Here is a 144,179-nt window from a genome sequence, read left to right on the forward strand (position 1 = left end):
TTTTACATATTTAAAATTATGTGTGTTAGCCAGGCATTGGTGGTGCACGCCTTTTAATCCCAGCACTGGGGAGGCAGAGGCAGGCGGATCTCTGTGAGTTCGAGGGCAGCCTGGTCTCCAGAGCGAGTGCCAGGATAGGCTCCAAAGCTGCACAGAGAAACCCTGTTTCGAAAAACCAAAAATTATAATAATAATAATAAAATTATGTGTGTTGCTGGTAACCATGAAGGCGTCCTCTGCAAGATCAGTATGTGTTCTTAGAAGCATTAAATTATTTATCTGAGATTGGGGAGTGTACAATATCAGTACTCATAGCTACAAACTTCCTTACACTTGTCTTAGCTTAACTGTTACAGAGCTAGGGTCACAGTCTGAAGCCAAGAAGCTACCTATCTGTCCTAGTTATGACAATTAAAATGGTACAGAAAGAGTTTATGCAATGTGACCATATTGGGCAGAGGGATGAAGAGATTCTCCAAGTCCATCTACCAGTCCTGACAGGAAGGCTGGGCTTAAACAGAAAGCCCATAAATATAAGTAAGCTGTCAGCCAAGGCATGGTGCTGTCCACTGCTATCTTAGTTCCCATTCTCTATAGCCAGGTCGGTTTCTTCTACAAGGTCAGCCAATAAGTTATAAAAATCTTTCTGCAAAAGATTGTTCCTTCTTTAGCTTCTCTCAGGACTTCAGTCATTTCCTCTCAAGGCAGAAAATTCCTGGGAAAATTATAATTTCTTGGGGGTGAATTTTTCTAATAGTCTGATGGCCAAAGAGTATCGTTTCAGATATATCCGTTCTCTGGTCACATGGTGGCTCACACCTTTAATTCTGGCACTTAGGAGCCAGAGGGATCTCTATGAGTTCAAGGTCAGTCTGGCCTATTTAGACAGTTCCAGGTTAGCCAGGACTACATATTGAATACCTGTCTCAAAACAAAAACATCACCTAGAATATATCCATGCCTGATCAACAGGTGGGTGACATCCCCAAAGGTTCTAGCAATTTGTACTTTCATTTTCACTGGGGTAGGGAGCTGGGTGATGCCCCAACCCCAAACCAAAAGAGTAAAGAGTAAAAGAGCAAAAACATTGTATATATGAGCTTCAGGCCAGCCTGTTACATAAGGCCCTGTTTCCAAAAAGCAAAACAAAACAAAACAAAAAAGGGGGTGGGGTGGGGTGGAGAGATAGCTCAGTAGTTAAGAGCACTTGCTGCTCTTCCAGAGGACTGAGTTCGGTTCCCAGCATGAATGCTGGGTGGCTCACAACTGAGTCTGACTCCAGTTCCAGGGGAGCTAATGTCTCTGGCCTTTGCTGGCAGTAGCACTCCTGTATACATGCTCACAATACACACATAACTAAAAGAATTAATCTGTTTTAAAAAAAATAAATACTCAGGAGGCAGAGGCAGGCTGATCTCTGTGAGTTAGAGACCAGCCTGGTCTACAAGAGCTAGTTCCAGGACAGCTCCCTCTCCACCCTCCCCTGACCAAAAAAAAAAAAATTAAAAAAATAAATAGTGACAACAAAATACCTTGGAAGAAAGGACTAGGTTCAATGGTACATCCCTGTAATCCTAGCAGTAGGGAGCTTTGAAGGAGGGTCCTGTAGAGTTCAGGGCCAGCCTAGGCTATGAGAGAGCCAGGTTAGCACAGGTTAGACAAAACTTCAACACTCCCTCCCCACACAGACATGGGGTGGGCTAGAGAGACAGCTCAGTGCTTCAGGTTCTGAAGTGCTCTTACTGGGGGAACTGTGTCACATGGCTCACAGTTGCTTGCAATTCCAGTTCCACCTGCTTCTGGACTCCAAGCGTGCCTGCACTCATATGCAGATTCACACATGGTCACGCATGCAAGCCCACATTTAAAAATAAATCTTCCTCTGGATGTAGTTGTTCACACCTTTAATCCCAGCACTCAGGAGGCAGAGGCAGAGGCAGAGGCAGAGGCAGAGGCAGGCAGATCTCGTGAGTTTCAGGCCAGCCTGGTCTACAGAGTGAGTTCCAGGCCAGCCAAGAATACACAGAGAAAGCCTTTATTGAAAAATCAAAATCAAAAGCAAACAAACAAACAGAAACCCTCCCTCAACAAGGAGGCTAGTAATAGGAGATAAGCTATTTCCCAAAAAACTGTCCCTTTGACCTCTGTACTCACCATGACATGTTGGGCATAAGGGTTTTTGCTTATGTCTGTGCATCCTGCACATGGGGTTCCCTTAGAGGCCAGAAGAGGGCATCAGAACTCCTGCAACTGGCTTTATAGATGGTTGTGAGCCGCCATGTGGTTGCTGGGAATTGGACTCAGGACCTCTGGAAGAGCAGTCAGTGTTCTTAACTGCTGAGCCATCCCTCCAGCCGCAGTACTCGTTCTTATAAAAGAGCCTGGTTCAGTTCCTGGCACGCACAGGGTGGCTTAGGACCCTCCATAACTCCAGTTCCAGGAGGATCCAGGACCCTCTTCTGACTTCCAATGACACCAGGCTTGTTTGCAGTGCACATAGACACATGAAAGCAAACACTCATACACATAAAAATGTCTATATGTGTTCTCTAATTAAAATTTTAAGGGCCTGGTGGTTGGTGGCATACAGCACCTTTAATCCTAGCACAGGTGGATCTCTGTGAGTTCCAGGACCACCAGGTCTACAAAGCGAGTTCCAGGACAGCCAAAGCTAAACAGTGAACTCCCCCCCCAAAAAAAAATTAAAACAAAAATAATGAGAAGGAAAATTAATCCAAAAGTCCCAGCACAGTGTGATAGTGTCCATCTATAATCCTAGCAACTCAGGAAAAGGTTGTAACCTCAGCCTAGAGGTTACTAGGCTACAAGGTAATCACATTAAAGGGAGATGGGGAGGCTGAGAGATTCCTCCAGGCCAAAGTAGTTGGAGAAGCTTTTTTCTGGTTCTTCTAATATTAGAATTGGCCGGTCAAAAGTGTAGTAATAGTCACAAGTGGGCAGCAATTGTAGTTCCTGTCAACTCCCACCCAACAGGTATGTGTATGTGCAGGCAGAGCCAGATAGGCATTTTCCGTAGGTGGTTAAGGGTGTGTTGTGTGAGGCTGGGCCACATTCATTCCAGAGGCCTTTTGGATGTGCACCCTCTAGCTCCACGAGCCTCAGGGGAATGTAGGCCAGGCAGGTGTTCACTCTCGCCAAACTGTGGCCACGCCCCAGGGGCGGGGGGCAAATGCATTGTATGTAAGGACAGATCACCAAAGCCTCAGACAGTAAATGGACCACTAAATTTACTGGCTCCCCAGAGTGGAACCCTGAGGCCAAATGATCCAGTGGTACCCTCACTAGTTTTGCTGACCACAGAGTTTAAGGTCTCCGACAGCCTGCACTTACCGCTGCTTACTTAACCTGGTTCCTCCTCTTTTTCCTCCTCCTCCTCCTCTTCATGTTCAATCAGGAGGAGCTTATGTGTCCCTTGAACACATCGTGTAGCTAGCTAAATAAGACCGTGAACTTCAGATTCTCCTGTCTCTTTCTCTCTAGTGCTGGGCTAAGTAGCATCTACCACCACCACACGCGGTTTATATTATTATTACACTTACGTATTTGTGGGTGTGGAGCTTGCATGTGTATGCACTTCAGCCTGTCCCTTGGCCCTGTGTGGAGAGCAGAGAACAGTTTGCAGGTTTCCCTTTCCATCACACAATGGAGTTCAGGTTGTCACTGGGTCATCTGGACAGCCCACATATCCAGCCACAGATTAGGTTTAATTTAATTAGGTTTGCGACCAACTCTTCCTCTTTTTTTTTTTCCCCCCCGAGACAGGGTTTCTCTGTGTATCTCTGGAGCCTATCCTGGCATTGCTCTAGAGACCAGGCTGGCCTTGAACTCACAGAGATCCGCCTGCCTCTGCCTCCCGAGTGCTGGGACTAAAGGCGTGGGCCACCAACGCCCGGCAATTTTTTTTTTTTTACAACTTTTAAAAATGGTTTATTTTTATTTCTATGGGCACTGGTGTTTTGTCTGCATGTATGTCTGTCTGTATGAGAGTGTCTGATCCCTGGAACTGGAATTGCAGACAGGTGTGAGCTGCCATGTGGGTTCTGGGAATTGAACCTGGGTCCTCCGGAAGAGCAGCAAGTGCTCTTAACCACTGAGCCATCTCTCCAGTCCCACATTTTTTCCTCTTTCCACAGTCTTCTCTCTTGCCAGACTCAAAGTTTATTATTTTCAGTGGAACCATATTAGATTCCCAGGCCCTGACACATATGTAACTTGAATATACATACATGCATATACCAAAAGAAGTACCAATTGAAGGAACTGAGGATGAAGCTCTGTTGTTAGAGCATCTAGTGGGCATGCAGGAGACCCTGGTTTTGATGCCTAGACTGAAGACCATGCACATCCATAATCCTAGCACTTGGAAGATACAGACAGGAAGACAGTAGTAGATAGGGTCATCCTTGGCTATATGCAGCAAGTTAGAAGGCCAGCATTCGGGGAGACAGAGGCAAGCAGATCTCTGTGAGTTCAAGGCCAGCATGGTCTACACAGTGATTCCAGGACAGCCAAGCCTACATAGAGAGAGACCTTGTCCTGAAAAAAAAGGGGGGGGTGGTAGTGTGTGGAGGGGGAGCAGAAGAGATGACTCAGCTGGTAAGGTTCTTGTCATGCAGCATATAAGAACCTAAGTTTGATAACCAGAATCTAGGTTAAAAAATGGGACATGCCAGGTGTGGTGGCGCATACATTTAAGCCCAGCCAGGGTTATATAGTGAGACCCTGCTTAAAAAACAAACAAACAAACAAACAAACAAGTGAGCATGGTGGCTTGTACACAGAATCCCAGTACTGGGAAGGCCTCTGCCTTCCCTGTGGCAGAACCACAGGGCTCCCAAGCTAATCGCTGGCTTACTGGCAAGCCCCAGGTCAGTGAGGAACCTTGTCTCAAGAAAACATTTGAGGTTAGCCTCTGCCCTCTGCACACACTGGAACACACATGTGCACCCCTATGCACAACACGCACACACACAGTAAGTACACATTTTCAAAGAATTTGGATTTTTGTTTTGTTTTGTTTTTTTGAAACAGGGTTTCTCTGTAGCTTTGGAGCCTGTCCTGGAACTCGCTCTATAGACCAGGCTGGCCTCGAACTCAGAGATCCGCCTATCTCTGCCTCTTGAGTGCTGGGACTAAAGGTGTGCACCCCTAATAGGCAAGAGACTCCTCTTATTCAAAGGAACAGGAAACAAAGAGACTGTAGTTGAACTTTCCTTTAGGCCATCAGCTCACAAGTAACAACATGGAGACTTATGAAAGCTCAGCCTACAGCTTAGGCTTGTTTCTATTTCTTATAAATTAATCCATTTCTCTTCATTTACGTGCTGCCACATGGCTTGTGGCGTTGCACACCTTTAATCCCAGCTTGGGAGGTAACTCATACAGATCTGAATTTGAGACCAGCCTAGTCTACATAGCCAGTTCCAAGCCTGCCAAGACTACAAAGTGAGATGAAACTCTGTCTAAAAAGAAAAAGTTCATGGCAGTGTTGGCTACATAGCAAGTTTGATGCTAGCCTTGGATACATAAGACTCTGTCTCCAATAAAAAGGAAGGGAGGGAGGAATTAGTTAGTTAAGGATTTGGGCACAGCCAGGCAGTGGTGGTGTTAGACCCCCGGAAAACTCAGGCCTCCGGGGTCTCAGCCCACGACCTCGGTCACCCCAATCACCAGGCAGAGTCGAAAGCTTGCTGCAAACTGCATGAGGCTTTATTGTTGTTTAACGAGCTAATCCCATGTTAGCTCGGGTCTTTCACCCACCCGCCATGGCAGATGGCTAGCAAAGACAGCTCCTAGGGGCTGCATAGAGATCTTGTAGGGCAGTGTAAGGGGAGTGTCTAGGGGTACGCACAGGCTCACGATTGGTGTGCCTCCAGGCTTGGAGGGTTTGCCCTGTGTTGATTGGCCAACTGGTTGTTATGGCCCATAGGCCCTCCCAGGGTGGTTGCTATGCTCTGTGCGTCATTGCTGTGCATTTGTCCATAAAGCACACCCAGAGTCATAAAGCATAGCGCCACCAGCTAACTTCTGATTGGTTCCTTGCCACGAGGCAGGGATCTGAATTTCCAGTGACTAGGACAAAGTCAGACAAGCACGTGTTTCTGTCATGGCTTCCGAAAGGGGCAGGCATCTGACCTTAGTGACTAAGACAAGGTCAGACAAATATGTGTTCGGCTGTTATGGCTGCCGAAATGGGGAGCTGGTCCCTTCATTGGCACGTGCCTTTAATCCCAGCACTCGGGCAAAGGTAGGCAGATCTATGAGTTCCAGGACAGCCAGTGCTACACAGATAACTAGCCCCCTTAAAACTGCCTTTTCTCAATCTGATTCTGTTTATGGTGAACCAGTGTTTGTAGATGGAAATATTGCTGTTATTGAAACATTGTGGAACCAGTGTGAATGGTAATGGTGCTACCATCACTTCCTTTATCCATAGATATCTTAAATGTGTTTGTTGTCTGTGATGGAACATCTGGAAAAAGCTAAGAAAGATTTAATAAGAAATATTGAATATAGTGTGTTGGTTTCTGCTTGTAACCCCAGCTCTCAGGAGGTTGAGGCCAAGCACTGGCACAAGTTGGAGCCAGCCTCAGTTACATGGAAATGCTCTATTTAAAAAAACCAACTAACCAAACAAGGAGTATTCAAAAGCTAAGTGTTGTTTTGCATTCAATACAGTGGCTGTACCTTAAGCAATTGCTGTCCCAACCACAACTGCAACTCTGCAGCTACCAGCTGAGAGAGATGGCAAAGCCTTCTTCCTAGTCAGAGTGGGAATGTTGATAATTTGTGCAGGAAATGACCACTTCTCAAATGTTTACCACCTGAAGACTGTTCTCTTAAAACTGAGATGGAGCTGAACCTGCCTCCTTCAGCTGCATGCAATAACCCCACTCACCTCCCTGTTCAGATGTAAATAATAAGCACACTGAGTGCCTTAGGGTTTCTATTGAGGTAAAGACACCATGGCCATGACAAGCCTTTTTTTTTTTTTTTTTTTTTTTTTTCTTCAAAACAGGGTTTCTCTATATAGCCATGGCTGTCCTGGAACTTGCTTTGTAGACTAGGCTGACCTCGAACTCACAGATATCCACCTACAAGGCAACTCTTACAAAAGAAAACATTTAATTGGGGCTGGCTTACAGTCTCATAGTGTTAGACCCCCCGGAAAACTCAAGTATCCGAGGTCCCAGGCCACGACTGCAGTCACCCCAATCACCAGGCATATTCGAGAGCTTGCTGCAAACTGCACGAGGCTTTATTGTAATTTAACGAGCTAACCCCATGTTAGCTTGGGTCTTTCACCCACCCGCCATGGCGGATGGCTAGCAAAAGACGGCTCCTAGGGCCTCCCAAGAGATCTTATAGTACAGCATAAGGGGAGTGTCTAGGGGTACGCACAGGCTCACGATTGGTGTGCCTCCAGGCTTGGAGGGCTTGCCCTGTGTTGATTGGTCAACTGGTTGTTATGGCCCATAGGGCCTCCCAGGATGGTTGCTATGCTTTGTGAGTCATTGCTGTGCATTTGTCCGTAAAGCACACCCAGAGTCATAAAGCATAGTGCCACCAGCTAACTTCTGATTGGTTCCTTGTCACGAGGCAGGCATCTGACTTTCTAGTATCTAGGACAAGGTCATAGAAGCACGTGTTTGGCCGTTATGGCTGCCAAAAGGGAAGCTGGTCCCTTCAATAGTTTTAGTCCCTTAACAGCATGGTGCTGGAGAAGGAGCTGAGAGTTCTACATCTTGAGTGGTAGGCAACAGAAAGTGAACGCGTGCCACACTGAGTGTAGCATGAGCAAAGGAGACCTCAAAGCCCACTTCAAACAGTGACACACTTCCTCTAAGAAGGTCACACCTACTCCAACAAGGTCATACCTCCTAACAGTGTCAGACCCTTTGTGGGCCATTTTCTTTCAAACAACCACACTGAGCTTCACGGTTCTGAGGCTTTTCTACCACAGAGCCCAGACCACCTGATCGTAACTTTTTTGTCTGTGTGTTTGTCCTTTCTTCATTCCCTTGTCAGTCATTGTGAGGATTCTGGGATTCAAGCTATTTAAGGACTCAGCACAGCTGTCCTAGCAGCACTGGGGAGATGGAAACAGGAGGATTCGGGCTTGGTGTCCAGCTAGTTGAGGTAATTGGTTACTTCTGTGTTCAGTGAGAGACCTGTCTCAGAAAATAAGTGAAAATTGGGAAGGCATCAACCTCTGGCCTCCATGTGTACTGGTGTCTGTGAATATATGTGTATGCACAGCATACATCCCCCCCACACACACACACTTGCAGACTCACACACTACAAGTTGATTTTCTTGTTTTGTTTTGTTTTGTTTTTTGAGACAGGGTTTCTCTGTGTAGCTTTGGAGCCTATCCTGGCACTCGCTCGGAGACCAGGCTGGCCTCAAACTCACAGAGATCTGCCTGCCTCTGCCTCCCGAGTGCTGGTATTAAAGGCATGCACCACCAATGCCGGGCCATTGATTTTTTTTTTAACTTGAGCTAGAAATATATAACTGAAAAAAATCACCTTGGAATCCAAGATTTTTTTTTTTAAATGACACTTAATCTGAAGGGACCAGCTCCCCATTTCAGCAGCCATAACAGCCGAACACATGCTTGTGTGAACTTGCCTTAGTCACTAGGAGGTCAGATACTTAGTCACTAGGAGGTTCCTGCCTTGTGGCAAGGAACCAAACAGGAGTTAGCTGGTGGCGCTATGCTTTACGGCTCTGGGTGTGCTTTACGGACAAGTGCACAGCAATGATGTGCAGAGCATAGCAACCACCCTGGGAGGGCCTTTGGGCCATAACAACCAGTTGACCAATCAACACAGGGCAAGCCCTCCAAGCCTGGAGGCACACCAATCCTGAGCCTGTGCGTACCCCTAGCTACTTCCCTTAGGATGCCCTATAAGATCTCTATGCAGCCGCTTTGAGCTGTCTTTCCTAGCCATCCACCATGGTGGATGGATGGAAGGCCCGAGCTAACATGGGGTTAGCTTGTTAAACAACTATAATAAAGCCTCATTCTGTTTGCATCAAGCTTTTGACTCCACCTGGTGAATGGGGTGACCACGGTCCTGGGCTGAGATCCTGGAGACTTGAGCTTCCGGGGTTCTTACAATCAGGTGTGATGGTACAAGCCTTTAATCCCAGCAGTTGGGAGGCCAGCCCGATCTACATAGTGAGTTCCAAGACAGCCAAAACTACATAATGAGAACCTTTCTCAAAAAACAAACAAATTGAAACTGGTTAAAAAAAAAAAAGTAGGTAAACATTGAGCCTAATTTCTTTTAAACCATGTGTGGGTTCAATATAGCAGCTGAAACATGTTTTATTAAGTCATATCAAAAACATTTATCCCCTTACTACAAGCCATCTGTATTCATTTTCTGTTTTGCTTAGCAAATTACCAGGAATACAATTACCAAAAAAAAAAAAAAAAAAAAAAATAAATAAATAAAAATCCTGAAGGGACCAGCTCCCCATTTCAGCAGCCACGACAGTAACACATGCTTGCCATAACCTTGCCTTGGTCACTTAGAGGTCAGACGCCTGCCTCGTGACAAGGAACCAATCAGAAGTTAGCTGGTGGCGCTATGCTTTACCATCCTGGGTGTACTTTATGGACAAGCGCACAGCAATGACGCACAGAGCATAGCAACCACCCTGGGAGGGCCTATGGGCCATAACAACCAGTTGGCCAATCAACACAGGGCAAGCCCTCCAAGCCTGGAGGCACACCAATCCTGAGCCTGTGCATACCCCTAGACACTCCCCTTATGCTGCCCTACAAGATCTCTATGCAGCCCCTAGGAGCTGTCTTTGCTAGCCATCCACCATGGCGGGTGGGTGAAAGACCTGAGCTAACATGGGGTTAGCTCATTAAAAAACAATAAAGCCTCATGCAGTTTGCATCAAGCTTTTGACTCAGCTTGGTGATTGGGGTGACCGTGGTCGTGGCCTGGGACCCCGGATACCTGAGTTTTCCGAGGGGTCTAACAATCCCAGCACTCAGGCGGGGAGGGGGGCAGAGGCAGGTGGATCTCTGTGAGTTCGAGGCCAGCCTGGTTTCCAGATTGAGTGTCAGGATAGGCTCCAAAGCTACACAGAGAAACCCTGTCTTGAAAAACCAAAAAAAAAAAAAAAAAAAAAAAAAAAAAAAAAAAGACATGGCCTGAAGGTGGTGGCACATGCCTTTTGATCTCACCACTCAGCCACTCAGGAGGCAGAGATGGATGATCTTTGAGTTCAAGAGTTCAAGTCCACCCTGGTCACAGCAAGTTCTAAGACAGCCAGGGTTACAGAGAGAAACCTTGTCTCACACCCTCCACCCCAAATAGACATCAAACTTCCAAGGTTTTCTCTGGGGAAGGCAAGGAAAAGTGACAGGGGAAAGATTTCCAGGGTTAAATGGGAATTGGAGAAAAGTGACTTGTGAGTTGGGGTTGAGGGAATCTAGAGGCTAGCATTGACCTTGACAAGTTAATAGGCAGCATTCATATGTTAATGGAGAGCCACAAGAACCACAAGGGAGAATGACTCCCTTTTATAAGAAGGAACTTTCTTTCATCCCCTGAGGGAATCGTGGCTTTTGTCTAAATGCTGGACTTTGGAAATGGAATTTGTTGGGGAAACAGCAATATTCACTTTGGTGAACATGCCCACCACCACCACCATCCCATAGGGTTTCTCTGTGTAGCTTTGGAGCCTGTCCTGGAATTTGCTCTGTAGACCAAGCTGGCCTCAAACTCAAAGAGAGCCACCTGCTTCTGCCTTCCGAGTGCTGAGATAAAGGCGTGTGGCACCACCACTCAGCCAGTGAAATTGTTTTAATCTCATTTATGGCCGGAAGTCTTTTAGATTACATGTTCTTGCCAGGATTCTTGCTGTAGTTGGAAACCTAAGGTTCCAGATACCCACTCTCGGCCGGCCACCATAGAGTCCCCCTGGGATTCTTTAAAATTCTGGTCTCTCAGAAGTACTGTAACATTGCTTCAAAACCATCCTAGTTGGCTAGGTGTTAGGGTACTGTGCAGGAGAGGCCTTGGAGGGTTGGAGTCAAGAGGCCCCACCTCAGGTGAGAGACAGACACACCTTTCAGACAGTGCTCACGTGTAGAGTTTTATTGGGGAAGGGAGGGAGAGACGGGAGAAAGAAAGGGGGCACAGAGTAGCCTCTTGGGAAGGGGTACATAGAGGGGTAAAGAGTAATCCAACGAGAGAGAGAGAGAGAGAGAGAGAGAGAGAGGAAGAAGGAGGAGGAGGAGGAAAAGAAGAAAAAGAAGAAGAAGAAGAAAGAAGAAGAAGAGAAGAAGGAGAGAGGAGGAAGGAGGAGGAGGAGAGGAGGAGGAGGAGGAGGAGGAGGAGGAGGAGGAGGAAGAGAAAGTAGACGGGTTTTTGCATTTGCACAGAGACCACACAGCAGGCCAGAATACTGCCTGTGTACCGGGCATGCATTCAGGGGTAAGACACTCTGCCAAGTCTTCAAGGACTGGGCCAGGTGTGCCTGCATGCTAACTCTAGGGATGTGCCTAAGTTGCAGGGTGCTTGTCTAGCATGACCTGGGTTCATCCCCAGCACTGCATACAACTTGGATTGTTGCCCATGCTTATAACCCCAGACTGGAAGGTAAAGACAAGAGGTTCAGGAGTTCAAAGTCATCCTTGATTACATAGTGAGTTTGAGGCTAACTTGGGGGAAAAAAAGGCTATGTCACTAAACAAGAAAAATCAAAAGTAAACCAGACACCTCTCCAGTCTATGGGAAAAGCCCTAAATAATTAAGTCATCCCCTGATGCCCACGGGGGATTGGTTCCAAGACCCAGAAATACCCAAATTTTCTCATGCTCAAGCCCTTTGTCTAAAAGGGAACAGCGTTTATTTATTTATTTATTTATGTGTGTGTGTGTGTGTGTGTGTGTGTGTGTGTGCATGTGTGTGTGTGTGATTGAGTGTACATGCATGTGCATAGGCCAGAGGTTGTCAGGTGTCCTCTGTCACTTTCTGCCTATTTGTTCAGTTAAGGTATCTCCCTGAAACTCACTTTTTTTTTTTTTCATGATGGCTTCCGCCATCAAGCCCTAGCCATCCCCTTACCCCCACCCTCCTCCCCAGAGTTGGAGTTGCAAGCATGCCCGGGATAGCTAGTTTATTCTGTGGGTAGTAGGGTCTGAACTCTGGTCTTCATGATTCTGCTCTCACTGCTAGGACATCCTTCCACCTCACCCCCATACTTTTGGTTTGTAGTGAGTTGAGCCACTGATTCAGGACTTACAGATACCTAACAAAGAAGCAGCCATCCATTCATAGTCACAGGTCACAACTGCACTTATGAGAAGAGTTCTTTCAGTCACTTTTCTTGTCACTGTGACAAAATATCTGATAGAAGCAACTCAGGGAGGAAGAATTTACAGAATTTGAGATTCTGGGAAGTTCAGGGCATCCCAGGTGGGGAAGGTGGAGTGGAGTGGCTCCAAGGCCCAGGCAGCACCAGCCTCTTGCTACTTTACATAGTGATCAGGTCAGGGAGCAGCAAATGAGACTGGGAGTAAGGCCAGGCTACAACCTTCAACAGTTCTGTTCCTGGGGGTGAAGGGACCAGCTCCCCATTTCGGCAGCCATAACAGCCGAACACTTGCTTTTCTGACCTTGCCTTGGTTACTAGAGGTTAGTTGCCTGCCTCCTGGCAAGGAACCAATCAGAAGTTAGCTGGTGGCGCTATGCTTTACGACTCTGGGTGTGCTTTACGGACAAATGCACAGCAATGATGCACAGAGCATAGCAACCACCCTGGGAGGGCCTATGGGCCATAACAACCAGTTGGCCAATCAACACAGGGCAAGCCCTCCAAGCCTGGAGGCACACCAATCCTGAGCCTGTGCATACCCCTAGACACTCCCCTTATGCTGCCCTACAAGATCTCTATGCAGCCCCTAGGAGCTGTCTTTGCTAGCCATCCACCATGGCGGGTGGGTGAAAGACCCGAGCTAACATGGGGTTAGCTCGTTAAACAATAAAGCCTCATGCAGTTTGCATCAAGCTTTTGACTCAGCCTGGTGATTGGGTTGACCTCAGTCCTGGGGGTCCTGGGCTAAGACCCCGGAGGCCTGAGTTTTCCAGGGGTCTAACACAGTAAGACCAAGTCTCAAAAAAACAAAACAAAACAAAACAAAAAACAAACCAGCCAAACAAACAAACAAACAAAAAACCCACCATGACCAATGCAATTTTTGTTTGTTTGAAACAGGGTTTCTCTGTGTAGCCCTGGCTGTCCCGGAACTCACTCTGTAGACGAGGTTGGCCTCAAACTCAGAGATCCTCCTGCCTCTACCTCTGGGATTAAGGCATGTGTGCTATCAATGCCTGGCTGATGATGCAATTTATGAGAGGAAGAGCTTATTTTTGGGCTTACAGTTCTACAGGGATAAAGTCCATCACCATTGCAGCAAGGATTTGTGGCAGCAATCACCAGGTGTGCCAGGCAGGAAAACTCACATCTCAAACCTCTGGCAGGAAAGAGATACTAGCACAGTCTTTTAAAACCTAAAGCCGGCCTCCAGGACGTACTTCCTCCTGTAAGGCCACGCCTCCTAAGCCTCTCCAAACAACATCCAGCCCGGGACCAAGTATACAGTCACCTGCGCCTATGTGGGACGTCTCATTTATACCTTCACCATTTAAATTGCCTGTGCAGTTTCTATGTCCTGTGCCCATCAGTTCTACTCCAAAGACCCACTTTTGCCTGCCAGGTCCCACGACTTCCCAAAATAGCTGTGTTTAACATATAAGCTACAGGGACATTTCATGTACCAGGGTACCAGGGGCAAGAGCTTTCCCAAGCATAGCTGAATTCTGATTAACTCTACTTTATGTTGTGTCCTTTTTGAGAGAGGTGCTGGGCATTGAATCCTGGGGCCTCCCCCATGTTTCAGCAAGCCTGCCATGGAGCTGTACCTCAAGTCAATTCCAGTATATGTATTTAATATATCTTAGAGATCTATTTCTTTTTTATTTATGTGTATGTATGTGCCTGTGTGAGTTTATATGCACCATTGTGTGCAAGTGCCACTGGAGGCCAGAGGGTATTGGAGTCCCTGGAACTGCACCTCCAGGCAGTTGTGAGCCACCAGACCTAGGTGCTGGCAACAGAAATCAAACTCTGGAAGAGCAGCCAGCGCTCTTAACCACAGAGCCACTTCTCTAGCCCCTTTATGTAGCTGTTTAAAAAAATAAATAAAAGGGGGGCTGGAAAGATGGCTCAGAGGTTAAGAGCATGGCTGCTTTTCCAGAGGTCCTGAGTTCAATTCCCAGCAACCACATAGTGGTTCACAACCATCTGTAATGAGATCTGGTGCCCTCTTCTGGTGTGCAGGGATACATGCAGACAGAACCTTCCATGCATATTAAATAAATCTTAATAAATAAATAAATAAATAAATAAATGGAAATAAAGAAAACTGGGCCAGCCGGGTGTTAGTGGAACACACCTTTAATACCAGAACTCCAGTGGCAGAGGCAGGCAGATCTCTGTGAGTTCGAGGCCAGCCTGGTCTCCAGAGCGAATGCCAGGATAGCCTCCAAAGCTACACAGAGAAACCCTGTCTCGGAAAAAAGAAAAGAATAGAATACTGGGCCAGAAATGATAGCCCATGCCTTTAAGACCAGCACTCAAGAAACAGAAGCAGGATCTCTGTAAATTCCAGATCTCTGTGAGTTTTAGATCAGCTAGGGGTACATAGTGAAAACCTGTCTCAAAATGGAAAAGGAGGAGGAGGAGAAGAAAAGAAAAGAAAAGAATATATATATATATATATATATATATATATATATATATTCACACACCAACAATTCCAACACTTAGAAAGCTGAGAGGGGAGAATGATGAGCTAGTGTGGGTTGCTTCTAGAAACCTCAACTCTAAGTAAACACTGCATTGAATTTCATCATTGTATATACTGAGTGAACTAAATCCGGAACTTCAAATTCTTGAGAAAAACATACTCAAGGTACTCCACATGATATACTCTGAGGTACTCAGTATTCCCCAAACTTTTCTAGCCAGGTGCCTCTAGCAGAATAGAATACAATTTATAATTAGTAGTTTGTAAGTCTAAGTGAATGTCTGACAAAATTAGACCCAGAATGACTTTGAGGAGAAATCTTTCCGAAAGTCAGGTAGTTTCCAGTTTTTTGTTTTCTGCAAACCACAGGAGAAACTAATCAATTTCTCAGCTATTAGAGCATTAAATGATGTTTGTGCTGGGTACAGGTGTACAAACCTGAAAACCCAGCTCTCAGATTTGAGCCTGGACTACACAACAAATTCCCTGTCAACTCCCTGGGCTATGAGATGGGGGTCGGGTAGGGGAGATTTTTGAAAACAGAAAATTAGGTGGTTTTTTTCAGCATAAAACGAGACAGAACTTGAATTTGGTACGGTAGCAAAACACCTTAAATATATATCTATTTATATATGTATATGTGTATACATATCTAACTGATACAGAAATCAACCAAACAATAATATTCATTTACAGATATTTAAACTATTTGGAAAAGATGCTTCTTGCTTTTCTTTTTTTTTTTTATAGTCCTTTTGGCTGGCACATGCTAGGCAAGTTCTTTGTTATGGAGCTGCATCTTCAACAGTCTCCAGCGATTTTAGAGTGAAGTGTGGGGTGGTGTGCCCACTCAGGAAGCTGAGGCAGAAGGATTTCTTGAACCCACAAGGAGAGGACCCTGTCTAAAGACTGGGGGTGGGATGGGATGTGGTTGAAGTTGGAGAGGAGAGATGGTTCAGCAATTAAGAACATTTGCTGTTCTTCCAAACACCAGGTCCCCACTAGCTGATAGTCTATCAGGTACTCACAGTGCTGATAAGGACTGCTTCAGGTGATCTGATTCCCACTTCTGGCCCCCATGGTCACTTGCACACCAACTAAACAAAAACAAATACACCATTCGTCTCAGCTTGGCTGTTACATAACAAATTACCATCAAGTGGGCACTGCATCAGAGTTCATTTCTCAGAGTCTGGAGGTTGGACATCTGAGACTATGGTACCTGGAAGTCCTAGAATTCCCAATGTAGACCCAGGCTGGCCTTGCTCTCACAGAGATCTGCCTGTCTCTGCTTCCTAAATGCTTAAAGGGCATGCTGGAATCTCCTTTTTAATGTAATTTTATTTTTTTAAAGGGAGTACAGGACATTTCAAAAATTTGCTTATTATGTATACAGTGTATAACCTGCACTGCCAGAAGAAAGCACCAGACTTCATTACAGATGGTTGTGAACCACTATGTGGTTGCTGGGAATTGAACTCAGGACTTCTGGAGGAACAGCCAGTGCTCTTAACACTGAGCAATCTCTCCAGACTCTGAAATCTGTTTTTATAGGGGTACTGATTCTGCTCCTGAAGATGCCACTTTCCTGACCTAACCACTTTCATAACCATCTCTTAAATTTTATCTTATCTTATTCTGTGGTGGAGGTTGCAAGGGCAGGGTGGATTTAAAGGGATGAGGAGATGATCAGAGTACATGATGTGAAATACACAAAGAATCAATAAAAAGTTAAGGAAAAAAAGAAATAGTTGTGTTTTGGAAGCACTTAGACCTTGAAGAAATCGCTGTAGGGTCTAGAGAGATAGCTCAGTGGTTAAGAGCACTGGCTGTTCTTCCAGAGGACCTGGGGTTCAATTTCCAGCACCCAAAGGTCAGCTCACAACTGTCTGTAGTTCCAGTTCCAGGGGATCTGACACCCTCACACAGACATGCAGGCAAAACATCAATGCATATAGAATAAAAATAAATAAATCGTTAAAAATTAAAGACATCATTCTAGAAAACAGTGATTGTTTTCTGTGATTTATAGACTTGTTTCTGAAGGAGCTTTATAGCCTTTGCATGACTTTAGTCACAAGACGGTCCTGGGAGACCTGGAACGTCTTGCATTGATGAGTACTGCAAACAGTGCACAATAAGGACTAAAATTCAGGGGTGTGACGTTTTCCTTCATGAAACATATAGATCAGGGGCTTTGGTATGAGGAGTTTGTTTTACCCCCCCCCAAAAAAAACCTTTTGTGTCACAAACAATAAAGTTGTTCTACAAGGCTTTTGGAGTTCAGTCCATCGGAAACTTCCTCCCTGCTGTCCCAGAGTCTGATCATATCCTGGAGCAACCCAAATTAAAGCTCTGTCTGACCTTAAATTTGCTACTTAGACAAGTGTCTTACTTAGGGTTTCTATAGCTGTGATCATAAACAGTTTGGGGAGGAAAGGAGTTTTCAGCTTCGAACTCAATGGCCCCATTTTTGTTAATTTGGTTTGATTCAGGGTCTTATTAAGTAGTCCTGGGTGGGCCTGAGCTATGTAAACCAGGCTGACTTCAAACCCACAGAGATCCACCTGCTTTTGTCTCCCTATTGCAGGGATTAAAGGCATATGCCACCATGCTGGGCCTAAAGATTGTTATTACTATTTGTGTTTTTTTTTTAAAGAATTTATTTATGTATACAACATTCTACTTCCATGTATGAGGGCACCAGATCTCATAATGGATGGTTGTGAGCCACCATGTGGTTGCTGGGAATTGAACTCAGGACCTCTGGAAGAGCAGTCGGTGCTCTTAACCTCTGAGCCATCTCTCCAGCCCCTATTTGTGTTTTTTGAGACAGGGTCTCACTACGTAGCTCTGGCTGGCCTGGAACTTGCTAAGGAGACTGGGCTGGCCTCAAATTCCCTTTCTGCCTCTGCCTCCTGAGCGCTAAGGTTGAAAGCCTGTGCCAAGGCAACCATCTTGGGCCTAAAGATTTTGATTTTATTTTAAGTATGTTTGTGTGTCTGTATGCATGTACACATGAGGGCAGTGTGTCCGTGGAGCTCAGAATCACCTGGAGCTGGAGTTACAAGTTTTTGTGAACTACCTGAAAGGGGTGCTGGGGACCAAATCTGGATCCTCACAAAGGGCAGTGCATGTGCCTAACCAGTGAGCTGTAACTCCAGCCCCCAGACCTAATCTTTCATTTTAAAGATTTATTTTTATTTGCATTGGTGTTTTGCCTGCATTTATTATGTCAGTGTGAGGCTGCCAGCTCCCTGGAACTGGCCTTACAGTTGTGAGTTGCCATGTGGGTACTGGGAATTGAACCCGTGTCCTCTGGAAGAGCAGCCAGTGCTTTTAACTTTAACTGCTGAACCATCTCTCCAGCCCCCAGGCCCTTGATTTTTTAATTATTATTTCTCATAGTCTTTAAGACAGGGTCTATATAGCCCTGGCTAGCCTGAACTCAATGTAGACCAGGCTGGCAAGATTCTCCTGCCTCTGGCCCCTGGGTGCTGGGATTAAAGGTATGTGCTACCACAACTAACGATTGTTTTGTTTTTTTGAGACAGGGTGGGCTCAAGTTCACTACATAGTGAAAATGCCTTGAATTCCTGATCTAATTTCTGAATTTTCAGATCGGGGGATTACATACCAGTCTCACTGTAACTGAGCCATGTGTAATTGAATTCTAATGACCCAAATGGATAGGAGGGCTCAGAATTTCAGGGTAACTGTAAAATGAAGGAGCTTAGAGTTGAGAAGTTACTAAGGATTTAAAAAATCATTTAAAGACGTTTGTACTTATATGCTGGGCGTTGGTGGTACACGCCTTTAAACCCAGCACTCGGGCGGGGCAGAGGCAGGTGGAGCTCTGTGAGTTCAAGACCAGCCTGGTCTACCGGAGATAGTTCCAGGACAGTCAGGGATACAAAGAGAAACCCTGTCTCGAAAAACAAACAAAAGCAGATTTTTTTTTTGTGTGTGTGTGTCTGGGTGTTTTGGCTGCATGCACACCTGTGCTTACCAAAAGAGGGTGTCAGATCCACAGGTGAAAGTCACAGGTGGGTGTAAGTCCACAGGTGAGAGTCACCCTGTGGATGGTGGGAGTCAAACGCAGGGCCTTTGCAAAAGCAACAAGCGCCCTTAACCACTGAGCCACTTCTCCAATTCTAGAACTGAGAGTTTTTAAAAGTTAGTATGGGTCATTTACCTTACACCTGGCTAGCTGGGTTCTCATCATAACACTGCAAAAAAAAAAAAAAAAAAAAAAAAAAAGGCCCATCGTTTTTAAATTTCATTTTTGAGACAAGGTTTTAGGTACTCGAATCAGGCCTTTTTTGAACTTCCTATGTAGCTGAAGCTGACCTCCTGCCTCCCCAGGCCCCGCCCCTCCTAAAGCTTCAAGCATGTCAGACAAGCTTGACTTTATTACAACTGAGCTACATCCTCAGTTCTGGTCTCGACATTTTAGAGATGACTGGGTTTAGAACTGGCAGGGGGTGGGGGTGGCGTACAACTTTAAATCCAGCACTCGGGAGGCAGAAGCAGGTGGATCTCCAAGTTGGAGGCCGGCCTGGTCTACACAGAGAGTGAGTTTCTCGGGACAGCCGGGGCTACACAGAGAAACCCTGTCTCGAAAGAACAAAACCCAAGACAAAAACAAACAAACAAATAGGGTTCAGAATAGGTGCCATCAACGGCTGAAGTCACAAGAGCCGGGCCCAGAGAATTTTGACTCGCACACAGAACCAAGCGCTCTCTCTCCCTCTGGTCCTCTCTAGCTAGCTGCCCTACCTGAGCTCAGGGATTACTTCTCACAAATGACAAAAGCGAGGTCCAGAGGACCGAGGCTGAACCTGTGGGGGGGGCCGAGCTGGGGACCAGAGAGCAGATGGGCTCAGGTCCTCCCGGCTCTGGGGTTTGACATTCCGTTGCGTAGGGCTAGGAGGGAGAAAGCACAATCTCTTGAGGGGGGGGAAGGGTGAGGCTACAGGGGGAAACTGAGGAAGAGCTGTCACAGAGCGCGAGGCAGGTGGGAGGCCGGCCTCGGCCAGCCCCTTCTCTGCTTCTCCGGCTTTTCAAGAGCTCCCCTTGAGGTCCGAGCCCTCTGAGGCGGGGGGAGGGCGGGAGTGGGGGGACCCGGCAAGGTGCGTGCACGCGTCAGGCCCAGGTGGGAAATCGGCGGCGCAATCGCAAACTTGAGCCGCCCGGGCGATCCCGGGCGAGCGGGAGGAGAAGGAGAGAGGCGGCCGAGGGGCCCGGCGGCGGGCCGCCTTGGGTGGGCCGGGGAGGAGGACCGCGGGCGGCGCCCGGACACGTGACCCGGCGTGTTGTGGTCCGGCCGCGCGTGGGTGGCGGGAGCGGCGCGGGGGGCGGGGCGGCGAGGGCCGGGTCACGTGACGGGGGTTTAAATCTCCCGCAGCCGAGCCGCGGGGGCGCCAGTGCCGCGCGTCGAGCGGAGCAGAGGAGGCGAGGGCGGAGGGCCAGAGAGGCAGTTGGAAGATGGCGGACGAGGCGGCGCTCGCCCTTCAGGCCGGCGGCTCCCCTTCCGCAGCGGCCGCCATGGAGGCCGCGTCGCAGCCCGCCGACGAGCCGCTCCGCAAGAGCGCGCAGAGACGGGCCTGGCCTCGGGCGCAGCCCGGGCGAGTCGAGCCCGGCGGCCGTGGCGGTGGCGGCGGCGCGGCGGCGGCGGCGGCGGGGTGTGAGGCGGCGAGCGCCGCGGCCCCGGCGGCGGCGCTGTGGCGGGAGGCGGTAGGGGCGGCGGCGGCGGGCGCGGAGCAAGAGGCCCGGCGACCGCCGCGGCCGGGACGGAAACAATGGGTCGGGCCTGCGGCGGGAGCCGAGGGCTGCCGACGACTTCGACGACGACGAGGGCGAGGAGGACGACGAGGCGGAGGCGGTGGCGGCGGCGGCAGCGATCGGCTACCGAGGTGAGTCTCTCTCTCTCTCGCGCGCGCGCGCGACCGGCGCCGCACAGCCGTGTCCCTCCGCGCGTCCCGCCTGTGACCCGGTCCAGGCTGCCCGGGGCCCCGAGGGCTCCCCGGCGGCGGCGACGACGGCGGCGGCGGCCGCGGCCGCGCAGCTCGGCCCTTGGTTCGGCCGCGCGCCGCCGAGCTCGCCCCCTGCCGCGGAGCGCGCGGCGGACTCGCCGCTTGCCTGGGCCTTTGCGCTGCGCGCAGTCGTCACCCGGCGGGCGGGCGGGCGGCAGGCTTCTCGCAGTTGTCGTTGGAATAAGTTTTCCCTCCGTCGTATGCTTTTTGCCAAAGCGCCTTTTTTTTTTTTTTTTAAACTAAAGTTGCGTTTTCCTCGCAGCACAATTTGAGCTGGACCGTGGATCGAGCTTCTGCGATTGGGTTTGCAAGCTGACACCTGTGTGGTCCCCCCCCCCCCGGACCGATGCCTTTTTTTTTTTTTTTTTTTTTTAAGTTAGGAAATTTTAACAGACCAAAGCTGTTTCCTAAAGCATAGTCTTAAAAATGTCAGGAAATGATTGTCCCCCAAAACATTGCTTTTTGTGAGATTGCGTTTAGGACCTAGGTATAGAAGAGTAGTAATTTTACAGTCCTTATTTTTTTTTCCTCTCCTAAAATCATGTGCTAGTAACATTTTTTTACTTATGTATCTGTAAATTGTTTTTTTGATTTTTAGTTTTCTGAGACAGGGTTTCTCTGTGGCTTTGGAGCCTATCCTGGAATTAGCTCTGTAGACCAGGCTGGTCTTGAACTCACAGAGATCCGCTTGCCTCTGCCTCCCTAGTGCTGGGATTAAAGGCGTGCATCACCAATGCTTGGCCATATCTGTAATTCTTAAACCGGCTTGTTTTTGCCGTATTGACACCAAAGGTGTTGTATATGTAATAATGTCATCTGAACTGTTTTTGTCCAGAATTTATTGGAGTCTTATCAGTATTTGTGAACCATTTAATGGGACATTGACTGTATATTAAACAACAAAAAAGGCGTGTTAGGGACCGAAATAGTAAATATAAATAGCCCTTGATTTCAGCAATTAAATGGGGAGACAAGTATAGTAGTGTAAAGTTATGTTTTATGTTCTTTAAGGCATAAATTTGCCAACATCCGGGAGGTTGAGGCGGGAAGATTGCTACTTTAACTACGGAAAGACTTTGGCTGGCTGGAGCAGGGAGGACTAAGGATTTTTGTGAGATTTTAAAAGTTTTTATGGTTTGTTTTCAAGACAGGGTTTCTCTCTGTAGCCCTGGCAGTCCTAGAACTCACTCTAGACTAGGCTTGCCCCTAACTCAGAGATCCTCCTGCCTCTGCCTCCTGAGTGCTGTGATTAATGGTTTCAGGTAATTTTTATTTGCTACATTTCATGAAGGCGTCTTGGAACCCATATCCTATTTGAAGGTGTGCTTCCTCTGAGCTACACAGTTGGTTTTTGTTTGTTTTTTACTTTATTTTTGATTTTTGAGATAGGGTACCACTTTAGCCCGGACTAGTCTGGATTTCACTATTTTATATAGTTCAGGTTGGTCTCAACTTCTGTGCCTCCTATGTGCTGAATCATAGAGTAAGTTGTTTGCCTTTCTGGTTTTTGGATAACCTGAGTCTGGCCATTTAGCCCAAACTGGCCTCAAAGCACCAGTGATTGCAGGTGTATCCCTAGGCCCAGATGAAAACTGTTTGAGCAGCAGCCTTTGTTTTCTTTCACAGACAACCTCCTGTTCACTGATGAAATCATCACTAATGGCTTTCATTCCTGTGAAAGTGATGAAGACGATAGAACTTCGCATGCAAGCTCTAGTGACTGGACTCCACGGCCGAGGATAGGTATGTTTCAGACCTGTGCATCCTTGAAGTAAATGCCCCTTTCTTCCCTTCTTTTTGAGACAAGGTATTTTGTAGCCTTACCTGGCTGAATTGCTCTGCAGCGTTTTGAACCAGCCTCTATCATATACCATACCCAATGTTGTCTTTTTCTTTTTTTACACCTTTTCTTTTTTCTCCTTCCTTTCTTTTCCTTTTTTTCTTGATTTCTTTGACAGTCCCATGAATCCCTAGCTGACTTTACACTCAGTAGTCTAGGATGTAAGGATGATGCTGAATTTCTGATCTTACCACTACCTTTGCCAAGTGCTGGAGTTACAGGTGTGTGTCTACACCATGTCCTTTGTCTGGGGCTGAGGATGGTCCTCATTGCTGTCCTTTTTCTTTTATACCATTGTTTTCTCTTTTGCTCTGTATGTACCATTAAATTTTAAAAACTTTGCTTATTGAGACCAGGATCACTTGTAGCCTAGACTGGCATGAATTCACAGTGTAGTCCCCATTGGCTTTGAATTCTTGATTGTTTTAAGTCTAAATGCTGGGGATTAATAGTTGTATACCACCACCACCCAAAGCTATTTTGTACCAACTTTAAATTCTCTGTCATGTTTACTATTTAGATTTAGTTTCTCCGGTATTGGTAAGATTTTTTTTTTTTTTCTTGGCCTCCTGCATGCTAATTCCTGAGTTGCTTCCTTCGGTCTTCCACCCATTTGACCCTTAAAATCCGATCAAAACACTTAGACCTGCCAGGCAGCAGTGGCATGTACCTGAGGCAGAAGCAGGCAAATCTGAGTGAGTTCAAAGCCAGCCTGGTCTACAAAGCATTTCCATGACATTCAGGGCTACACAGAGAAACCTTGTCTTGAAAAACAAAACAAAAACCTTATACCTAAGCATGCCGCCCCTCCATCAGACTTTTACATTTAAATTGTACTTTTTTTTTCTTTTTTCTTTTCCTTAATTTTTTTTTTTTTTTTTTTTTTTTTTGCTTTTGGAGATTTAGAGATGGAGTTTCTCTGTAGCTCTGGAACTCCTTGGAACTCAGACAAGGCTGGCCTTTTGACTCACAGAATCCACCTCCATCTGCCTCTGCCTCTACCCCCTGACTCTGGCTCTAAATTGTATTTTCTTTGCATAAAAATGTTATATATTGCTAACTCATTTACTTGACAAAATAAATGAGGTTTTTGACTAGAGGTGGAATTGACCTAAGTCTTTCTTCCCTTAATATAGGTCCATATACTTTTGTTCAGCAGCATCTCATGATTGGCACGGATCCTCGAACAATTCTTAAAGATTTACTACCCGAAACAATCCCTCCACCTGAGTTGGATGATATGACACTGTGGCAGATTGTTATTAATATCCTTTCAGAACCACCAAAACGGAAAAAAAGAAAAGATATTAATACGATTGAAGATGCCGTGAAGTTACTTCAAGAATGCAAAAAGATAATAGTTTTAACTGGAGCTGGGGTATGTAAGATGCATCGTAATTACAGTTAAAGAGAGCGCTAATATATATTTTATTCCTTTTCCAGTTAATTTTTCTCTACTCTAGTTATAGACTTTATATAGGTGTCTAAAACTGCCATAACTTGAAGGGCAGCAACAGTTGCTAAGATAATTCAGTGCTTTGAAAAGTATGACAACTTTAAATGTCTATTTGTAGCACAATTGGTAAGTGGAATTATGCCCCCCCCCTTTTTTTTTTTTAAAGATTTGTGTGTATGTGTTTGCCTGCGTGTGTCGTGTGCACCATGTGTACCAGGTGTCAGCAGAGGCCAGAGGTGGGCATTGGGTTCCCAGGAATTGGAGTTAGTTTTTTTTGACATGGTCCCTATAGCCTAGGTCTCAAACTCCCAGCAGTCTTCCTTTTCCATCTTTCAAGTGTTGGGTTGTGTTTAAGGATTGTGTCCCAGAGACAGTTTTATTGTAAAACTGGAACGAAATAAAGCTTGTTGATTTCCCTATTTGAACTGCTAGGGTTTATTTGAAGAAAAAGTATTGTGTCTAAAACTTCATACTTTTTCATTTATTTAGAACAACAGTATCTTGTCCGGTGGTGGTACAAGCCTTTAATCCCAGCACTCAGGCAGATCTCTTGAGTTCAAGGCCAGCATGATCTACAAGAGCTACTTCCAGAATAGCCTTCTAAGCCACAGAGAAACCCTGTCATGTGGAAAAAAATAGAACAGTATTTCACTATGTAGATCTGGCTGAACTAGAACTCCCTTTGTAGACCAGGCTGTTCTCAAACTGCTGAGATCTGAGATCTAAGATTAAATAAAGGCCAGCCTCAGCTATCTTAGCTCTGACCAGACTTGGGCCACTGTTCTGGCTTCTATTTTATTTACTTATTGTTTTTTTTTTCCAGATAGGGTTTCTCTGTGGCTTTGGAGGCTGTCCTGGAACTCACTCTTGTAGACCAGGCTTGCTGGGTTCTATTTTTAAAATTAAAAAAGGTAGCAGGTTTTCTTTTGGGCCGACAACCAGCTCCCAGATCATGACACAGGAACTTAATAGTTATGAATACTTGGCCTTAGCTTAGGCTTGTCCCACTAGCTCTTACAACTTTTACCTGTTTCTATTAGTCTGCATTTTGCCTTGGGGCTTTTTACCTTTCTTGCCTTCTGTATGCCCTACTTTCATTGCTCCCTCATGTCCAGCCTGCTGTTGGGTGCCTGGCTGGCCCTGGAGGGGGTCTTCCTCTTTTTCTCCTTGTTCTCTCTCTCTACTCCTCTAAAGCCTAGATTCTTCCTTGTTTATTCTCTGCCCACCAGCCCCATCTATCCCTCTACTGCCTAGCTATTGACTGTCTAGCTTTTTATTAGCCTGATCAGGTGCCTTAGGCAGGCAAGATAAAATAGCAACATATCTTTATATAATTAAACAAATGGAGCATAAACAAATGTAACACACCTTTACATAGTTAAAGTAATATTCCACAACCAAAAGTCACATCCTTAACTGGATATGACAGCAATTACTTGTCAGGGCCTTACCTGACAGTAGGCTGGGGTGTAGAGATAGATAGATTTCTGGAGCTCATTGGCTAGCCAGCCTAACCAAAATGGTGAGCTCCAGGTTCAGCAGGACACTGTTTTAAAATATGAGAAGCTAGGTGGCCCGTGCTTTAATGCTAGCACTGGGGAGGCAGAGGCAGGTGCATCTCTTGAGTTCTAGGTCAGCCCAGGGATACATAGTGAGACCCTGTTAAACAAAAGACAAAAACCAAAGAAGCCATAAGTAGATGTTAAATTCTTGGACAGGAGATAGTTCAGAGCTGAACTCTGCTGTTAGGCAGGCGGCCCAGGTTCAGTTCCCAGCACCCACATGGCAGTTCCCAACTGCATGATTTGATTCCTTCTGACGTCCTTAGAAAGCAAAAATAGTAAAGTGTTAATAGTTTTTGAAGAAAAGTGACTGTTGTGGTACATGTTAGGACCCACACCCCGTTAATTGAAAAATGGTTATTCTGTTGTGATTGTCCCTAGATAGTCCTGGAAATCTGAGACTACAGTCAGGAACCCATGTACCCTGCTTACAGTATAGTATAAAGTTTCAGAACTCTAGTTTGTGAGTGGAAAAGCTGGCCATGTGAGAAGAGTTTCTTTTTTGGGGGCTGGGGTGGTGGTGGTTTCCAGGCAGGGTTTCTCTGTGGTTTTGGAAGCTGTCCTGGAACTCGCTCTTGTAGACCAGGCTGGTCTCAAACGCACAGAGATCCACCTGCCTCTGCCTCCCAAGTGCTGGGACTAAAGGCATGCACTACCACCTCCTGGTGAGAACAGTTGCTTTCTGGTAGAAAGTCTTATCTACTTTTTGGTTAGAAGATGAAATTGATTTACTCTAGCCAATTGTATTTGCTTCAGTTTGTTTAGATGCTTCAAGGTTTTTAAGATTAGCCCACTTTACCACTACTAAAAACAGTATGTGGCAGATTAATTCTCAGTAGTTGACCTTTCATCTATATTTGAAATTAGAAGGGTTGTATTTCTGTACCCCAGGCTCACTTTTGTCTTGAGTTCTTACTCCCAAATTGAATGTACTAAAGGTGTACTAATTATGAAGGTAGACAATTGAATGTTATGAATTATGTCTTGTATGTTGCAGGTTTCTGTTAGCTGTGGGATACCTGATTTCAGATCAAGAGATGGTATTTATGCTCGCCTTGCTGTGGACTTCCCAGATCTCCCAGATCCTCAAGCCATGTTTGATATTGAGTATTTTAGAAAAGATCCAAGACCATTCTTCAAGTTTGCAAAGGTATCACAGTTTTTTTTTTTTTTTTTTTTTCTTTCATGAAAAAGTATTGTTCTCAAGTATAGGCAGGCATCCTAAGTTGACGTTCATTGCTCAGTGAATTGGATGATACAATGTGGTTGGCAGAGCTTCTGTTTTAGGTCTGATTGTAAATAATGTACTTTTGGTCTTTTGCCTGTGTATTTCCTCCTCACCTTTGGAGGTTTGTATGTAGATAATATAAAAACGACTTATTTTGATTTTTAATCTTTTTTTTCCTGAGTCATAAAAGATAATAAGACCTACTATAGTATGTTTTGTAGTGGACAAGTTTTAATGTGTGCATCTGTCTGAAAAATGATTTTTAATTACTGAAGATGAAGATGACATTTTTTGGTGAACAGATGACAGGACCCTTATAGACTCTGCTGGTCTTTCTAGTTCGTGAGTCGGTCACCAGCTGCTTATGGCTATTGCATACTTGAAGTGTGGTGACTAGGTGAAGGGCGTGCTTAATTGAATTTTGAAGACTTTGCTAAAGAAAAATGAAATTGCACTGATGAAATACCAACAAGCAAACATGTTTGGAAATAATTTGGTAATATGTTCAGGAGCCAGGCATCGTAGTGGGGTATTCTTGCAATCCTAGGATTCAAGAGGCAGTCAGGAGGCTTGTGACTTCTTGATCAGCCAGGGCTACATTGTGAGACTCAGCTTCAAAAACAAAACAGTAACAATATTTTGTATTAGACATTTGAAATTTTCACTTCAATGTGAACTAGAAAATTAAAAATTGCAGCTGGACCTTGGTTTAATTCCAGCACTTGGGAGGCAGAGGCAGGTGGATCTCTGAGTTTGAAGCCAGGCTGGTCTACAGAGCAAGCTCCAGAACAGACACCCTGTCTTGAAACTCCCCCATCCCCCCCACCAAAAAAAATTAAAAATTGCATACCTGGTTCCATGTAGCTGTTGTGCAGCTGTGCTAGAGAGTATAGAGTGTATATATCGTTCCAAGATTTTAGTCACTCAAATTTTTCTACAGTTCAAATTTTTATTTTTGTCCTTTTTGAGCCTCCTGATGCCCCTGCCTCCACCTACCACCATGCCTCATGTTAATAAATTGTTATGGAACTTGTAAATAAACTTAAAGCTCTTCAGAGAAGTTTTAGAGACTCCAGAAATTAACTGGGATCTTACTAGTTTTATTTCAGGAGGGGTGGAGTGGTGATGGTGATGCACATGCCCAAGTGCACCTGTGGAGGTGACAAGACAACTTAGGGGATTGGGTCCCCACAGACTGAGTTCCTGGAATCAACTCAGGTGGACAAGTTTGGCAGCAAAGCCCCTTTACCCGCTGATGAATCTCACATCTTCCAGGCCCTAGGCTGTATTGTAAAGACTCTTCATATGCTGTATTTACAGAACTGGGAAGAAATACTCCCAATTCCTGTTCTCAGCATCCTAGGTGCTGGGATTAGGGGGGTGACCGAAGTTTGCAGCTATAAAATGTACTATTAAAACCTGTGTTTAGTAGTGCTGCCCTGTTTCATCAAAGAACAGTGAGACTTGCCGAATGCAGGACACTTATGTTTTATGACTTCAGTAGGTAGACCAGGTTTAGAAAGGTCAGCATGTAACTAAGTTACTTTCATGTCTTACACAAATATAGTCTATGTTAATATCTCCAAGTTTTTCCTGTAAATTTTGTGAGTGGGGGAAACTATTGCCAGTAGTCTTTTTTTTTTTTCCCTCAATATCTTACCAGGGTTGTCAAGTACAGATACATATCTAAAATTAAGGGTTCCATAAATTTTTAAAATTATATTTACTTATTTTGTGTGTGTACATGCATGGGCAAGCATTGTTTTTTGTTTGTTTCTAGGGGATTATAAAGGCTAGAATTCGAGTAAGCCTAGCATGAAAATGCTCTCTCATAACATGTAACAAGCCAGCTCTACATGTCCCTGATCCCAGGGTTCAGGAGTGGAGGCAGGAGTTTCCAGGCCAGCTTGGGTTATAGTGGCAGACCACTTTTGAGCACAAGGCCCTGGATTCAGATTCAGGCCACAGCAATGGACACACATGTGGTTTTGTTCTTAGGTTTTAATTGGGTTTATGGCACAGTTGGGGAGCATAAAAATTAACCTTCATAGAAAGATACAAATGAGGGAATCAAAGAACCCTCAGTTTATGGATGATAGTCTATATATAGACCTTAAAGGCCTCCACCAGAAAACTCCTTTCTATATATCACTTACAAACATGACTGGGAAGGAAATCTGGGAAAAAGCCTGCCCGTCGCTTCTGACAGCAAAGCTAGAGAGAGGAGCCAGTGCTTATGAGTGTGCATATTACTTGGAGAATTCATCTCAGTCTCTACAGCTGCCGGCTATCACCAGTCCCAGTACAAGCCCATGCTGCTGTCCTGCAGGCCTCTGCCTCCCTGGCACCAGATATACATATAATTAAAAGTTTTAAAATAGAGATTGGAGAGATGGATGGTTCAGCAGTTGAGAGCACTTGTTCTTGCACAGAGGACCTGGGTTTGGTTTCTACCAGTCACCTGGTAGCTCACAGCCATCTGTAACTCAAGTTCTCTAGAGGGTTAATGCCCTTTTCTGACATTCTTGGGGACCAGGCAGACATGTGGTACATATACATATTACCTTCAGGCAAAGCACTCATACATATAAATTTCTTTTTAATACCCCCCCAAAAAAAAAATTTAAAAAAAAAAGGGTTAGGTATGGTAGTATAGGTCTTTAATCTCAGTGTTCAGCAAGTGGATCTCTAGGTTCTAGATGAGCTAGGGTTATATAATGAGACCTTGTCTTTAACTCAGCCTTATGTATGTGAAATATGTATAACATGGGAAGTATAATGCTCTAATCTCATAATGGGAAATACAAGTATGTGGGTTTTGCATGTACATGTTCAAATTCAGTAGGCTTAGTTTTTAGTTTCAGTAATTGAAATTATTGGATTAGACAGATTGGCATACTATTAGAAAAGCCTGTTCTTTTCTGATGTGATGATATCATAATTTATAATTCAAGTATGGCTGACTGCGCTATGAACTTATTTAAATGGACATATAAGTGGATGTTTATATGATGTACATTATGTTGCTGTATATATATTATGGAATGGCTATAGCAAATTAGTAACATCCATTATTCACATACTTACTTGTACTCTTACATTCAGACACTTCACATAGTGTTACTGTGATCTCTATGTTGTACAATAGGTCATCTAAACTTCATTCTCTGTCAGATTGTGTCTGCTCATGAGCTTCCTGTCTTACCTTTTTCATTAGCTGAGAGTTAAATTGTTAATGACTGGAAGTTGTCAGGCTGTTTTCATAACACATGAGCACTCTGAAATTGTACTGTGTACTATTCCTAAGTCATTTCAGTGACAGCCAAGTCCACTTAATAGATCATCTCTAACTACTTTTGCCATATGAGACTATGTGGCTAAATGTGTAGTCCATGAAGCCTAAAATACTCACTGTGACCACCTGTGTAGAAAATGTTGGTGGCTCACGCCTTTAGTCCCAGCACTCAGGAGGCAGAGGTAGGCGAATCTCTGTGAGTTCGAGACTAGCCTGGTCTATAAGAGCTAGTTCCAGGATAGCCTCCAAAGCCACAGAGAAACCCTGTCTCGAAAAACCAAAAAAAAAAAAAAAGAAAAAGAAAAAATGTGGTCTGTTAAAGTTAGATATCCTCCAAGAGGTAGCTGCCAACAGTTTTGATCAGTAAAGTCTAATAGAGTTTTGCAAATGAAATGAGTATGAGGATAGTTCTTACTGGAATTTTTGTTTCATGTTTTTCCCTTTATGAGCATGTGTGGTGTTTGTGCAATGTCCAGGTGTTAGTGTGCCGTCCCAAGTGGTGGCGAGAAGTTGACTTTGGCTCTATTTCTCCATTACTCTCTTCACATTATGTATGGAGGCAGTGTCTCCTCCCTGTTTCTGCCTCCTAACATGTAGGAATTACAGCACTGATCCTCAGCTTGTGTAGTACAAATGCTTAGCCACTGACCCATCTCTCCAGCCCTTCATTTTCTTGTGTGTTTGCTGGGAATTGTGTTTTGCACCCGCATGCTAGGAAAGAGCTGCATCTGCAGTTGCCACCAGCCTTCAAGTCTTCACAGAATGGAGAATTTAGGTTGTTTCTCACCAAACTCAGACCCTAAGATCAGGTAATCCTAGTTTTTTTTAGGGACTATAGTAATACCCCCCAAAAAACAAAAACAAAAAACCCTAGCTTATTTTTATGTAATATTGCTGAGTGGAAATTGTAAACAGGTTAAAAGTAAAGTCCTTTAATCCTATAGCAGCCTCAGCCCTGCTTATAGTTGCTTGTGTGCTCTTCCTATGTGTATGCAGACAGAACCATCCATATGTACACAATTTCAGTTTTTTGTTTTATAAAGCCAAAAAATTACTCCCTGGTGTCTAAATTGCTTTTTTCATGTGTGCCATGGACTAATTTTCAGGTATGAGAGCCCCCTCATTCTTAGTGGCTGAATACTCTCCACTGTGTGGATGTACAATACTATACAACCAGTCTCCCCATTGATGGACATGTGGTTGTATTTATTTTTTGCTAACATTACGATAGGTTAGATAGAACCTGTGTAAGGAAGTAGAAAGTACAGCTTACTTTAAAGAAAAAAGAAACTTCCTTTGCCATATTCACTTACTAAATGAAGTTGAATGAAAACACTGTCAAAAGTTGGGAGGACCAAAATTGATACTTTTTCTCTGATCTTTTTGCCATGTGTATATCTGAATACTTTGTTTTTAAAGAAGAAACAGCATTGAAGCATTATTTGGGGGGAAAAACACACACACAATATCCAGCAACTCAGCATTCATGAGCAGCTCTGTTCTATCCCAGTATGCCTGTGCAGTGGAAGGAAAGCAATTTTGGTAAGGAATTAAAACTTCAGCTTTAAACTCCCAGCAGGTTGATATTTATGAGTGATGAATCAAAAAGAAAGCTTTTAGTTGTGAAGTCGCCATACCTTTGATATCTGTAATTTCAGTGTATAAAGTTCCCCTTTCTTTCCTTAAAGAAACAAACAAAAAAACTCAAACTGAATTTACAGTCAACAAAATTTAGATGTACCTAAGGTATGTGTTTCTTTTGACTTACATTGAATATCCATGTGTTTATGGGTCACGTTATCTTGTTCTGCAAGGGGCTAAGTTCACTAATTGCTGAGTTTGCTTATAGTAACAAGCCTTTTTCTAGGTGTGCCATCCATCTAGATGCTTTAAAATGCTCGTGTATTTTGTTTATTAAAGTATATACATGGGGTGTTATTAGTACGTTTTTTTGATTAAACATAAGCAGGATTTGTTATGCTTATATCATTAATGTAAACCTTTCTGCTTTTTGCATTATATAGGAAATATATCCTGGACAGTTCCAGCCATCTCTGTGTCATAAATTCATAGCTTTGTCAGATAAGGAAGGGAAACTACTTCGAAACTATACCCAAAATATAGATACCTTGGAGCAGGTTGCAGGAATCCAAAGGATCATTCAATGTCATGGTTAGTAAACATTAACAGTGATTTTCTGTAGTGTGCTTAATTTAATAGAAACATCAGGCTTGGAAAGAAGCTGCTATCTAGTATACACACATACATACATGCATGCATGTGCTTGCGCGTGCACACACACACATACACACACACACACACACACACACACACACACACACATTCACAGTATATATGGACTATATCGCACGTTTTTCTTGTAAGACTTCATGTAAGTCTTTATGGTGTATGTATTTCCTCAATAAAGCAGGTCTTTTTTGTTTTGTTTTATTAGGTTCATTTGCAACAGCATCTTGTTTGATTTGTAAATACAAAGTTGATTGTGAAACTGTTCGAGGAGATATTTTTAACCAGGTAATTTAATTCATCTGCTCAATTTAGGAATTGTGTAAACTTGATTTTTGTTGCTTCTGCCTTCATCTTTTTACCCTGAGAAAGCCAGAAATTCTGATAAGCCAGTCCTTTTTTTCTACCTTAAGTAGCAAATTTCTGTTAAGCTGAGGGTGTTAGAGCACACTAAGGAGACATGGAGCAGGGTGCACGTGTGTGCACACTTAGTGAGTGCCATGTTAACCTGAGCTGAATAGGAAGAGTCACTAAAAAAAAGTCGGCAAGGTGGTGAGTTCAAGGCCAGCCTAGTCTACAGAATGAGTTCCAGGACAGCCAGGACTATTATATTACACACAGAAGAAACTCTGTCCCCAAAACAAAAGAAGTTGGAATGTTTCTTGTTGGTAGAATGCCTGTTTAACATTCAGCGTCCTGGGCTTGCTCTCCAGCATCAGTAAATCTGGTGTTTGGGCACATGCCTGAAATCCCAGTACTTTGGAGGATGGAGAATAATAAGCTGAAGGCCATGCTCAGCTACAAACAAGATCCTTTCACAAACAAACCTAAAGTCCTCTCTAATTATCTCTAAGTACCTCTTTACTATCTAAATGGAAAATAGGAGGCCTGGTCACAAGTTGGAGGGAATGCCGCTATCTAAGCTTTGGTTAGAATTTGGTTAGAATTAGTTGTGTAAGATTTAAAACATTTCCAAAATGATAGTGAAGTATTTACTACAGGAATATTTGGCAACACACATCCAGAAATACATCTTCTATATTTAGCTGCTCAATTATGTATAATCAGGAAAAATAGTATAGTGAAATGGAGTTATTTCCACAAATATTTTTAAAAGGTTTAGGTTGTTTGCATGTTCCCCCCGTTTTTTGCATATTTTATTATTTGTTTGGCACAGGTGGGCATGGGAAAATGATAGCACGTGTGGGGAGGCAGAGGCTAAATGAGATCAAGGTGTTGTGGGGTCAGTCCTCAGTCTACCATGTGGACTCTGGGAGTTGAATTCTGCTTGTCAGGCTTGGTGGGAATTGTCTTCCCCTGCTGAGCTGGCACCCGGCCCAGTTTTATGTCTCCTGGGAATGTTGACTGTTTCTAACTTGGGCCCCCTTCCTGTTCTCATTTTGTGCAGGTAGTTCCTCGGTGTCCTAGATGCCCAGCTGATGAGCCACTTGCTATCATGAAGCCAGAGATTGTTTTCTTTGGTGAAAATTTACCAGAACAGTTTCATAGAGCCATGAAGTATGACAAAGATGAAGTTGACCTCCTCATTGTTATTGGGTCTTCTCTGAAAGTAAGACCAGTAGCACTAATTCCAAGTAAGTTGATGGGGACAGTGCTGCATGCCATGGGTTGTAGGTATCTGTGTAAGAGGTGCTTTTACTATTTCCATTTGGAAAATAATTGAAGGTCTAAGGTTTACACTTTTTTTTTCCTTTTCAACTTTGTGTATATGAAGGTTTTGTTTGAATTCATGTGTATGTAACATGTGTTGGATCCCCTGGAACTGGGGGTTAGAAATAGTTAGGAACCATCATGTGGGTGCTGGGAATTGAACCCACCAGGTTCTTTGCAAGAACAATGAGGGTTCTTAACCACTGAGCCCCTAAACTTCACTTGTTCATTAAATGACATTTTGATAGGAGAAGGGGGGCTGTGAACACAGAATATCAAATTTTTAAGTTATGTAAAATCAAAATGGTCTGACTCATACTATTATTTTTTTTTTGGGTGGGGATTAAAGGCATGCGCCACCAACACCTGGTTGACTTATACTTTTTTAATGGTGTGTATTTAAAGTTGCAGAGGGTTTGCTTCAATTAATTCCATATATAGTCTATTTTATATGTTGGGTGTTTTGTCTGCATGTATGTCTTGTGTGCCTACTTTGGCCAGACAAGGGTGTCAGACCACCTAGAACAGTGGTTCTCAACCTTCCTAATATTGCTACCTTTAATACAGTTCATGTTGAGATCCTCAACCATAAAATTATATTTGTTGCTACCTCATACTAATTTTGCTACTGTTACATATTATGTTTTGTGACCTGTGTGAAAGGGTCTTTTATCCCCCAGAGAAGGGTCACAACCCACACAGATTGAGAAACCCACCCATACCTCATGTATGATCAGATAGCTTATCAGCTGTGTTTTCTGTTCATGTATGATATGATAGAAAATGTGTATGTGTGTCAAAGTAGAGTGGGAGAGAAATGATTTAATCAGCAGTGAACCCTATTGGTGGGGGTGGGGGGTGGTGGTTAGTTTTCAAAACATGGTTTCTCTGTGTAGCCCTGGCTGTCCTGGAACTCACTGTGTAGACCAGGCTGGCCTTGAACTCAAAGAGATCCACCTGCTTCTGTCTCTCAGGTGCTGGGACTAAAGATGTGTGCCACCACACATGGTAAAGGGCACCACTACTCTTGTGGGTGCTAGGGAAAGCATGGTGGGTCCCCTACATGACAACTCACAAGTTCATAAGCACCTCCATTTGGACATAGTGGTCACAGGTACTCAAACTGTACACTTTCATGTAGGTAGGCACATAACCTCGCCCTTTTCTTGAGGTAAGATCTCACTACAGTCTGAGACTGGGATGTCGACCAGGCTGGCCTCATGTCTGCCCCAGTCTCCTGAATGCTGGGATCAAAGGCGTATGCTACCACTCCCAGCTAGTAAATCTTTGGTAGCCAGGAATGGTAGCCCACTCTGGTAAACCATGTATGTGGTGGTGGGGTGAAGGCAAGAGGATCAGGAGTTTCAAGGATGGCTTCTGCTACATAGCAACCCCCCCCCCCCTTCTGTGTAGCTTTGGAGCCTATCCTGGTACTAGTTCTGTAGATGAGGCTGGCCTCGAACTCACAGAGATTCCCGTCATCCAATGGGTTGGGATTAAAGGCTTGTGCCACCAATGCCTGGCCTAGATAGCAAATTTGAGGCCAGCCTGGGATAGATTTTTAAAAAGTTCCTTTCCACAATGACATTTGCTTATGTCCAGGAGCTGGGCATAGCAACTAACACCATTAATTCTAGCAGGCCAGGACAGCCAGATGAGACCCTATCTTGATTCCCTCTCCACCCTCCAAAAAAACCTTGCACTGTGTGAAGGAGCTAAGAACTGAGACATTTCAGTTACATTGGATGTATGTAAGAGATACAGCCTTCCAAATACCTACAGCTACATGCTATGCTAGATTTTTATTTTTGAAGCTAACTCAAAGGAGTTTTGTAATTTAAGGTTAAACTTTCTGAGCTGGAGCTTTCTGAGGCTTGGATAGAATTACCATGAGTTTAAGACCAGACAGAAGGCACAGACTCGGTGGCAGGAAAAAGTACATTATTTGTTGATTTTTATTTAGACAGAGTCGCACTGGGGTTCTGGCTACTGCCCTTGAGCTCCCAGAGATCTTGGTGCTGGGATTATAGGGGTGTGCTAACATGCATACCCCTATACATTTGTTGTGGTTATAATTGTTTTCTCTACCTTTTTCTAACTCCCTTTCTCCATTTTTTTTTTTTTTTTAGGTTCCATACCCCATGAAGTGCCTCAAATATTAATAAATAGGGAACCTTTGCCTCATCTGCATTTTGATGTAGAGCTTCTTGGAGACTGTGATGTCATAATTAATGAGTTGTGTCATAGGTTAGGTGGTGAATATGCCAAACTTTGTTGTAACCCTGTAAAGCTGTCAGAAATCACTGAAAAACCACCACGAACACAAAAGGAATTGGTTCATTTATCAGAGTTGCCACCAACACCTCTTCATATTTCGGAAGATTCGAGTTCACCTGAAAGAACTGTACCACAAGATTCTGCTTCCATGATTGCTACATGTGTAGACCAAGCAACAGAGAACAGAGTTGATTTAGAAGTATCTGAATCAGAAGGCTGTGTGGAAGAAAAGTCACAAGAAGCACAGACTTGTAGGAGTGTTGAGAGCATTAATGTGGAAAATCCAGATCTCAAGGCTGTTGGTTCCAGTACTGGAGAGAAAAATGAAAGAACTTCAGTTGCAGAAGCAGTGAGAAAGTGCTGGCCCAATAGACTTGCAAAGGAGCAGATTAGCAAGCGGCTTGATGGTAAGGAATTTTGTTTGTCTAACCATTTTCAAAGTATTGTGATCCAAGAAAACTGACTCCCAGTGTCAGATTTGGGCATACACACAAATACTATGAAAAATTTTTAACTGTTTTGAGGGTAGTCTTATGTGTTTTTGTGTACAGTTGGAGAAAGGTGATGTTTATTTTTTGCAGAGAGTACTGTGATTAAACCCAGGGCTTCAAACAGCTAGGCAAGTGATCTACCAACTGAGCTATCGCCTCAGTCCCAAGTGGGTTTTAAATTATACTGCTTAAAACAGCACACTAACATAAATGACTTAAGATAGGCTTATTAGGTAAAGGCACCGTTTCCCCACTTGCTCAGTAAATGGCCGAGAATTGATTGCTTATTGTGGGTCAGTTTACATGCATGCTGTTTTCACAAGGTGAGAACCATGTTGTAGGAGGTAAAAATTGGGATTGAAGCATGTTATGTATGACCTCTTGGAGGGCAATTAGGAAGTGGTACTGCCAGAAAAAATTCTAGATATGCCTTGAGGCTGTACCTTCTTCTAGAGACTCGGCCCTCTAATTTCAGATCAGAAAACAGGATTCCTTTCTACTGGACATCTATTCTGTTTTGTCCTATCAACTGTTGGAGAATCCAAAATACTATATATGGGTAAATCCTAACTTAATTTAAGCTTAAGTTATGGCACAAACTCTACCATATTTTATAGCAATTGACTTTGGTGTTTTTAGATAAGACACTCACATTTGGAGAGTAAGCTGGCCTTTAAATGTGTGCATTCAAACCATAGCAATCTAGACAACAGCCGAGTACTGTATATATAAAACCCTGGGAGGCCACAAGAGATATGCTGCTTTTCTGCCCTGAGTGCTGACGCCCAGCTTTGAAATTATTTAGCACTGATCCTTCCCCTTTGAGTGCTAGAATTGTGGGTGTGAGCCATCATAGCCCAGCTGAGGAATTTTAGATAATTATATGTACCACCATACCTGGCTTGTGTAATTCTGTATACGAATTCAATAGTTGAGTATTATAATTGTAAAAAATAGGTCATAAAATGTTTTAATGCTTCTAAAGCGGAATGAAACTTAGTTTTGAACTAAATACCACTCGGCAAAACACCCTGATAAAAGCCCAACTTCTTAAGCAATAGTTTATCGTTTTTTCCCAGGTAAACATTAAATGGTGGGAGAGGTGATTTAGTTATGCAACATACCCCCTTCCCAAGTCTGAACATACACACTTGGAGATTTAGTTGGAAATTGGCAGATCAGTGTAACAAAACCACTAACTAGGAAGTTTGTGAGCCCTCTTAGACTTTTATAACTAAAAGTAACTTTTTACTGCTGTATTTCAGGTAATCAATACTTGTTTGTACCACCAAACCGTTACATATTCCATGGCGCGGAGGTATACTCAGACTCTGAAGATGACATCTTATCCTCTAGTTCCTGTGGCAGTAACAGTGACAGTGGCACATGCCAGAGTCCAAGTTTAGAAGAACCCATGGAGGATGAAAGTGAAATTGAAGAGTTCTACAATGGCTTGGAAGATGATACTGATAGACCTGAAGGTACTGGAGGATCTGGACTTGGAGTGGATGGAGGGGAGCAGGAGTTAGTTCATGAAGCCACAGCCATGAGACAGGAAGCGACAGATGTAAACTATCCATCAGACAAATCATAACATCATTACAGTTGTCCAGGTACAGGAATTGCTCCACCAGCATTGGGAACTTCAGCATGTCAAAATGAATGTTTACTTGTGAACTTGAACAAGGAAATCAGAAAGATGTAATATTTATAGACTGGAAAATAAGATTGTCTTCTAATTTTTAAAGTTCCATCATTTCTGTACTTGTACATTCAACACTAACTTTTTTTTTAAAGGTACTAGGTATCTTTACTCAGCTGTTAGTTGACTTCAATTTCCTTTAAAGGTTCATTTGTATGATACATCCATATGTATATATAATTTTGGTTTTGCTTAATGATTTTCAACATTTTAAAAGTTTTCAAAAAGCCATTGGAATGTTAATTAATGTAAAGGGAACAGCTTATCTAGACCAAAGAATGGTATTTCACACTTTTGTTTGTAACATTGAATAGTTTGAAATCCTCAATTTCTGTTTTGCTGCACTTTTATTTTTAGCAGTTACCTTTTTAAACACTGGCATTTTCAATAACTTGTGGCAGCTAACTTTTTAAAATCACAGATGACTTACAATGTGAGAAGGGATTCAGCATGTGTGTGTGGAGCACTCAGAAGTGGGTGCTTAGAGTTTGAAGCGTGTTTACTGCATAAGGCTTTTGTACTTGCTGCAGCTGTGTGGTAATATCCAAACAAGCCCCTCAGACTAACCTGATAAATGATTTGAAAATGTTTCAGTTGCTCTAGAAACAATAGTGCCTGTTTGTAGGTTTCCTTAGTTTAAATATTTGCCATTGTTTAACCTATCACTGTGGTAGAGCCTGCATAGATCTTCACCACAAGTATTAAACTGCCAAGATGTGAATATGCAAAGCCTTTTTGAATCTAATAATGGTACTTCTACTGGGGAGAGTGTAATATTTTGGACTGCTGTTTTTCCACTAGTGAGGAAAACAACGGGTCTCTTAAAGTTCCAAAGTAATAAGATAAATTGTAACTCAGCCAGAGAGTACTTTGTTTCCTGTTAGAGAATTTGGTGTAATGTATCCCAAAGTATTAGCCTTGTATTATGGAGATGAATACAAATTGATAGTTAACGAAACTACTTATTTATTTAAAAGCTTAGCTTGCCTTAAAACTAGTTATCAATTTTTTGAACTGTAGAAGCTCTTAGCCTTTCAAACAGTTCAAACCTCAAAAAAATTGCAGTCAGTATTAATTTGACACACTTCTTTGGAACATTATCCCCAAATTTAAATATATTCATTTGTTGGTTTAGTATTTATTACAAAAATGTTTTGAAATATAGCTGTTCTTCATGCATACAAAATACCCAGCTGGGACCGTTACTGCCAGAGGAGAAAATTAAGTGGCTCATTTCCCTACCTAAAAAAAAAATCTCAATCTTCATTTGGCTTACACTAAAGAATTTAGTATATTTTAGTTTTCCTTTTTGCATGATGTGTTTGTGCTATAGACAATATTTTAAATTGAAAAATTTGTTTTAAATTATTTTTACAGTGAAGACTGTTTTCAGCTCTTTTTATATTGTACATAGACTTTTATGTAATCTGGCATATGTTTTGTAGACTGTTTAATGACTGGATTATCTTCCTCTGACTTTTGAAATACAAAAGCAGTGTTTTATACTTGTATCTTGTTTTAAAGTCTTATATTAAAACTGTCATTTGACCTCTTTTTCCCTGTTAACTTACCAGCCCAATTAAGGCTCTCTTGCCAACACTGGTTCTTCAGGAACTTAAACCTGACTGTCAAAGTATTACACGACAGAGTGGTGTTGGTATGGGGGTCTTCTCTTCTGGTGTCTGACCTACTGTTGACAGTGAATCTCAAATTGGCCATGTAGATGACCTGGAACTTGGGAGTGTGTTTATGGACCAAATGATCGGCAAGCTAAACATCAAAGCAGAGAAATGGTTTAGTGGCCTGTCTGTTTTCCCTCATGCCTCAAGATGTCGAATTAGATGACTCCAGAAATAGCCAGAGCCTCACCATGTAGTAATAGACTTGTGTCATAGAGCAAGAAATGAACTGCCAGGTGTGCATGCCTTGAGACAGTAGGGCCACTGAGACCATAGAAAAGAAAAATGCAAAAAATTCTATAAAGTTGTAGATCCATTTGACTCTGTCTCCCAAGCACTGGGAGGGAGGGAGTTTGTGTGCCACCATGCTGCGCTTAAATGGTACTTTTAGCAATATTGTATTGCTACATTTGTAAGATATCCTTGTTACAGGGAAGAGTGAACCTTGAAGGGAAATATAAAAAGACACTCAGGGAGTCCCATTTAGTGAAAAATTCAGATGGATTTGTAGACTTACAGGAAGAAGACTGACCAGCAGCAGTTGAGTGCTTAACTGCTTGTACACAGTTCTCAGCACCCAGATTAGGGAGCTTGCAAGTCCAATGCCCGCTTCTGGCCTATGTGGGTACCTGCATCTATATGGTGCACACAAAAGACAGACACAAACTCCCTAAGTTTGAATCAGATGAAAACCACTGGAAGTTGAAATAATTAAGCTACTAAAGTCTTTATTTAAGCTTTTCATGGCATTTTTTAATTTAAAAAATAAATATTTGCATCGTAGCTAGTGGGGTCACATGTATTGCATCAACTTTCATAACTTATTAACATTAAGACTTCCTAAAGCACTGAGAATTTAATAAATACTGCAGCATCAGCTTTGCTGTGGCTTGTGATTGATTCTCACAGTGGCCACTGGTTCTGTCAACAGATTTTGACAGCACCACCAGCCAGCATAGCTCATGACTCAGAAAAGAGGCAAGAGCTACAAGTTAATACTTATTTGTAATTTAGGTCTGCATGGACATTTAATGTAGCAAGAAGATTTGTTTCTACCATGCTTTTATAGTCAGACTGAATCATAATTTGTAACCCTAAACATTCAGCTCATTTCAATTATTACCACCATAGAAACTACTGGTATCTGAATGTCACTATTTTATTACAAAACTTTTATTTACAAAATGGAAAAATAAATGACTAAAGGCAGGCCACAGTTAAAGGCTTTTGATTGAAGAAACATTAAGCAACATTTCCATGCACTCACATCAGGTCATTTTGAAATATGCAAACTCTTAAAATTCCTGTTAGTAAAACTTTAATGTATTCACAATACTTGTATGTTTGAGGATGGGGACAATTAATGGTTATGTACAGTAAGTTTAGTATTAACAGTTGCTCAATTTTTAATATTTGGCTTTCATCAATACAGCAGTGAACAATTTGCAAGTAAGAATTACAAGTACTTCTTACTTTGCTGCATTCACAAGAAAAACAAGTGGTTTGATGCCTTTGTATTAAACAGAACAGTCAGAACTCCAAGGCTATATTAAACTGAATCCTTCATTATGATCTATAGCTTGGATCAGTTTACATCGTAGAGTTTCTTTTTCTGTGTATTTTGGGAGATCTAAAAGATTAAAACAGGTATGGGAAACCGGGAGATAGTTCTCACCACCTCCTGTTGATTGGATGACTAGTTTCAGACTCTTCATACCAAGAATGGGAATTCGATCACTACCTGTCAAAAATACTGCCAAAAAGAAAATTATTTAGACAAACAGTCCAGTAACCACAGCCTAGCTTTGCATGAACATTCACACACTGTATGACCTTAATTTTACAGGAAGTGCTCAATAAATACTTGGTGAACAATGTTGGTATTGACAAACATTTAGAAGTCCTTTTTAGAAGAGCCATTTAGAGAACTAAACTAGTTTTTTTATTTGTCAAAACAACTTTCAGAAGTTTAGCTCCTGCCATGTGGTACCAGGTTCTGGATTCAGAGTCAGGTGTTAATGCTAAGCTACCTTTCACTTTGAAACAGGATCTTGGTACCTGTCCATACTAAACTATTTCCAGCAGACCTTGAACTTGACTGGCTACTCAGTCTTCTGATAAGTGGGGAGAGCTGCAGAGGCATACCTATAACCCTTATAAAAGGTAACAGATAGGAAAGGAAATCAAGCCATGCCCTGTAGCATAGGATCCAAGTTAGGTTCTCAGCATTCAGATCCTGAAGCAACATCTCGAGGATCTGATACCCTCTTCTGGCCTCTGAGGACACTTGTGTACATGTAAGTAAAAATCTTAAAATATCAAAAACTAATTTTAAAAATTGAGCTAGTATTTTACAATTTTAATGTTTAGATTGTTGTTTCATAGACTATGCAGCTGGTCAGAAATACTTACATAGAAATTGTTTCTTCTTTTCCAGTGGTAATTCATGAAATACTTCCCAGAAAATTTTTATCGTGGGATGTTCTGCCCAATAATCCCCTTTGTATTCTGTATTCTAAAAAGAATGCAACCTTTTTTAAGCAACTTTATTGTGGTTGACGAGTAAGAACTACTGCAATCCTGCACTTTGCAATTTGAAGCTACTGGTTCCCAGGAAAAGGGAAGAACAAATCTAAAATCAACAGAAATGCCTGAGCAACACTATCAATAAGGATTTATTAAAATTGTATAAAAGGTTTATTAAAATACCAACATGGGATTTTATACAGGAAGAGAAATCAAACTTTCTACTTTTTTAAACAAAGAGGAACACCGACAATGTTCTGTGGTAGTCAGTCTCTAAGATGACCCTCAACAGCCTCCTAGAAGTCTTTCCTTTGTAATCCCCTCTGTAAAGGGATGAGCTTGACATTAAGGCACCAATTTTAACACTAGGGAAACAAAAGTCTTAAGCACCAGTTGGATAGCCATTCAGTTTGGAGGACACTCCAGCACTTTGCCAAGCACCTCATTAGTATTAAACAACACACTTGTGCACTGTGGGTAGGAGGGACAGGGATATCTATCCATAGCCATGTGTGGTATGAAGGGCAATAGCATACAGACAGGCTAGATTTCCACTAAGCCATCTTCTTCCCTTTCCACTGACAAGTAAAGGCTGGTTTTTCCTACCTTCTCCAGTTCTTTCCAGTCATAATTTGTATTCCCAATAACCATAGCTTGTAATTCATTAGGCTGGAAGAGCAGAAGGACTTTTCCTCCACAGACCTTATGAAAGCCTGCATGGAAAGCGTCAAATAAAGACGCCACCGACTTATTGAATATGTAATCCACATAGGCATCAACGAACTCTTGCCTAGAAACGAAAGCAAGGCATAGACACTTAGCTCACATGTACCATTTATGGAGAATACCCAATGCTGTCAATTAAGTGTTTGCTCCTTCACTTCTTGCTAGCAGAGTTCAAAGGGACACCACCATTATAGGGAGGAAAAAAATCACACCAAACACTATGTAGAGACCCTGTCTATAAGGTTACTTCTGGTAATAAAAGTAATTTTTTATTCAGAGTCAGGCAACTGGCTATCAAATATTTTCAAAATCCACCCAAATCACTGAGAAATACACTTCAGAAGTACTCCTGAAGGTGATTTGCTGTAATTGTGGGTGACAAGAGAAAGTACCCTGGGAGCAGGAGCTCTATGCTACAGTTTCAAGCAATCCATACAATATTCACTTCCAAGGAACAGGTAGTAAGCAGTCCTTCTTTCAAGGTCATCTTTAAAAGTTACAAATACAATCTCTTTTGGATTTCCAAGACAGCATTTCTCTGCATAGCCCTGGCTGTCCTAGAACTCAGTCTGTAAACCAGGCTGGCCTTGAACTCAGAGATCCAGCTGCCTCTACCTTCAGAGTGCTGGGATTAAAGGCATTTTGCTGCCACTGCCAGGCTAATAGTTTCTTTTCAAATGTGTGTTCTTTTCCTGCCTCTCATATCATGGAAACTATAAACAAAAAAGCAAAGCTGGTCAGATGGCTTACTGGCTAAATGCACTTGCTGCCCAGCCAGATGAGGGAGAGAAAGAATTCTCTTGGGTTGTCTTCTGACCACCTAATTTTGGAGTTACAGGCAACCATATGCCCCCAGGGACAATGCTGGGTTAATAGACATGGTAAGGAAAGGTTTCTTTTTTTTTAAAATTACAGCACACACATTTACTTATTGTAGATAGAGTGTTCTGCCTGCTTATGTGCTTGGACACCAGAACTCATTACAGATGGCTGTCAGCCACCATGTGGTTGCTGGGAATTGAACTCAGGACCTCTGGAAGAGCAGCAGCCAGTGCTCTTAACCTCTGAGCCATCTCTTCAGCCCAAGGAAAGGTTTCAGTTTGATTCTTTACCAAAGCCAATCTTCCTGCTTCCAGCAACTCTCACTTTTGAAGAGTGAGTCTGACTCTGTCTGAGCTGCTGTTCTGCAAACTGAACTGGTGGTTTCTGAAGTCCATCTTACATAGCTTCTCGGATTTATTAATTAATTGCCACCACTTCCTTTCAAACCATATTTGCTGTTGTTTCATTTCTCTTATGTTCCTTTATTCATGATCTATAAAGACCTATTATTACTTTTCCCACTAAACATTCAATTACGGTGTGTTTGTTTGTTTTTGAACTGTTTTGAGATAGGGTCTCATCATGTAGTCCTGCCTAAATCAGCAAGATCCACCCGTCTTTGTCTCCTAAAGTGCTGGGAATAAAGGTGTTCACCGCCATACACAACCTACAATACTGTTGTGACAGGTTTAGAAAATGCCTGGGCCACTGCAATCCACTCACCGATTTTGTTTGTTAACAGCTGTGTCTGCACCATTCACAACCAGCTCTTTCACTTCTGTTGCACCAAAGTTTTCAACTGTGATCTATTAAAAAAAATTAAAGGTCAATGTCAGGCTCGAAACTTTTAAACCTAACACTCTTTTCTCATCAAATATACAAATTTATGCTAAAAAGAGCAACTAGAGCCACAACTAGGCACCTTTTCCAGTGGTCTGATATCCCTCAGCAACCCCCAATACATTACCAAGTAGTTGGCAACTTGAGCATTTCTCATAAACGGCTTCAGAATGTAACAAAATCGAAGGAAGGACATTTTCCTCAGGAGACTAAGCTATCTCTGCTAACATCAGCACAATGCACGTTTCCATATGACGAAAACTTTCCCATATTCTGCCCTGCTCACGTAACAGGTTTTAGTTACACATTAACTTGGTTTATAAGGTGGCATATTATTTTAAAAGCTTTTATTTCTCCTAGTAGTCTATTTTTGTATCCACAAAGCATTATGGGGTTACATTCTTGCTTTCGGTTCACTATGTTGTAAAGGAGAAATCAACACAATTTGACCACAATACACGGAATCATCTCAACAAAACTACACTACCACATACATCAACTCAACAGAAGGATAAATAAGAAAGTAAAAATGCCTGGCAGTGGTGGCACACGCCTTTAATTCCAGCATTTGGGAGGCAAGATCCATCAAGGCCAGCCTGCTCTACAGACTTAGCTCTGGTACATCCAGGGATACACAAAGAAACCCTGTCTCGGGCTGGAAAGATGGCTCTTCTTCCAGAGGTCCTGAGTTCAATTCCCGGCAACCACATGGTGGCTCACAACCATTTATAACGAGATCTGGTGCCCTCTGCTGGCATGCAGGTAGAAGACTATACGTAATAAATAAATAAAATCTTAAAAAACAAAACAAAACAAAACAAAACCCCTGTCTCAAAAAGAGGTGGTGGCGGGGAAGTAAATAATAAACTTATGAAAGTACATGGCAGAAGGCTCTTAAAAAAAAAAAAAAAGGCAAAGAACTATATAAATAGAGGAATAAGCTGGAAAGGAAGTCAAGTTAGCAGCTAAAGAAATGACTCAGAGGATAAAGTGCCTGCTTTGCAAGAATGAGGAACTGAGTTGGATCCTCAACACCAAGACTAGATGTGGAGAAGGCAGACATGGCAGATCAGGCCAGCCAGTCCAGCAAATGCAGTGAGTTAAAGGATCCCATCTCAAAAAACAAGTAGCAATAAGGAAGACATGCCACCCTCTGGCCTCCACGTGCACTCATGGAAAAACAATGTACACACATCACACAAATAATTCAGGAGGTGTTGAGGTGGCTCAGCACCTGCTGCCAAACCTGAAACTTGAGTACAACCTCTAAGCCCCACACATGGGAGGAGAGAACTGACCCCCTAAGTTCTTCTTTGAACTCTACATGTTCAGTGTGTATGCCTGTGCATACACACACAGAATTAATAATTCTTTAAAGAGAAATGATGTTCTCATGGCTTTTATTGTGCAAGAGATAAAAGGAGTATGGAGAATCTCTACGACAGGACAGTTGGAGAAATGTTTGGTTTATCAATGTCCCTAAATATATAGGAATATATGTACTGATAAATAATTAGAACTTAAAACTTTATAGAACTCAATATTTTAGTTAACAAAGAGTCAAAGAATTGGGCCTATCAGTGGTTAAGAGCATTTGCTGCTCTTACAGAGTACATGGTTCAATTCTCAGTACTCACATGACAGCTCACAACTACCTATCCGTAACTCCAGTTCTAGGGGATCCAAAATCTTCATACAGACATACATGCAGGCAAAACACCAATGCACATAAAATACTTGTTTAAAAAAAGTCAAGGAATCTTAAATTGACACAAGTGAATCCACTGAAAAGGGGAACCAAAATTTCATAGAAATAGGAAAGCATTCTAAGTAAGACCCCCCCTCCTCCTCCTCAACATCAGTGCACCCCGTCCTCCCAAAAAAGTGTAGCTCTGGCTCTCCTGGAACTCAACATGTAGACCAGACTGGCCTTGAACTCAGAGATTCATTTGCCTCTGTCTTAAGAGTGCCGAGATTGAAGTGTGCACCTTGAGACCTCGTTACTATTATTAGTTTGTTGCTGTTTTTTGTTTTTTTTTTCGAGACAGGGTTTCTCTGTGGCTTTGGAGGCTGTCCTGGAACTAGCTCTTGTCAACCAGGCTGGCCTCGAACTCACAAAGATCTGCTTGCCTCTGCCTCCCAAGTGCTGGGATAAAAGGCGTGTGCCACCAATGCCCAGCTTAGTTCCCTGCCCCCCATGGTTAACTAGTTTTTTTTTTTTTAAACATAGTTCTCAGATTTTTGTGTTTTTTTGTTTGTTTGTTTTTAAAGTAACCTATCAATCTAATTCTGCCCACTGCCCAGAGTTTCCCCTGAGACTGAAATAATTCATTTGGCAGGGAAGCTCCTTGAGCAGGTAAACAACAGCCAGGTAGTTCTCTGCAAAGAACACTCAGAGCAGACCAGGTGCCTGGAAGCAGCAGAAACAACCAAGTTGTCTGGAAGAGGTTTAGAGGAGAGGTGCCTGGAAAGGACACTCTCCAACCTGTTAAACTGCCTGCAGGCTGTGCATTGTGTTCTAGGTCACTAGCTTTGTGAGCTGTCACTCATGCTGGGGTGGGCCTTGGTGATGCTGCTGTCATTTCTGCTCCTGTAAGTAACCCCAATAAAATTCACAGGTTCATCAAGCTGGACTTTGATCTCATACAGCACCCAAACATAAAAGTACTCTATATTTGGGGTCATCCAAATAGAAGCCCTCAACTTGGGTCTGTAGGTCTGTGTGAGGGTATGTGCCCCTAAGTGCCGGTGCCTGTGGGGAACAGAGGTTAGCTACGTCAATGGCAACTGTTAGCTTTCCAAACAGTGTGCTGGACACTGAACTTGAGTCCTTGGCAAAAGCAGTAAATGTTCTAGCCCACAGGAAGATTTTTCTTGTGAGGCAAAAAAAGTAATTTTTACTTCAGCTTAAACACGTATCAGATTTCCTTACAAATACACCATTCACATTCCAGTCTTATAATGATCTAAGATGTCTGGCAAGATGGCTCAATGGGTGAAGGTGCTAGCTTTGCAAGCCTGACAGCATGAGTTCAATTCTGGATCCATAGTGAAAGGACAGAAATGACAATAAGAGTCAAGGATGGACTTCAATGTGAAACACATACTGGAGGAGTTCAAAGCAGTTTAAGTTTATTAGTAATACTTTCTTTTGCTAATCTTTCCATCTCTAGTCATTCCTATAGATAAAACTTCAGAAATGAGTAAGTGTCCTGAATTTACTTCCCTTAAAATTATGATTAGTAACTACTGAAATCACAGAGCTGATGAATAATGACTGACATGCAATTATTTCAGTTTTCTTTATCTGTACATTAAGGATAAAAACAATCTTACAGGACTGTTGAGAATAAAATGAAATGATCCATGTTTTGTGGCGGGCACATAGCAAATGCTCAGTAAATGTTAGGTACAGAGTTAAGAATTCTATTAATAGGCCTGGAGAGATGGCTCAGTGGTTAAAAGCACTGGCTGCTCTTCCATAGGACCTGGTTTCAATTCCCAGCATCTACATGGTAGCTCATAACCAATCTGTAACTCAGTCCCAGGGGACCCTCTTCTGACATCCATGGGCAGCAGGCATGCATGCTATGCGCAGACATACAAGCAGCTTAAACTTCTATATACACACATTGGAAAAGAGAAATCCTAAAGTGTAGCTGTGAAGTAAGGTCACCCGACTTCTGTTCATCTTACCGTGAAATTCAGACAAAATGTTTCCTCTATGTCATCTTCTGGATAGTCCAGCAACTGCTGCATGCTTCTGCAGGAAAGAAAAAAAAAAAAAGGTTCTTGAAAGTAAAACAGGTTATTTTGACAATTCCATATATGTTAGACTTCCCTTTGATGAAACATTGTTTACTTAAAAAAATGTTAGCACATCAACAAAGCATGATTATTTCTAGGAGGAAAGCTTTCTGTACATTCCTCTTGTCTTAGACCTACTTACCCTAAGCATTTTTAAACACTGACCTCCCAACATCTGGCATCAGCTCTTTCAGATCATCCAGGGATGGCTTCCGTTTCAGTAGTTTCTTATATAAAGCCAAAGGAAAATGCAGGTCCACAATAGTAAAGTTATAAATTGCTAATCCACAGATAACACCAATTAAGTGGAACAAATCACTGTCTTCAAATGTCTAAAAAGACAAAGAAAAAATATGTCTATTCCAAGTTAAAAACTCCAATTTTTAGTAGAAAAACACATTCTCCATAGCAGAAAAATTCTGAAGGCACAATAGTAACTGGGCACATTTTCATTCAACACATTATTTTTAAAAACTTGCTTATTAGCCATGAGTATGAGTGGTGATGCACACCTTTAATGTACACCATTAGCATGTGGGAGGCAGAGGCAGGTAGATCTCTAAGTTCAAGGGCATCTTGGTCTCCATTGGCAAATGGAATCAGGACTACAGACAGACACATGGCTTCACAACTGACTTTCCTCCCAGAAACAAGCATCTTCTGCCTCTGCCTTCCTAGCACTGAAGTCCCATTTATCACCATGCCTAGGTTTTTTTTTGAGACATGTTTTTGAGATGGTCTGGCTTAGAACTGGAAGTCCAAGTGGAGCCTAAGCTGTCCTAAGACTCACATCTCAAGCACTGGATTAGATAGGTATGAGTTATTATATCCTGTTTTCTCCAAGCTGGTTTTTTTTTGGGGGGGGGAGATTTAATATATATTATATTATATATGCTTAATATGCTTTCAAGGCATGTGCTTTAACAACTGAGCCATAAACACAGCCCTTAAAACAGTAACTTTTTTCCCCCCTTAAATTCAAGGCTGACAGTGGCAGAGCACACCATTAATTCCAGTGGCTCTCTGAGTCGGAGTCCAGTTTGGTCTACAAAGGAGCTTCAGGCCAGTCAGAGATACACAGTGAGACCAGGTCTCAAACAAAAACAAAAATACCTAAGTACAACATGCATTCATAGTTATTGTGGTGCACCCCCATGTGATCCTGGCAACTTGGGAGGCTAAACTCAAAGTATGAGAAACTCAGCTGTGGTGATGGCATACAATGGCATAGGCAGGGGGATCTAGTAGTTTGAGGCCAGTCTGGTTTACATACTGAGTTCCCAGGACAGCCAGGACTACACAGAGACCTCATTATAGATAGATGATAGATAGACAGGACAACAACAACAACAACAACAAAAAACCCAAATGAGTTATTTACAGAAGGAGAGAGAAAATGACATAAAGCTTGGCTTCTTCCAATTTATGTTATTGCTTAATTTGATTATATAATGGCACATTATAGATTTATAAAAGTAAATTACACTAAAGTAACCAATTCAAAAAAGAATCCTCTATGTTAACCTAAATATGTATTCACTAATAGAATAATCATAATAATCAAAATAATAGAGTATAACTATTTCAAATGACAGCAAACATCACTGGTTGTGTTTATCTACATGGCTATATCCTAAAGATAAATAAATCAAACAATAACTTAAAATGTATTTTCATTTGCATAAAATTGGTGCCACTGTTTGGCTGTATTTTTAAAGTATAGGACATTTAGTGAAACTACCAGAGACCTAAGGGTGTGTAACAAGGTGCCAAGCAATACCCTGAAGCCTCAATAGACAAGATAAGACAATGTGAGTATCAGTAAAGAAAACAATGGCAACAAACTTAGAAACACAATATCAAATACTACACTGTAACTATTGCTGGACTCTAGTGAACATTTGGTCTATTTAAGAACAGGTAACTGGAGGCTGGAGAGATGGCTCAGAGGTTAAGAGCACTGACTGCTCTTCCAGAGGTCCTGCGTTCAATTCCCAGCAACCACATGGTGGCTCACAACCATCCGTTATGAGATCCAGTGCCCTGTTCTGGTGTGCAGATATACATGGAAGCAGAATGTTGTACACATAATAAATAAAATCTTAAAAAAAGAACAGGTAACTGAACATACAGAACCCCTTCCTGGTGAACTAGACATCTACCAAATAAGGATTATTTCCTCTATAAAAATCATGCAAGATAGTGTAATAATTATAGCAGCATTATTTTATTATCCCTCAAGAATTATCCTAGGCACTGAATATCAATAACTGCTACCATCACACAAGACAGCCAGCCTCCTGCAACAAAGACTATGTATTTGTGTATACACACACACACACACACACACACACACACACACACACACACACACAGACCAGCTAGTAAATATCTTAATTTTCGTTGTACACAGGGTCCTTGTAACTAATCAACTCTGCCTCTGTCGCATACACATCAAAAGCAGCCAACAAGCGGCTTCCTACATGAAAATGTGTGGTGGAAGATCTGACTCACTATGATGTACGGCCCTTAATCTCACTTGTAACAGACATCAATAATCTCTAATGCTAAATGAATTCACCCTTATTATCGGTTTTTCAAAATGAAATACACAGAAGGAAAATTCAGTTTGTTTCTTTTATCCAGAGATGGGGTTTCTCTGTGTATCCCTGGCTGTCCTGGAACTCAGAGATCTACCCCCCTGCCTCCGAAGTGCTGGGATTAAAGGCAGGAGGCACTACCATCCATCGGGACTATTTTTAAGCTGACTGTTTCTCAATTTATCTTCTTAATTTTAAATGTATAAAAATCAGGGTTGTGTTCCTAACTTCGAGTTGTAATAAAGCAAACCTCTGACCAAAACATGTTAGGAATCTCATCTTCCTGAGTCAATTTGATACATAGGGTATAGAATCAAAGATACAAAGAAATAACTGGCCGGCAGTGGTGGTGCATGCTTTTAATCCCAGCACTCAGGAGGCAAAGGCAGGTGGATCTCTGTGGGTTCGAGGCCAGCCTGGTCTCCAGAGCGAGTTCCAGGACAGACTCCAAAGCTACACAGGGAAACCTTGTCTTTAAAAACTAAAACAAACAAACAAAAAGAAAAAACTATGGTAAATGGGCACTTTACCTTATCTGAAAACCAAATGAGCCTGGAATCTTCGTAATATTGAAACATGCCATATTTAGGATCCAATAACTCCCTCATGATGAGCAAGAAAAATTCTTTGCGTACACCTCCTGCATCAACAGCATCTTCTCCAACAAATATAACCTAAAACAGGGGAATGTGAACACTGAATAGACTGTAAAGAAATGGAAGTACATTTCAGAGATCCTGTTACAGCTGTTCATTGCTAATAAGTCTTAGCAATTTAGCTGGGAGGCAGTGGCGCACACCTTTAACCCTCTCTTCTGACTGCTCCAGGCATCATGCCACACAAGGTGCACATACAAAGAGGCAGAACATACAAATAAAATGAAATAAAACAACCAACAACCACAAAAACATTAAACACACACACAAGCCTAAAAAGACCTGAAAGAGACCGAGTGATGGTGTCAAATGCCTTTAATCCCAGCACTTAAGGGGTAGAGGCAGGTGGGTATCTGTGAGTTCAAGGCCAGTACAGAGGAGTTCCAGGACACGTTCCAAAGCTACACAGAAAAAGAAAAAAGACCCGAAACAACTTTTAAATAAAAGTCCCAATGTACGTAAAGAGGTGCTCACTTACTTTGAGTGGCTTTTTGTAGTCTATGCTCTTGGTTTTCCGGAGGACCTCCATTGCATCTCCTACAATATTCTCTCTTCGAACCACTAGAATTAAGCAGGGATTCACAGACTCAATCACCGGGAGAAAAAGAGAGGAGACATTCTGCCTGTGGGCCTGGTCAATAGCCATCTAGAAAACAAAATCACAATTTTACTTTGAGACAGTTTCATTAACCTACCTAGCCTCTTCCATTAACTAGTTTTTAAAATCTTCATTATGAACGAGAAACCACATTGTAAAAGGAAAAAGGAAGGAAAAGAGGTTATTCTGGAGGCAGAACTCAGCAGTTGAGGCTATCCTGGGCTAGCCAATCAGTGAGAACCTGTCCTTCCCTCCCTCTTCCCCCACAAGAGCCACCCCCGCCTTCCCCCCAAAAAAGAAAAGAAAAACACAAACAAAAAAAATCTATGATCAACCTCAAGGACATTTTTCCTTCCTTTCTTCATAGAGGGTCTCTCTATGTAGTCCTGGCTGTTCTGGACCTGGCTATTTAGACCAGGCTGGCCTCTGAATTCAGAGCTGGGGTTAAATGGGTATGTCACCATGCCAGGCAGGCTCCAGGGAATTTCAAACTCTTAAATTTAAGTGATGAAGTGCTTCCAAGTTTGATTTTATCTCACCTTTCATTCCTTCCATCTTTTCTCAAATAACATGAACAAAGGCTACATTGCTCTATTTTTATTGTAGTTCCTTCTTGGGGGTGTGGGGAGGAATTTTTTTTTTATTCTACAGCTTACAGTCCTACACAAATCAAAGCCAGGACAGGAGCTCAAGGCAGGGACCTGGAGGCAGAAACTTAACATAGCTATGTTTTGAAAACAAGCAACTTTCATATTTGTGTATTTTTGAGTATAATGCAAAGGACAGTCTACAATACTATTCCCATACATTACTGGTTATTGTGTGTTTCAAATATTAAAAAAGCATCCACATATCAAATTAGCATTGTATAGTATTTACCTGCATCTGTAAGACTGCATCTGTTTGTAACAGAGTAGTTTTTGCTTGGGCATCAAATACAAATGGATATGTACAAATTGTCACAGGGATATCTGCCAACTGAAAAGAAAAAAAATTAACTTATTAGTTCAAGCTGGTTGTGGTGTGTGGGTGACGTCAACTTTGGTAAAGATGATCATCAATCATACTCTTTGTTCCCTCACTGGCATGGTTAGAAATGATCAAAAACTGTTTAGGGTTTCTCTGTGTAGCCCTGGCTCTCCTGGAATTTACTCTGTGGACCAGGCTGGCCTCGAACACATACATAGATCTACCTGCCCCTGCCGCCCAAGTGCTGGGTTTAAAGGTGTGCACCACCACCACCCAGGTCACTCATTTTTGATTATAGGATTTTTTAAAAATTGTATACAACGTTAGAATAAACCAAGAAAGAATTATACACAGTATTAGGATAAACCAAGAGAAAATCGCATACTTTTAGAATCCATAAAACTGCAAATAACAGGTGGCTAATGAACTCAAGGTGTTGTGAGTGTTCAAAAGTGCTCAACCACTGAACTCCATTCTTGGCTCTTTGTTTAAGCCCAGGCAGGCCGAAAACTCTTGAACTTCCCATCTTCACCTCCAAGGTGCTGCGATGATGTTGTGTGCCACAAGGGAATTTAATGTAAACAAGATACCAAAACAGTAACCCCCAGGTGATTTTTGTTTTGGGCTTTTGAGACACAGTCTCTCTACACAGCCCTGGAACTCGATATGCATGTAGACCAGGCTGGCCCAGAACTCAGAAATCCACCTGCTTCTGCCTTCCAAGTGCACCATACTTGCCTAAAAAATCCTTATATGAGTATGTATTTGGGCATGCTGATGTCATACATAGCATGTACGTGAAGGTCAGAGGTGAGTTCTTTCCATCAGGTGGGTCCCATGGACTGATTCCAGGCTGTCAGGCTTGACAACAGGTGCCTTTATCTGCTGAGCCACACAGCTGAAACTTTTACAAAAATCTTTTAAGTTGTAGTTTGTGCTTATCTATGCATGCATGCCATCAAGTGTATTTGGAGGTCAGAGCACTACCTGCAATACTTAGTTCTTTCCTTTTACCATGTAGGTCCTGTTCCTGAGTCTTCCATTTCTATACATCACTAAGGATCTCTGTTTAGCCCAGAGGTTAACAACCTTCCTAATGCTGTGACCCTTTAATACAGTTCCTCATGTTGTGGTGACCCCCAACCATAATTTTTTGTTGTTGTTACTTCATAAATGTAATTTTGCTAAGCTTAGGAATTGTAATGTAAAATACCTGATATTTCTGAAGGTCTTAGGTGACCCCATAGGGTTTACGTCCTATAGTCTATGTGTTTGCAATATTTCAAATCCTAATCATGTTTTCAAAACTGTGTTTTCATCTCCCCTCCCCCAACACAAAATCTTTTTTTTTTAAAAAAAGATTTTTATTATGTATACAATGTCTGTCTGCATGTATGCCTGCAGGCCGGAAGAGGGCACCAGATCTCATTAGAGATGGTTGTGAGCCACTATGTGGTTGCTTGGAATTGAACTCAGGACCTCTGGAAAAGCAGCCAGTGCTCTTAACCTTTGAGCCATCTCTCCAGCCCCCCAACACAAAATCTTATGGTGCTGGGGACTTCGAATGGAGCCTTGTGCGTGACAGGAAGAACTCTAGCACTGAGCCATCCCTGATACCAGTCCTATCTTTGCATAATTTTATGTGATACTTGCCCAAGGAAGCAAACAATCGTTTATAATATAAGCTAACACTTCCTTAGTTCAGGAGAACCACATCAAGTAAAGCCTAAAGGAAAGCAAAACAAAACTTAACATCACAACATAAAAGAAGTAACATAATATCCCCAGCCAGTTCTGAAAAGAAAGCTTAGGGTCACTCATTATTCAGCTCCAAGTACTGGAACTCTACATATCAAAGTAACACATGATATGTAGAGTAACACAAGAACCATTTTTGTTTGATGGCAATTATTAGTTTAAAAAAGCAGATAATTTGCTTCTTTAATACTCTGCTCTATTAGATAAGCATTCATAAAATTTTAAGATAAAACTTACACTATGGGGCCGGGCGTTGGTGGTGCATGCCTTTAATCCCAGCACTCTGGAGGCAGAGGCAGGCGGATCTCTGTGAGTTCGAGGCCAGCCTGGTCTACAAGAGCTAGTTCCAGGACAGCCTCCAAAGCCACAGAGAAACCCTGTCTCGAAAAACCAAAAGAAAAAAACAAACAAAAAACCTCACACTATGTAGTCCAGACTGTCTCAAACTCAGATATCTGCCTGCCTCTGCATCTCAAGTGCTGGGATTAAAAAAGCATGCCATCATACCCAGCAACAGCTTCCCTGGAACTTGATTTTTGACCAGGCTGGCCTCAAATTCAGACATCTGCCTGTCTTTGCCTCTGCTGAGATTAAGTGCACTGCCACATTAAAATATAAAAATCACACTTAACACAAATTTGACTCTTCACTAAGGAAAAAAACAAGATACTTCATGAATATGAGACTTTATTGCACCAAACTTACCTCAGTTAATCCATGGCTGACATCCTAAGACAGCAATACAGAATGCAACAATGAGGAAAGAGCAATGTTAGTATTCTATTTCTATTCAAGAAGGAGTTCACATATTTTGCTACAGCTGAATATTGCTTTAATGAGGTAGAAAATAAATTGACAAAAAAGTTCACCGACCCACAAGCAACTTCCATGTCTATATCTAAGAGTTTTGGGTACTCTGTATCATGAAACTAATAGGTTTGAACATAATGAGATCTGCTTTCAACAACTAAGTTTCCCCACTTGCAGAATTTACACAGACCAGTAAACTAATTCTTAGCCTTGTATATCTTCATGGCTGTATCTTTACCTGGAAAATGGATTGACTAATCTCAATGAAGTCAAAATGCTTAGTATATTAAAATGCTACATGGAAGCAAAAGGAGAGGAAAGCTGCCATATAAACTGTTATGGGCCAGATAATCAGAAAGATGTAAGGTATCTTATAGTGGTTGTTTTTTTCCCCCTTAAAATTTCTTTTTGAAACAGGAGTTAGCTGTATGGCTAGGGCTGGAATGAAACTTACTATGTAAGCCTATGATAGAGATCAGACCACCTCTATCTCCTGTACTGAAGTTAAATCTCATACTCAGTCTGTGTCCTTACTTTTTTTGTCATTGTTATTATTTTGTGAGAGAATGCAGGTATGCCTATGGGGGGAGGGTCACGAAAAACAGTCTGTACAAGTTGGCTCTCTTCCTTGCACTGTGGGTGCTTAGGTTTGTTTAGCAAGTGCCAGCTCTCTTAGTGTTTTGAGAACATTAACTTAAAATAAGAAGTACAACATAGAACATACTGATAGCTAAATTGTAAAAACAAGATATTTCTTCTTCTTCTTTTTTTTTTTTTTAAAGATTTTTTTGACATAGGGTTTCTTCTATAGCTTTGGAGGCTCTCCTGGAACTTGCTCTGTAGATCAGGCTGGCCTCAAACTATCTCTGTCTGTCTCTCAAGTGCTGGGATTAAAGGCATGTGCCACCACCGCCCCGGATGTAAATGAATATTTATGAAGGAAAAATAATGGAAGCTTACTTAAGAAGCTAGGAAAAGCAATGTGTACTTTTTCCCTTCCAAATCTAGGGATCAAACCCAAGGCCTTGCACATACTAAGCCAATGTTACATATATCCCAGCCTACAAATGTAAAAACATTTTTAGGCAGGATCTCATGTATCTCAGGCTGGCCCTGATCTCAGTATGCAATTTAGGATAACCTTTAACTCTGACCTTCCCACCCTCTACTACTGTAGACATGTGCCATCATGCAGTTTTGTTTGGTGTTGCGTATCAAATCCAAGGTTTCCAACACGTTAGACAAGCACTCTACCAACTAAGTTACATGCTTTCTTACTGAATGTTTTCATACCATATATGCTCAGGATTTAGACTTTAAATACTACTGTCTTCAAAAATATGTTCCTAAATTTATACCTGGTGACTACTGTAGTGAAGAATTAACTTTATCCAAACTTAAAGTATTTGTCCTAGGCTATTATGGGTCTTTGGAATGACAGGGATCTTTAACTGCTGACAATGTAAAAATAAGATTTTTGAAGCAGACTTCAGCCATCTGATATCAGTTCTGCCTTTAGGAGGTTCAGACATGGAACTGGAGAGAAGGCTCAGTGGTTAAGAGCACTTACTACTACTACTACCACTACTACTACTACTACTACTACTACTACTACAGAGGCCTGGGGTTCAGTTCCCAACACCCACAGGGAGCCTCAAAAGTGACCTCTACAGGCACCTCGCCCAACATAACACAGTGCATATACACACTTGCAGGCAAAATCTGACCTCTATATTTACGCACATATGCGTGCGTGCGTGCGTGCGTGCGTGCGTGCGTGTGTGTGTATGTACATACATACATGCAGGCAAAACACACATATACACAAAGTATAAAGTTAGCCACGGTGTGAGAAGTGATAAACACCCAATAAAAACACTGGGCACAAGTCAGCTTCAGTGCTTAGCAATCCTCTGAGCACTATTAATGCCAGGTACCCATTTATGATACCTCTCCTAGAGTCTTCCTGGTGGTCTTCACTTGACCAATTTTAATTTGTTCTCTCATTCTGTAACAAATTGCACTTAACAGGTGTAGTAGTTCATTGAGTTCTATGAAACCTTACAACAAATGATAGAACCTGGGAACAGAGAGGAACATACTCTGTTCCGCCTTGGCAAATGTTATCAGAAATAAGGACAGTTCCACATGATTTTCCTCCAATTTTGTAGGTGGCTACATTCTAACATGCTTTGATAATTGAGAAGAAACTCCCTACCTGGGTAAGTTAAATATCAGTGTGTCCTCCCAATGCTGGTCTATTCTGATGTTACACCTGCCCATCTATCATACTAATGAGCATGCCAGGTTGCTATTTCAATCACTATCCAATTTAATTCCCTAGGACAAATTTAGACACACAGTACAATACTGAATGAATGACATTTAGGACTTAGAAATACATAACATTAAGAAAAACAAAAACACACACAAGAAAAACAACAAAAAACATAACCATAACCCTCACCCACCCAAAAAGCTACTTAACTCAAATCTCCATGTTATTCAAATGTGACAAACCCAGCATGGATCTTTCGATTTCTTTTGAAATAGACCTAGCAGAGTGAACTTCGGATCATTTTGCATAAGTATATTCTACCATACCCAGGTCATAATTTTAAGTTTTATTTCTAATGCATTCATTTGTGTGTGTGTTGGGGGGTGGGGTGTGTGTGGGGTATGTGCACGCCACAGAATATGTATGAAGATCAGAGGACAACTTGTAGGAGTCAGTTTCTTCCACCACATGGGTACCAGGGATTCAAATCAGGTCATCAGGCTTGGTGGCATGCCCTTTACCTGATGGGCCAGCTCGGTGGCACATATCATAATTCGAAAGAGAGAGAGAGAGAGAAAGGAGGGAGAAGGGAGAAAGAAAGAAAAAGGGGGAAGAGATGGCTCAACAGCTAATAGTTCTTCTAGACACGTAGGTTCAATTCCCAGCATCCACATGATAGCTCACAACCACCTATAACTCTAGTTCCTGAGGACCCAATACCATCTTCTGACCTCAGTAGGCACCAGGTACACAAGTGGAGCACAGATATACATATAGGCAAAACACCCATACATATAATAAAAATACTTTAAAATTGCATCTTATTATTTTTAAACCCTGTATGTGTCTAAGAGTGAGTGTGTGTACGAGTGCAGAAAAGGCCACTGGATCCTCTAGAGCTGGAGTTACACACGGCTGTGAGTCATTATATGGGTGCTGGAATCGAACTCAAGTACTCTGGAAGAGCAGCTAGTGCTCTAACCTGTTAAGCCATCTCTCTATCCCCTCATCACAACTCTTTACACAAGCTGCAATGGTGACACAGGATATAGTCTCAGCTCTGGAAAGCTGAAGCAGAAGTTTCCCAAGGTTGAATCTAGCCTGGATATAGCAAGAACTTATCTTCAGAAAAACAACTTCAGGACCCCATAAACCAAACTGGCATTCGTATGTTTGTGAGTAAATAAATATGTGTACATATATACATACATAATTGTGCTTAGACAGAAATGGACACATATTACAAAATAGCAAGAATATCTTTAGGACAGTCTTTAAAACTTTACTAATACTGTGTGAAGATGACACCCAACTCAGCCTTAAGACTAGCAGTGAAATGTGGATCTTAATTTTTGTAACTTCAAAGAGAAGTCTGTAAAAGTTCTATGTAAATGTAGAGCTGGCTCAGTGGTTAAGAGCACTGGCTGCTCTTCCAGAGGACCCAGGTTCAATTCCCAGCACCCACATGATGGCTTGTCACAATTATCTATAACTCTACTTCTAAGGGATCTCAAAATAAAAAAGTTCTGTGTAAATATGAAAGTGTGATGAGCTCTCGGAAGGAAGGAAGGAAGGGAGGGAGGGAGGAAAGAAGGAAGGAAAGAAGGAAGGAAGGAAGCTAAGCTAGGTGTGGTGGCACAAGCCTTTAAATCTAGAACTCTGGAGGCAGAGGGAGGTGATCTCTGCTGAGTTCAAGGTAGCCTGGTCTACCTGACAAATTCCAGCCCAAGGAGGGCTGTGTAAAAAACGGCCATATGGTGGTGGTGCACACATTTAATTTCTGCCCTTTAATCCCAGCAGAAGCAGGTGGATCTCTGTGAGTTCGAGGCCAGCCTGGTCTATAAAGTGAGTTCCAGAACAGCCAGAGCTATAACACAGAGAAACCCTGTCTCGAAATCACCACCTACCCAAAAAAGAAAAGTCGGCTTCTTGCAATAATATCACTCAATATCACGCTCATTTATAAATGGGGAGGCAGGAACTATATTATAGACCAGAAAGAATGAGAAGTAAAACAAAACAAACCAGAAAAACCCTAAAAATTTACAGTCCTCTATTACTTCATTTTTATCAGAAAACAGTGAACAGCAAAATAGATCCTTAATGAGATTTAGTTTGATATCATCATGGCTTTGTACTAAGATGCGCTTGGATGACAAGACTACCAAATTTCATGCAAATATTGAAACAAAGAGTGGCTAGCTAAAAAGAAATCACATGGAGATAGGATCTATCTCAGCTTGGATGGAACACAGGTTGTCTATAGATGGTTTTACTTTTCCTACTTTTCCATCAAGCCAGCTCAGAACTCAGTGCCTCCAGGGGTAGAGTGCTGAGACAACAGGTGCATGCCACTTGTGTTTGGTTCTCATGGGACACTAAAAATCTGGTTACTAAAGACCTTGGGTTACATGCAAAGAAGCTCATCCATATGGACATATATTAATAATCTGAAATAAAATTAAAATACAGATTCAGTGGCCCCAGGGATCTCTCCAGCTTCTGAAGCAGACATAGCATTCCTGAGAGATCCAATCTATTATTCTGAACATTAGAGAAGAGGTAACCTTATAGGAAACAAAAGAGTTCAAAGTTCAAGCCACACTTCCATTTTCTCTAAAAAAAATGCAATCTGTACTGTTGGTTTGGTGTTGGGAAAAATATCTGCCTGTATGCAATATATTATTTGAAAATAATGTGTTTGGAATAGAAGTCATGAATATACTTATTTGCTTTCAAAATGTTTCTTTTGCATTTTAACAAATGGCACATAAATTCAATCTCCAAGTGCAGAGACATACCACTCCATAGGCTTGCTGTTGGACCCAGTTGATATAGTCATTCCTTATGTCTATCAGGTCTTGTACTTCATGTATATAAAATTTGTCATACTGTATAAGCTGTCCTGTTTTCTCATTTACCTAAAAGAGAAAAAAAAGGGAAGAAGTATAATTAACATTAAATTTAGACAGTACCTAAAGCAGAGAGTAAACAGCTCTTAAATAGAAAAAAGAAAAAAAAAAAAAAGGATTTGGAGATTTCTTTAGCTAATACTCTATGGAAAAAAGATTACTGAGTGCCTACTATGTATTTACTAAGTGCAATGGGGGACACAAAACATTTGTCACATCTAGTTGTATTCCAAGTCTAGAAATAAGTACCTTTACAACCACAACACACTGTAAAATGTATAAATCAGAAACTACATGAACCTCAAGCTGACAAACAGGACCTGAACAGTAACAACTAATGCCCGATAAATGTTTTGCTATTTAATATCCGATTAAACAAGCCTTTTAATTATTCGTTTACTTTCAGTTTTGTTTATGTGACTGTACACCATATGTATGGGGTACCTTTGTGGCCAGAAGGGGTCAGATCCCCTAGAGCTAGAGTAACAGGCAATGGAGAGCAGCCTGACATGGGTGCTGGGAACTGAACTCAGGTCCTTTATTAGAGCAGTAAGTGTTCTTAGGCACTGAGCAATCTCCCCAGTCCCTAATTATGTAAGGTTGTATATGAATAGGATGGAAAAAACCCAAAACTAGGCTGCAGGCTCACTGGAGAGAGCAAGTACACTTGAAAAGGTAGTCCCCTAGTGAAGGGTAACATCCTAACCAATACTGGGACAGTGACATATCTTCTGCTGATGGAATGCAAGTAGATACTTTTTTAATCAAGCAAACTAAGCTAAATCAAGTGTTAGAAACTAAATTATGGTTTGCAGAAAACACAAAGGATAGACAAGCACCATATTAAGGACACAATCACAAAAATCCTCATTGTGGAACTTTTTACAACACTCACCACAGTTCTTCAAAAGGACAAGTAAATAGAAATTAAGGAGGCAGGGATTCTAAAGTAAAGAAAATAAAGAGTGGGAGGGGGAGGGACTGGGTCCTGTAAGATAGTTTGGGGAGTAAAGGAGCCTGCTGCTACACCAGACAACCTGATTTGGGTTTCTGGAACCCATGTGGTAGAGGCAGAGAATCAATCCTTACAATCTGTCTGCCGAGCATCCCAAGGTAGTGGAGGCACTTCCAACAAAAACAAGTTTGTTTGTTTTTGGTAGGTATAAAAGATGCTTTCCAAGTCATCCTCCTGATAGTAACAATGACAAACTCTTGACCATGGATAATGAAACAACTACTTAACAAACACTGTAGATCATTAAGGTATATGGGTGAAGGGAGGGACAGGGACGCAATATTAAAAAAAAAAAGAAAAAAGAAAAAAGAAAACAGGTTTCTTCTCAGTGACAGCGACGTGATGAGAAACTACACCTCAAAAAAAGGCAGCAGCTTCAACAGACAGAGTCCTAACTTAGAGAACAGTATTACTAGGATGACCAAAGCAAGAAAACCAAAGGGTAAAGCCTCAGTCACAAAAATTCCCCTTAAAACAGGAATACACAGACCAGAGAGATGGCTCAGTAGCTTACAGGCACTATAGGTTCAGTTCCCCAGAACCACATACGCATGGACACACGAATAAATAAATGTAATTTAAAAATTAAACATGAGTATGGATGGGAAGACTAAGGGAGGGCACAACAACAAACAGCAATCCAAAGGATGGAACAGTAAGTAGGTTTTCTTTCCATAACAGACTTAAACTAAGCCAGTCACAGGGATGTACAAACACAAACTTCTAATGACTCCTATAAGAGAATTATCAGAAAAAAAGAGAGAGAATTATCAGAATCAATAATTTACCCATCATGGTGTAAAAAGTTTAATACTTAAAATTTTCAACTCAATTTCTCTACCAAGAAAGCTTTGAAAATGGAACATTTAAACTATATACCAATAAAATGATGAAAAACTGAGGAACATTTTCAAAATTTTATTTGAGCATTCTGCCTATAAGTATGTCTGGACCATGTGCATGCTTGGTGCCTATGGAAATCAAGAAGAAAAGTGTTAGGTCCACTGGAACTGGGTTACAAATGACTGTTAGTAGCCATGTGGGTGCTGGGAATTGAACCAGGTTCACCAAGAGTAACAAGTGCTTTAACCACTAAACTAACTCTCTAGCTTCCTAGAGGTATTATTTTTTTAATTTTATTTATTTATTATGTATACAACATTCTGTCTCCATGTATATCTGCACACCAGAAAAGGGTACCAGATCTCATTACGGATGGTTGTGAGCCACCATGTGGTGGGAATTAAACTCAAGACCTCTGGAAGAGGAGTCAGTGCTCTTAACCTCTGAGCAATCTCTCCAGCCCTAGAGGTATTTTTTAAAGGATATATAAAAACCAATGAAAACTATAAAACGTTCGAGAATAAAAAGAGAGCTAGATAAATCAAGAAAAAGACTATGACCCCAGACTACAAAAAAAAACCCAGCAAGACTTGACAAATGTAAACAGCACAATTTAATTGGACTCTGTATTAAAAAAATGATTTAAAGAACATTCTGCTAGGCTGGGCATTGGTGGGACACGCCTTTGATCCCAGCAATCAGGAGGCAGAGGCAGGTGGATCTTTGTGAGTTCGAGGCCAGCTTGGTCTCCAGAGCGAGTGCCAGGATAGGCTCCAAAGCTACACAGAGAAACCCTGTCTCGAAAAACAAACAAACAAACAAAAAAAACAAAAAAAACAACAAAAAAAGGGAAGAGTCCAGGCATACAGCACAGTGGTAGAGGCCTGCAGGAAGTTCTGGGTTCAGTGATGCTATTGCATCTCTCTCTCTTCCTCTTCCTCCCTCCCCTTACCTCGAATGCACACAAGCACAAGGAAAACAAAATAAAATTCAGAAGTGTAAAGATTTTAAAAAGTAGGCTGGATGATGGTGGTGCACACCTTTAGTCCCAGCAGTTTAAGGACAACCTGGTCTATAGAGCATGTTCCAGGACAGCCAGGGCTAAAGAGATACACCCTGTCTTGGGAAGAACAGAACAAAAAAACGACAGAAAGTTTGAGAAAGTCTAGACTTGTATGCAAAAGAAGAACATGAGTTTAAGGAGACAAAATTCACATATTCCAACTCTTATTAGAGCTGGTCCAACAAGAATGAAAGATATATGAAACAAAATCGGACTAATAGAGAGCAGGGTTAAACTGTTTAGGTGAGCCAACCTAGGTGGAAACTGCCCACTTCTGAAGTTAGAATAAATGCTTACCTCTGTGTGAGAAGTTTGGAGTGTTTTATTGAGGAACTGACAACTGATCCATGAGGAAATAATTTGGAGCTAACAGTGAAAATTTGAAAATTATTGGGTTGGCTCATTAAGATAAAGGAGAATGAGTCTAGTGGCAGGAAAATGAAGCAGAATATCAGTAAGATTCAAAATTTCCTGATAATAAGGCATGCAGAAGCCATAGCAGATAAATGGACAAAGTTAATTTTTTTTCAATACTTCAAATTGGTGAACAATAACAACAAAATGCCAGTAATAACACCTGTAAGTCAGAAGACGTTCTTGGTATGGCAGGTAGTGGGAGAGTTGGGGAGGATGAGAAGTTTCATGTTAGTTCTTTGTAAATTCTAAAGTAAGGAGAAGAGCTAGGTATAAAGAGTTACTGTGTGATTACAGCACTCAGGAGGTAGAGGCAGGAGGACCAGATGTTTAAGGCTATCCTTGTGTATTAAATCCCTAGTGAGGGGAAGCTAATATGGGCTACTTAAGACCACATGACCCCCCCCACCCCCACCATGAACAAATATGTTAAAGCAATGAAAAGACTGAGAATTGTTTTCCTTAAACAAAAATACTAAAGCAGTGATAATAGTTAATTCATCATACATATTAAACAAGACTAACTTCCTAAGGGAAACAACAAAAATAACTTTATTTTATTATTTATTTTGGTTTTTCGAGACAAGGTTTCTCTGTATTGCTTTGGAGGTTGTCCTGGAACTCGATCTGTAGACCAGGATGGCCTCAAACGCAGAGATCCACCTGCCTTTGCCTCACGAGGGCTGGAACAAAAGTAACTTTATTAATGACTCTTCTTTCAATACAGTGAGTAAATCTACATTAAAACCTTTTCTTGAGCTTGTGCATTTAATGATGGTGCATTTAATCCCAGCATTCAGTAGACAGATCTCTGGGGCAGTTCCAGCTCAACCAGGGTTACACAGTGAGACCCAGTCTCAAAACAAAACAAAACACCCCAACAAATAATCCTCTTCTTGGGAAGGCCAGATGGGCTCCCCCAGCAAGACCTATCGCCTCCAAGCCTGACTGGTCACAGGAGTTTGATTCTCTGCATCTACAAGGAAAGGAAAGAACTGACTACTGCAAGTTGTCCTGTGATCTTCACATGTGTGCTGTGTTTCATGGACACAAGACAAATAAATGGGAAAAAAAATCATTTAAATAGGATGGCATGGTGGCTAATGCCTACTCCACCAAGAAGAATGTCCATGAGTTCCTGGTCTGAACAGTTAAGTTCAGGGTTACAGAGTGAGACCATGTTGCAAAACAAATGCCAATCTATCAATGAAACAAACACCTTTTCCTAATAAACCTGAACTTCTGAGAAAGCAAAAGAAGGAAAAGAGGTAAGAAATCATCAATCAGAGATATAAATCTAACTGGACAATTCTGATATTTTAAAACAAACCCCTGAAGGAGGAAATGAGCAGATAGACAAATAAAAGGTATAAAGATATGCATACAGTTCAGTTTTCAATGAGACTTTAACACAAACCATCTCTATCCACTACATCTTTAGAGGGATGTGCTGTAATGGACAGACAATTACTTAAGACTGCTTTTTAAAACCAACTCAAACTGTATTTCAGCTATAGCCATCATTAGACCTTATGCCATTTGTGTACATCATTTCATTCAATATTCTCGCAAAACACTTCTGCTCTTATTTTCAAAGTTCTTTATTTTACCGACTAAAGCCATTTTGAGCTCTTTTCCTGCTTTTTGGGGTGGGTGGAGGGAGACGGGGTCTGACTATGCAGCCTTGGCTTCCTTGACACTAGCTATGCAGACCAGGTTGACCTCAAACTCTATGCAAAGTCTGCCTGTCTCTGCTTCTGGAGGGCTGGGATGAAAGGGTTGTGCCATAATGCCCTGCCCATTTTTTCCAATGTTCTCATTTGGAAAAAGCAACCAGAATGAAGCTGTTATTAGAAATCAAAATGTGAGATACTGCCTATCCCTTTACAGAAGAAGCTATGTGTTCTGCCCCACAGTCTTTAATAGTAACATCATTAGCTGCACCCTTTACTAAAAACACATGCAATATCATACTAAACACACACACCACACACACACACACACACACACACACACACACACACACACCACCCACCCACCACCACCCACCCACCCACCCACCCAAAACAAACCGGTAACAACAGGTTTTCCTCAGATACTCTTATTTGTAAGTATAAATTCAAACTCAAAGAACAAAACAAAACAAAACAAAACACCAAGATCTGTGTGTTACCCAGGATGGCCTTCAACTCACAATCTTCTTACCTCAGCTACCCAAGTACAGCTATGCCACCAGGCTCATATAACATTTTCCCCTTTTCTGTTTTTTGTTTTTTTTTTAATTGTTTGAGATAGGACCTCTAGCTATGTAGTCCAGGATGGCTTTGAACTCACAGTGATCCACCGGTCTCTGCATTCAAGTGCTGGGATTAAAGGTGTGTGCTACCATACCCAGCTCACATATTTTGATCACATTTTCAATCTAAATGTAATGACGTGTTAAAAAAATAATTCAGATCCAATTACTCTTTGAAATAAGTATTTCTTTACAATGTAAATATTTTACACTGCTATTCCAGAAGACATAAATTTGGTTCCTAGAGGGCTGGAGAGATGGCTCAGAGGTTAAGAGCACTGTCTGCTCTTCTAGAGGTCCTGAGTTCAATTCCCAGCAACCACATGGTGGCTCACAACCATCCGTTATGAGATCTGGTGCCCTCTTTTGGTGTGTAGATATACATGGAAGCAGAATGTTGTATACATAATAAATAAATAAAATCTTAAAAAAGAAAATTTTGGTTCCTAGACCCTAACATCTGACTGCTCACAAACACCTGTAACTTTCAGTCCAGGAAATCCAATAATGTCCTCTTCTGACCTGCATGGGCACTGCACTCATGTGTGCATAGGCACACACAATTTTTTTTTAAGGTATGCACATTTATCAAGATAAATAATATCAAAATAATAAAACTTTACAATCAGTGAAATGTTGACTTGGGAGAATTATGACTAATAGTTAAATCAGATATAATGATTTGATAACTAAAGAGAAAACTGGGTAACTAGCATTTAAAATGAACTTGGCCGGAGCATTTGGTGCTCTTGCAGAAGAGCACGGTTCGGTTTCCAGCACCCACATGATAGCCCACAGGCCTGTGTAGTTCCAGTTCCAAGGGATCCAATTCTGACCTCTGCGGAACTGGACACATATGTGGGACCCATATATGTGGTGATATTTATGATTTATTAAAGCTTACCTGAGGATATAGAAGCAAAGCTAGCCACAAGCCACAGAGCCAGGCAAAGGTGATACACACCTTTAATCCCAGGACTCAAGAGACAAGCAGATGGACCTCTGTTAGTACAAGGCCACTCTGAGCTACATGAAATTAATCCAGTCCTAAAGAGAAACAGCTCTCACAAAGGTGATCTCAGCACTTGGGATCACGTGCCTTTAATCCCAGGAGCTGAGAGCTATAAAAAGAAGAGGCAATAGCCTGGAATTTCAATCTGAGGTTTGGTGGAGACAGGATTATAGTCTAGGTTTGGTGGAGATAAATGCTCAGGTAATACTCATACACATAGAAAAATAAATCCATAGCAAGTATAAATAAAGAAATTGGTTTGGGTTTTTTGAGGCAGAGTCTGTAAACAGCCTTGACTGTTCTGGAATTCACTAAGTAGACCAGGCTGGCCTCTGAGCCCCACAAGCCTTTGCTTCCCAAGTGCTGGAATTAAAGGTGTGTTCACCATGCCTGTCTCGGAAGAATTACAAATTTACAAACAAAATGCACACACACATACACCTACCTCTCTGTATGGCCTGCACACTTATAAGCTATCTTATAAAGCTACCTCTTCTCTAAAAAGCCTTTAATCTTTCAGTTAGTACATTACATTTTTCCTTGTCTAGCATTTATGCTATATAATATCCAAAATCCTTCTAGATTACCAGCTCAAAGGTGGGAATCACATAATGTCCTACCACTAAATCCCAAGCATACAGTAGGCACTCAAATATTTGCGGGGGGGGGGGGACGACAAATCACATTGCTGAATTTCAAAAACAAATCTGTATATAATTTTACTAAGAATACTCAAAATAAAATCTAAATTCTGGTCAGAATGCTTTTATTTCACATTATAATAAAACATTTTGGTTAAGAAGTGACTATGCGAAAAAAATGTATGTTCTATCCATTCAGTTAGAAAGTTCTGTGTCCCTACCCCAAATGTTTGAAAACCAATACAATACACAGCACCTAAGCTAGACATACCAAGTGATTTTTTTTTCTTTTGACATACTAGTGTTACTACAATGCACTGTGTAAGAACTCAAAAACCAACCCAATTGTTGGTTTACCCAATAAACTTATTTATCTCATTATAGATCCATTCCTGACAGCAGGTACCAAAGGTAATTTTCCTCATGATGCCATTTAAGCACTGGAAATATTTCCAACTTAGAAAGTTTTCCAAAGGACATGACATACGGGAGGAACAAGCACATCCTGAAATGAACAGTGAACACAAAATGTTTCCTTCTTCCTAATCCTGCTCCTAGGTTAGGTCAAGGAGCAAACTGATAAATGGCCCCTAATTCTTAATCATTGAGCAGGGAGAAGGAATAAATAAATAGCTGTGAGACAGTGTCTTTATTTTTTTAATTAATTTACGTGCGTGTGTGCATGCTTTCAAGTATATGACAACTTCAAATGAGAACCTAGTTTTTATCTAATCCAATAACTAATCTAATCCAAAAACAAAGGTAGTGTTTTCTTCTCATCCACATAATGTGATAATGAAATCTCCACCTTCAGAACACTTTAACAACTTAGGATCACCAAGACTGCTTAGCAGGTAATAGCACTTGCCACCAAAGCCTGACAACCAGTATTCAATACCTGGGGCCCACATGGTAGAAAGAACAGACTCCTACAAGTTGTCCTCTGATTTCCTTATATGCACCATAGTACATGCTTGCTGGCACACATTCAACATACACAAACAAAAATAAATATTTAAAAGGTATAGATTAAAATATATTCTATTGATTTCTAGTCCAGGAATAGTACTGATGTGGACAAAGAGGCATAGCTCAGTTGTAAGTATCTGCCTAATACGAGTGAAGAAGCCCTGACCTCAATCCTTAGTACCACACATACACATACAAAACACACAAAGTAGCCTAGACACAAGACAGTATACATAATGTACTCTATCAAGTAAGTTCACTCTGAGAGAGAGAGAGAGAGAGAGAGAGAGAGAGAGAGAGAGAGTGTGTGTGTGTGTGTGTGTGTGTACACAAAAGTACAGGTACCCCAAAGGCTTGGGGTGTTAGAATGAATCCCTTGTCCCTGAAGTTGCAGGAGGTTGTGAGCCATCTCTAGCCCCTAAGTATATGTCATCATACTTATTAATGTGGAAGACAGACAGCATAGGCTTGAGAAGCAGATCTGCACCTCTCCTTCAACTCTACAACTTACTAACCATTAATACTGAGCTTTCTTTCTTTCTTTCTTTCTTTCTTTCTTTCTTTTTCTTTCTTTCTTTTTCTTTTTTGGAGCCAGGGTTTCTCTGTGTAGTCTTGGCTGTTTTGGAACTCACTCTGTAGAACAGGCTGGCTTCAAACTCAAGAGATCCACCTGCCTCTGCCTCCCAAGTAGGCATGTGGCATCACTGCCTGGCAAAACTGTTTTGTTTTGTTTTTTTTTTTTTTTTTTTTTTGTGTGTGTGTGTGTGTGTGTGTGTGTGTGTGTGTGTGTGTCTAAATTTAAAAAAGGGACAAAATACCAACTATACAAGTCTACCTTTTAAAAAAAACAAATATATACACAATGCTCACATGTATTATATATAGAGATTTCTAATGCTGGATACTGTTGACAAACAATGTTAAGACCCCACCACCATCCCAACCTTGAACTATTAAGAAGGTGGATCCTAGTATCTGGCATGGCTCCATCAAAATGGGCTCTGGAACCAAGCTTGGTAGACAATATTAAAATATCAGCATCAGGAGGCTGGGACAGGGGGATGGTGAATTTAAGGCTAGCTGGAGCTATACCACAAAATCCAATCCCAAAAACTAAGGTTTAGACTGTAGCTCAGGTTAAAACATCTGCCTAGCATGTGCACTTCAATCACAGATCTGGAGAGGGAAAAAAAGAAAAGAAAAAGACCCCTCCTCCAAAAAAACAAAAACAAAAACAAAAACAAACCACCCAAAAATCCTTTAGGAGCACACCCCATAGACTGAAAAAGAAGTATTGCCTAATTCTAAAACTTTTATCTTAAAAACAGTGAAGATAGAATCTTTGTAAGGTTCTCATTGCAGACCAAAGTTTCTGAGCAGGAAAGTCAGTTACTCAATTCCTAGCTGGGATTGTAAAAGTCTCCCTCCCAATTTCTTTGAGACAGAGTTGTTCTCTGTAGTTCACAATGGCCTGGAATTTTGATGATCCTCCTGCTTGAGCTCCCAGACTGCTGGAATCACAGACATCCCTTCCTCTTGAGATAAAAAAAAAAAAAAAAAAAAAAAGACAGGGCTAAGGAAGACCAGTATGAAGAGGAATAAAGATAAGCAGACAATGGAGTCCAAAAGAGTAATCATGTAGTAAGTCCACTGAAGAAGGGTGGCTCATGAACTATTTAGGGAAAAGTTCATAAGAGGAAAAGAAAATCAAAAGCAATTAATCGTTTGAATCCTAGGCATAAAGTGTAAAGAAAGTAGAAACCCATGCTATGATGTTACAACATCTTCAAACTGCAGTATGCTGCACACCCAGGCCCTGATATGCTGCAAGTAAGTCTTGTTCTGGGGAATGGCCTGTTTTGCTAGGAAAGAAATGGCTATCAACTCTTTAATTATGACAATGAGAACAGAAATTAACTGCCTAGGAATCATGAACATATTAATACAACAGGGAAAAGAAAAGTTCAGGAAGTTAAGGAGTTGAAAAAAAATAGCCAGGAGCTTCTCAAAAAAAAAAAAAAAAAAAAAAAAGTTAAAATAAATGATCCACAGGGTTCTTTGATACAGAGAACATGGACCTATCTCTTTTGTCCCTTTCATTGTTTACTTTAGTACTGAGCAAGAATCTGAAAGTGTAAAGAAATTGTTAAGGAAAAGAAACTATATTCATATGGAATTTTCAGTCTATTAGGGACTATGAACACATGCTTCTCCCTTAGGTCATGTCTCCTTCTAAGTAGCAACTCAAGAATACCAAATGGCATAACAGAGATATACCTACCAACTGTCAGGGATGACTCAAATCCATCTTTAATGAGACAGCTGAGACTCTATTTCTTCATGTAACTTTGCACTTCTACAGTGTAAAGTGTACTATTTCTTACACTGGGAAAAAGGGCAGGAAAGAACAATAGGCAAATTAATGAATTATATATGGTTTCATTTTTAAATTAGTCACTTGTTTCAAATGAAACATTCTACTTTGATTGAGGCCATTAGTACCTGATACCAAAAGAACTTTAAATGTTCATAATTACTAGGGCCCAGTCACTTGTATGGATATGATAACCACTTATAACTAAAAATAATGTATCATTAAATTAACACATTAGGTTCCTTACAAGAAAATATAAGAATTCTAATTCATTAATATGCTATTGTTCTGCCCAACTGTAGGCTATGGATGCCTAATAAAGTCAAATAAATCCAAAGCTACAAATTACAAATATATCACTTATAAAGGAAATAAAAAAAATTATGAGAAACTATAACTTCTAAATTTCTTGAATATGTATCTTTTATGCCATTTTAATATTAATGTTAAAATGAACATCAATCTGTTAGTAGAAATTGGGAAAGAGGAAAATAAAGGACTATTGGACATACCCTATGTAATATTTCTAAAACCTTTAATGCAGTATGAAGAAAACTGTTGAAAATTCTTCTTTCAGAAGGGGGAATGCCGATCTTGTAGAGTTTCAAAAGATGTACCACAACTTCCTTAAAAAGTTCTACTATCTTGAGGAATAGTGGAGGTTCAAGTACTGACCACCAGTTTTCTGTTATTAAAGGGTGAACATGCAAATAAAATGAATAAAAAAATCAGAATTTAAAAAAACATACTAGCTTTTCTTCTAGAGCAGTGGTTCTTAATCCTCTGAACATTTCAGGACGATGATTATAACAATTTATATAACATCTCTAGGGCTTATAGGTAACTTTCCCCACTACCATGATAATGTTCTTAAAGTCTCTCAAAATTAAAAATAAAGTATGAAAGGCCTACTGAATTCACATTCTTGGTATCCTAAACTATACTTAAATTCATAAACTATAGTTAAAAATCACCACCATAGCCAATATTAAAATGTTATAGAAATCAGAATTACTTTTAAACAAAATACACATTAAAATAGTACTGTTCAAGTATTTTAAAAATCCAGGTTTTATTATTCAACTTAATATATAAAACTGAAATATCGTGAAGTAATACCTTTATAAACCCAAGGAACTCTGGGAAATAAAGAGGAACTTAATGCAAATTTGTAGCCTTATTCCTATTATTGTTTATAGTTTGTAACTATAAACACTACAATCATATGGTATGAAGCAAGAAGAATGTAAATGGGGAAGCAGTACTCAGCTTTACTTTTCCATACTGTCTCACTCCTTCAGATCCCAGCATTCTATTCCTCACTTACTGCTTTTTCTACTCATCTTCAGCCTCAAAGTTCTTACAGTTGTTTTATTACTTCAATATATTTCAGTTCTACATACCTAGCAAACTCTTAGTAAACAAAACACTGGATTATCCATAGCAAGCCAAGTATAAAGGCCAGGAGTTAGAGACGAATCCACACCATTAGAAGAATTAAAGTGAGCAAAGTTAAAACAAAGCCCAGAGAAAAATAGAGAACAAATCATGAACTCAGGAATCTTGTGCATAAGCAGAGATACAAAATTAAACAAAAAGAAATTAGCAAGGGAAGTAACTAAGAGGAAAAAGGCTAATACTGGGACTCAAGGATGATTTAAAATGAATGTTGTTCAGTTTCAATGGCTCTTCCAGTTCTTTACCAGCAAGATCACTCAAGGCGATGGGAGAGAAAAATAGGGATTTTTAATTGTTCTTGATACTACAACTCTGTGTTATAGTGGATTAAAATTTCATATTTAACATGATTTACTTTCAGCAACTCTAACAATTAGAATCAAATACCCAGGGGGAAAAAAAGCCAATAAAAGAGCAAACAAAAGAACTCAGTAACATTTTCATTTGAGAAGAAAACATTTCAGAATAAAAAATACTAAAGTTCTTACCGAGCACTTTCAGTGGTGCTTTTTCTAGGTTCACAAGAGCTGTACCAAAAGGAATTGCTATTGTGGTGAAATTGTTGGAGTCACTCATCAAGGGACATTCTGGTAGAGTAAGATAAAACCTCAATGCTTCAACATCAGGTAAGGAGCTAGTCAGTTTAGGTATAAGATTCTTTTCCAAACTAGCTGCCACCTATATTTTGACAAAAAGCAAAACCTACTTCATTTAAAATGAATGCACTTCACACAGATGCATATACACACATTATACGCATTTAACAAGAAAAAAGAAAATCAAGCACTACAACATGAAAGACTAAAACAAAAAAGAAGACAACATATTTCAATGATATAGTCTGAAGCCAATGAAAACTACTGCCTAAGCATCGCTAAGAAATTTCAAAGAACCTTACTATACTATCAATTTAAACTCTCCACCACAGTGTCTACTATAGCTATTAACAGAGTTAACCAAAACAGTAATATTAAGTATTTAGAGTCTGCTACAAACATCTAAAAAAGATTAACATACCTTTAACATATAAATTACAAATGCTTTAAAATAAAAACCTTTAATTTAACATGAAATATAATGTAAGTCTATGAAATACAAGGATAATTCTTTTACAGACATATCTGTAGAAATAACATGTAAAACTGCAGCAACTAAAGTAGATGCACAATCATGTAAAAACGAACCTGCTGAGATATCTGAGGATGGTCAGGTTGTATTAGTTTGTGGAATAAGAGTCTAGCAGCATTCATATCAACCCCTGAAAATTTGGTACCTGTTCTATAGTGATCATCGTTGCTAAAAAAGAAAAAAGGGAGGGAGAGTCATTTTTAAGGTTGTAGCCACTTAGCTGTTCCCAGGCTGCAGTGAATAAACCCCCATCCGTGCTCATGCCAATGACTCTTAAACTCAGTGGACATCACACAAACGAAGGGCAGGAAAGTAGATGGGGAACTTTTTAGGAGGAAGAAGAGGTTGAAAGTAAGTGGGAAGGAGATGAGAGGGCAAACAAGGGGTTACAGCATCAAAGCACATTGTAAAAGCTATGAACTTTTAAAAATGAAAAACGTAACAATTGAAATAGTAATACTTTCATTTCTTCAATATAAAGATTGATTCAAGTACATATATTTATATTAATTACTCAATTCTTTAAAACATCACTAAATTTAATACATTTCAAATGTTCAGGCAATCAAGGACTTGCCACTTACCTAGTAGCCAAAAAACTTCCATTTAGGCAACCAGATGAAGAAAATGTTCCATCAATCTCACTAAAAATAAAATAAATGAGACACATAACTATTTGCCTTTTGTTTTTAATAAAAATTTAAATGACAATTTAGACCTAGGTATTGTGGCACATGGTTAGAATCTAGTCATTTGGGAAGCTAAGGCAAGAGAATCTACAGCTTGACGCCACCTGAGGCTACAAAATTAAGACTGCCCTATTAAAAAAGAGAGAGAGGGAAAAAAAAAGATGGAGCCAGAAATGAGGAATAACTTAGTAATTGCTTTCTATGTCAGCTATAGGACCCAAGCTTGGTCCTCTAGAACCTATTTTTGGCAGCATGTGCTTTTTAATACCAGAGCTGGGGAGGCAGAAAAAGAAGATTCCCTAAGCCCACCAGCCACCTAGTCTAGCCTAATCATAGCAACTTCAAGGTTCAGTCAAGGACTTGGTCTCAAAACAAAATAAGGGAGAACAACTCAGAAAGATTTTTCAGTATTAACCTATGGCCTCCATATATACTCCAAAAGGTATCAACACACATACACATGAACACTGCACACACATATTTAATGCTACAGAGTACTTCTCTCACCACTCAACTGAAATAATCAGAATTACATAAATCACTGAAGATAGATTACATAATACTCAATAAAGAAATTAACGGTTTTTGTTTGACTTAAGCTTAAATGCATTTATCTTCAGCAACCACAGAGATGGCTCAGTTGGTCTGCCGCACCAGCACAAAGACGTTACTTCTTATTCCCTGGAACACACATAAAGAAGCTAGGTGTGACATTTGTCTGTAACTTCAGTGGTAGTAGAAGGATGGAGACAAACGGATCCCAAAGCTGACTGAACACCCAGCCTATAAGCACAAGATCAGGTCTAAAAAACAAAAGCAGTGAGTGATGGAAAGAGGATGCAACACAGGCCCACCACGTTCACATGCAAACAAGTGAATGCACATCTGCAGACATCTGTGCACACACCCACACACAAAAGATTAAATTCTAGGAAATAGAAACTTTCATCCTATCTATTCACCTATCTAGCACAAGGTCTCACTATGTAGCCTTGGCTGGCCTGGAATCTGCTATGCAGACCAGGCTGGCTCTGAACTCACAGAAATATCACCTGCCTTTGACTCCCAAGTACTGGGATTACAGGCATGCACCACCATTCCTGGCCCAATCTTCAAATCATTTTTATGGACATGGAAGAGAACTCACTTTTCCAAGTCAGTCTCTGACTACCACTCATGTACAACAGCATGTGTGCACCCACACACATAGAAGCAAAATAAATAGTAATTTAAAAAACAAAACAAAAGGGAACATTAGGAAATAAAGGAGCATAGTTTAAATGGAATAAACAGCTATTTCACACTGTATATAGGAACTGAAGCTTTTTAGAGACAGCTCTGGCTCTCCAGGAACCAGCTCTGTAGACCAGGCTGGTCTTGAACGCAGAGAGATCTGCCTGCCTCTGCCTCCCTAGTGCTGGGATTAAAAGGTGTGTGCCGCCACCCAGCATAACCAAAACTTTTACATGAGATGTTAAAAATACCCACTATGGAAACTTTTTTTTTGGGGGGGGGGGCATCCAGACAGGGTTTCTCTGTGTAGCTTTGAGGCCTGTCCTGGAACTTGCTCTGGAGACCAGGCTGGCCTTGAGTTCACAAAGATTCTCCTGCCTCAGCCTCCCAAGGGCTGAGATTAAGGCGTGCGCTACCACCATCCAGCTAATACTTAAAAGTTTTATATACAAACCATGCAGAGTACGACAGCAAATGAAATATTTAAATGAAAAATCTCAGGGTTCGGGTGCAGCAAAGGGACAGGGAGATGAATGGGATCAAGACATATGATGTAAATGACACAAAAAAATAAAGAAAATTCCCCACAAAGGCTGCTCTCCCACACAGGTTTGGGGCTGTGTGAGTACAATGACTCCCCATACTTGGCTATCTCCACAGGAAACCTTCCAGAAGGGTAGCTGAGCCATTTCTGAATCAGAGCTTCATTCACTGTCCAGATCTGCTTTGAAGGGTCAGGGCATCTGAAATCATCTGCTGGGCCACAGCTCTATGATACAATTAAAGAGATGAGTTGGAGGAAGAGATGTCACAACACAAAAGTAAGAACCAATATTTTTGTTTGATAATTTTTGTTAAAAATATGTCAATTTTCTCCAAAATACCAAAACAAAAAACTTAGCAGATAGCTTAGGGGAAAAAAAATTCTTTTGTAGATTTGAGGAAAAAAACTAAGACATTCTGTAACTTACAAAAGACATTCAAGGTATGTATGTTTCTAAAATTACTCCAACTTATTTAAAGCTAACAAATTATTTATAATGATTAAATTAGTACCTGAGGATTAGAGTAATGTGAAAAGCTTTGATCTCCACCTGAGAAAATTCTTTTGACACAGAAACAGTCTTCAGAATCTACAACAAAAATAAAATGTAAAACATTAGATTCCAAGACTTACATTTTCCAGAACATTAAATTTATAATTGAACTTGTTTTGATCATCTAATTAGGCTTTTCATTCATTCCAGGGGACTCTACAACATGAAATGGCTTGGAATGGTCTGCTTACTTGGGATGCGACTGACCAAGTGATGAGCAGGAAATGACTCCACAAGCCTAACTAAGCACGATTTGACAAATTGCTAAGATTTTCTTCTGACCTATATCCATGCAAAAAACTGTTTTCTAGTATCTCACATTTTGGTTTAAATATAATATAAAACTGGAATAATTGTTATAAAAGATAGGTTAGAGGAAAATAAAATTAAAGGGGGCACATTTGAAATTTCAGCATTTGATAGGCAGAAGGAGAACTGCAAAATTTGAGACCAGCCTGGGTTACATATCAAGACTATACCTTAAAACAAACAGCAAACAGAAAAAAAAATTCATTTTTGAAAAGAACATGGGAAATTTTAAATAATTTTGAGTAAATACTTCATAATGCATAATTATGTCCATCTACTGGCCATTAGAACAGTGGTTTCTCAAACTGTGGGTTGAGACCCACTGGAGGATTGAATGACCTAAGACCATTGAAAAACACAGATATTTACATCACAATTCTGAACAGCAGTAAAATTATAGTTATGAAGTAACAATAAAGATAATGTTATGGTTGGGGTCACCACAACATGAGGAACTGTATTAAAGGGTCTCAGCATTATGAAGGTTGAGAACCAAAGCTCTAAAAGGTGACACAGAGACTTGTCAAAAAAACTAAGCAAGGGCTGAGGAGACAGCTCAGCAGTTAAAGTGCTAGCTTTGCAAGTGTGATGACCAAGTTTGCGTTCCTGGAACCTTTGTTTAAAAGAAACCCAGATGTTACCAAGTATGGCACATGCCTTTGATCCCAGCACTCAGTAGGTAAAGGCAGGAGAATCTCTTTAAGTTTGAGGGCAGCCTAGTCTAAAGAGTGAGATCCAGGAGAGATAGGGTTACACAGAGAAACCCTGTTACAAAAAAAAGGGGAGGAAGGGAGGGAAGGAGAGGAGAGGGAGGGAGGGAGAGAGACAGAGACAGAGACAGAGAGAGAGAGAGAGAGAGAGAGAGAGAGAGAGAGAGAGAGAGAGAGAGAGAGCCAGGACCACACACATACACAAATACTATCTTGAAAAACCAAAAGAAAAAGACCAAAACACACACACACACACACACACACACACACACACACACACACACACACACACACACACACACACAGACACCACACAGATGCAGTGGCTCGTATTTGTAATCCCAGCACTCCTACATAGAAATAGAAAGTGGAAACAGAAAAATCACCAGAAGCTTTCAAACAGAGAAAAATTGATTTTTTTGGAGGTCCTCTGACCTCCATACCAGATGTCTCTATAGAAATAAACAAGTACATTAAACTTCCTCTGGAAAAAGATGCTTAAGTCCTCCTTTCTCTTTTCTTCTGTTCTTCCAAATAAAAATTGCAAGGGTTGCATTCTGAAGAATTTCGTGCACGTGTGCACACGCACGTACGCACACCAAAAAACCGAAAATATCCTGTTTTAATTAAAGTCTAGCTATTTACAAATCTGCAACATATCTTTTGTCTTCTTCCTGAGTCTCATGTAAGACAGGCTGGCCTCAAACTTGTTCATAGGCAAGAATGAATTTCTATTGTTTTGCCTCCACTGTAGTTACTGGTGTGTGTAGGTATGCTTGGTTTGGCTGTGTGTGTGTGTGTGTGTGTGTGTGTGTGTGTGTGTGTGTGTGTGTGTGTGTGTGTGTGTGTGTGTGTGTGTAACCTTGTATTACTACCCACGCTGCTACAGAAATATAAGCTTTATTCAAGGAAAGGAAAATTGTCCTAATTTCCTTGATTATTCCCTTGCAACTAGTAAAACATTTGTTTAAAAAAATATCCTTAGTAAAAAAAAAATCAACTATATAAAATACAATTTAAAATATTTCTATTTTAATTTGTGTGTGTGTGTATGTGTGTCTGTAAAGACCAGAAGAAAGCCATCAGGCATCTTGGAGCTGGAGTTATAGGGAGATAGACATGATGGGTGCTGGAAACCGAACTTGGTTTGTCCGGAAGAGCACCAAGTGCTTTTAATTGCTGAGCCATCTCTCTAACCACAGAAAGACAAATTTCATCCTGCTCAGACTACACTGATTGTAAGACTTCAGAAAAGATTTCCCAAAAGTCACAAAATGGAACTCAATAGCAGACCCCTTCTTAGCTAGCACTGGCAGGGCCCTGGGTTTAATCTTCCAAGAGAAAACAAATTCCATCCCAGAACTTGGGATGCAAGGACAGGCAGATGGATCTAGGAGTTGAGCCTGATCTAAATAGTGAGATCCAGGCCGGCTAGGGCCACATAGTGAGACCTTTTCTTAACAAATTCAGAAGGACAGAAAGTGGAGGGATAAATTCAATTGTATATCATCTCGTGTTTTTCATCCATTCACCTGTTGTCAGACAACTGAGTTACTCCTGACTTTTGGCAACAGTGCATTAGCAATCTGGGAGGGGTGACAATACTGGAAATTAAGCTTTTATAGGCAAGTGCTATATGCTGCATGTCAAAACCAGCTCAGGTTTGGCAGTCACTATGGAGCCCAGAGTGGGCTATAGACTTGTGCCACCACATCTGGCAACAATGAAACTAAGAAGAATAACAATAAAAACAAAAACAAAGCAAAGCAAAACTCCTTTTACCACTTCAATGCAAAAAAGTCTTTAAGAGCTATGGTTTCTAAGGTGACAAAATTCATAAACAGAAATGCATAACTTTTTTTTTTTTCAAGAGGTTTTGTCTGTGTAATAGCCCTGGTTGGCCTTGAACTCACCAAGATTCACCTGCCTCTGCCTCTCAAGGCCTGCACTACCACTACCTGGCAGAAATGCCCAACTCCTGACAGCATCCATACTGTTTAAAATCACAAAATGTCTTTACTGAACTATCAGCAATGCATTCTACGGAAGAAACTGAAATGCTAATTATAAGACAAACAGTAGCTAACATTAAAAAAAAGCAAACAAACAAACAAACAAAAAACGAAAAAGAAACCTATTCTCTAAATTGAATAGTATATGAATGATGATAAATGCCCATAAATTCTGGCTGTCCTAAAACTCACTATGTAGACTAGGCTAGCCTCAAATTATAGAGAGCCACCTACCTCTGCCTGCAAAATGCTGGGATTAAGGAAGCATGTGCCACTACTGCTAGGCAGCATAATTCTAATTTTGTAAAAATAGAAAGCCAGGCAGTGGTGATACACACCTTTAATCTCAACACTCAGAGGAGGCAGAGGCAGGTGGATCTGAGTTAGAAGCCAGCTTGGTTTACAGAATAAGCTCCAGGACACCGGGGCTATACAGAGAAACCCTGTTACTCCCACCCCCAGCCAAAAAGAAATAAAAGAAAAATAATTTAAAACTCCTATATATACCTAACAGATTGACAGAAGGCTCTCAAACAGGTATGTGCACAGGCATGATTAGAACTGGAGACAAATGGAGGCCGCAACCCAATTATTCAGATAGCTGAAACATGGTCTATATATACACAATGGAACATATCTCACAGGTTAAAGGGAAGGAGGAGGGTGCAGGAGAGATGGTTCAGCAGTCAAGAGCAGTGGCTGATCTTCCAAGGAAAATGGGTTCAGTGGCCTATACCCACATGGCAGCTCACAACTATCTCTAACTCAGGTTGGGGGTGGGGGGACCCGATGCCCCCATGAACACTGTACATATGGTGCACAGACACATGCAGATGCAGACACACAGAGTAAATTCTGTCATGTGGTACAACATGGATGAACCTCGAGGACAGAAAGCCAGTCACACAATGTACCCAGAATCAAGTCAACTTCAGAGACAGAACAGTAGAACTGAGATGTTCAGAGCCTGGTGGAAGAGGGAACAAGATATCGAAGACTTGCTTACATGGCTATACAGTTTTAGTTTTGCAAAATGAAAAAGAAGCCTGTAGAATGGCTATAAAACAATGTGATCATACAAACAATTTAAAAATAGTAAAATTAGTAAATTTTGTATTATGTACTTAATACAAATCAAACAACCTCCCCTTTTCACTAGCATCCTAGTTTCTGTATGACCCACTCCCCAAAAGACATTTTATTATTTTATTCAGAATTTTTCTGCATATACAGATGTAAACACATACACAACATAAACACAGATATGTTGGGGATATTTGTAAAGATATTTGTGATTGGTGTGATAAACAGCTGGACAGCCAACAGCCAAGGTATAGGTGGGATCTCCTGGGAGAGAAAGGAAAAGGAGATTCTAGGCAAACAGGATACACCAGGAAACTCATAGAGGAAACAGGAAGTGCAAGACAGAAGAGAGGTAATGCCATGGGATGGTAGATAAATATAAATGGGTTCATTAACTTGTAAGAGCTAGTTGGGAACAAACCTAAGCTGAAGGCAGAACTTTCATAACTAATAAAGTCGTTGTGTCATTATTTGGGAGCTGGCTGACAGGACAGAAAAAGATTCCTTTCACATGCATTTTGCCATGAGCCCAGGCTGGACTAAACTCAATGTTCCTATTACTACCATACTTACAATTCAATATTTTATCTTGGAGTTCTTATAAATACAGAAGCCTTCATCACAAAAGAGCAACATTTTATTAAGAACTTTAATATATGTACCAGAGGTTTAAATACATTAGCACTTACCAATATCTTGTGGACACTGCCCATTATAAGAAAACCAATTTCCTTTTACAGTGAAAGGACTTTTTCTGTTGCTTGTTGAACCAGTTCCCAACTGCCCATTACCACCAAGACCAAAGGAGTAAATTCGTCCTGAAGAAGGAACAAATGCAGAGGTATGCTGCCTAGAATAAAATGATAGAAAACCTCTGACTTAAGGTTAAAATCTAAACAATATACTTAGAAAAATAAAAACCAGCTAACATAATCCTTTTATTAAAAAAATAAATGGGGTGGGAAGATGGCTCAGTGCGCTTGAGTGTTTGCTCTGCAAGCATGGGGAACTGATTTGAATACCCACTATCATGTAAACAGCCAGGCATGAATAGTTGTGTGTGCTTGTAAACTCAGAATATGGAGGTGGTCCTAAGAACTTACTGACCAGCCAGTTTTGCTAAAATAGTAAACTTCCAGCTCACTGAGAATCCCTGACTCAGAGCAATGAAACAGGGAGTAACAGAGATGGACACTCAATGCTCTGTTCTGGCCTCAGACTATGCACCCCGCACACAATTAATAAAAATCACAAATCATTTCAACAGATATACAAGGAACAACATTAATAACTAGGAATGGGGCTGGGATGTACATCAATGGCAGAGCACTTGCCTAACATGGATAAGACCCTGGAATCAATGCCTACCACTAAAAAACAAACATAGAAAATAAAAAACAGAAATAAAAATGTTTAATCTGATAAAGATTACCTACAAAAATAGCTAGGCATAGTGGTGCACAACTTTGATCCCAACACTTGGGAGGCAGAGACAAGTGGATCTCTGTGAGTTTGAGACCAGCCTGGTCTACATAAAGAGTCTAGGACAACCAGAGTCACACAAAGAAACCAGAGCTACATCAAGAAACTATCTCAAAAACAAACACACACTTATAAAACTTTTATGGCAGATGTAATAATTGTGAAATACTGAGTTTTCCCACAAAGAACTAGAACATGTCTTTCTTTTTTTTGGGGGGGAGAGGATATCAAGACCGGGTTTATCTGTGCAACAGCCCTAGCTGTCCTGGATGTCTTGACCATCAGTACTTTAATGAACATTATTCTAGCATACCAACCAATAATACATTAAAACAAGACAACTATATAAATGATATGCATAACTAACAGAAATAAAACCACAGATGTCTGTGTACATTAATAAGTTATTAATAAAAGATTAACAAGGCAGCATTTTAAAATAGCAATATAAATGTGTAATTTATAGCAACACTGTCACAACAAAGCAAGTTGTTTTCAAAAATGGAACTAGATAAAAGATTCTGGGAAAATTGGTAAGTACTAAACAGTGGGAATCTGTTCTCACCTGGGTTAAGGGTTGCACTGGCAGAATCTGATATAATTATTATGTTTGTCTTAAAATAAAAAAATTGACAAATGTGATGGTGCACAACTTTAGTTCCAGCACTTGGGAGTCAGGGGCAGGCTGACTTTGAGTTCTAGGCTAGCCTGGTCTACATATAGAGTTCTAGGACAGCCAGGGCTACACTCTGCCTTAAAACAAAACAACTTTAAAAAGAATCTAATCAACTATGAGATAAGACTGACTGAGAAAGACAAGTTAAACTACTAAAACCAGAAATGAAAGTGGAAGGCTAGGCATGGTGGCACTTGTGTATTGTCAGCACTTAGGAGCAGAGGCAGCAGGATTTTAAGTTTTAGGACAGCCAGAGTTACATAGTGAGATCTTATCAAAACAGAAAGTCCCAAGTAAACGAAAGGATATACATTATGATTAAGTATGATTTATTTTTGTAATGCAAGGGTGGCCCAGAACACAAACTGATTACTATACAACCTAATTAAAGAAAAACAAATGACAAACCCCCAAAGACATGACCATCTGACTTGATGCAGAAAAGAAGTATCTACTGAACTTAAATAATAACTGACAAACTGAAAAGACAAACTAACATAATGAAGCCCTATAGAAAAAATTAACATAAACACATTCACTGGTAAAAAAAAAAAAAAGATTTTCTTAAGATCACAAACAAAGCAAGATGTCCTTTTTCTACTATTTTTATTCCACTCAGTCCTGCACGTCCTAGCCATACCAATTTGGCAAGAATAAGAAATAAAATGAATTCAAATTAGAAATGAAGAAGTTGTATCTATATGCAAATGTCATTGCTACAGATGTACGGCACCCTAAAATATCCGTCAAAAACCAAAATCAAAACCAAACCAACTAAACAAAAACCCTATTAGGAAAATTACTGAGCTGGGCAGTGGTGGAACACTCCTTTAGTCCCAGCACTCAGGAGGCAGAGATAGGTGATCTCTGTGAGTTCCAGACCAGCCTGGTCTACAAGAGCTAGTTCCAGGACAGCTGGAGCTGTCTCAAAAAAAAAAAAAAAAAAAAAAAAGACAGCTCTGTTACTTTGACTCCTCAGTACCTAATCAGACACTGAGAAAAGTTTTACCTCAGACTATTAGAAACCTAAGACAAATGATTACCCAACTCTTTAAATAACATGACTTTTACTGGGTGGTAGTGGCACACACCTTTAATCCCAGTACTCAGGAGGCAGAGGCAGGAGGATCTCTGAGTTTGAGGCCAGCATGGGTTCTAGGACAGTCAGGACTACCCAGAGAAGCTCTGCCTTGAAAAATATGGGGGTGGGGAGGATGTGATTTTTCTTGGGGTGGAGTCAGGAGAGTAGGTTGTATGTTTAAAACAAGGACTCCCTAAGTTGCCTCCAAAGTGCTAGAATTACAAGTGTGTGCCGCATGCTTACCAGCTCAATAATCAGTCTATAGACCAAAGTTCTCTCCATATTCTTTACCACAGCTTACCTTCCACAAGCAACCTGAGTGACAATGCTTCCCATAAGTTCAAAAACTTTCCTTGGGTTTATTTCATGACTGGTAGAATTATGACCCAACTGGCCATACCCTCCAGCTCCAAAGGTAAACACTCCACCTTCCTGGAAAACAACAAACAAACAACTGAGTTATGAGGCAGCTCAACAAAAGAAAACAAACTAATGTTCAGAAATATGAGTTGACCTTTAATATGGACTCAACGTTTTTCTTTCCTGTCCTTGAAATTAAATAGATGGCTAGCTCAAGAAGATAAAAATGTCTTGAAACTAAGATAATTTGATGTGTGCTAGTAGGGACTAACTCTACAGTTCAGTGCATGTGAGGCAAGCATTCTATTATGCAGGCTAGATCCCCATACCTTTTTTACTTAAAACATTTTTAAAATGTATTATTAGTGTGGGTATGCATGCTGCACATGTGTGAACACATGTATTCAAAGGACAGCTCTATGGAGTTGGTTCTCTCTTTCCTCCTTTACTTGAGTTCTAGAGAATCAATTCAGGTTTCCAGGAATGCCTGCAAAGTATCTTTATCTGCTGATCTACCTCATCAGCCTTTCCCTGTTACTTTGAAATAGAATCTCACTGAGATGTCAGGATGGTCTTGAACTTGATCTTAGTTCAGGAAGGCCTTGAACTTTGCTTTAGCGTCTCAAGTAGTTGTGACTACAAGTTTGAACCACCAGGCAGGCTTTCACAGATTTTTACAGTACTAAATGATGCACACATAATGCTAAAACAATTTAAGTGTTTGTGGCAGAAGTAATTACTGCTGGGCACAGCAGTGCACAACTGCAATCTCAGCACTTGGGAAGAGGCTAAAAGACTGCCCAAGAGTTTGAAGAGCCAGGACTACTGAGACCCCTCATCCACCAAATAATAACTACCATTAAACCACCCAAAGAGCCAGGAAATACTTAATTGCATTGTTTTGCATATTATTATACTTCTTTTTAAATTCAAAGGACACATTTCTAACATTTCATAAAAATTTTAAAATGTTACTATCTTTAGTTAGCAAACCAGTGTGCCTTGAACATTAATGCTCTGCTTAAACTGAATGGGGGCAAAAAGATAATGAGTTCAAGGCCAGCCCAGGGGAAACAAGAAAATCCTGTCAAAAACAAAAGCAGACAAAAAGGCTCTACATAAAGAGTATATGTAAGCAGAATGCACAAATAAGATTTTAAGTACACACAGCTGCTATAAGAGATAATCTTTAAATTTTTTTGTTAGTAATGTATTTATGAGTCAATCAGAGACTATGCTTTGTTTTTAATTTTTTTTTTTAAGACAGGGTTTCTCTGTGTAGCCCTGGCTATCCAGGAACTCCCTCTGCAGACCAGGCTGTCCTCAAACTCAGAGGCCTGTCTCTGTCTCCTGAGTGCTGGGAGCAAAACTGTAAACCACCACTGCCCAGCTGAGGCTACACACTTTAAAAAAGAAATACAACACATGAGAACCTAACACAACCACAGTATTTTTCAATTTGACACTTTTCATCATATCTGTAGTTATGTGTGTTACATGTTGCTTTCAACATCTAACGGCTTAATTTTTTAATATGTTATAGTATACAGATACACTTTAAGAAACTTTCCATATCAAATACAGAGTAGGGGGCTTGAGATACAGCTTAGCTAGCTGGTGAGTGCTTACTTAACATGCATGGCTTTGCCTTCCATCTCTAACACTGTATAACATGGGGTGTGATGACGCACACCTGTGATTCTAGCACCCAGAAGGTGGAAGCAGCAGAATCAGAAATTCAAAGTCATCCTCAGCTACATTTGGAATTCAAAGGGAACTTGTAACCCCAGGACCAAGGAGCCTGAGACTGATCACAAAGTTGAGGACAGTCTCAGTTTTATTAAGATTTTGTCTAAATGCAACAGTGGTGGCTCACCTCTCTAATTCCAGCACTCAGGAGGCAGAGGCAAGCAGATCTCTGTGAGTTTAAGGTCAGCCTGGTCTACTACATAGTGAGCAGCCAAGACCACACAGAAAAGCTCTGTCTCCAAAAAAAAAAAAAAAAAAAAAAATTCGTCTAAAACAATAAAACTATTTGAGTGAAAGAAAAAACAAAACACTGCAGAATTTTTTTCTTTTCCTTTTGTGGCCTTATGCAAACTAGTACATACTCTGCCCCTGAGCTCTATTTCCCAATCTAATGTAATTTTAATTTAATTGTTATGTGTTTGAGTGCTTTGCATTCGAGTGCAGGGCCCCACAAAGGGGGGTGGGCACGTGATCCCCTGACACTGAAATTATAGATGGTTGTGAGCTACCATGTAGGTGCCAGGAGCCAAACCTTCATCCTGTGGAAGAGAGGTAGATCGTTTTAACTGCTGAACCATCATCTTTCAGCCCCTAAATTTTCAAAGTATGAACTAGAAACCAATTTCTTTCTTCCTTTTTTTTTTTTTTTTTTTTTTTTTTGGTTTATCAAGAAAGGGTTTATCTGTGGCTTTGGAGCCTGTCCTGGAACTAGCTCTTGTAGACCAAGCTGGTCTCAAACTCACAGAGATCCGCCTGCCTCTGCCTTCCAAGTACTGGGATTAAAGCATGAGCCACCACCACCCGGCAGAAACAAATTTCATCCAGATATGGTGGCATATGTCTTTGACCCCAATGCTCAGAGAGGAGACATGGGCAAAAAGAACTCTGTGAATTTCAGGCCATGATCTACGTAAGTTCTGAGCCCAGCCAGAGCTACATAGTGAGACTCTTGAAGAAAGAAAGAAGGAAAGAAAAAAGTTAATGTCTTTTATCAATTATACAAGACAAAATAATAATAATGAAGCCAGGCGTGGTGGCACACACCTTTTGTTCCAGCACTTGGGAGGCAGAGTCAGGTATATTTATCTCTGCTGAGTTTGAGGCAGCCTGGTCTACAGACTGAGTTCCAGGACAACCAGGGATACACAGAGAAACCCTGTCTCAAAATAAATAAATAAATAAATAACCAGGAAAAAAACAACAAAAACAGAAACTATAAAGCCAAAGACAGCCTTTGATTTCTGGACTTTCTGCCTCCCTCTATCACCCACCACCCCACTCAGTTTAAGTGGTGCCTGGGATAGAACCCAGGTCCTCCTGTATGTCAGGCAAGCATTCTACCAACTACTACATCCCTAGACCTTCTGAAACACCAATTTGGACAATGAATTTCCCAGACTCTTTATGCTAATATGAATGAACACAACAATATTTTTCCAGTAAAAATTAGCTGTGCTTTGCTTTGTTTTTGTATTGCTGAAAATCAAATTTAGGTACCTAAGTAAGTTTTTATTGAGCTACACCCACTGTCCAAATGTGTTCATTTTCATTTGACATCCAGTCACTATAGAAATACCCCAGAAAATGAAAGATAAATGTTAAAGCAACTGACTAAAAACACACTGTAATTGCTAGTATGGTACTCAGCCTATGGATTAACAGAAATCTAGCTGCTTCTTTGTTATAAAACATTTATAAAACAAATGCAAGTTTAATGCAAATTGAGCAGAATGATAAAGTACAAATGGGACTAATACATTAGCACTGCAAGCTTGATGAACCAAAATGAAGTCATTTCATTCAAAAATTTTATTAATCCCAGCTACTCAGGAGGCTAATAGTATTAAAAACCTAAGGTCAACCTGAGCAATTTGGCAAGCTTCTATCTCAATACAAAAAAGGGCTGGAGATGTGGCTCAGTGGTAAAGACATGACCTAGTATATACAAGGTCTTGGGTTTTAATTTCTATAATCAACACCACAAAGATCTCCCCAAAAAGTGCTAGGCATGGTACTGAATTATGCAATCCCAGCCCTGGGAGATTAAGAAAGGGGAGTGTCTACAGTTTAAGGTGAGTTTGGGCTACATAATCATTTTAACACTGCTGCAATCACAAGTTGACAATGCATCAAAAACGCACAGTTCATAACCCTAAACAAAACTGAACATGAAGACAAGCTATTTTCAAGAATAATTTTAGTTCCTTTTTTTTTTTAAGATAAATTGTTTCAGAAAGACAAACACTGTTCAAGTTTAATGGAAATACCATGAAAGCATTCACTAATTATGAAAAATTACTGTGAACAATAAAAAGTTTTATAAATACAATACCTTGGTTAATGCAGCAGTATGATCTTCTCCGCAACAAATATAAACTATTTTCTGAGATCTTAGTGACTTTAGTAAATTAGGAACATACCTATCTGAAAATTCCAATAAAAGACGTTAATGATAATTTTAAACTAATATTCTTCTAAAATGTGCTTGCTCTATAGATTTCCAAACTCAGTAGACATAATACTAACTTTTACTATCAATCAATGACTTTGTAAGAAAAAAGCCTATAAAACTGGATTTCCATGGCTACCAATCTCTACTCCTAAAATAAAGGATTCAAAGATGAGCGATAAATCACCCTTATGCCAATGTGCACAGGGCTGAGCAATCCAGCTCAGTGTTTCAGATTTTCTACATATGTGTCATTATTTACTCTGCAATGGCTATGCTCAGAGATCCAACTCAACAGCCTGTCCTACTTCTGTTTTTTGTGGCAGAACATAACACAGCATAGTATGAACATATTTTTATGCAGAATAAAATTATCTAATTCTATGAGAGAATTATTTACTTATTATCACTTATTAGGTTAAAAACTCACTTTGACCATCTCAGTCATTAAAAGTACGTTGAACTTTACAAACTGTGATCGGTATGCCAAATATTAGTATTCAAAATACTGACAGGAATGAAATGTGCGATAAAAGATTGTAACTTTTAAAAAGTCATTTTTTAAAATTCAAAATGTTTATTTTTAAGACTATCATCAGTGTAAAAAGAAGCTCAACCAAAAATTAATCTAACAACTCCAGACCATATAAATCCCACTTGAAACATCATGTTACTTTCCTAGAGCAAAATTTTTTTCTGTATCAATCTGAGCCATTGGATACATGTTCTACCAGGAAGCTCTATGTGCAGCTTCTTCACTAATTTTATAACTTTTTTCCATTAATGGTGGCCAATACTGGAACAACACTGGCTATCAAATTAAAGCATTATTTGTAAGCTGACACACAATAATGTAGATTTAGGCAGCATAAACTTTTCCCTTTCTTTCAGTACTGGGTATTAACACCAAAGCCTGTGTGGTAGGCAAGCATTCTACCATGGAGCTATCTATAACCACAGTACAAAGGATCTAAAGAATATTTTTCTTCTTTTGGGGTTGTGTGTGTGCGTGCGTGCGTGCGCGCGTGTGCATGTGTGTGTGTAAGGTGTTGGAGATTGAATCCAGGGGCCTTGTGCATACTAGGCAAGAACTTTTCCACTGAGCTATATCTCCAGGCTTCAATAAACTTCCCAATTATTATATGCTAATTTTTAGCCTCCCCAAGATCTTCTCAAAACATCTCCACATTAAAATTTTAAATTAACATCCTCAGCTCCACCTCTATCAGTCCTGGGAAGATTAGGGTATACATTTCTCCAATACTGAGAATACTCATTCATCTAGAAGATCTTTTAAAAAAATACACTTGAACTATTATGAGACCTACCATTTTCATCATTAAGACCTAGCTGACCAAATTTGTTACGTCCCCATCCAAAGATAGCCCCAGAGAGGGTGAGTACAAAACTATGAGCTCCTCCTGCTGCAACTTGCATGAATGGAATTCCAAGTAAAGACTTAATCAGCTGTGGTGAAGTCTGCTTTTTACAGTCAATGCCTAGACCCAGTTGGCCATATTTATTCTGTCCCCAACAGAAAACTTCGCTTGCTGTAAGACAAAAATCATAAAATTATTTTACACACACACATAATACCATTTGTAGATCCACTACTCTGAGACATCTCATTAGATGGAAATAAATACTAACAATGACATGTCTCATTATATAAAAATATACTACCTAGAAGTACCAGTACACTTTTAAATTTCAGCAAAACACTAGGAAATTTGATGTAGAACAAAACTGAGTGTATTCCTAGTTTGTATCACAATAGACACCATTAGGCATTTACTAAAGTAGTAAGTAACAGAGGCACCATAACTTATTTTTTGAGATAGCCTAAGTTGACGTGGAACTTGTAGAAATCTGCTTCAGCTTCCCAATGTGCTGAGATTATAGGTATGTACCACCATGAGCTGAATTTACCACTGTACTTTTATTCATGTGTATGTGTCTCCATGCGTGTGCATGCCCAGAGTCCAAAAGGTGTTAGTTAGATCCTTGGGAGCTGGAGTTACAGAGCTACCTGATGTGGATGCTGGGAATTAAACTCAGGTCCTCTGGAGAAGCCATGTCTCCGGTTCACATTTATCTTTTTTTTTTTTTTTAAAGATTTTATTTATTATGTATACAACATTCTGCTTCCATGTGTATCTGCACACCAAAAGAGGTCACTAGATCTCGTAACAGATGGTTGTGAGCCACCATGTGGTTGCTGGGAATTGAACTCAGGACCTCTGGAAGAGCAGTCGGTGCTCTTAACCTCTGAGCCATCTCTCCAGCCCTCACATTTATCTTTTTAAGCTGTAATAAAAACCATGGATGAGCCAGATGTTGGTGGCGCACGCCTTTAATCCCAGCACTCGGGAGGCAGAGGCAGGTGATCTCTGTGAGTTTGAGGCCAGCCTGGTCTCCAGAGTGAGTGCCAGGACAGGGTCAAAGCTACACAGAGAAATGCTGTCTTGAAAACCCAAACAAAAAAAAAGAAAAGGGCAAATACTTACCTTTAGAAAGTGCAAGTGAATGATAGTAACCACATGCAACTTGTACTATTTGGATATCCGAAAGACTTTTAATATTTCTAGAAAAGAAGGAGAGCAGAATCAGTTCCCTGTGTGTAACAAGTGGATCTCGTATGCTACTTATGTGCTATTCATTGGCCACTTACTATGCGAAAAATTGTCCTTTCAAGGTGCACTATCATTTTTAGTCCTGCTAATAACCAAAACTTCAGATTAAAACCAGGAATCAGAATGTAAGCATTAAGAAAATAAATAAAAGATGGCTGGAGAAAACACTTTAAAATAAAAGGCAAAACATCGGGTTGGGGATTTAGGTCAGTGGTAGAGCACCTACCTAGCAAGCACAAGCCCAGGCCTCGGTTTTTTTTTTTTTTTTTTTTTTTTTGGGGGGGGTGCAAAAACAAAACAAGAAACCCAAAAGAACAAAAGCAAAGTACACCGTGCTTACAAATAAATACCCTTCAGGATACTCTATCATTCAAATATTTTCTTCCATTATCCAATACTTCTCTTAATTTTTACAGAGTGAAACTTGGCAGTTTATTTCAAAATGCAAATTATTCTAAAACTGGTGCTCTCCTAACTCAGAACTGTGGACCCTATCCCCTCCCCGATAGCCTACCCTTCTAAATTTATACCTACAGCATTTGCATCTGAGTTTAAACTAGGAAAATTGAGTCCATTCACATTTATGATAATCAATGATGTTCTTTGCTATCTTGTATTCTGTCTTCATGCTCCTAAACTTGCCTAAGTGCAATGCATTGTACTTCCCTTTGACCTAATCAATCTTCTACTACTTTTCTGAATCAATGTATTCAAGAAAAAGGAAGATTTTTTTTTTATTTGCCTTTATCTAATGCTGCGACCTGACCGATTTTGCCAATTCAAAGTCAGGAGCAACTTATGAACAGAGTTTTGATACTTATGGTTTTCAGGTGGCAGCTTCAGTTAATCAAGTTGTGAGCAGGAAAAAAGATGAGTAACTTGAACTCCATATTGTACATTAACTGCTTCTATTTAGTGAATATATGTTCTTCTTTTTAATTCATTTTTATTTCATGTGCACTTGTGCTTTGCCTGCATGTATGTTTGAAGGTGTCAGATCTCCTGGAACTGGAGTTACAAATAGTTGTGAGCTGCCATGTGGGTGCTGGAGATTGAACCTGGGTCCTCTGGAAGAGCCACAAGTGCTCCTAACCACTAAGCCATCTCTCCAGCCCCCTGGATATATGTTTTAACTACAGAACCTGAGAGCTGTGCTAATTCAAATCAGCAGGTTCCAATGCATCTTCAGTTTTTAAAATCATGATGGAATGCCATAGCAAAATAAATGCAAAAGAGTTAGAAACAAAAATACATGGATATGTACAATTGTGCTGAAGTTAGTATTAACTGCTACTGTGTATGGATACCACCCATATCATACATTGACCTTTCACCATATTAAATTATCCTGGCGGGGGGGGGGGGGGGGGGGGGAGGATTAATTTCAATTTCAAGGTCAAGTTTTTCAAAATACTGCATTCTCTCAGAAGCCTATGTTTTCCTGTCTTCATACATTTGTCACTAATACATATTCATTTAATGTTTGTCTCCTGTGCTAAACAATATATTGTGTAAAGGTGGAATACATCTTACATCCATGAGAATCTCAATGCCTAACACAGTGCTGGACAAACACTACTTAATTGAATTGAATATACCATTTTAAAAGGTCTATAGAGTGAGTTTGAAGCCAGCTAGCTAGAGGTACACAATGAGATGCTGTAAAATTAAACAACAACAAAAAACAACCACCTTAACTGACAACACACTAAATTTTCCAATTAAAAGTCCGGTGGTGTGGCTCAAGCCTTTAGAGGGTGGTGGATCTCTTCGAGTTCAAGGTCAGCCTGGTCTACACAGAGAATTCCTGTAGGGGGGAAGTGAAGGGGGAGGGCACGAAGAACAAAAGAAATAAAAACAAAAGAACAAACTGAGCTGGACCTTTAATGGAGGTGGAGAATTCCTTTAATCTCTAGGAAAGAAGTTGGATCTCTGAGTTCTAGGCCAGTTTGGACTACATGGTTCCAGGACAGTCAGGGCTATGTAAACAAAAAAAGATGAGTAACTGAGTGAATTGCAAAATCCAAACGCATATAGCTGCTACATCTTTGTGATCTGTTTGAGAGGTCAAGCTAGCCTGATAATGACAATTCCTCTTGCTCAGCCTTTTCACTGCTGGGACTGAAGATACGGACCCACCAGAACCAGATCATATAAGCTGCTTCTAAGAAACTCTAAGGACACATAAACATAAGGTGAAGCAATGGAAGAAGGTACTCCATGCAAACAGAATTATAAGCAAACAGTAGTCATAATTCTGTCAGATAAAATGGACTTTAAATCAAAAGTATTTTAAACAAACAAAAAGTGAGCATTATATAATAAATGGGTCAACTCAGCAAACAATAATTCTCAATATATGGCACAGAATATTAGAGCAACTAAATATGTAAATATTCTAGATATTCCAGACCTAAAGTGAGAGATCAATTCCAACACAGTAACAGAGGACATTAATGGCCCATTTTCTGTAGTTAAAAATCAAAGAATCAGCAGTTAAAACACCAAATGGGCCTAAAAGACCACTACAGAACCTTCTACACAACAGCACATGATATATCCTCCAGGGTAAATAAACTGTAATAGGCCACAAAACAAATCTCAGTAACATTTCCTACTTTTTTTTCTTCGTCTGATACAAAGTCTCACTTAATTCTGAGCTGGTTGTCCTCACTTGTTATGAATCTGAGGATGTCCTTCTAATCCCTCTGCCACAACTCCCTGATTATGCAAGCAATCTCTATCAAATGAGCTCCACCCCTAGTCCCTCAATAAAAATTTAAAAAACAAAATTGTATTATCTTTTCCAGTCACAATACAATAAAACTGAAAATCAGTAACAAGAAATGACTGGAAGACTATATTATAATACAGAAATTAAACAGCTTAGTTTTTCAAATAGCCAAATGAATCAAAGGAGAAAAAAGACAAAATTTAAAACTTCTTAAAAAAGGGGGAAATAAAGACATGACAGCAAATCTGTGGGCTACAGACAAAGTAGTACTGAGAAGTTTTTATCAATCAGCACCTATATTATAAAACAGAAAAATCTCAGACCCTCATTCTTATCTCAGAGATAAAGAAAAGCAAAATGACACCTTTAATTCCCACACCTGGGAGGCAGAGAGTAGTGGATCTCTGAGTTCTAGGCCAGTTTATACACGTCGAATTACAAGACAGCCAAGGCTAAAGGCTACACAGAGAAACCCTGCCTCAACCTCCCTCCCACCAAAGGAAAAAAAAAAAAAAAAAGAAACCAAAGGGTACCCAACACTAATAGATGGAAAGAAAAATAAAGACCACAGCAGAAATAAAGAAACAGATTTTGAAAAACCTTTAAAAATTCTTCAATAGATGAAGATTGGTACCACCCCACTACACCAGACTCAGAAAGCAGTCTTGGGCCTGCTTGCTTATGCAGATGGCTCAGTACCAGAGCACTTGCTGCCAAGTCTGATGACCTGAGTTCAATTTCCTGGAACCCACATGATGGAGACACAACTACTTTCTGCAAGTTGTCCTCTGATTTCCACATATGCAAACTGTTGCACATGCACACCGACACGTGAACATACATACAAAATAAACAAATGCTACTCATTTTAAATAAAATCAGAGATGAAAGACACACATTGTAATTGATAGAGAAATATAGACTCATGAGAGATTATTAGACTCTCCACCAACAAACTCCAAAACCTATAAGAAACAAACCAATTCCTGAACATAAACACTTACAAAACTGAACCATGAAGAAACAGAAGACTCAACAGACCAGCAACAAGGAGTAAGACAGAATCAGTACTAATGTGTCTGTCAAAGAAAGCACGGGACCTGGTGATGGCTTCTCTGCTGAAGTGTGTATGTGTGTAACAAACAGCTGAAGAACTGATACTGATTCTCAAATTATTTCAAAACACAAGAGAAATAAATTTATCTGCTGATACTACTAACAAATAAGGACACAACATAAAAAAACTAGAGGCTGAAGAAACAGGTATAAAAGGAGTATATATCTACATAATCAAGATGCTATGTTAAAAGCCAGCAACTAAGGGGGCTGGAGATGACTCTGGTTAAGAGTGATTGCTGCTCTGGCAAGAGCACCCACATATCAGCTCACAGCCATCTGTTGCTCTCATTCATTCAGTGGTTCTCAACCTATGGGTCTTGACCCCTGGAGGTCAAGTGGCCCTTTCACAGGGGTTGCACATCAGATATCCCACATATCCCATTACGGGGGGGGGGGGGGGGGGGGGGGGGGGGGGGGCAGAATTAGTTCTATAAAAAAGAGCTAACCACATACCTCAACCCCAATCAATAACAAGAGCCAACTTAATAAGTTGTTAATAGGTTCAAAGGGAAGAAATAACTAGGCAACAATACTTACATACTCACGGTAAGCAGGGTGCTCACTGTAAGCAAAATGATTAGATAAACAAATTAAGGACCTCTTTGTGGTCACCTTTGTTACCTGGGTACTCTGATATATTCCTCTGATCCTAGGAGGCCAAGCTGTCCATCAGAGTCGAGACCCCACGAATACACCTGGCCTTTGTCATTAAGAGCTAATGTATGAGCTTCTCCACATGAAACAGCTACGATATTTTGGGCATCCAGGGCAACAACCTGCTCTAACAGAACAAAAGTCAAGAAGAGAAACATTACATTCTAGTTTTGAACTTGAAATAAGAAATAAATATATTCAATTCTCATTGTCTATCAAAAGTAAGGAGACTCAAACATAAAATACAACCAGTTGTTTTGAAAAAATTAACACATATGTTCCATATACAATTCTCATTGTGATAACACCATACTCTATATTCAAAACCACCACTGAAAAGGAAGTCAGAATAACAATAACCTGGGCAATTGGAATTTTAGCAGTATAATTGTAATTTAGGTTTACTTTATCAAACAGACACTACAGTGTAGTATTCTTAATGAAATCAACTCAACTGGCAATTTACAGGTTTTTGTTGTTAGGTTTTTTGTTTTTGTTTTTTTAAAAAAGACAGAATCTCACTATTGCAGTCCAGTGTGGCCTGAACATGGACTCCTCCAGTCCCTGCTGCCCAGATGCTAGGATTATAGGCATGCACAGTCACTACAGGCTCAGATTTTAAAATATAAAATCATAGAGAACTAAAAAGTAGTATGTCCACTATAAATAGGTTTTAGTTTATGGAATTCTACTTTAGCATCAACAACTATAAACCCCCTCGTGTGGTTAAAATATGCTCAAGTTTTAAATCAAAAGTAGCCAGCCAGTGACACCCAAAGTTTCCCTTAAGATAGGCTGTGTTGGGGCTGCAGAGACAGCTCAGTGGAACTTGCCATTCTTACAGAGGACCTGGGTTCAGTTCCCAGCATTCACACATAGACTTGCAAACACCTGTTAACTCCAGTTCCAAGGGATCTATCTGATGCCCTGTTCTGGCCTCCAAAGGCACCTCAAATATACATAGTGCACATATAAACATTCAAGAAAAACACACATATATAAAAAAAATCTTTTTTAAAAATGCAATGTTTGTTAGTGTTTTATCAGTTTTTTTAAAGATTTTATTTATTTATTATGTATACAACATCCTGCTTCCATGTATATCTGCACACCAGCAGAGGGCACCAGGTCTCATTATGGATGGTTGTGAGCCACCATGTGGTTGCTGGGAATTGAACTTAGGACCTCTGGAAGAGCAGTCGGTGCTCTTAACCTCTGAGCCATCTCTCCAGCCCTATCAGTAAGTTTTTAACATGCCATTTGAATTAACTTTATAAGCTTAGTAAGAATGCTACAATTATTATCTTCAATACAACAGAAGCCTCATGATGAAAGAAATTAAAACTGTCAACCAGGGTTTCTTGGTATATTAATTTGTAAATAATGCTATTCAATAATGAAACTGACTACATCAAGGAAACTGACATTCCCACATGTAAAGCAACTAATATTATATCTGGATTAAGATCTTGCATTTTTGTAAAGTGGAAGGCTAGTGTTAGATAACCTCTAGGAATCTATATAACTACATTGATAAACTAAGCACTTACCTTAAAGTTTCTTGAGTTGATGTATACGTCAGGCATGTATACTTGTCCTTACTATGTAGATCAAGCTGGCTTAAGCCTGCAGCAATCCTCCCACATCTACCTCACAAGCTAGTATCACAAGTGTGCACAACTATGCCCATCAAGTTGATAACTCTTCAAGCAAGTGCCCAGTACACAGAAGTTTATTATACCAATCTCTCACTCTTTGTATTATCTTGTATGCATTTTAATAAAATTACAGAAACACACACACACACACACACACACACACACACACACACACACACACAGGATATAACATGACTTTTCTCTAAAAGAAAATCAAGAAAACTAAGAATCACTAGCTTATACAAATAATTCCATAAATCTTAATTACAAGGGGAATTGAAATCTGTTATCAATAACAGAAGCTCACTGGTAGTGGCATGCACCTTTAATCCCAGCACTCAGGAGGCAGAGGCAGGGAGATCTCTATGAGTTGGAGGTTAGCCTGGTCTACACAGAGACCCCCTGCCTTGAAAAACTAAAACAAAAATAAGTACATAAATAGCAGAGGCTCCCCCAAATAAGTCAGTTCTAAACAATTCTGAAAGAAGTAGTAAAAGAAAACAGATTATGGGAATGAGTTAAGACTCCCTGGTTCTTCAATTAACAAATTATGAGCACATAAATTGGATTCCAATAGCTATGAAATCAAAGGCATCAAAATCTAATGTGTAATATAAATATCTAATATAAAATATTACATTAGTATTAAAATATACTTTTTTTGTGCTCCAAGCGCTGAAAATACAAAAATAAGTTTAAGAAAGACATTGAAAATAAGGATTGTAATTAAAGATTAAGCTAAAGATATAAAAAAGATAACATGTGAAAAAAGAGATGTTTGTTTAGGCTTTAAATACATCAGGAAGGATTCTGGAAGACAGTGATACTTAAGTCATGAGCTTAGGAAAGCAAAGGAGGATCCATGTATCCATTAGGAAAATCAATCAAAAGTGAAAATGCTGATAGGGAAACATTATTTATGCCTCAGACAAGGAATAACTTTCTTCATTCATTCTTTCTTGAGGCAGGGTCTCTCTATACAGCTTAGAAGGACCTTAAACTCACAATCTTCCAACCTTGGTCTGCTGAGTACTGTGGGCAACACCAAGCCCATCCCAATTCTTAAAGACTTCCTAGGGAAAAGATCAGTAATGCAAAAGCTCGAGTAATAATGTGAATTTCATTCATAGAAAAACAAATAGCTTTTAATCATATCAAAGATGCTCAACTTTGGGGGGAGGGAGGCAAATTCAAACTATACTTCAAAAGAAATAAAACATTTTCATGCATGAACTAAGCTTCAACGCAAATATTATCTACTGTGCTGGAGGTATAGTTATGTCAAGGAATGTCAGACTGCCAATAAACTAACAAAACGGAGCACATGAGGCTATGCTTACATTAGATAAAACAGACCTGGAACCAAAACTTCTTAGGAGACTAAGATTGCCATTATTTAATGATAAAGGGTCAATTACCACAAAGCATAATGAATGTAATTATACATTCACCTAATACCAAAGCACCTAAATATAAAGCAAGCATTAAGGGACGTCAGTAAGAAAACATACTCAGAAGAAGTAGAGGCCTTGATCCCACCTTTCAGATAAAAAACTCACAAGGAAATACTGAACTGTAATCCAGATTAAATGGTGCTTATGTGTAATGCACATAGAACACTTTTGTTAAACCACAGTCTTAACAATTCAAAAAGACAGAAATCTTATCCGGTATAATTTCTGACTGACCTTGAGCAACATGAAACTAGAGATCATCAACAAGAGACAATTTTGATATATGGTCAAATACACCAGGTATGGTGAATGGCTTTAATCCTAGTACTTGGGAGGCAGAAGCAGGCAGATCTCTGTGAGTTGCAGGCCAGCCAGGTCTATAGAGCATATCTTAGGCCAGTCAAGGTTATGTAGGGAGACTCTTTTGCAGGGTGGGGGTGGGTAGTGGGTGGGGTGGGTTAAATCAATGTACTTCTGAACAACTAACAGGTCAAAGAAGATAGTAAAAGGAAAACTGATTATAAATCTTAAGACAGCAATAAAAATAACATATCAAGACAGACAGGAAACAGCACAGTGGCACACCAGAGGCTCAAACGGGAGGTTCTCAAAATCAACCAGCCTACCAAATCATAAGTCGATAGTCAGTGTTAAACATGCAAGTTTGAAATTTTACAATGGTATGAAAGCCATAGGTTAACATGTGGAAACTGCACTTGATGTTCTGCTCTTTTCCAGAGCTAGGGATTTGGCATGCTATCATATTCTTGTGATGCTGGGCAGTGACAGAGCTGCAGCTTCCAATTATATGATCAAAGAGTAAACAGAGACACACACGTACTTGCTATTAAATTATGATATCCAGCAGATAGCCTACATCAAACAGATTTTCAATTTAGAAAATGTACTCTTCATGCTACCAGGAGAAAAGTAATTAGTATCTCCCAGGTCAAAACTACTAAGAGGGATGAGGAGTTGTTTTGGAGAAAATAAAACAGACTAACTCATATCACAATCACTTCCACTTTTTAAACACTCCCTTCTTGTTCTCCACAACTGATTTTCTTCCTATTCATTATTTACTCATTCATTCATTCATTCATTCATTCATTCATTCATTCATTCATTTGTAGACAGTCTCTCTTTGCAGTCCTTGATGGCCTCAAATCCAGAGACCCTCCTGCTTCTGCTTCCTTGAGTTCTGAGATTAAGAGCTCTGATTTTCTTGACATGTAAATTTCTCCTCTACTTAATTGCCAAAATAATGACTGCTTATAATAAAAAAATAAATTCAGATTGGTGTGAATTTTTTTTTACATTTTATAGTCAGTTCATTATTTACAGATCAACTCATTAATTTTTTTTTTGTTTTTAAAGATTTGTTTACTTATTATGTATAGTGTTCTGCCTGCATGTATGTCTGCAAGCCAGAAGAGGGCACCAGATCTCATCACAGATGATTGTGAGCCACCATGTGGTTGCTGGGAATTGAACTCAAGACCTATGAAAGCGAGAGCAACCGGTGCTCTTAACCTCTGAGCCATCTCTCCAGCCCAAGTTCATCATTTTCAGTTCAGCAATGTTTAAAAGCCTGAATAAATAATACTAACTTGAGTATTTCTTTTTCAAAATATCAGGATACAACTATACCTTATAATTATTCATTAAATAATTCTTTAAAAAAATCATTGGCTACAGGCTTTCAAGATACCTCAATGTAAAGGGGCTTGCCTCTAAGAGACTGAATTCTCTCCATAGGACCACACAATGGGAAATGGTGAAACCCACCTACTGTAGCTTGCCCCTGATCCCCACATGCAAAGTACGGCACAAGTGTGCACTCATCTCCACCATACCAACAACGGTTTAAGTAAAAATAAATAAAAATAAAATCAATAGCCAACTTTAACTTCTGGCATTTCCATGCTTCCCATAAGAGAGGAAGCATTACTGTTTTCCTGTCCCATGCCATCTTTTGTATCTAAAGATAAAAGAATCAGGCTGGAGAAATGGCTCAGAGGTTAAGAGCACTAGGGGGCTGCTCATCTAGAGATCCGGAGTTCAATTTCCAGCAACCAAATGGGGGCTCACAACCATCTGTAATGAGATGTCATACCCTCTTCTGGCCTGCAGGCATACACACAGACAGAGCACTGATACTTAAAAATAAATAAATAAATAAATAAATTTTTAAAAAGTTAAAAAAAAGAATCCTATCCATTTTGTCTTGTCAATACAGCATACCTCCAAACATCACAATGTTTTTGTTTTTTTTAAATATTTTTGCATAGTTCTTGAATAAAAGTTAACAAGGCCTTTAAAGACTGAAGAGAAAAAAGTATTTTTGTGCCTAGTATAGTCAAGACACAGTAGAACAACTGTTTGTTGAATAAATGCCTAAACTTTGGCTATAATGAAGAGATAGACCCTGGGAATCTGGAGACAAATATGTGAAAAACACAGTTTCTAACAAGGCAATATAACAGGTATCAGGTAAATACGAAAAGAGCCTAGTCAGACCTATTTATGTACCCCCCCCAACTCCAACATTAATAAACAGCATTTTATTTTGGAGGGGGGTTGTTTCGAGACAGGGTTTCTCTGTGGCTTTGGAGGCTGTCCTGGAACTTGCTCTGTAGACCAGGCTGGTCTCGAACTCAGAGATCTTCAGCCTCTGCCTCCCAAGTGCTTCGATTAAAGGTGTGCGCCACCACAATTAGCAGCTTTTTAAAAAGCAAACACCTACTGAGTACTACTCACTATGTGTCAGGCCATTGTTCTTTGCGCTGCATGTGTTCTCTTACTTACTTCCTCCCCCTCTCCCCAGCCAAAACGGAAAGAGCTTACCATGATTATCCTGATTTCATAGAACAGAACACTCAGATACACAGACACACAGAGAATAAGCCATGTGCCCAAGACAACATACTACAAGCAACAGATCAGGACTTTAAGTTCTTAAATTCCTACCTTTTAAAAAATAGATTTTGCTGGACATGGTGGTACATATCTTTAATCCCAGCACTTAGGAGACAGAGATAGGCAGGAGGATCTCTGTGAGTTCAAGGCCACCCTGGTCTACAAATCGAGTTTCAGGACAGCCAGAGCTGTTACATAGAGAAACTCTGTCTCAAAAAACCCAATATAATACAGATAGATAGATAGATAGATAGATAGATAGATAGATAGATAGAGAGAGAGAGAGATAGGTAGATGGACAATAGGTAATATATTATTGCACTGTTGCATTGTTAAAAAAGATATCAAGTGAAGCCTATCATGTATATCCTTCATCAACCTACTTATGCCCCTCCCACCTCTGCACCTACAGTAACTACTGTTATTACTTGTTTATATATATAATATACATATATAATGTGTATGTATATGACATATATGTCAATATAAATGCATTTTTTGTTTTGTTTTTGATTTTCAAGACGGGGTTTCTCTCTGTAACAGTCCTAGTTGTCCTGGAACTATCTCTGTAGACCAGGTTGGCCATGTACTGAGATTAAAGGCATGCACTACCACTGCCTGTCTATAAATGGATTTTAGATTTACCTAGCTTTCTACACTACATTCTTCTACATCTTGTTTTTTTTTCTTCTTAGTATATTAGATGTCTTCCCAGTTCTCAACCCCACAGCACTGCACTGCACTGCATTACATTGCAATGGCTGAATAAAACATAATTTTGCCAGTTTCCAGAAGAAACATTAAAGTTATTTCTAGTCTCCATAAAATGCTGTTACAATACAAATGTAGCTGTTAGGTAGTAGCCCAGAAACTGGATTTGCAGATAAAAAGCACAGAGCTATCAATTCTTCATCTAGGTCATATACATTATTTTACAACGACACTAAGTTATTACTCTTTTTATTGCTATTATAAAGTGTCTTCTATTATTTCACTGATCTTATTTTCACTGTGCTGTGTATGTGGGGCAGGATGGTGGTGGTGGTGGTGGTAGTGGAGGTGAATGAATGGAAGAATATGCCACAACATGTGTATAGGTACCCGTGGAGACCAGAAGAGGGCAAAGGAGCTTGAGTTACTTTGGAAGAGCAACAAATGCTCTTAACCCCTGAGCCATTTCTCAAATCCTATCCTCAAATTTTTATTTTTCTCGCCCAGAAAAACAAACAGGGCTGAATGAACACAGTGACAAACCTGTGATCCTATTACTAGTTAGTTCAAGGTCAGCCTAAAGCCAAAGAGCAAGACCCAGTCTCAAACAACAATTAAAAAAGGGGTGAAAGCTGATTTTTAAAAGTTTTGGGTAATGCAGAAAAGATACAACAGTACCTAGCACATAATGGTAGTTATTATTAGTTTTGAATACCAGCATTGTATTTTTAAATAGTTCATTAAGTTTCCCATGTTTTTACTCTCCTTATACATTGCCATAACAACTTCTACATACATGCTTTCTTCCTTATTTCTACTCGAAGGCTTACTCAATTGCTCACCCGAGTATACATGTGAAAATTCGTTCATGCACAGATAACCAATTAGCTTTTTATATGATTACTCTTCAAAAGATAAGTGTAAAATAGACTGGAGAGATGGCTCAGTGATTAAGAACACGTACCATTTTTCCAGAGTACCTAAGTTCGAGTCCTAGAACCTACACAGTTGGCCCAGAGGCACTTGTAACCCCATCTCCAGGAGCATCTGACAATTCAAGCCTCTGTGGGCTCTTGCATTGATGTACACATCTACACACAGATAACATAATTGAAAATAAAATGAAAAACTATTAAAAAGGTAATTATAGTTTCATGAGGTTTGTTGCTTTAGGAAGTAATGAATAGCAAACACTTGGATCAGAAAGTATGTATATAGTAATTTCTAGGTACTTGGGATCAATTCTGGGCAGCAATCTGAGTTCTGCACTCAACAGGATAGTCATTTCTGTTGTTTTCCAGTCAGGGTTTCTCTGTGGAGACCGGGCTGTCCTGGAACTTTAGACCAAGATAGCCTGAACTCAGAGATCTGCCTGCCTCTCCCACCCAAGTACTGGGATTAAAGGTGTGAGCCACCACCATCAAGCTTGTATGACAAATCTTAAAAAAGAAATAAAATAACAAATTTCTACCAATTAATTAGTAAGCAAAGCAAATTCTCCTCTAGCTGTTTTCAGATACTTCCAACTCTGTTCATAAGGACCTCTTTTCCCCTCACTCTAATTCCTTCCCCCTTCTAGTTTCATGTCACAAAACAGTTACATCAAAGGAACTCTCACCCATTCCAACAATACACAGTTTATAGCTATGAATATTTCAAATACTAGTAACCCATAAAGAAGCATCAAGTCAAACACAGTAGTTAACTTGATAGGGCTGTTTTTATTCAACAATAAGCAAATAAGCCTATTGACAAAATTCAAACGATCAAGGTATCAGATGGTACCTGACTGTGGTGGTTTGAAAGAAAATGGTCAGCAAATGGGAGTGGCACTATTGGGAGGTGTGGCCTTGGTTGGAGGAAGTGTGTCACTGTGGAGGTGGGCTTTGAGGCCTCAATTATGCTCAAGCCACACCCAGTTGAGACAGATAACTTCCTGTTGCCTATGAGCCAAGATGTAAGAACTCCATGTCTGCCTGCATATTGCCCTGGTTCCCACCAGGACCACAACAGACTAAACCTCTGAACCGTGAGATGTTTTCCTTTGTAAAAGTTGCTGTGGTCATGGTGTCTCTTCATAGCAACAGAAACCCTAACTAAGACACTGACAGACATTTTCATTTTATTACTTCATAAAAAATTCAATTTTGAAAAAAAATCGGATAAAACTAACTAGGCCTGTGGCTCAAACCTGTGATCTCAGAATTTGGTAAACTGAGGCAGAAGGGTAGACATGAGTACCAGGCATCTCACAACAAAACAAATAATAAAACCTAAAACAGATAAAGTAGACAGCCATTTATGACACTTTAAATTTACAAGTTATTTTAAATTTACTAGGTACTTTTAACAATTTCCAAAGCTTGACTCCCAACCACAAAATAATAGTTATGTTATTAATTACTCAACTCTCTGGGACAATAGAAAAATGTATAGCCTACCTAATACACCTAAGGGAAAGCAAAACTGGAAATAAACACTCCATGCTTTTAAGTCATGATTTTCTCCTTTGGCTTTTTTTGATTCCTTACTGCCCAATAAATATTGCTATCACATTCACAATAAAATTTACCTCACCAGAATCATCTCTCTTCAAACAGAAGAGGTAACAGTCCTAATCATGCCGCATTCCCTATTTCTAATTAACGACTCCACCTGGGATCACAGCCAGCTCTTTATCATTACTGACATACAATTCACTTCCATCAAGTTAACAATGTCCATCCATCTGTGGTCTGCCAAAATTTCTCTTGATCTATCTGCTCCTTCCTTGTTTTAAAGAACTATAACCACAGTTAAACTACTTTCCTCTCTTCAATTCTTTCTTTATAAAACCAGTAATTCCCACTAAAAAAACTATTAGTGCCTACTAACCAAATTAAAACATCTAATTTTATAGTTCAACTTGCTGTAAACACAGTTGTAGATCTTACAAGTACATATGCTCACAAGAATGCTGTCTGTAAATGAAAGTTCCAAAATACATTGATTTGACAAGCTTCTGAACATATTATATGAACAGATCAATGATTGTAAATGATTGTATCTAATTTTTATGTTCCCTACTCTCAGATATTCCAGTTAAATGGATTATCATTTCCAGCAAGGCATCAAACTTGCCTATGATCATTTGAACTAGTTTGCCTCTAAAGCACTTTCCATTCTTTCATTGAAGAACATTGAATATATTTCCTGTCCATGTGCTATCTATCTCTCCTACACTCACCATTAAGCCATGCTGTTTTACAAGGTTCTATTACCCATCTTTGTGTTTTGGGATTTTTCTAAGACAAAGCCTAACTGTGGAACCTTGACTGGTACAGAACTTCCAAAACAGATCAGTCTGGACTCAACTTTTCAGCATTCCTTCTGAGTTCTGGGATTACAGATGTGAGGATCACCATCAAGCTATTCTACACCATCATTCACCTGTAAACACTCCTAACTATTTATGTGCACTCCTATGATTTGTATCATTTTAGTTTCCTTACTAGACCTTCAAACAATTTTCATTATGTTGTATACAAAAGACTATTTGAATCGATGTATTTTGGAACTTTCATGTACAAACATTCTTGTAAGCATATGTATTTGTAAAATGACCTATAATTGTACTTAACATCTAAAAAAAAAATAGAAGTTAGCTGTCTGTTGTAGATATGTTAACATTAAAGGCCCTAGTTTTTCTAAAGAAATAGAGATGTAAGCAAGGACTGAACTGAAATGTACAGTCATGGCAGATAAATATGGAGAGATGGAAACTTAAAAAAAAAACTTAAATATTAAATTATCACTAGTTAATATTCTAAAAATGTTTTTGAATATTTTGTTTATATGTATATGAGTGTTTTGCCTACATGTATGCCTGGGCACCATATGCATGCCATTGGAAGTGGTCAACCAAGGAGGTCAGAAGAGGGTGTCTGATTTCTCCAGGGAATTGGAGTTACAGATGGTTGCAGCCACCATGCAGGTTCGAGAAATCAAACTCTGGTGAAGAGCAGCCTCTTAAGAGATACACTTAAAGGGTGAGCTATTACTCCAGCCCCTTGGTTTGTTTTTGTTTTTTTTTTTTGTTTTTTTAAATACAGAAAATAACTGACCATTTATCACTGAAAACAGGCTGAGAAAAATATATCCCAGTTTGTAGTCAGAAACATGAGTAAAGAGGACTAAAATGAGAGTACTTTTCATGATGTCATTACACTTGACTTTTTTACTTTTTTTTTTCTTTTTTTTTTTGGTTTTTTCGAGACAGGGTTTCTCTGTGGCTTTGGAGGCTGTCCTGGAACTCGCTCTTGTAGACCAGGCTGGTCTCAAAATCACAGAGATCCGCCTGCCTCTGCCTCCCGAGTGCTGGGATTAAAGGTGTGCGACACCACCACCCGGCCTTTTTACCCTATCATTGCCAAATTTTCTACCAAGAATGTGTACTACTTTTGTAACCAGAAAAAAAAAATATGAAAAACTAAAACTGTATTTCAGAAGTACATGATAACCAAGGAAAAAAAAAGTCTAAGCCTGTATGTTAATAAAAAAGCAAGGAGTCGGGGTACAGTACAGTGTAGAGTGCTGGGCTAGTATTATGCAATAAGACCCTGGGCTCTATCTCTAGCACTTCAAGCAACCAAAAATACGCATTGGTTTTCAATAATATTCGGGAAAATATGTTATTAAAAAGTCTTAAAAAGCTGGGCAGTGGTGGTGCATGCTTTTAATCAGAGCACTTGGAGGCAGAGGCAGACAGATCTTTGTAAGTTCAAGGCCAGCCTGGTCTACAGAGCAGGTGCCAGGACAAGCTCCAACACAGAGAAACCAAACAAAAGAATAGGTGTGGGATGGGCTGGAAAGATGGCTGAGAGGTTAAGAGCACTACAGATTCTGAATTCAATTCTCAGCAAACCACATGGGGGCTCACAACTATCTCTAATTGGATCTGGTGCTCTCTTCTGGCTGCAGGCATGCAAGCAAAGCACTCCTGCCACACACAAAAGAGGGGGGGGGGGCGCTAGGTGTGGTTGTGCACACCTTTGGCTCAGCATTCAGGAGGCAGAAGCAACAAGCTCTCTACTAAATTGGAAGCCAGCCTAGTCTATATAGTAAGTCCAGCCCAGCCAAAGCAACCAAGTGAGACCCTGTCTCAAAACAACAACAACAACAAAAAACAGCGAAAATCTCTGAATAGATGATGCAAACTGACTCCCTAGGCTGCCAGTTTACAGTATTAATCCCATACCAGCCTGGTCTACAGAATGCATTTCAGGACAGGCAAGGCTACACAGAGAGACCCTGTTTCAAAAATCCAAACAACAACAAAAAACAAATGAAAACCAAAATACTGCTTCCATCACCAAAGGGGGGGGGCTGGTGAGGGACATGGTAGCCTTCAGTTTTGAGTGTTGAGATTAAAGGTATTCACCACTACTGTCTGACTTCATTTTGTTTTTTTGATTAGAGGACCTTGAAGCCCAGAAAAGCCTACAACTAATGATCCTCCTGCCTCAACCTTCTGAATGTTGTATTACAGACCAATCATCTAAGCATAGTAATATACCAAAATGCAAAGAAAATCCTGAAAGTAGCCAACTACAGGGTTTTTTTTTTTTGGAGTGAGTTATTTTTATAACACAAGCAAACCAATGCATCCCAGAGACAGACAACCTTGATATAACATAAATTAAGTAACCTTGTTCTAATGCTAGCCACTCAATCAACCCTGCATGACAATTACTACAGACTTCTGATAGACCAGCACAGAAGTCAAGACAATAAAGGATAAATAACACAAAACAGAAACAAGAAAAGTAAGCTTTGTTTATCTAAATATTCTTGGGCTGGGGCATAGTTCAGTGTCAGAGTGTTTGCTTTCATGCATGAGACTCTATGTTTGTTCTACAATATAACAACAACAACAACAACAACAAAAATTGTTCCTGCCACACAGTGGCATAATGCAATCATCATGGTAAAATACTGATTTATGCCAGGTGGTGTTGGCACACACCTTTGACCCCAGTTCTTGGGAAGCAGAGACAGGTGGATCTCTGTGAGTTCAAGGCCAGCCTAGTCTACAGAGCAAGTTCCAGGACAGACTCCAAAGCTACAGAGAAACCCTGTCTCAAAAAAAAAAAAAAAAAAAAAAAACCCAAAAAAAAATAGAAGCCCACAAAAATTTATTTCAACAGGCCATCAAATAGAATGGCAAAGAAACAATCTGTGCATTAGTATTTGTCTGCCTCAAACAGAAGATATTATTTTAAATAACACTAAACATAAGCACAATTTAGTGAATACAGTAGGAGACTGGTAGCCTTAAGCTTTCAGATTCAATTTACAGCTGCTCACCAGCCACCTGCTGTTTGACAAGTTACTTACCAACTTGTGCTGCCATTTCTCCGAAAATCTATCCCCTAAGATGAGGACAATTCTTGCAATTTGTGTCACAAGCATTTTGAAAGGAACCATGAGTTATTGTGTAATGCTCTTGAAATTCCTCAGATGTGGGTCCTACACAAAGTAAAGTATTATTATACATCTCTCTAACAGCATCTGTTTGCATTATGACTTTTCCCCTACACTTGAAACTGATTCCTGGGCACTGACCTTTCTCATAGTGCTCAAAACCAAGCCTCAAGTCCTGACCTAGGTAATACTTTTTCCGAGTCATTTTTCATCTACATCTTTCTCTTCCTTAGAAGGTGTTATGAAAACTATGACTTACAAAACCCAGTGAGCTTCAATCTTGCATGTTTTGGTAAAATAAATGTGTGGAACAATTTGGTATTTCTAATCTGCAAGCAATTTACCATATTCACATATTTCCTGCACTACTTTTAAAAATCTAATTGTATAAAAAAGGACATTTCATTTGTAGATTTATGTTTTACGAACCGAAGATCAGAAAGTGAGGAATCAAGGAAGACAAGCAAGTAGCTACTGCTAGGACCAAAATGCTTTCACTGCAAAGACTAATGAGAGACAGTGTTGTGAGGCTCGAATGAGATACCATTTGAGAGAACTTGAAATACACAAAAAGCTACCAAAATAATTTAACAGAATTCTAACATTATTTACCATCATAAAACAGCTTAGTACTACTGCTTCTAACATGAAACAAGTAAGTTCCCATCAATAAGTTATGACTGGATATATTGTGAGTAAAGAAACCTGTTAGGAAAAGTTTACTTTTAATAAATTACTTTTAAATCTCGTAAGTAAATCTAGAAGTATACAAATAAAACTAACAATTCATTTAAATGGACAGATATACTGAATAAATGTATTTATTTGTAAGCCAAGAATTAAGAAATTGAAAAACTAGCTTTTAAAAGTATCTGGAAGTTTCTATGTAGGAAAAAATGCATAAAGGTGGAAAAGACATCCATTTTTCTAGCACTAATTCAGAAAGAGCTAGTAATGAGGTCATACCTATGTAAGAAAACAGAGATGGTTATGGACCTAACCTATTGCTCTTGATATAATAAAAGTCAGAAAACGTTTTATATGATTCCTAAAATATCCAGAATGGAAAGCTCTCCCAATAGGTTGCATGTCCAAACTACTACACAGCAAGGCCAACCCCCTAAAGTAAGCCATGTGACTTGTGTGACTTATCTTTAATGATTCTAAGGTCCATTCCTTTGTTACAACATATTTGTTATGGTTATAAAGCCAGTCTATGTAAGGACATAATTCTAAGTTTTTCTCTACTTTCTCTGTAACTTAAGTAAAGCTCCGATGAAGGAATTGTCTATGTCACAGACATATTACCAGACGGCTCAATTATCAAGACTTTAAAACAAATTAAAAGAGATCTAATAACTCCTTATATTTAAATTCAGTCTTCAAATTCAACAATTGATAAAAGGAACAGGGAAAGGTACATTTAAAAACATTGAAGAAGGGGCTGGAGATGGCTCAGAGGTTAAGAGCACTGGCTTCTCTTCCAGGTCCTGAGTTCAATTCCCAACAACCACATGGTAGCTCACAATCATCTATAATGAGGTTTGATGCCCTCTACTGGCCCTGGAGGCATTCAGGCCTAACACTGTATACATAATAAATAATTTTTTTTTAATGGAAGAATCATTCCAAAGAGAAATAATTTTAGTTAAAACATGATTAAAACTTACCACTCATGTACTTTAAACAAAAAATGAGGTTAAAAGCTGGAATCCTATCATAGCAATTACCTCCTTGAATTTCTCTAGGTTTTTCTATCTCTGCAACAAAGTTACACTTCAAAATATCAGAGAACTGGGACTTTTCCTTAGGCTCAGAACCTTTCAGCCCCTTTTAAAAGCAATTCTAGTTCCAGTTTTATTTTTATTTATTTTTTGGCTATTTAGGTGACTATGGACAGAATTAAACTTTTATATCTTTAATTCCATCTCACAATATCTTTCTCATCATTTAAGTTCCCTAGACTTGAAATATATAGCAGACAGCTGAATTTCAAATCTCTTTAGTTATTTCATTTACATATGTCTAAACTCCCAACCCAACTCTAGCTCTAAATCTCTGGAAAAACAAAGCTCTTCTTTTTTTTTTTCCCTTTCTATCGTCAATTGTCTATGCCCTGAACATCAATGAGCTAATCTGAAAGTGGAAGCACGGTTCTTCAACTTTATATTACTAAATGTTTCCAGGATGGATTAACAGGAAGACAGGAATGTCACAATACGACCATCACAGTATGAACAAGACCAAACTTCATCTGTGCAGTTTGTTATTCTACTCACTGGTATATGTGTTTACCCTAACATCAAACAGTGTGTAGTAACGTTTAAAATTTCTAAACCTCAGTAAATTACATGTATTAAGTAATTCCAATATCATAGGAATCTCAGTTTGAGGCAACATTTCCACACTAAGCAAAATGTACAGATAGTAAATTACCACCCACAACCACCTCAATACCCGAGAGATTATGAAATTTGTTAAGATTCTGTAAAAGATGCTTTTCTGAAGTGTAATACAAGAAAACTACCATTTACTTTGAGTTCTACAACAATTAGACCTATTGTAATAAGGAATCGTTCTCATTCATTCAATAAGATCAAGTTACATATTATGCCTCAAGAGAAGGGATTAAGACCCTATCTACAAACAACTAAAACCTTCAGGATCTGCTAATTAAGAGTAAAGTATGACAATGGTAGTTGAGATGATATGAAGGATATTTTAATTTAATGCCTGAGTTTTTATACCTACATTGATCTCTCAAAAGCAGACCACAAAAAAAGAAAGAAAAAAAGAAAGAAAACCCTATACAATGAACTGACAGAGAAAAAGGATTGCCATAGGGGCTACCTAAGTGTCATTACTGTTGACACTAGATACAGCAGCAGTCTCACCTGAATCTACTACCTTAATGTAGTAGCTTCTGGTTGTCACAACTGAAAGCAAAGTACCTAACAAGACCATCTCAAATGTGTTAATACCAATTAAATACAACATCCAGGAAAACAGAACATGAAATGTGACCAAATGCCTTCAATTCTCATTACTTGATAAAGTGTTCACGTTTTGCTTAGGTACCTCTACACAGTCAGACCACCTCACATTCACAAATCTTTTAAAAGCTAACACTGATGATGTGAAAGCGGAAAACAGGGGACTAAACAGGATTTCTAGCTAAGCAAAACAAAAATTACATATCTAAAGCATAATGGAGATAAATGGAAGAATTAAGATATTATTTAAGCAAGTATCAAAATAAAAGCTTTTATCATATCCCCCACATGTCCAGAAACATCACAGAGCAAATTAAGAATTAAAAATCTGTTCAAGGTGGTTGAACTTTTATTAAAGATTTTGATACCTTTGTATTTTATACAAAAGAAACATACACTGAAGGCTAGTTTTCGTTGTTGCCATTTTCAACCACAATCAATTAGGGGCCATACTAGTAGTAACAACAACAAAAAAAGGAAAAGAAACCACAAACCAAAGTACTAAGAAAGATATAAAAGTCAAGAATAACTCTTACTTTGCTTTTAAAGCCTGATAAAGACTAAATTTAGGTTTACAGAGGTCATATAAAACAATCATTTCAAATGTAAAATGATATAAAATTATTAGAAATAGAAAATTTTTAACTTACCTGGTTTCTTTCTGGACTTTTCGTGACCAAGCTGTCCTAAATCGTTACATCCACAGGTGTACACAGTTCCATCATCCAGGACAAATACAGTATGTCTGAGTCCACATCCTACATCTCGGACCTTTTTATTTGCAAAAAAGTCACTTTTCCTGGGCTCTAGTACAATTTCTTCATCAATTCCACCCAAACCTAGTTGTCCATAGGATGCATTTCCCCAGCACAGCATGCTTGTTATGACTTTGGTCTTCCAGTTTCAATACAAAAGTCCCTTCTGAAACACTGGAAACTTGCAAGTACCCTATGTCTGAGGAAATAAGCAGAGTTAATATGACTTCAAAGAAAGCATGACTGTTCTTTCATCAAGCGTTAAGCTACAATGAGGATTGCAACTGTTAAATACTTAAAATATGCCTCAGCTATCAGTCAATTCCAAGAACCAATGAGTTCTTTCTCTTTTAAAGCATCATATACAAATGTTTAGGAAATGACATCATTTTCTACTAGTCTCCACAAAACTTAAAACAGTAACTGGTTTTAACTTTGCTATACAACTCAGTAATAAGTACTCTTATGAAATTAGTGCTTTCTTTAAATAAGTTTAATGGGAGCAGTAAATAAGGCATGTGTCCAAAGCCCAAACAAGCAAGCCAGCCAGCCAACTGCAGAAACATCGCCTTGCAGTTTCCCTCAACTCTCAGAAGTCAACAATTTGATACCTACCTCCACATCAACAGAAAACTGAAGTTCTTATCTGTAATAGAAATTAAGTCAATAATGGAACTTTAAAAAATTGTCACAATTTAGAATACACTTATCATTATTTAAATAGGCTGCATACAAAATTAGAATTTATCACCTCATAATTTGAAAACATTCAACTCCATTTTACAATTAAAACTAAATTGACGTGATTAAAATACACCTGCCTCTGCCTCCCAAGTGCTGGGATTAAAGAAAGGCATGCTCCAGCAGCGTCTGGCAAAAATTTAAATATCAAGATTCTCCTAATTCAAATTTGTTTATGAATGGTTCCTACAAGTAAAAAATTCTCCTTCAGTAATCTGTATTTATGCATACCTCTAAGGCAATTACTTGAAGATGAAAAACCAACTGTAAACAAATCCCAGAACTGCTGGTTTTTTTCTAAATAGGAATAGGTTAGTGGAGAAGGGAGAGGGGTAAATCACTGATAGTTTGATAGAGAAATCTATGTGACTTCTTCGGTTAAACGACATACATGAGGGGCTCTCAGAGGTTAGGGCTGCTCTTTTAAGGGATTCGGATTCAACTCCCACCACCCACATCGCTGCTCGCTACTGTGTGTGACTAACAGACAGGGAATCCTACGCCCTCTTCTGGCCTCCACCAGCACCAGGCACACACATGGTGCACAAACATCCAAGCAAAACATTCATAAACATAATTAAAAAAAGAGGCCACGAGTCTTTCTCATCTGAACCTCCACTTTTTTTTTCTTCCAAAAAATCATGGTGCGTTACTAAATAACACCATCCCTGGAAGTCGGTCTTTTCGTTGCTATACAAAGTCACCTAAATTCCTTACACTGAAACTGATTTTCCTGCGTTTATGATGTGTTCACTTTAGAAAGTGCCGAAGCTGTCCCACTACACTCGCATGACCCGAAATCTGGTTTCATTCCTCTGGGACACCAAAACTCCAAAGTTCCAGAGAGTTCTGCATTGTCTTTCAGAAACGTTATATCTCCGATTTCAGCGCGCTTCGTTTGGGCACCCTTTCTTTTTGTCCTCCACAAGCCAGAACGGGTGTCCGGAACCTAGGCGTTCTCTCGCCAGCAACAGGTAGCACAAGGGGAAGCAGTTTCGTTTCCTTTTCCCCGGACCATGCACCACCATCGGCTCACGCGGCCCGGGGAGGGGGTGGGGGAGACGAGTGGTCTGCACACACCCAGCCTCGCGAGCCGGCCAGCCAAACCCCCTCAGCCACCAGCGCGTCGCCGACACCGTCCCAGCGGGCTCGGCCCCGGCGACCTCGGCCCCGGGGAGGCCCTTCCCCCGAGGGAGGTGCAACACCCCGGCCCCGGAAAGCGCCGAGGACGCTGGCGCCCTTCGCCCAGGCCCCAGCGGAACCCACCTCCGTCACACTCCCCCGAACCCACAGGGACAACGACTCACCGGGTCCCTCAGGGCAGGGAGAGTCCCAGGCGATGGGAGGGCGGCCGCTCCTGGACCTCTCTCCTCCGGCTGCCGAGATCGTCCTCCTTCACCCGCCGCGGCGATGACCACGACTCCTCCCTCCTTCGGGATCCCAGCCGCTGCCGCTTGCCCGGCTCTCCCTCCTGTGAAACTTTCCCAGGCTCCTCAGAGGAAAGCTGCCGCCGGCGCTCTGCGAACCGAGGGACAGCCGTCAGCGACCCGGATGAAGCGGGAGGGGAAGGGCTGGCAGCGAGCAGGGCGGAGAGCACGAGGGGTGGAGAGAGACGAGGGAGAGGCTGGCGGCCAGGGAGAGGGGCGGTGGTTTCGCGGGGGATGGGGTGGGGGGAGGGAGGGCCCTGCCGGAAGTGAGCCTCCGCGCGTGCGCGGCCCCGCCCACTTCCCCGTCCGCGCGCCTGCGCGGGAGTCCGCCCCAGGGCTCTTGCGACCGAGAGGCGCCTGCGCAGTGTCTCGCTAGCACCTGCTCTTAATAGGTGTCAGTGTGTTTTCTTTTTTCTTTTTTTTTTTTTTTGTCGGTGTGTTTGTTGTAACAGTGCTTTGGCGTTCACAAGGGCAGCTTAGTGAAGCTTTCTTTTTGGTTTGTCTTTCTGCTTTTTTTTTTCATAGTCCTGGGTGGGCTCTTCCGTAGGTTTTAGCCTTTTCATACATTGTATTCTTAACCTTTCCTAAGGAGATTTTTTTTTGAAGTAACAGACGAAACAGTCACAGATGTAGTAGTTATTAAAGCGGATGGCTCAGTGTAGACCCTTAAACTTGCCTGAGCTGTGAGGTATATCGATAGCCATGGAGCCATGGCTTGGACTAATCTTGGTTCCTGGAACCGTGTTGGCTCACATTTTCAGCTAACTCATTGGAAGATAAGGTTAAATTGCCGGGCCTCTTTCACACTCAGAAAAAAAAAAATAGAGCGTATGGCTGCAGTTGTTGGCAAGAAAAATTATTTATTCGGGAAGACACCAAGAGAAGAATGTGGAGTAGCTTGCTGACATTTCACCTTCTTAACACATGTTCCATGCCCCCTTTATCCTTAGGAGGAAACCTGGTAACTAACGATCTGTGGGGCTCTGTCAGTCTTGAAGAGGGAGGGAGAGCCCATGCACACCAACTGCGCTGCTAGTTTAAGGGGGCTGCGCAACCAAAGGAGGCATAAGCCATTTACATCAGGGGATAGCTATACACAAAATTAATCTCATTTGAAAGTTAGAGAATTTACCGGACGACGGTGGCGCACGCTTTTAATCCCAGCACTCGGGAGGCAGAGGCAGGCAGATCTCTGTGAGTTTGAGACCAACCTGGTCTACAAAGCGAGTGCCAGGACAGGCTCCAAAGCTACACAGAAAACCCTGTCTCGAACTCCTCCCACCCAGAAAAAGATTTCAGCCTACCACAAGATGTTAGCATAGTATAAAATGGCAAAATACTTAAGAAAGCATAATTTCAGGGACTGGAGAGATGGCTCATTGGTTAAGAGCACCGACTGCTCTTCAATTCCCAGCTCCATATGGCAGCTCACAACTGACTGTAATTCTAAGATCTAACACCCCCACACGCAAGCAAAACACCAGTGTACATAAAAATAATAAAGTATTTTTTAAAAGCATAATTTCAATGTTGGATGTGAGGGTGGTCACATTCTCATTTTCACTGTTTCATCTTTCATAGTGTCATTTTTTTGTTACTTGAGACAAGACTTGTCAGGACTACTGTCAAACAGAAGTGCGTTGAGATTGAGTTGAGAATAATAGAGTGAATCCTTGAAATACAATGGACAGTAAAAGTCTCCATGGAGGAGCTGGTATATAAAATAAAAACTAAAGGGGACAGAAAGGTGGCTCAGTAGTTAAGAGCATTAACTGCTCTAGCAGACAACCTGGGTTCAATTCCTGGCACTCACATGGTGACTCACAAGCATCTATAACTCCAGTTCCAGGGAATCCGATGCCTTCTTTTGACTACTTTGAGCACCAGGCATGTGTGTGGTGTAGATAAAACACACACATAGTATGAAAAAGGAAAAATTTAAAAAAATGACTTGTGTAGTAGAGGCAGTAGGATAGGGAGTTCAAGGTCATCTTCAGCTGCACAGTGAGCGTACGTACATGGGTCCCAGTGTTCAGGGACACGGGGTGGGGGGGATATATAGGCAGGTAGGTAGATAAGTAGATCTCAAGCCCTAGGAAGACATGAGAAAACATTCACGGCTAGGAGACCAAAATGACTCCACTAAGGCAGAAAAGAATATGGCATTTTCGAACAACTGAAAGAAAATTGGTGTAGACGAAACACAGTTAACAGTAGACATGTTTGAAGTAAATAGAGGGTATAATTCAGACAGACAGTCAAACCAAATAGGGCATGAACAAGAAATTGATGCCAAGGAATGAAAGGAGTACAGTGACCATATGGGCTAAGGGAAAAAGCTAACTTTTGGTGTGGGTCAGAACAGGATTGCTGAATTAGTGAAAAGTGGGGGAGGTTAAGTTATCAGGCTTTTGCAATGATCCAGATGGGAGTTAATATTGGCAGAAGCTAACAGAGATGATGGGAAGACTGCTTTCTACCTACTCACCTGCTGCCCCTATCCACACCAAAACACCATACCCCACAAGGTCCTGACACCTGTTCACCATGGCACTGGCTTACCTCAGTCCACCCTTATATCAATCAGTGACTAATTAGAATCCACGAGTGACCACTAGAATCAACCTGCAAAGACCTATGAGACTCACCTGTAACCTATTGGAATCAAATAATGACCCACTAGAGTTAATGACATAGAGCTGACTAGTGACCCAGGCATTTGTGATGAGGTGGTGTTAACCACTAGTCTAAAGGTAGCCATGGACCAAGATCCAACCACTTTCCTAGACCTAGAGGCAACAGTGCATACATTCTAGGAGAGCACACAGGCTTCTTCATCCTTTACTAGGGATAAGACCAGCTACCTTCACCTTCCTGGAAGAAGCCAAGGAGACAACAGATTTGGAGCACAAACCAAGAGAATATTTTGGAAGTAGATTCCAGTCCATTTCACAGAATATTATCTGAGAAAGAAGCTGAGGACAAGACACCAGGTTTTCAGATGCATGAAACATATAACTCCATTAATAACTTCAGAGCTTGGGCTAGAAAGACAGCTTAGGAGTTAAGAGTGCTTTCACTTTTCCAGAAGACTGGAGTTCGATTCCCAGCACACATGTTAGGAGGCTCACAACTACCTGTAATTCCAAGTCCAGGGGCACCAATGCTGTTGGTCTCTGCTAGCACTTAGACACACATGACATACACTCACACAGAGGCACACATGTAACATGAGCTTAAAAAAGAAAACAACAGAAATGAGGGCCTCTGAGTGAAGAGGTCCAACTTAAATCCTTCACGTCAGCCGGGCGTTGGTGGCGCACGCCTTTAATTGGGAGGCAGAGGCAGGAGCTGCTGGGTGGTGGTGCACACCTTTGACCCTAGCAAAGGCAGGCAGATCTCTTGAGTTCGAGGCCAGCCTGGTCTCCAGAGAGAATGCCAGGATAGGCTCCAAAACTACACAGAGAAACCCTGTCTCGAAAAACAAAACAATCACCTCTTGGTTGTTTACTTTTTGAATCCCCTAAAGTATTTCTTCATAAAATGGACATCAAAAGCAAAACAAATGCAAGCAAGCTAAAAACTTGCTTTGTGGATAAATTTAGCAGGGGTTCACTAGGTGGGTAATAAGAGATTGTTGCCACTGCCTGAGCAACAAATGCCATCTACAAAATGAAAAAAACTGAAGGAAGCCGAAGGTGAGGTTTTGCTTTGCTTTAGTTTTGTTGTTGTTGTTGTTATTTGTTTGTTTTGTTTTCTGAGACAGGGTTTCTCTGTATAGCCTCGGCTCTCTTGGAACTCTTCGTAGACCAGACTGACCTTGGACTCAAGAGATCTGCCTGCCTTTGCTAGGGCCAAAGGTGTGCACCACCGCCCAGCAGCTTAAGCATTTTTTTGAGTCAGAGTCTCACTATGTAGCCTTGCAGGTCTGGACTGTGCCATGTAGACTTGCCTGGCCTTGAATTTGCTGCAAGCCTTTAGTTTATGCCTCTGGAGTTCTTAGATTATGGGTGTATACTACAAAGCTCAGCTGGAAGATTAGTTTTGGCAAGAGAAAATCTTGATGTTTTTGTATTAATTTTCTAGGACTGCCATAATACCACAAACTTAAGTAACAGACTATTCAATAGCTTATGTAATTTATCAATAACTTACATAACAGGGTTTGGGGTGTATAGTTCAGTGTTACAGTGCTTGCTTAGCATGCGAAAGAATCTGGCTTTCATCCCTATTATCATGAAAGGAAAAAAATATAACCTAAATAACTTATTTTCTCACAGCTTTGGAAGCTGAAAGTCCTTGATGAAGGTGTCAGCAGTTTTTTTCCATTTTTTTTTCCCCCTAAGGACTCTTTCCTAGGCTTGCAAATAGCCTCCTCCTTGGTATGTGTTTCCATGGTCTTCAGTTTGCTTTCTGTATTCTGGTCCTGTTTCTGTTCTTTTTCTTCTTCTTCTTTTTTTTTTTGAAAGAAAATTATTTTACATGTCAATCCCAGGTCCCGCTACCTCCCCTCCGTCCCTGCCACCCCCAACTAACACCCTACCTATCCCATACCTTTTCTGCTCCCCAGGGAGGGTGAGGCCTTCCATGGGGTGTCTTCAAAGTCTGTCATAGTCTTTGGGATGGGGCCTAGGCCAACCCCCTTGTGTCTAGGCTCAGGGAGTATCCCTCCATGTGTGATGGGCTCCTAAAGTCCATTCCTATGCTAGAGATAACTACTGATCCACTACAAGAGGCCTCATAGATTTCCAAGGTCTCCTTACTGACACCCACATTCAGGGAGTCTGGATCAGTCCCATGCTGGTTTCCCAGCTATCAGTCTGGGGACCAAGAGCTCTTCCTTGTTCAGGTCAGCTGTTTCTGTGGGTTCTGTCTCTGTTCTTGTAAAGACAAGAATCATAATGGGCTAGGATCTATCCTTGTGACCTTATTGTACTTTAATTACCTCCTCAAAGAACCAATAACCACTTTCTGGCATATTGAGTGAAAGGATTTCAACACAGGAATTTGTCAGGAAATAGTATAATGTGATCCACAGTAGTCTTTCTTTCTTTCTTTTTTTCTTTCTTTCTTTCTTTCTTTCTTCCTTCCTTCCTTCCTTCCTTCCTTCCTTTCTTTCTTTCTTTCCTTCTTTTTTCTTTTTAACTAATTTTTATTTTATGTGTATAGGTGTTTTGCCTGTGTCACATGTGATTGTGTGATGCCTACAGAGGCCAGATAAACTGTCTGATCCCTTGAAAATTGATTTACAGATGGACATGAGCCATCTTGTGAGTGCTGACAACTACATTCAGATCCTCTCTGCAAGAGCAGCCAGTGCTCTTCACTGCTGAGTCATTGCTCTAGTTCCTTGTTTCATTTTCCCAAGTAATGTCTTAATCACTGTTCTGTGGCTGTGAAGAGACACCATGACCATGGCAACTCTTACTTAAAAACAAAAAACATTTAATTGTGGACTTACAACTTCAGAGATTAGTTCATTATCATCATGGCAGGGAGCATGGTGGTGTGGAGGCAGACACAGTGCTGAAAAAGTAGTTGAGAATACATCCTGATCCAGAGAGAGAGAGAGGAGAGAGAGGAGAGAGAGGAAGGAGAAACAGAGAGGGGGGAGACAGAACCTTTTGAAACCTCAAAGCCCACCTGCAGTGACACATTTCCTCTAACAAGGCCACACACCTAATTCTTTTCAAACAGAGTCACTCCCTAATGACTAAGCATTTAACTTTGGGGCCATTCTTATCCAACCACCACAGGCAGTCTAACTCTATAAGCATAGCTGTCCTGAAACTTACTGGTAGCCTAAGCTATCCTCTTCCTGGCACTGGACCTGCTCCAGCCTGCAAATTCTGGGATTATAGGTGTTAGGAATCAAGCCCAGCCTATAATAGTCTTTCTTTCTTTTGTGTCATTATTAAAAAGTCTTTTGAACTGGGAAGGTAGTGCATCTGATGCAGTCCCTACCTAGCATCCATAATTGAATAAACCAGGTATGGCACCACATGCCAGTATTCCTAGGACTTGAGCGATAGAGGCAGGACAATCAGTTCAAAGTTGTCTTTGGCTACCTACAAAGTTCAGGGCTAGCCTGGTCTACATAAGAGGTATGTCAAAAAAAATGAATAAGAAATCTCTTCTATAATAGATGGGTATGGACCTGTTCTGAGAGAGAGAGAGAGAGAGAGAGAGAGAGAGAGAGATAGCTCTCTACCACACTAAAAGCAATGATATTATGTTATGAAATACTTCAGTCATAACATTAAAAAAACTAATAATATTTGCATAAGTATTTATTGCAAGAACCTCTCCACTTTCACTATCACATTTATCCCAGCCTCCGTCGTCGTCGTCGTCGTCGTCGTCATCGTCGTCATCGTCACTCCAAATTTACTTTCTGACTTCAATTTTCTTCTCACTGTCTCTGTGTGAAACAGCAGTAATCTTTGCATTGTGAAAGCCAGAGCTGTCTCTCAGTGTTCTCTATTTACAGCCGAGTGACTCTCTGTTGCCCATTGTCTAGTGGCGGAAACCCAACTGACAGTCACACAGATGCAATCCCAAAGAATGGCATGTAATGTAGCCCTTGACCAGTATGTGGGGATGTGTCCATGCACTTGAAATTAGAGTCATTACTCCAGCTGCTACTATACTTTATTGTCAGGCGACATTCTCAAATTGCCTTGTTGGTTTGGCCTTTTACTTTGTTTTGTTTCTCACCACAGTTAAAAAAAAGAAAAAAAAAAAACGATGTCGACGACAACAACAACAAAAGCAAAGACATGACTACATGCTAAACTATATTAGTTTTATCTCATCATAATTACAAGATAGAAGTTCTGGGAGTTCTTACTAGTAATGAACATCTCTCCATAAGTAGTACAAGTGTGAGGTCTGGGGTAGGTGTGAGATGGCTCAGTGGCTGAAGGTGCTTTCACCGAAGCCTAAGGACCTGATTTCAGTACCCAGGACCCATGTGGCAGAAGGAGAGACCTGACTGCAAAAAGTTGTCCCCTGACTCCCACATTCATGACTGTGGCATGCATGCATGTACAGACACACACACACACAAGTGCAGATAATGGATTGGAGATATCTCATACTTTTTATTTTTGTAGTTGGTGGTGATAGCTGATTGTTGGCTGGGTTTATGCTTTGCTTAATTTAATCTTTTATATATTTTTTTTTGAGACAAGGTCTTGGATATCCCAAGCTGGCCTTGAACTTGCTTTGTAGCTAAGGTTGGCCTTAAAGTCCTGAGCCTCCTGCTGTAGCTTCCTGAATGTTGTGATTATAAATGTATCCCAGAAGACCCAGCTCAGCTTCTTTTAGGAAAATAAAAAGGACTGTCCTAAAACATGTGTTGGGTCAAACGTGAGACAGAGATAGGATACATTTGAGACCAGCTTCATCACAAAGAGTTCTGAGCCAGGTTACATAATGAGATCCTATCTCAAACAAACAAACAAACAAATAATAAATAATAAAAAGACTGATATCCAGAAAGAAGCACATCACTGACATTCTTTAAAACATGTTTATTTAGTGCTAGGAATGGTGGGATGGTGGGATGGTAAATGAGTGTGCATATAGAAATCAGAGGGCAATTTTCAGGAACTGGTTCTTTCCTGTGGATGGAAGTTTCTGTGGTAACTGCTCCTGTTACTATTTAATCTCAAATAAACACACAGAGGCTTATATTAATTATATACTGTTTGGCCAATGGCTCAGGCTTCTTATTGTCTAGCTCTCTCAATTATTAACCCATTTCTATTAATCTATGTATCTCCACATGGTCTTGGCTTACTGCTGATGCCTGAATCTCTTACTTTTTCGGCAGCTACTTGGTGTCTCCCTAATAACTCACTCTCTACATCTCTCTTCCCAGAATTCTCCTAGTCTGGTAGCCCCACTTATACCTCCTGCCTGGCTACATCCTGTCTGTCCATTGGCCAAACAGCTTTATTCATCAACCAGTAAGAGAAACACATACTCACAGCATACAGAAAAGCATCCCCCATCACTTTCCTTCTACCATGTGGGGCCTGGGGATTGAACTCATGTCTTCAGACTTAGCAGCCAGTTTCTTTCTCCACTGAGCTATCACACAACACTGCATAGGTATATTTATGGACAATATTTATTAGAGTTTGAAAACTGTACTCTTAAACTTAACATAACTGATAGGGATTGTGCTGTAGTGACCAGAAGGACACAGTGTTCTAGGAGATAAATTATTGTTGCACTTTCACTTTGCCTAATACAGTTTAACCATATTAAAATAACAAAAATGTTAGATCAAGAAAACTGCAAGGCTGTCCACAGTGCTTTGTAAAAATCTATGTACATATTAAGAAATCAAACAAACTTATTCTGTAAACATGGAAGCAAATCAAGATGCTGTATACTCCCCCGAAACCAACTTCATCAGTTCAACCTTTTTGAGGGGAGCAGGGGGCAGGGTATCAGTAAGTAGCCCTGACTGGTTTGCAACTCACAGGGATCCAGTTATACACATGCCCACAGCATGCTTGTGGAGGGTCAAGGACAACTTTGGGAAGTTGATTTTCTCCTTTCACTGAGAGAGTTCTGAGGATCAAACTTGGGTCACCAGGCTTGGCAGCAAGCACCTTAAACTACTGAGCCATCTCAACAGCCCAGACAATTTATCATTTTAAAAACAAGAAGTAAATTGTCAGAAAGTTTTTATCAAACCCATGAAGATGTTTTGACATAATATCTTTAGTGGAAAAGATAAGGCCTCAGAGAAGACCGAACATAATCAGTATATTATGTGTTTGTCATCCAAGCAGTGTTTCCTGCTTAGATTGCAACCTTTCTAGTTGGACAGATCCGTGGCGGCTACAATTAGTACCTCTACTGCCCAGCAGAATACTGTATTCACATCCATTTTTACTGACAAACTGAGTAAGAAAACCCTTCCGATATCTAAAATCTGAGTCTAAGCCAGAATTTCTTAGGTTTGCCTTTGGCTCTTTGTGTTTGGAAATACCTGTGTGCCTTCTGAGGAAAGGGGCTTCGCTTACTGCCATAGGACATAGTAGAGGTTTGATAAATGTCCTGTTACCAGCCGGGCGTTGGTGGCGCACGCCTTTAATCCCAGCACTCGGGAGGCAGAGGCAGGTGGATCTCTGTGAGTTCGAGACCAGCCTGGTCTACAAGAGCTAGTTCCAGGACAGCCTCCAAAGCCACAGAGAAACCATGTCTCGAAAAAAAGTCCTGTTATCAAGATTTCACCAGTAAACCCAGGTCGACTTCGTTCATCAGTGTTTCAGTGACTCTCGGCAGTCCAGTAAATATTTGTTTGACAAGCATGACTCAGAAACCTGGCTACCAGCAGGTACAGCTTAAAACCAGTGTGAAAAGTTTGCTTTAGTCTCTTAGGTTCAGGATTAATTTCAAATCAACGTGAACTTAATTCTGAAAGGGTTTCTGCTTTTTTTTTTTTGTTGTTGTTGTTGTTGTCATTTTTTTTTATGTATTTATTTTTAAATACTGGGCTTGAACCCAGGGCTTTGCATTTGCTAACAAGCCTCTGAAAGACATATATTAAGGCATTATCCATATTAATACTACAGTGAAATAACTCAGTTCCACAGACACGGGGTGGGGGAGGAGAAGGGAGACAAGTTGGAGACAAACAAGTGAGACTCACAGGAGAAAATAGCTCCTCCGAGGGGAGCCACATGCTTTGATACCCATGGCAGCCGCATGAGGAAGCAGCCTAAAATTAGCAGGATGGGCAAGCCCAGGAGGGAAAGCCAGGCAGCCTTCCCCACCCTCAACAGTGAGGAGTCCCCAGAGGAACCCCTGTCAGCCTCTGCAGCCTCTACTGGTGGCATGGTGACAGGTAAGGCCCCCACTGGGGGGTAAAGCATCTCTCCCTCCCTCCCCCCCTCCCCGCTCCACCACTGTTGTAGCTTTTTTTTGTTTTGTTTTGGAGACAGGGTCTCACTATGTAGCCCAGGCTGACCTCAAATTTGCCCTCTGCTTGCCTCAGCCTCTTAAGTGGTGGGATTACAGGTGTGGCCTATCATACCAAGGGAGGGGGAGAGACAGACAGACAGACAGACGAGATTATTTTCTCAGGAGGCCATTCAGAGAATTGAAAGATTTGTTATTATCAATGAATGATACTTCCAATAATGTAGCTATTAAGGGCACCATGACAGAAATCTCATATCCATCCTTACACGGTATATTCATCCAAACCATCCATTTCCACTTTACTGAATTGGGGCTCTCTAGCATGTGGAGCACTGCTTTCTCAAGTGTTACAAATACCTTGGGAAATCAGTAAAGCATATGGAAAGAGGGCTGAGGAAGGCGCCACTGATAATTTAGAGAAAGGGATGAAATAATGCAGAACCAGAAAGATTAATATGATGCCAACAAGATGTGGTAGTGGTGGGGGGACAACAGCAGGGGGCTTCTTCCAGGGTTGAAACAGAATAGTTGAGCTGATTGAGAACAGATGACAGAATCCTAGAACGAGCTAGGATTTTAATCTGTTATTATTTCAGAAAGAATTAGCAGTCATAGCCAGGCGGTGGTGGCACATGCCTTTAATTCCAGCACTTGGGATCTCTGTAAGTTCAAGACCAGCCTGGTCTACAAAGTGAGTTCCAGGACAGCTGGGGCTGTTACACAGAGACACCCTAATGTGGAGGGGTGTGTGGAGGGGTGATGGTTAGTGGTCAGGCATTGATAGTGGCTGTCATTGGTAGCTCCAGCACTTGGAAGATGGGCATAGAAGGATCAGGAGTTCAAGTCAGCCTGGGCTACATTAGACCCTGTCAAGGGAGGAAGGGAGGAAAGGAGGAAGGGAGGAAGGGAGAGTGGGATAAAGGGAGGGAAAGAGGAGGGTGGAAGGGAGGAAGGGAGAGTGAACCATAGTCAGGACACCAAGCATTCACTCTGCACTGGCTGATGGGTTGGTTTTGAGACAGGGTCTCACTGTGTGGCTCATGTTGGCCTCAAATTCTTGCTCCTTCTTCCTCAGCCTCCCAAGCCCTGGGAACCAATAAACCCCCACGCCTAGTTTCCACTCTTTATTATTTGAGCTGTGGTGATGGTGGTAGAGCTCTAGCCCAGGTCTCAAGTATGTTAGGCAGAAAGTCTTTCACAGTTGAACCCCCAGCCCCTCTCCATTGGTCCATAGCTTTCTGTCTCCTCTTCTGGAACTTACTTTTCATCTGTCTTATTTCTTTTTAGAAGTTAAAAATCTTCACTGATATTAAGACTTTTCAGGGGAAGTGAAAAGGATCTTCCCAGGTTTAATCTGAAGGGATTGTACAAAGGAATAACAGAAATTCAGAACTGAAATCATAACATGAAATAATGCTCATACCATACAATCACCCATTTAGAGTATTCATTTCAGTGAATTTGGAAATATTTACAGGCTTGTGCAACCTAGAACCACTGTTGAACAATTTCAGAACATTTTGCCCCTGTGTCCCCACCCCCACCCTGCTGCCCTTTTTCCCTTTGTCATCGTGAGATGCACAGCCCAGGCAACCAACCACCAACTTCCTCTCTGCTTCTGTAGGTTTGACTATTCTGGCCATTTCATGTAAGTGGGCTCCTGATATATATAGTCCTTTGCATTTTCTTTTTAAGATAATACTCCACCATTGAAGTATTAGCTGTTGGTTTCGCCATTTCCGCCACTGTCCACTCACAGTGAACAACTACAGCTATCTATCTAAGATTATTCAGTTGTGAAGGCAGTACAGTGTTGTATGTTTTTCACCAATGCTATGTAGTTGTGATTATTTTTATTTTATATATAATATATATAACATATATGGGTGTTTTGCCAGCATGTATGTCTTTCCATCACATTTTTGCAGTGCCTGCGGAAGCCAGAAGAGGGTATGGAATCCCTTGGAACTGGGATTAACTGGTTGTTAACTGCTGTGTGGATGCTAAGAATCAAACCCAGGTCCTCTGGACAAGCTGTCAGTGCTCTTAACCATTGAGCCATCTTCGCCATCTTCCAGTCCCAGTGATGATTTCTATTTAATGATAGTCTCAGATAAGACCTGACAAAATGGCACATATCTATTTAGGACATTATGGGAGAGCACACAGGTGCACATTTTTTTAAAGACTTTATTTATTTATTTATTTATTATGTATACAACATTCTGCTTCCATGTATTTCTGCACACCAGAAGAGGGTACCAGATCTCATAACGAATGCTTGTGAGCCACCATGTGGTTGCTGGGAATTGAACTCAGGACCCTTGGAAGAGCAGTTGGTGCTCTTAACCTCTGAGCCATCTCTCCAGCCCCATGGGAGCACATTTTAAGTTTATGCATTCTGTTTGTTTGTTATTTGAGACAGGGTTTCTCTGTGTAACATCCCTGGCTGTCCTGGAACTTGCTCTGTAGACCAGGCTGGCCTTGAACTCAGAGATCCTCCTGCCTCTGCCTCCCTAGCGCTGGGGTTAAAGGCATGCTCCGCTATTTCTGCTGCCACCGCCACCACCCAGCTTCTCCTTCTCCTTTCAGTGTTAGACACCTAATCATAATATAAAACCTACAGAGTGGATTGGAGGACAACATTGACATAGCAGGGTGCTTTCAGCAGACTATTTAATAAGTAAGTGGTTACTAAAACAGGAAAGTGAAATACAGTTGTAGATATGCACACAATACAGCTATAACATTATTTCATAAAAGCTGTGGAAGTAGTTTCATGTTCTGGACCAGGAGCACCAATTGCAATGTCAAATTTGACCTAACATAACTACCATCTGGTGTAACTGACTTACTCTCTTGGGTCCTCAATTTATCTGCCGTTCTAGATTAGGAATAGTAATAGCATAGGGGCTGGAGAGATGACTCTGTGGGTCAGAATGCTTACTGTATATGCATGAGGCCATGAGTGTAGACCCCAGCACTTGTAAAAGGCTGTGTAGGCCTGTAACCCTAGCACTGTGGGGTGGAGACAGGAGGATGTTTGGAACTCGCTGGCCACCAGCCAGCATCCAGTTCAGCAAGAGCCCTTGTTTCAAAGGACTAAGGCATAAAGTGATAGAACAGGACACCCAGTGTTTTCCACTGGCTTCTTCCATTGTTTATACTGTGGAATTACTTTATGGTAAGTCTCCCAGACACACCTGCCTTGGAGGTGTTTATTTCATGCTAAATATGACATGCTGAATTACAGGGCTGTGTTTAAGGGACGTCCACTTAGTTGACTGTCATAGATCCTGTAGCTTATAATTACCTTTATGAAATTAGCAGGTTCCACCGTCTGGCATTTTGCTTTCCAAGCTCAGACTCATAAACATTGTTTCCCCCCTCAAAAAAAAAAGTTAAAGTAATTGTTTTCATCACTGCATTCTACCAGGCAGAATTATGATTTGTTAATTTACTTTTCTGTTTGTTTGCTTTTGGAGACAGGATTTCACTATGTATCCATGGTTAGACTGAACTCACTATGTAGAACAGGCTAGCCTTGAATTCACAAGAGATCCTCCTGCCTCTGCCTCCTGAAGGCTAGAATTATAGGCAAGTGCTGCCACACCCTAATTTGCTGATTTACTAAGAAACAAGAAGGCTTTAAAGTAAACCAAATGGCATGTTTTCTTACCAACTTATTTTTTTTTCCTTGTAAAGAAACCCAAAGCCAGGATGCTGTTGGGCAGGCAAAGACAAATCAAAGCTGATCATGGCTATTGGTGCAGTGCTTTTGAGTTTGGGCTCTCAGCTTCACTGTCTGGAGCAGTTCCCTTCTATGATTTAGCAGCACCGAGCTGAGGATATGTGCACTATTAAATAAATGGATATATATCCCGTCAATCAGGCTACAACCAAATATTGTTCTTTTCTCTCCTTTTGTCCTTGAGACTTTGGGGAAGGGGTTAGGAAGATTTTTTTTTCACTCTTTATGAAAATCCTACACCCACAGCTCAGTGTGGTGGCATATGCCTTTAGTACCAGCACTCTGGAGGCAGAGGCAGGAGGATCTCTGAGTTCAAGGCTAGCCTGGTCTACAGTTCCAAGAAATCTAGGACTGTTTCACTGAGAAACCCTGTCTCCCAAAACCAAAAACCACACCAAAACCAAACAAAAACAAAAATCCTATCCCCACATGATAAGTATTAATAATAAATAAATAGTACAATGTAAATATGTATTTATGGGCCGGGCGTTGGTGTCGCATGCCTTTAATCCCAGCACTCGGGAGGCAGAGGTAGGCAGATCTCTGTGAGTTCAAGACCAGCCTGGTCTACAAGAGCTAGTTCCAGGATAGCCTCCAAAGCCACAGAGAAACCCTGTCTCGAAAAACCAAAAAAAAAAAAAAAAATGTATTTATGATAGGGTCTCACTATGTAGCTCAGGCTTTCTTGAACTCAAAAATCCTCCTGTCTCAGCCTTCCAAGTTTTGAGATTACAGGCAATTGCCACCACTCCTGGCTTTAGAAACTTTAAAAAAGTACAGCTGGATTGAGGAGATGACTTAGTAAAGTGTTTGTTGCACAAGCATGAAGACTGATACACCATTACATAAAAACAACATAAACAAGCCGGGTGGTGGTGGCGCACATCTTTAGTCCCAGCACTCATGAGGCAGAGGCAGGCAGATCTCTGTGAGTTCTAGACCAGCCTGGTCTGCAAGAGCTAGTTCCAGGACAGCCTCCAAAGCCACAGGAAGACCCTGTTTTGAAAAACCAAAACAAACAAACAAACAAAAACCAACCTAAACAACCACAGAAATGATACAACTACATAAAAAGCCAGCCATAACATAGTCCCTGAAACCCAGTGAGTACAGCAGGAGTTGATGGGGTTGTGGAGACAAGAGAAGCCAGTCTAGATAATCAGTGAGCTCCAGGTTCAATGAGAGAATATGGTGGACGATCATAGCAAAAGACACCCTCCCATTGACTTCTGACCTGGTCCCTGAAAACACATCTTAGTACAAAAGAACACACACACACACACACACACACACACACACACACACACACACACCACACACACACACACACCAGCAAATCCTTTAAAATATTGAACTCCAGAATTTTAAAAAATAAAATAAATAGCATTTTCCAGGTGTGGCGCTGCACACCTTTAATCTCAGTACTCTGGAGGTAAAGAGAGACAGACAGACCTCTTTATAAAAAAAAAAAAAAAAAAGCTAGCCTCATCTAACTCATGAGTTCTAGGTTAGCCAGGGCTAACAAAAACCCCCAATGATTTAAATGGGAAAATTGTGTTACTTATATCTTACAACATTTGAAAAAAAATTGATTCTGGGGAGTAAACCTAGGGCTCATGTAGACTAAGCATGGCTTGAACATGATCTATACCCTCAGCTCCATTTTTTTTTTTTTTTAAAAGAGAATAGGTGACTGAAACAGGTTTTGACTTAGGACATCTAGTCCCCAAATTGAAGCAGAATAACTTTGTTAAGACAGTTATGTTTTGTTGTAAATTTGGTTCAGAGATGTGTAAATACTGTCTACAGATCAAACGATACTCCCATTGATACCAAGATCATGTCACCAAACGTGGACACAGCTCACTGGAACTTCAGATAGACAATGGCCTATGTAAATAATATCATACTCAAATGGATTCTGGTATCGAGATGCCATGTGGAAGTAAGCTAATTATCCTTTCCATATGACAGACAGTTTGCCATGGTAAAAAAAAATATCATTAAAGCAGATCTACTGACAGGATTTGGATGAGAAATAGTTATGAAAAAGGAATCATTTTTCAGATAAAACATTTTCTTCTTTGTTTTGGATTTTTGAGACAGGGTTCTCTATGTAGCCCTGGCTGTCCTAGAACTTTCTGCTGGCCTCAAATTCAGAGATCCACCAGCCCCTGCCTCCCAAGTGCTGGGATCAAAGGTGTGTGCCACCACTGCCTGGCAAATAAAATGTTTTATTGGGATTGAGGCTGTGTCTCAGTGCTAGAGTACTTGCCTTGCATGTACTCCCCAGCACCACAGATAAACAAACAATAAATGGAGTGCTGGCACTTCAGCCTGTAAATAATGGTTCCCCTTAACCATTTTATTTTTATTTATTATTTGTGTGTGTATGCATATGTGTGCCTACACACATACTGTGGTACATTATAGAGGTCAGAGGACAACTTTCAGGAGTAGGTTCTTGTCTCCCGCCTTTTTGAAGCAGCATCTCTCTGCTTCTTTTGTTTATTTTTTATTATTAGTGTGTGGGTAGATGTACACCAATGTCAGAGGTCAACTCTTAGGTGTCAGCGTTCTTCCCGCTTTTCCAAGGGTTTCTCTTGTTTCTGTCCTACTGCATATTACTACAGGCTAGCTGGCTTGTGGGCTTCCAGATGGTTCCCCTGTCTCCACCTCCACTTTGAAGTAGGAGTGCTGGGATTACAGGTTTGTGTCAGCACACATGACCTTTCTAAGTGGGCTCTGGGAATTGAGGATGAAACCAGATGGTCAGACTTGGCATTGCAAGTGTTTACCTGTAGTGCCATTTTACTGATCTAGTAATAGTCTTAAAACACCACTGTATTGGATTTGACATGTGTCCGAGTTGACTACCATTGTCTTTGGGGCATCTTGTTCTCAGAAGACGTTAATATGTGTCAACATTGATCTTTGGGAAAGTTCAGGATTGTGAAAAGATTAAGATGGGCCGCCACTTTCCCAGGTTTCTCCCCTGTAAATCACTTATACCGATGTACAGTTCTGTGAGCCTGTGCTGACTGCTACACTTAGACAGAAGTCCTTTATTTAGATTAAATGAGAAGAAGGGATTTTGCTAATACTGTCAATTATTTGCTTGTCATAAAGCACATACCATAGACTGATGCACTGTTCTGGTATTTGTCTCCACTCTATTTGGCCGCACAGGCCTTTTTTGATACCTGCCTGTGAGATCAAATTATAATTTAAAGGCTTTAGCTATGTTTAGCCCCTTGGCAGCGAGTCAGTTGACAATCCAGAATTCAGAAGCAGATGTTTCTGAAGCACAGTAACTAGATAGCAACATTTTTCTGCATATCTTTGGCATGAGTCTGAGTTCAGTTGATCACGAGTGTGTTCGGCACGAGCTTCAGGTGACCTGATTCACATCTTTCATGGACGGCTCCCCACGTTACAAAACCTCGTCACTAATTGGCATTCTTGTTGTCCGCCTCGCCTCAGGAACAACGCCAGGGCCTGAATCAGTCTTGAAACCTGAACTGCGGCAGAGCCTGAGTCATCAGTCTAGGGGGCCCATTCAGCCTTTGGCCTTTCTTTAAGTTTATGGCTCAGCACAGCTTTGCGAACCTCACTACCAGTGGCTGCACAGCAGACCAGACGATGCTTATCTCACTTTTTGTTTCTATTTTCACTTTAATAATTTTAATGATAAGAGTCTCGCTATATAGTCATGGCTAGCCCGGAACTCGAATCATGGCCCAGACTGACCCGGAACTTGTAGCAACCCTCTTGCTTCTGTTTCTGGAGTGCTGGCATTACAGATATGTGCTGCTAACAACTGGCTTAAGATACACTTTTATTATAGTAGTGGTGCTTAACATTTGTTGCTCACATGGGAGGAACCAGGCATTGATGTGTGAGTATCGATGTGAGTATTAATAATTTCCTCGAACTCTCTGAGTTCGAGGCCAGCCTGGTCTACAGACTGAATTCCAGGACAGGCTCCAAAGCTACATAGAGAAACCTGTCTTAAAAAACCTCAATAATAATAATAATGATAATAATAATAACAATAGTAACAATAATAATAATTTTCATAGAATTTCTGTGGTGATAGTTTCCACTATTTCCCCTTTAAAGTTTATTTATTAATTTTTTAAACTTGTTTCTTTACCTAGGGCATCAATATATTGCCCAGACTGGTCTTAAACTCTGGGTTCAAATAATCATCCCACCTCAGCCTCCAGAATGTAGGGATTTTAGGGACCCGCCACTGTATCTGGCTCCCATTTCTAGAAACAAGCAAATGGAAACATAAAGAGACTTTGTAACTTGCTAGGGGTTTCTCAGACAGTAAGTGATGGGAGTTAGACTCTCACCCTAAACGCAATTACATTTTGCCTAATTATAACTCTGGCTTGATTTCTTCTTTTACTGTCTTCTTGTGTACCTGATATCTCAGTGTGTATTCGTGGGATGCACGACTGTGTGCAGGTGTGAGTTCATGTGTGTGCATCTCCATGTGGAGGCCACAGGACGACTTCAGCTGACGTTCCTTGGCATTGTCCACAACCTTATTTTTGAGACAGGTTCTCTCCCTGTCCTGGTACTTGCCAAGTAGGCTGTGCTGCCCAGGGAGTCCCAGGGATTGGCTTGTCTCTGCCTCCCATCACTGGCATTACAAACTCACACGGTCACACTCAGTTTTCTGGAGATTGAACTCAGGTGCCTGTGCTTGCAAACTTTATCAACAGATCTATCTCCCCAGCCCCAATTGATACATTTTTAAGACACTATGCCCAAAGCAAACATAGCCCATGCCAATATCCCAACTTTACAACATCTGTTTCCTGTGCTAGTTTTTAATATTTGCTCCCAAAAGAGTCTCTGTATATTCCGTACATTTGATTCATGCTCACCATTCTAGACTTCTAGGTCCTTAAAAGCCATGTTTTTTTTTTTTTCATTTTTTTTTAAGCAGACTGGATATGAGATTTATTACTGAACATGATTTGGTAGGGTACAGGAGAGCACTGTGGAAGCTCTCAGGAGTGCAGGGCTCACCACTTGTCCAGGGGACCACGATTAGGGATATATTTGACCCCACAGCCATCAGGAATGAGCCGTTTCTCAGCAACCATGTCTTCAAATTCATCTGCATTAAGCTTGTTGAAGCCCCATTTCTTTGAGATGTGGATCTTCTGGCGGCCAGGGAACTTGAACTTTGCTCTAAGAAGAGCCTTATTCTGCAGCTTGGTTCGGATGGACATGATGACCTGGCCAATGTGAACCCTGGCCACTGTGCCCTGGGGCTTCCCAAAGGCACCACGCATACCCGTCTGGAGCCTGTCAGCTTCAGCACAGGACAACATCGTATTAATTCGGATGACATGGAAAGGGTGGAGCCTCACTCGAATATGAAAGCCATCCTTGCCACAACTCTTTATCATGTATTTGTTGGCACAAATACGGGCTGCCTCTAGAGCTTTGGAAAAGAGCTGCTCATATTCATCTGATACCATGTGCCCACAAAGTGGGAATTCATCAATCTTTGCCTTCTTCCGTCCCAAATCAAAGATGCAGATTTTAGCATCAGGGACACCTCGGCAGAAGCGAGACTTTGGGTACGGCTTGTTCTTACAATATCGGTAACACCGGGCAGGGTGGCGACCCATGAAGACAATAGGATCGTCGGTGGCGCACCAGAGGAAAAGAGAAAGAGCCATGTTTTAAGCACACCTGTAAACTCAGTGCTTAGGAAGTGGAAACAGGAAGATTCATTGTTTCACCTCAGCCTGGACTGTATAGTGAGACCCTGTCTGTAAAAAAAACAGCAACAAAAAGTTCTAGATTTTTACAATGATGTTTAGCTTATCTATTTTGTTGTTGTGGTGGTGGTGTTTGGTGTTTTTTTTTGTTGTTTTTTGTTTTTTTTTCCTGAGTTAAATATTACCCAGGCTTAGAAATATTCTCTGCTCTTTCTACTGGTGAAGAGAAAATAACATTAAATTATTAAAATAAAAGCCCTTTCTTCTACTCCATTCTGACACAATTACAGTGAGTAGCCATCAAATGAGCATCCCAGCCCTTCTTTTTGTTATCATAGTAGTTTAATTCTTCCCACTTATTGTCTGATTTTATGTTTTTGTTGTTATTTAGTTTATGGTTTGGGAATCTTAGTCTTACTATGTAATTCAAGCTGTCCTGGAACCCACTATGTAGCCCAGGCTGGCCGTGAAACCTTGAACCCTCTGCCTTAGTTTCCTAGGTGCTGGGATTATAGATGTGAGCCACCACAGCTGGCCTCCAGAATAAACAAGCTGGACATGACTCATCTACAAGGTGAGTTCCAAACAAGCAGAGTACACAGCAAGATATTGTCAAAAAAAGGAAGCAAATAGATTAAAAATAAATAAATCAATCTGATTCTCTATATTCTTAATCCATATATACATATATATGGATTAAAGGTGTACACCACCACTGCACGGGAGGAATATAATTTAGATGGGATAAATGATCTTTAAAGTACAGTTCATGATACAGTTTGATTTAATTTCAATGGATAAAATAAATTAGTCTAATTCTCACAGTTTTCAAACTCAGTAAGACAATGATATAAAATAATATTTCAATGTTTCTTTTAGTTGCTTGTTCTACTGTGTTGTTCCAGATATTGCTGGCTCTCACTTACCAGTCGGTTCTACTATAGGCTAGGGCCAGGATGTTCTGCTATAGGCTAGGACCAGGATGTTCCCTCCCTTAGTCTGATGAGCAGTAACCTTGGGAATCTGGGTTTTACTGCTGGTGTGTCCTCACACACAGCATTGGTCATCACAACTTTCCTACATACAAAATAATCACAATGAAGACCAACGTCAAGGACAATACACTTTTGTTACTTTTATTTTTATTCATTTGTCTACGGGATGAGCTTTACCATATTGTCCAGGCTGCTTTCCAAACCTTGGCCCCATGCACTCCTCATTCCTCAGCCTCCCAAATAGTTGGGTCTACAAAAGTTTGAGCATGACATCCAGCTCCTTGTTTTTATTGGCACTGAGATTGGAAATAACTTTAAAAAGTTGAAATGCTAAGGCTGTGTCTACTTAAAAGACTATAGTAGAGTAACAGCCTCTCATGCTTGAGTGTCCTGTGCCTCCTAGTCCATAGACAGATACAGAGAGAACTGTGTATTAATGTTGTTACTTCAGTTCCTTTAACTTGTTTCAAAGGACTTGGGAGAACTTTGGAGGGAGTTGGTAACTATCATGATCCAACCTTACCAGATGTCTCCTTGTTATTCTATCTCTGCCAAGGTTCCCCCAATCCCCAACTGGTTCCTAAATGTATTACTAACAAGTGTGAATGCCTCTGAAAGGTGGCTCACTGGCATAGAGAAGAGCTTGGGCTTTGGCGTCCAACAGACTTGGGTGTGAATCACAGCTCTGAGTGGCTTTGTACAGATTTCTTCTCTGATCTTTAGTTTCTTCCTGTATAAAAAGAAGATAATGGCATAGTGCATCTTAAGTGATCTTTTTCAGACCCTTGAATCTGCAAAAAAACATAGAGGCATGTAATTTTTTATGACCCGTACTTCCTGAGTTGTATTAAGCCATTATATTAACTAAAACAACAAAAACAAAGCTTGGCTGCAGTGCTGGGATCATAGCATCACTCACAGAGCTAAGAAACTCATTCTTTTTATCTGCATTTTACAGAGTAAATACAATTGGGAGTCAGAAACAAAAAATTGAAGTCTTAATATAAATTAGTATAAATTACATAAGTTTTAAATGTATTCTTTTGTTTTCATTTTCAGACAGGGTTACTCTGTGTAGCCTTGGCTGTCCTGGAACTCGCTCTGCTGACCGGGTTGGCCTTGAACTCACAGTGATCTGCCTACCTCTGCCTCTCAAATGCTGGGATCAAAGGCATGCACCACCGCTGCCCAGTGTTTTAAATACATTCTTTACTTCTGGATAAATAGAAAGCTTGGCTGGGACCTAGAGCTGGGCTCCCCAAAATAGAGACATGGAAAAGGACAGAGTTATTCTTTTAGGGTCAGGAAGTGCAAAACCCAAGAGAAGCAGGCAATGGAATCGAAAAACAAACAAGAAACCAACAGAAAACCAGGCTTATCTTTGTGGGGTAGGATGAAATTGAGTATAATAAATATAAAAGAAAGGCTGTGGAAAGGCATTCAGGAAAATCGGTAGTCACTGGAGAGGACTGCAAAGGTGTGGAGAACTTCATGTGAGGTGTCTTTGAATCCTTGAGCATGATGGACGTCTAATAGTACCAAACCTTTTCCAAAAGCAAAGGGTCTCCTCAAATTATACCAGAAACCGAGCAATCACTGAGCCAATGGCACGTATGGCTCCCTACTTTGTGACCTGTATCCAGTTAATATCCTATCATTTCTAGCGCTCTACTTCATTTGACTTAATTCTTCATAGCATTTATGGATTAAATATCACAACCATGAGTGATAACTTAGCCACCATCGAAGAGATTGCAGGCCATTTGATCCCTTGTAACACATAGGAAATGGTAAGCAGATATGTATTGAATTAAGAGAATAATTTAGGCTGAGTGGTGGTGGTGGTGCACACCTTCAGTCCCAGCACTCAGGAGGCAGAGGCAGGCGGACCTCTGTGAGTTTGAGACCAACCTGGTCTACAGAGCAAGTTCCAGGACAGCCTCCAAAGCCACAGAGAAACCCTGTCTGGAAAAGCCAATAAAATTAAAAAAATTAAAAAGAGAGAGAATAATTTAAGACAACTTAATAACGTATACTTCATTTTCATGATGTGCCACGGGCAAATTTTTGTCACCTGGCTCCTTTGTGCTATGTCTTGGCAATTTAATTGTGTGGTTAAAAATTTTTACAGGGAAGCCAGGAGTAGCGGCACACACCTTTTATCCCAGTGCTTGGGAGGCAGATACAGGAAGATCTCTGAATTAGAGGTCAGCCTGGTCTTACATAGTGAGTTCCAGGACAGCCAGGGCTACGTAGTAAGACCCCGTCTTAAAAAAAAATTATTGGAGGTAGGGAGGGAGCTGAAATATGGCTTAGCCGTTAAAGAGGGTTTATTGTTTTTCTAGAGGACTGTTCCTAGCACCATATTGAGTGGCTTAGAATCAGGGGAATCCAATACCCTCTTCTGGCCTTTACACACACACACACACACACACACACACACACACACGTACCTTTAAAAAACATTTTATAGGTCTGATTCTCAAGGAATTTACCTGAATATATAAATGAAAAAAAGTTTAATTCAGCAATATAAGAAGAGCACGGCAGCACATGCCTGTAATCCTAGTCCTTAGGAGCTAGAGGTGGGGAGACGAGGAATTCAAAGAAATGGGCAGCCACTAGTTGTTCAATTATATCATAAGGAAAAGAAACACTGAGCAAAGGAATAGGGAAAGAAGACAGGGGAGTGCTGGTGCAGCTTTTGGTTGAAGGCAGGATTTGTGCAGGACAGTGGTTGGTGAGACCTATTGTCACAGGACGGGATGATCACATTTCTAATTATACCAAGGCCTTTCAACACATATCTATTGTACAAGCATGTGGGTCACAGTGTGGCTATTTCAATATGGGTTTTTGTCCTTACTCTTGATCAGAAATCTAAAATATTTTCAGGCAGGGGACAAATAGATTTATTTCCAGTTAATTGAAAACTGTCCTGAGTTTTTGTGTTTAAAGCTCTCTGCAAATTCATCTGTTTTCATGTCCCTGTTGGCAACACCAGTGACACTGTTAGTGGCATATTTTGCACTGAAGCTTACTGCCAAGGCTAGAAGATGTAGGGAAGGAGCGCCGAATGACAGAACACACGTGGTGATTACCTCTGACCAGTAGACTGTTTAGACTAGGCTTTAAATAACTCATCCTTGAACTGGGATGAAGAGCAATTTGGAGATGAGCAAGATGGATGAAAAAGCAGAGTGAATTTTTAAGGTCTTCCTCCGTTCAGGTATGCTGTCTTTACTTGACAGGGACTTTACCACATCCAGAAAACACCAAATAGAGTCTGGCAGTGGTGGCACATGCCTTTAATCCCAACACTTGGGAAGCAGAGACAGGTGGATCTCTGTATGTTCCAGGACAGCCAGGGCTACACAAAAAAACCCTGTCTCAAAAAAACAAAACAAGGGGCTGGAGAGATGACTCAGCAGTTAACAGCACTGGCTGCTCTTCCAGAGGACCTGGATTCAATTCCCAGCACCCACATGGTGGCTCACAACCATCTGTAATGAAATCTGGTGCCCTCTTCTGGCCCGCAGGCATCATAATACAGACAGAACTGTATACATAATAAATAAATAAATCTTAAAAAAAAAAGAAAGAAAACACCAAATAGATCCAGATGTAAGTAAAAAATGTGAGCTTAGACCAGTAGTTCTCACTCAACCTGTGGGTTGTGACCCTTTTTGGGGGTTGAACAACCCTTTCACCAGTTGCAGATATCCTTCATATCAAATATTTATGTTATGATTCATAACAGTAGCAAAATCACAATCATGAAGTAGCTACAAAATAATTTTATGGTTGGAGGTCACCACAACATGAGGAACTGTACTAAAGGTCTCAGCATCAGGAAGGGTGAGAACCACTGATTATATAAAGACATAAAATAAAGACCCTTTTTACATCCTTCATAGTTTATATTTTCCACACTCAGTCTTTATACTCTTCCCTTTTTGGTGACAAACTCACCCCATTAGACACATTTACTAATTTCACAACAGGCTACATATAATAAAATGATAGTTTCTCACAAATGTGTCTGATTCTTTGCTATTTCAGTTAATTTTATTAAGGTAGAGGGTGTGTGTGTGTGTGTGTGTGTGTGTGTGTGTGTGTGTGTGTGTGTGTGTGTCTTAAACTATCTTTCTGTTCTCTTCCAACTTCTGTGAAATAAGTACCAAGTCCATAAGAGCAAAGTAATAGTTTTCACAACTTCTTTGCCCATCAAAACATAAAAATCAAGATGAACCTCTTGTTTTTGTACTAATCTGAATAATTATCCTTCATGAGTAAACAGTGGGAACCATTGAAAAGAGAACACATTTTAAATTAGGAGACTAATATTCAAATGCTGGCAGCTGTGCACCCCACAGATCAGGTTACTTTGGGAAAGCCACACTTCTTAATTGTCCCAGTATACACAGATAACTTTAAGCCTTGGGATTGCTGTAAATTAAAGGAGTTAGAGACATTGGTTCCCATTTCTCCCCTCCCGTTGTTAGTGTTAATGTGATTACTCATATATCTTGAAGAAGAGCACTGAACTTTGATTCTGAGATGACCTTGTAGCCCAAAAATAGCCTGTGAGTGGGATCGCCCAGAGCCTGACATACTAGCACATTCCATGCTAACATTCTACAGGGAGAACTCAAGCCCATTTTCCTACCCCTTTCTTGCAAAAATAGAAGATTATTGACTTGTGTGAATGTGTTCAGAAGTAGCGTTTAAAGCATTAAATGTCGTTTCAAATGAACAATGCTCTTAAATTGTTTCAGCAAATTGCCGTAATGAATAGAAACCGGAAAAAGCCCTGGAAAAACTCCTGCCTGCCTGTCAGTGCCCTACCTCTGAGCATCTGGTCTGGGCTTGTCTGCAAAGCAAGCTACAGTTCAGGCTAAAATCTGGTGGTAGAGAATATTTGAAAGCATCTTCATTCCCCACCCCCTAAATTTTTTCCTTCATTTTGTTGGTCTAATCATACTGAAGGAGTCCAGAGTACATGCTAATTAGAAACAAACTATTAAGTTTTACATAGAATCTCTGTAGGGTATTTGCTAAAAGAAAAGGCATGCTTCATATTCATTTAACCCGTAGTCTTTTAACAAAAATGTTGAAAGTGGGAACATTTAATTATTTGCAATGGTTATGAGCACATATTTAATTTTGGCTCAAATGTTTAGAACACACTTTTAGCCTCTTTGAGACCCTAGATTCTCACATGTTGAAAGGATACATCAAGTAAAAAACATAACCTACGTGAAACTCTCAGCAAAGTTTCTAGTGCATAGCACAGGAATGCTAACTTGTTTTTAACAAAATGGCAAGTTATTATCTTTGAGATTATATACCTGATAATTATTTTGGAGTTTTGTAACTCAGTGTTAGTCACAGAATACTTAAAAAATTTTTTTTTCAAGACAGGATTTCTCTGTGTAACAGTCCTGGCTGTCCTGGAACTAACTTTGTAGACCAGGTTGGCCTCGAACTCACTGAGATATACCTGCCTCTGCCTCCTAAGTGCTGGGAATAAAGATGGGTGTCACCACCACCCAGTTTAAAATTATTTTTATTCCTTGGTGATTTCATAGAAAGTAGTTTGATCATTCACCCCCCTTGCCCAGCTCCTCCTAGATCTATCCTAGCCCCACCTCACCTCCCAACCCACCCAACTTTGAGTTTTCCCGATATGGAGTTCTGTTTCTGTTGCTCAACTAGTCTTAGGCGTGGGGCTTTCCCTGGAGAGTGGTATACCTATCAAGGGTCTCCTGTCATTATAGAAAACTGTCTCTTCCACTCCAGCAGCTATCAAATCCCATTCATTCCTCAGCTAGTGGTGGGATTTTGTGCCCAATTCCCCATCTCCATGGTGAGATTTTTGTTTGACTTAAGCTTCCACAGATCTTCTGCATGCTGTCACGATTGCTGTGAGTTCCTATGTGCAACTGCCCTGCTGCATCCAAAACAAAAAACGAAACAAAACAAACACAGTTTCCTTGATGCTGTCTGTGATTTCTGACAACCTCTGTGCCCTCTTTCACAAAGATCCCGAGGCTTGCAGGGAGGGGTATGATATGCATGTTTTGTTTAGGCCTGGCTTTCCACTGTCTCTTATTCTCTAGGTATTGGCCAGTTGAGAGTCTCTGTGTTAGCTGCCATCTACAACAGGAGAAGCTTCTCTCACGAGGGATGAGAGATCCCCTAATCTGGAGTCCTGAGTTGAACTCCACCATTCTTAGTTTGCTGTGGCTTTAATTTTACGTGAGTGTTTTGCCCAAATGTATGTCTAGGCACCATTTAAATGTCTGGTACTTGAGGAGTAATGAGCAAAAGGGTCAAGACCAGGCTGGAGAAACCCACAGAAACAGTTGACCTGAACAAGGGGGGAGCTCATGGACCCCAGACTGATAGTTGGGAAACCAGCATAGGACTGACCCAGACCCCCTGAACGTGGGTGTCAGTTAGGAGGCCTGGGCAATCTATGGGGCCTCTGACAGTGGATCAGTATTTATCCCTAGCATATGAATGGACTTTGGGAGCCCATTCCACATAGAGGGATAGACTGTCTCAGCCTAGACACATGGGGGAGGGCCTAGGCCCTGCTCCAAATGATTTGACAGACTTTGAAGATCCCCGTGGAAGGCCTCAGCCTCCCTGGGGAGCAGAAAGAGGATAGGATAGAGGGTTGGTGGGGGGCAGGGGAGGAGGGGAGGGAGAGGGAACTGGGATTGGCATGTAAAACAAGCTTGTTTCTAATTTAAATAAAAAAGGAAGAAAAAAAGGTACAACAGATCCCCTGGTACTGGAGTTACAGACCATGGTTGTGAACCACCTTGTGGGTGCTGAGAATTGAACCTATGTCCCCTGCAAGAGCAGCAAGTGCTCTTAACTCCTGACCCATCTCTCCAGCACGCACTCTGTTTTTTTGTTTTGTTTTGTTTTGTTTGTTTTTGTTTTTTTTAAATCATAAAGTTTGGCCAGTCATAGGCCACATACCAAGTTCAGAAATGTGAAAATCAGAATACTTTATTTCCAACTAATATCTGTGAACAACTGAGGTCATCCCCCAAATAGATACTTAATTTTTTCTCATTGTGTGTTCATTGTACATGGCCCTGTGTTTCATGGGCAGATGCTTATCTAATCACTTACCTTTGTATGTATTTGCATGTGTTTGCATACACACACACACACACACACACACACACACACACACACACACACACAGATTGAACCCAGGGGCTCATGCTGTTTACCCAGTCTTAGGAAGCGCCTTCACAAAGTTCTGTGAAAGGGGACTGGAGAGATGGTGCAGCAGCTAACAATGCTTACTGCTCTTGCCAAGGACCTGGGTTCAATTCCCAGAATCCACATGGTTTTGGTTTCCAGCACCCATGTTGGGTGGCTCGTAATTCTGCCTGTAACTCTAGCTGTAGGACATTTGACACCCTCTTCTGGCCTCCACACATGTGACATACACTCTCACAGACACACATCATTAAAAATAAAAACTTTTAGGTTCTGGAAACAGATTTTGCTTCTTGGAAGTAATACTTTCTATACAATATAAGCTTTGATATGTTTGGAAATATACTATATTTAATATTCATACCAACAGCACAATAAAGTAAGCATTGCTATGTGTTAACTAAAAATCACACTGAAGCCCTTTAACTACTCTAAA

At 40.6% G+C, this 144,179-nt stretch overlaps 3 protein-coding genes across 10 annotated transcripts; 1 reads left to right on the forward strand and 2 right to left on the reverse strand.

The window, feature by feature from the left end:
* Positions 1–20,284: 20,284 nt before the first annotated feature.
* Positions 20,285–40,218, forward strand: Sirt1 (sirtuin 1). The gene is given in 12 exon segments (XM_027395038.2): positions 20,285–20,451; positions 20,453–20,495; positions 20,498–20,658; positions 20,660–20,781; positions 22,528–22,644; positions 23,878–24,119; positions 26,757–26,909; positions 32,307–32,454; positions 32,738–32,817; positions 33,938–34,124; positions 36,330–36,884; positions 38,234–40,218. Coding segments are annotated over 12 exon segments (2,235 nt in total). The 5' UTR covers positions 20,285–20,353; the 3' UTR covers positions 38,563–40,218.
* A 1,272-nt stretch (positions 40,219–41,490) lies between these two features.
* Positions 41,491–116,273, reverse strand: Herc4 (HECT and RLD domain containing E3 ubiquitin protein ligase 4). Of its 8 annotated transcripts, XM_027395034.2 has the most exons (26): positions 115,935–116,270; positions 114,502–114,532; positions 113,782–114,085; positions 96,902–97,061; positions 92,302–92,378; positions 91,123–91,344; positions 89,678–89,769; positions 85,538–85,668; positions 82,687–82,847; positions 77,843–77,919; positions 77,431–77,555; positions 75,449–75,508; positions 74,921–75,032; positions 74,225–74,414; positions 72,791–72,963; positions 61,541–61,660; positions 56,357–56,380; positions 53,804–53,902; positions 52,805–52,972; positions 52,201–52,344; positions 49,236–49,402; positions 48,960–49,026; positions 45,147–45,229; positions 43,482–43,665; positions 42,762–42,864; positions 41,491–42,102 (listed from the first exon to the last, which is right to left on the reverse strand). In XM_027395034.2, the coding sequence occupies exons 3-26, from the start codon at positions 114,005–114,007 to the stop codon at positions 41,894–41,896; spliced, it is 3,174 nt and encodes a 1,057-aa protein (XP_027250835.1). In that variant the 5' UTR covers positions 114,008–114,085; positions 114,502–114,532; positions 115,935–116,270; the 3' UTR covers positions 41,491–41,893. The 8 variants fall into 8 exon arrangements, 6 of the variants coding, with proteins under 6 accessions (XP_027250835.1, XP_027250836.1, XP_027250837.1 ...); XM_027395035.2 differs by lacking the exon at positions 114,502–114,532; XM_027395036.2 differs by lacking the exon at positions 56,357–56,380 and having other exon boundaries at positions 115,935–116,269.
* Positions 116,274–134,696: 18,423 nt separating this feature from the next.
* LOC100757781 (60S ribosomal protein L10) lies at positions 134,697–135,431 on the reverse strand. Its single transcript, XM_027395033.2, has one exon. It carries the CDS (start codon positions 135,405–135,407, stop codon positions 134,793–134,795), a length of 615 nt encoding a protein of 204 aa, XP_027250834.2. The 5' UTR covers positions 135,408–135,431; the 3' UTR covers positions 134,697–134,792.
* Between the last annotated feature and the right edge of the window lie 8,748 nt (positions 135,432–144,179).

This window comes from Cricetulus griseus (assembly GCF_003668045.3).
Source record: "Cricetulus griseus strain 17A/GY chromosome 1 unlocalized genomic scaffold, alternate assembly CriGri-PICRH-1.0 chr1_0, whole genome shotgun sequence".
NCBI classification, from domain to species: domain Eukaryota; kingdom Metazoa; phylum Chordata; class Mammalia; order Rodentia; family Cricetidae; genus Cricetulus; species Cricetulus griseus.

Coding starts and splice junctions, on each gene's coding strand:
- Herc4 (XM_027395035.2), bottom strand. CDS start 114,007: ATGCTGTGCTGGGGAAATGCATCCTATGGACAACTAGGTTTGGGTGGA. Junction 49,027..49,235: donor CTGATGCCAGATGTTGGGAG/GTCAGTGTTTAA, acceptor TCTTTCCTGCAG/AAGCATGCAGCAGTTGCTGG. Junction 45,230..48,959: donor CATTTTGTCTGAATTTCACG/GTAAGATGAACA, acceptor TTTTTTTAATAG/ATCACAGTTGAAAACTTTGG.
- LOC100757781 (XM_027395033.2), bottom strand. CDS start 135,407: ATGGGTCGCCACCCTGCCCGGTGTTACCGATATTGTAAGAACAAGCCG.